Below are 144,179 nucleotides of genomic sequence, written 5' to 3' on the forward strand. Positions count from 1 at the left end.
TGATAAAAACTATAATAAGATCCAGGCACAGTGGTATACCTGTCCTACAGAGGTTATAAGAATTGGGATGGTAAAGGCTATAATCACTCCAATAACGCCATGGAAATAAAATGAATGTTGTTGTATTAGTCCTTCCTAATTTCAAAAAAATTTTATCAAAATTCACAATTTTTAGAAATTTCGATTCATTTTGTTATCATCTATCTTTCAATTCCTGATGTGCAAATGGCCGCACAAAGGAGATACGGAAAGTGTCATATGTGATGTCATAAAAATACGTCTTTTTAGGGGTTTCCTTTCCAACTTTTCCTCTCAACATTTCTGTTTAGACATATTCTTATGACGTCATACATGACACTTTCCGTATGTCCCCGCACAAATATAGAAACTGACAATCCCTGACTTTGACTGCGGACAGCAAATGGATATTTACATGGGGAGAGTAATTAGATTTTAATCAATTAGTCAAAGGAAAAAATACTAAACTACTTTTTTTTTTAGAAGCAAAGAAAATCTAAATATTAACTATTTTGCCTGTTTGTTTTTCATATTATTCCATCTGTTTTACCTTACTAATACTTTATTTTTGCTCAATTTTTTTAGTATTATATTTCTGAAATTGTAATTTAATAGTTATGCATCCATCGTATTATACACAGCTTTCCGTGGATATTGAAATGAAAAATTGTAAGATTAAAACCAGTTTTTTTTTAACCCCGAATTGGATTTATATTTTAATTTTGGTGGAAAATTGCCTTTAATGCGAAGGTTTTACTGAAAACCTGTTATAATCTAGCGTATATCAATCGGTTTCAAAGCCATACTGAAAAAAGTGTAAATATTTTTTTTCTTGGATAAGATTGTCCTAGTTGTTTTTGTTGTCATTAGGAAATAGTCTGAGCATAAATGGTAAAAAATGATATTAGTAATGGCTATTTTTCATTAACAAAACTTCTTTACAAAATAATATTATTAACATTTGTAGAGAAATTTGCCAATGTAGTAACTTTCTTGATATTTTCTGCTTTAAACAATTTATTTATAGATTAAATGTACACTTACTTTTTTTAATACCTCAGCTAAGCTGATGAAAGCTTACAGTTTTTTTTCATAAAATTTAAGATTTAAAAAACTTAAGATAATTTTTGACCAAGCTTTCTAAAACTGAATCAATTGCAAAAAAACAAAAACAATGCTGTTGACTTTGATAATTCTATAAAATAGTAAATCTTAAATTTTACTTTGCAATCTATATGCATTATATATTAGGTCCTTGTACCTAAACAGAAGAATTGATAAATGACAGCTCCCATTTTTCATAAATCTGGTATATTTTTAACAGAACTTGTAAAAAAGATGTGTTAGGTCATTTAAGAGTTGGATCATCGCCCCAATAATTTGTAAAAAAAGGTGTTATTATTCAGTCAGCATTATTATTATCTTATATTGTCGGTATTTTGTCATTCCATGACCATATTTTATTAAAGCCTTAATTGTCGACGTAATAGTTGTCAAAATTATTTAATATTAAGTATTCAAGTATTTAAAATAAAAAATACAATACTGATAACAGTCAAACGCTTTGTTGAAGTCTAACTAACACAAAAAAAGTTTTTCCTGATTAATTGTTTTAATATGATTTGACAGCATGAACAATTTTTCTCAATTTGTTTATGTACTGTATAAAGGCATAAAATTAATCATACACACACCCACCTAAACCCACACACACACACACACACACTATTCAGAGAGATAGGGGACAATGAGCTGTTTATTACACTAGTCCCAAAGTTTTATAATAACGTTACCCGCAGATATGGCTTAGTGGTTTAACGTCCGCTTATCTGTTGGGGAGGTGTCGGGTTCGAGTCCCCAGACCGCATCAATACTAAAGATGTAAAAATTAGTACCTACTGCTGCTCTTTCAGGCGTTAGAGATTTGGAGTAAGAGTAGGGGGGAAGCCTTAGCCCTAAATCAGGTATGCATGGGTGGTCCTTGGCATGGTGCACTAGTGATCGAAAACGCTGTAAGGTCATAGGTTGATTGAAAAGTCCTTGTGGACTAGCATTGTGTAGTAGCTCACTAGTGTATTGGTGGCGTTTGTAACGACTTGGAGTCATGCTTGGATCCTAGGTTGCATTGAAAAGTCCCTAGGATTTGATGTGGCTTCAGTCATTGCTGATACAGCGTCATGTTCATGCTTGGTTTGCATTAATTGTCGCAATAATACCGTGACCGAAAAATCACGAAACCTTAACTCTCCACCCATAAGGTTGAAGTGTAAATTACCCACAAGTCCTAATTAAAGTGCCAAGGAAATTGATGGGAAGGATGCAACTCGAATCCGCGTCATACCAAAGACGTTAAAAATGGTACCTACCTGCTCTGTTCGGAACAGGACATCAAAGAGTTAGAGTAGGGGGAATGCCTTGGCCCCAAACAGGTGCAACTCATTACCATGCACAGTTAGGATCTCCAGACAAAGATCGTGCAATGAAAGGGTTGGTTGTCTGTAATGTACTGTACCACGGGTATGAGGTGAAGGACCAAGAGTCTGGCCTTGAGTTGACAAGTTGACTGTTCAGTCCAGGTGCAACTCACCCACACGACATTAACATTTATAATAACGTTTTATTTTTCGTTAGCTTAACAACTTTAGGGATTTTTAATGAATTTTGTTTTATTGGTTTATTAAGTTGATTGTTTTACCGTTTCAACCACTAATGTTCATCTACAAATGGGGTAATTTTGTGTAGCATCATTCGTGGATGTACATCAATTTATTCGACATTGTCTTATCCCTTTAGTTCCCTGCATACTATTTCTCATTTCTCGGTTACATAGCCAGGGCAGATAAATTTTGTCCTGACAAGCATATTCTAATAATTGGTGCGGGCACACGCTATGCTAGAGGAGTATAAAAAGTTGAAGGTTGCACATATTCTAATAATTGGTGCGGTCACACACCCTGTGCTTACGGTTTATAAAAAGTTAAAGGTTGCACATTTTTAAAATGAATACTACAGCATCACTAAAATGGATATCGAATATATATGGCTTTTATGAGAGGGGAAATCATTTATTGTTCATTGTGTTCATCTAGTAATAAGAGGGGATGGGGTAAAGGGGGTGGATTGGGGAAAACTTCAATTTAGCCAGCTTCAAGTTTTAATTTATTAGAGAACATGATAATCTGATGTACGTTCCAAGTATTAACCCTAATCCTATCTGTATTATTTTGTATTTGCTTTAAAAAATTGCTTACTACTATTGTAAAACTTTGAAAAATAAATCATAAAACATGGTAAACTAGAATTTAAGATCTCACAAGAAGAACCAAATTGCATTTTTATAATTTTATATATTGCCCTAGAATTAGTTTTTATTATTTTAAGGCTTTACCTTACTTAATTTATTAGCCCAGTGTGTCTGGCAAAATTATAGCGCAGTATAATAGATATATAGCACATTATATGAGAGCTACAACAACCATTTTAAACTAAATTATCATTCTTATCCACATAGTTAAGGCGGGTTAACTTAACTAGGTATATTCATTTTTCTGCATTTCAATATAAAATATTTAAGATTATTTAAAAATTTGGAATGTAAAAAGTATTATTCTAATTCTAAATTGCTCTAAATTTTGTTGATTTTCAAATAGAGCCGCTTAAAAAACTGTTTTTAATCTTATAATTGTACATTTTTATATTCGTAGATAACTGAATACAATACACATATTTTTTTCGTATGGCTGAGAACCGGTTCTAATCCACTAGATATAAATCGGTTTCGAATGAATACGAAAAAAAACATTATGGAGGGGGTTAATTGTTTTCTTAGCTATATATCTAAGGCCGGGTTCCTCGCCAAATACATTAAAAAAAAAAATTTAACATGACCTACGAATACAAAAATTAAAATTTGTGTTTTAAATTAAACATTTTGTTTTTTGAAAAAATCCCCAACAAGAATCGAATAAATATATGTAAATTGTTATATGCATTGCAATATTGTATTCAATATTTCAAATTTGATCAACAATATCCAATAAGGTTTCATTGACCCAGGGAGGGAGGGGACATTGAGCTGTTTATTACACTTGTCCCCAAATTTTATAATAATTTTTTCTTTTTCGTTGGCTTTACAACTTTGGGGACTTTTATGGAATTGTGATTGATTGGTTCATTAAGTACAGTGTCCAAATGTTTCAACTAATAATTATAATCTACAGAATAGGTAATTTTGTGCATCATCATAAGGAATTTAATTGTACACCAATTTATTGTACGTTGTCATGTGTGACGTCATAAAAATGCATCTATTATCCATTTTTTTAGGGGTTTCCTTTCTTACTTCTCCTCTTATCCTTCCTTTTTATACGTCACAAATAACACTTTCCGTTTATCCCTTTAAAGGGTGGGTTGTACAATGTATGAAATCAAAATAAAACTATATTATACCCATGATCATTCTATATAATACTTTGCTCACTCTCTGGCGGGACCGTTGAACTTATAAACCAGAACTTTTCCAATAAAGACATGGAGCAGGAACTGTGTGGATGCAGAGAACTGCAGGATCCTGGTAATCAGTATTGCACATTCATATATTCAACTCAACCTGTATTACCGCTAAAAGATTAATAATTAATATATTAAATAGGGTGATAATTTTTAGTAGCGAAGCTACTCTATAATTCACTTTGTCAGTTCGTCCAACAACCAAGCATAACTAAGAAGAGCCAAATACCTTTTTCTGTCTAAAAACCGGGGTATTAGGTTAGGTAACACCCATCAGCCAACCAACCGACTGCATGCTGGACTGCACGACCTTTGTAAGTTCAAACTATGCATGGTAATAAGTTGCGCCAGTTTTAGTCCAAAACATTATCTTTACTCTAAGTATTAATGTCTTGCATCTGACATAGCAGCAGTAGGAACTATTTTGTTAAAATATTTAGTTATGACGCGATGTTACGCCGAGATTCAAACCTTTTAACGAGTGAAAGCGCTACGTGTTGGTTTTTATTATTCGCCATCTTCTGCGCTTCAATCATGAGGAGAGACAATAATTTAGATGATAATATCAGTATTTACAAGATACTTCAGGCAATTTTATCGTTCATTAACCAATCCTTTATAGCTGGGTACTGTGATGCTCTAGTTTTCATTGCATTCACAATTATATACAAACTTAAGAGTTAACACATATGGTAGAAGCCAGGGAGGGAGGTAACATTGGGCTGATTATTACACTAGTCCCTAAAGTTTTATAAAAATGATTTCTTATTTGTTGGCTTAACAACCTTGAGAATTTTGATTGGTTGGTAGATTAAGTTGAGTTGAGTGTCTACTTATTTTAATCGACAGAAGAGATAATTGTGTGTATAATTATTGGGGATGCACATTAATTTAGCGGTCATTGTCTTATCCCTTTATATCCCTGGGTAGGAGCTGAACAGAATTGCCAAAGCTATAGGGATATGCTAAAGGACTCTATATTTATCTCCTCTCTAATTCTGAAAGTAAAACTTTACCTTTGGTGACTTGTAAAAAAGTAGTAAGAAAAAAATAAATTGTTCATCAATTTCCTCTCCAAGTCTTAGAAAAAAAATTTTTACTTAAAAATAAAAAAAAATGATTTTAATAATTTGTAATAAATATATTATGACAAGAACACTTATAAGAAGCTATTTAGATAGATGCTAAAGCTGTTGTTAATTTTTAACAGCATTATAGACAGATTCCTGCGGTTATTGAAATGCAAAATTATAAGATTAAAACCAGTTTTTTTAGCCCCGTGTGATGAAGGCCCGGGCTAACAAAACAGACATTAATTCTACGATTTTTATTTCAATATTTCTTAAAAATTGTCTGTAATACGATGCTATACATGAATTTTCAGTATTGCTGACAACCAGTTCTAATCCAGCGGATATTAATCGGTTTCGAAGCCATACTGAAAAAAGTTTATTGATATAGGCATACAATTAAAATCCTTAATTTATATTGAATTTAATCACTATGAGAATATACAAATAAAAACAAAGCTTTAGCCAAATGCAAATACACATACACATACACATACAGATACACACACATACACATACAGATACACACACATACACATGCACATACACACACACACACACACACAAATACACACATAAAACGTGAGGAGTATTGCAGAGTTAAAGATTGAAAGCAAAGTTTTGTGTAAAGAATTTGTGAAGTTTTGGTGTGCGCATTCAATTTGTAGATAAATATTATGCTGCCAAAAATATACAATTGAAATAATAAGAAAATGAACGATTAAATGCTATACATAAAATGGATATAAATTGAATACATATTTTGACAGGAGGGAAATGGATTGGAAAAATGGGCTGTATGGGGATACTGTTAATTTAGCCAGCTGGGAAATCACTTTATTAGAGTACAAGAAAATCTGGTGCAACCTCCAAGTAATTATATATCGGTTTTAAACACCCCTTTGCCCCTACCCTTGGACGTCTCTTAATATCATATTGATTATTCAATACGTTACCATTTATGCTAATCTAAAATACAAAGTAGAATGATGTCTGTCCGTCCGTCCCTTAAGATCTAGGTAACCACTGAGCCGATTGGATTCTACTCTTCAGGGAATATACCTACTGGTCCTGTGGTGGTTTTAAGCCATTTATTAAAACATAAAATCTCCCCCCCCCCCTTTTTTTTGGTTAAAAATTTTTGCGCATTTGCCATTTATTAGCGAAAATTTGCTACCCATTTACAATTTTTTCCGCTGGGTAGGTAATAGAAGATGTAATTATTTCGATACTCACATCATTTTTTTAGGCACGTAACTCAAGTTTTTTTAATTACCTCTTGGGGCAAAGCCTCTAGAGGCTAGGGGCGAAGCCGCTAGTACCTAAATAAAGTGCCCAATAAGCCCCTCCCTTAAATCTATTTGTTCTAAAAATTTAAATACTTAATGGTTGGATATTTTTTCAAGGGTTGTGTTAGATTAGCTTATATCATTTCTGTGAATTGATTTAATTTACTACTTGTTTTCATTGTTGATTTTTACCTTGTTTTTTTTACTTTATTCATAATATTTTTTAAAAAGATTTATTAAATTTAGTTAGTAAACAATAGTGTAAAAGTCCCCACCAAAAATTCATGGTTAATACGCCCTTGTTGTTTTGCTAATGAGTTTCCCCACTTTTGCGTGAGGTTTATTTTCTTGTACATGAGGAGTCAGGGCATGGTAATTACACTTAATTAGAATATAATTGCCATGTTTCATATTATTTTCCTTCATCCATCAAAATATTGTCAAAATTTTCCATTAATAATATTTTCATTTACAATAAGTTGCTCGTGTTAATACTTTATTTAATTTTAACATGCCTTAGTAAACGGTGCAAATGTAAATATAAAAAAATACGATGCTTTTTCTTCATGCTCTGTTTTATACACTTTTTTATTCCAAAAAAAGTGTATCTGTATCTGATCATCGATTTATTATTTTTTGGATATTTTTGACTACTCTGAAAAAAATCATCCTTTCAGCTGGCTATTATTATGATACCCCCCCCCCTCCACAACTACCGCTTTTTCCATTCCCTTTCTCTCCTAGAGGAAGAAACTTACCAATAAATGAGGACTAAAGTAGAAACCTAAATTAAGGGAATTTACACTGTCATTATATCCACTATATTATATCTATTATCTAATCTAAATGAATTACAGGTTTTTTTTTCATTAATGCTTTTCGTTTATTTGTTTATCGCATTGTTTAGTTATAGGCAGTTTTCCGCGTGTTGTATTGTGAACGAAAATGTTTCCTTTGCCCTTTCGTATTTAGAATTCTTTTATGTGTAAATTGAACTGTTCATCTAATTTTGTTCTCTTTTCTCTTCCGGTCAATGCAAATTCAAATTGGGATTGAAGGAGTAAAAGTGAGAGCAACTATAGAGATGCTACATTTCATAACGACAATGACGTCTTAAAAATCAATTGTGGGACAAAATGTATGCGAAAGCCATGATTGCTTATCTTATTAAACTCTGAAATAGGAAAAAGTTAATTTACCCACAAGAAGTTTTTTTATTTCTTTTGCTTAACTTGAATTTATTTTACCAAATGGACGCTTAAATGATATATCTAAATATTATTATTTTAGTACAATTGTTGAATTTGAATAGCAAAGCTGTTAGTCTAAAATTTCGGATTTGCTTTTTATTTAGTTCTTGTTGTATATTGATCAATAATATTCACATACTTTTTTTTTATCACTTTTGAAAAGATTTTCAAAGCACCGGTGTCCTGGATAGAAAACAGGTTTTTTTGACATACGTCTCACAAGACCTACGTAGTCATGACCGGGAGTCAATGACGGTTCAGTACATGACTTTCGTTAAATCACAGCTGATCATTTTTGTGGCTTTTTTTGAAAATTACTTTTATAGGACAATTTTTCATAGTTTTTCCTTCAAAAATCACAATTTTCTCACATTTGCAGCTTAGTTAACTTAAATTTACACAAGAAAAGTATAATAAATACAGCTGAACTAAAAAACTGTGTTATCATTAATAACAAAATCTTTAAGAATCTTGAATAATCTAAGATTTGTATTCTAGAAATGAAATAAGAGTTATTTGAAGTAAATATTTGAATTGATGTCTAAACAACCTTTGTAATTAACTTTTTTTAAAAATATTTCATGTCCCTGTTGCATGCCTCATGACGTATTATATTTTTAAAACAAGTTTTCTTGAAATATTAACAAGTTATCCTGCTCAATATTGGTTCCTGGCTGATTTGATGTCTCAACATCAAAACAATATCTGCTTGGAGTATAACATATATATCCACAACCACAGTTGCCATGTTTAAAGTTCTATATTACCATATATATCAGGCTACAATTGAATATACAACCAGTACTTGGTTCAAAAGAGCTTAATAGAAGGTTAATATTTTTAACAAGTGGGATTATCACTTGTAAGTGTTTGACATGAACTTGGAATCCATGTAAAGACCAGTCTATAGCTGATCTTGATAGTCTCTGCCTTTTGTACACACTGCCTGTCTTTACTACTGATTAAATGTCATAGTGAGAACCATGGAAGGTTTTACATAGGTGAACCTACAGAATGATTATAGATACATATTGGATTCTAAGCTGGATGAATAATTTGGAAGATAGTGTATTCAAGATAGTGTAAGAGCAGCTAACTGACAGGAAAGCACTTGGCTCATAGCTTGAAGAAAATAATAGTAGCTTATTACTAGAGTGAATGTGAATGCTGGTTACATGATCATAAATGGATTTTATTCAAGTGTGATTTCCAATGGCGACTTTAAAATCCACTTTAAAAATAAACACAGACAAGTTCTTTGTCCTAAGTAGATCAATACTACCCTTCCTAAAAGCTACCATTAGTAAAGGGACCTAGGAAGGTGTTGAACAGGAGGACCAAAATGTAGGATTATCAAAGCAAAAATAACGGGCAGTTTGTCTATCAAGTGGTGTTAAATTTGGAATCATAGACCCACCTGACTTTCAATCAGCAGAGTAGGCAGAAACCATGGTGAATTTCTGAGTAATAGAGAATGAGAGGATATGAGCTCTTAGCTGAAGTAACTAGGGCAAGAGAGTCTTAAAGACCATGTAGCTAGATGCATGGCAGTCTTGGCTTTCATTCACGGTAGTTGGTTTATAGGAAACCAAAGGAAGTAAAAAGTAAGAATACTTGAGAGTTTATTCTGAATCTTGATGTTATCCCTTTATATGGCAAAAGTAAAGCCATAAGTTCAATAGCAAACAAGTGCCATAAAGAAAGAGTCAAAAGTGTGTGAAATTGTTGATTAACAAACAAGGTCAGAATTCTTAACCCTTACAGATCGGGGGGGGGGGGGGGGTCATATTGACCCCCCCCTCTAGTTTTTTCAATGACATTTTTTTTGTAGGTAAGATAGAGATTTGTGACTTCATGACTTTTTAAGTTTAGTAATTATACGTTGGCAAGAGTTGTTCATATAAGAATATCTGGTCTGTGTCGGTCGTGGCGTCCGGTCAAAGTCGGTTAGGTGGCACCAAATTTAGAAAAAATTCTAAATAAATCTTAATTTCTACATTATGACTTTTTTGTATAAGGTAGAAACCTAATTTTTTTTTAGATATCAATGGGACTTCTGAGAAAAGTGGTGTTATGACCGTTTGACCGCTCCCTGACCAACTTTATGACCGATTTTTGTCCGGCTTTTACTACAGACATAGATCATAAATATCGTGTATTCTATTACAGCTAGAGGCCTAAAATTTTTTTTGGTAAATCCTTGAGCAACAATAAACAGATAAAAATATTAATTGGTGCCGCCAACCGCCGTTTTACCGCCTTAACCGCCGAAAATGGCGGTTTCCGTTATTTGCCGTTTTTCGGGGATGATCAGAAAAAGTATTTTTTTGTTATGAAAAATAAAAGTTCGTCCTAAAATTTGGTCATCCTAGCTGCAAAATTGGCCGCTCTACAGCTGTTTTAATATTTAGCGGCTGGCCGCTAAAAAGCGGCTAAGGAGCGGTCTGACCGCTATGACTAGAAAAAGTAATTTTCTCTAAAAATACACATGAACCACCAGAAAAAAATTTTATGTCTCTAACTGTAACAGGAGCCGAGATAGAGATAGAGAATAGAGTAATAGTAATAGTAATACAACTTACTTCTTTATTCATAGCCAGGGCTAGCCTCTACCCGATATAATATATCCTAATCTTCCTGTAATAACATTAAAACACAAGAAAAAAAGTACCCCCTTCCTAATTTTAATTTAGTAAGGAGAAGGAATTATGCTTTTATGCTTAACTAGGCACTATAGGGAAACCACCAATTAATTCTTTATTTATATATTCAACAATTAAAATAGTGTTTTACCCTTTACATATTAAAACTAACTAGTATAAACTGATAAAATAAAATATTAAGTCTGATGTTAATTTACTATAATGACAAGGTATGAAGTATGGGGTATATTAAACAGAAAATAATGGTCTTTTCTGGCACGATAAACTTAAATAATGTTAAGAAAACTGTCTAGAATGCCAATAGTGTCTGATATAATAATACAGTAAAAAAGATTGCTCAAATTAACCCATCACCATAAGCCCATATCAAGACTTTAATCACTCAAATGTATAGAAATACTATATTCATATTGTTCTTTAATTATGTTTCTGAATAAAATTCATCAGTGTCAAGTATATAAAAAACAAATTTGAATTTTTTATCAAGAAACGCATATTTTTCTACAAGATTTGTTTTGAAGCCTGTTTGTAGTTGCCCCTCCAATATTTATAAGGGAGAAAAAGAGAAAACAATGTAGATAGACCTGTAAAATGAATAATTTGGTGTTACAAACCAAGATAAGCAAAAATCTGTTCTTTAGCCTAGCTTACTCAAAGGCATATAAACAAGAATGTATAATTTTTCTTTGCATTCAGTTGCCATACAAATAAAATACTTGAACAAATAGCTTTAAAATTTAAAGATTGGAGAATGAACCTTTTCTTGAGAGAAAAGGCATATTTCAAAATTAAGTCGGCTAAAATAAGGCAGTAATTGGTTATAAATAGTTAGATGGTTGTCGTTCATTCTATGTATGTAACTCTAATGTTAAAAAGGATGTTATAGGGTTGAAAGTGGTGGTGCATTGTCCACTTGGGCCACAACAATGTCTTTCATCTTACACACTCACAGAACCATTTCTACTAAGATTAAACAAATTGGAATATCTAAAAATTCTTTAAGTTTGCTTTTCCTGTCTTTACCTAACCCCTATCTTTCTATGTGTTTCTATATATTCATCACACATATATTTCTATATATAATACTAAAAGATACTCAACTAGAGGCTTGTAATGGGTCTTATGGTGGTGTAAGGTTTAATTCACCCCTCCCCACAAAACTTCCAAGGACCTATGAAAAGATACATTGTAAAACAGAACCATATCAGGAATAAACGAGATCCCTTGGTACAAACAGACAATAATCCTGTTACTGTTTAAATTAACTAGCGGCTTCGCCCCTAGCCTCTTTTGCCCCAAGAGGTAATTTTAAAAAATGTAGTACATGTAATGGATCTTCATCATCTGCATCATCAAAAAAAAAAAAAAAATTGAGGATCTTCATCTTCATGATATCCATCATCAAAAAAAAATTGGGGGGGGGATATTTTTTTTATTTTTTGGGGGGTTGGGGGTTTCCCACTCCCTAAGAAAATAGCCTAAAACCACCACATGACCACTAGGTATAATCCCTGAAAATTAGAATCCGATCGGTTCTGTGGTTACCGAGATCTTAAGGGACAGACAGACAGACAGACGGACAGACAGACAGACGGACGGACAGACAGACAGACGGACGGAAAGACATACAGACTACATTGTATTATTGATTTACAAGTTTAGACAGATTGAAATGATATACAATCTTGGCTGGTATAAATAAGACAAATATAAGTGGCATACTTTTTTATTATAGAAAAAATTGGAATGTTTTCTCATTGGAACATTGCAATCAGAGCTCATTTTTAAATTTATCTTGTAAACTAGGCTTTTATATTTAAACGATAAACATAAGAAACAACTATCAAAAATGAATCAATGTAAAACTCTGTAATGCAGAATGTGCATATTCAAATACTTCACAAAACTCGAATATTAAAAACAGTGTGTGTTGTTGTATTTTCAGGGAGGGAGGGGACATTGGGTTGTTTATTAAACTAGATCCCAAAGTTTTATAATACAGCTTTTTAATTCATCGGTAAACGTTTCAACCACTTATTGTATTGTAAGGGTTAATTTTGTGCAATTTACCGGTCATTGTTCTATCCCTTTATATCCCTGTGTATTTTTCAAAAAAGTTCTGCCATTCCTGTCCTGGATAAAATGTAGAATTAAAAGCATATTCATTCAGATTTTGTCCTAAGATATCAAAATGTGTGCGGTTGAATTCTAGCTGTTAAGTAAGATCTCAATTACTTTGAATTGATTTTAATTGTTTTCTTATTTTACCAGATTGAAATAAGTGGAGAAATGTTTATAAAGTATAAATTATCGTAACAGGTATCTTTATATATAAAATTATAGATTAGTTCGAAGACTACCATAAATTTTCAAGGGGTAAATGAAAGTCGGCAAAAGGTACCCACCCCCCTGTGGACATACAGTTATTTAACCCCTGCCCCCACTATTATATTACCTAAATTTTGACAGCTCAAACAAAAGTATATTCCTGTAGCCCTGTATATAACTGTATAAATAATACCTGAGAAGAAAAGTATATTCCTGTAGCCCTGTATATGACTGTATAAATAATACCTGAGAAGAAAAGTATATTCCTGTAGCCCTGTATATAACTGTATAAATAATACCTGAGAAGATGCACAAGAAACAAATAATAACAATCTGTTTCTACACAAGTTAACAGAAAAAAATAAAGAGAAAGAAGGGAAGAATAAGAGACTCCTTAGGTTATGTGCATAGGTAGACTTTGGAGGTTTGTTGCAATATACAAAGCTATTTTAAAGATCCTTTGCTATCCAACTCACCACATACGTCAAACCCAGGGCCAGGCATATTAAAACTTTAAAATTCAGCTGGATGTATAAACCTGTTCCCAAATAAACAATCTATCTTTTAGAATTTTTTTTGCACGCAAGTGAGTTTAACTTTGAGGGTTATGCTCGGCTAAGTAATTGCTGTAGAGCCCTAGTCAGACTTAACACATTTGATAACCCAAATTCTGTAAGAGCCTAACTCAAACCTAAATTTAACCAAACGCAACCTAAATCAATTTGTCTAATATTTATTTCGTGAAGTTTTCTTTAGGTTTTTAATTTCATATCTTGGGACTTACAGACAAATATCGTGATACTAAAGGGTTAGTTGATCATAGGAATTTTTTTCATAGTATAAAGATCCAAATCCTTCAATCTATACGCATTATATTCCTACACTTGATTCTTTTTATATTAGTCTACCTTAATCTATAATTTTGTATGTAGCAGAAATAATTAATCTTGGCCAGATGTATAAAAAATGTATGGTCCTCCCATACATATAATATTAACAAGGACAAACTCTTACACAACAATAATCCTTATACAAAAGTAACAGGATCTCTAGCTGAGCTTGTGTCTGTCTGTCATGGGCAGGTTTATAACTATTTTAGGAGAGAATACCGCCATAATTCAAAGAGATCACCCCTAGTAAAAATTACCCACATCCTTATTTTTTTTTAAAAACTAAAATAAAATCGGGGGGGGGGGTCAAATTTAACCCCCCCACCACCTCAAATGCCCCTTGATGATCGTAGAGGGTGTTTACCCTAGAATAATATGAAAACACGACCTAGCACTTAGGAGGGGGGGGGGGGGGGACCTCATCACCTTAAAAAGTTTAATTTGCATTTGAGAAGAAAAACAGTAAAAAAGGGAAATTTTGGAGGACTGATTTTACTTCGGAGGTTTGAGGCATTCTTCCTTTAAAATGATTTATTATTAAAAGGAGAGTTTTTTTTTAAATAAAAGAACCTTCTATCAATAATTTAGCCAAATCAATCTAAAGTTGCTTCGCAACTAAAAGTCTTATCATTATAACTAGATAATTATTCTAATTTAGGTCACATTAAGGTTACATTAGTCCATTCATAGTTTTGTTTGCCACGTTTTTAACAGTAAATAACGGAGTTTTTTTAATATATTAAATTTTGGGCATCTTTGCTTATTATTTTTTTGATTTAGTTTCTGACATAAATAATTGAAAAAAATCTTTTAAAAATTAAAATAAAAATTCTACCAATTTATTTAACAACTATTGCTACTCAACAAATTAATTTCTCCATTCTTGTTTGAACCTAGACTTCTTATATAATTTCCTATTCTAATCTATTTAATTTAAGTGACGACATATTTATAAAACAGTCCATATGCACTGATATAGATTTTTATTCTAAGTAAGAATTATTTTGTTTAAATAATATTTTGTAATAACATTATATGATGTTCACTGAGAAGTTTAGGCTTGTTTAGGGGCGGGGTACGTCACCCCAATGTTGCCACCCCAAAAATATAAAACCTTTAAAATAATTTTTAACAAAAAGGTTTATTTTGGGGGCATTACAATATACCTGAATCTGGTAAAGTCCTTACAGGATGAGGGCGAGGCAAATGTTGTAAATCTAAAAAAGAATAAAAGGAAGGTTTTAGCCTATCGGTATTTTCCCTATTTTTAAGCTAATCCAAAACCAAAGGAACAAAATGAAAATCCCCTAAAACTAAGAAGCATGCCAAAACAGCTGTTTTAGAGATTTTTCGGCTTGAAAACTTTGTCAGTGTTCTTAGTCAAAATGTAATATTCATACTCTAACTAAGAAATGAGATGAAATTTTTCTACAGGAAAAATTATAAATGAACTTTAATGAAGGTATGATGTCTCATTCCCTCTCAATTTCAGAAATATTAGGATAGGACAATGGAAAATCAATGTACGATAAATTGAAGCATGGTTCCAATTTATAAAAGCGAAGCTTTTCTATAATTATGGTTAGTCCGTCCATACGTCACAGTTTTACTTTGGGTATCAGTAATATTTATTTATCGCATCGTATGATAGACAGCTTTCCATGGATATTAAACAATATGATATTAAACCAGTTTTTTAGGCCCGAGGGACCAACAGCCCCATGCCAACAACCAAAACTGGTATTAATCTTATAATTTTTAGTTTAATATTCGTGGAAAATTGTCTGTAATTTTATGCTATACATGATTTTTAAGTATGGCTAAGAACCGGTTCTAATGCTGTAGATGTTAATCGGTTTTGAGACCGTATTGGATAGGTAATTTATTTTAGAAAATCCCAGTAATAAAGGAAGGATAAATAAAAAACACAGATATTTAAAAAAAAATAGTAAAACCTCGCTACTAAAATAAAGTACATTAGGGTATTTTTCAGCTGCTAGCAAATTTTTCTGCTCTTTTGAAGCGACTTGGCTGTGTTTATATTTCTGACGCTATTGGCTAATAATTAATTGAAAGTCGGCACAGGGTCCCCACTCCGTGGGTAGGGTTATATATGGATCGTATTCGTGACCCCTCTATTTTTTACTTTAATACTACAACAACAGGGTTAACGAAAAGACGTATAGCAGAGGTTGTATTATTATTTGATATATTTAAAATGTAAAGAAACAGAGAAATATTCAGGCCTAAATTCCCTTTTTCTACAGAGTGACCACATTTTTTTCACATTTAAAAGATCAAAAATATTGTAAAAAGTTGTATAAGTGTTCATTCAGTGGAAGGGGGAGGGAATGGGTTAAGAAATTTTAGCCAGCTGCGAAGATCACTATCAGAGTAAGTTATAATCTGGTGCAACATTCAAATAATAATATTTTGATTTTTATGGCACAAAATTAAAAAAAAGCTGTAAAAAGTCTTTAAAAGGGTTAAAAACTTAAAAGATCTGTTTATATTTCTAGTGTTGCTCCTGTACTATAATAAGACGTCATGCCACTCAAACAAATTAGAAAATGTCCAATATTTATCTTTCTAAAGTCAAGACAGAGTTTTTGTGGAGAGGAATCCTTAATGTCAGACTTGGTTTGGCGCAGAGCGTAGCATCTCTGCAGCTATGATTGGCCCTTGTAATATCTATAACTAGCGGGTACGCCCATAGAGGCCTCTAGGGGCACTTGAGGAGAGGAGAGTCAAATTTGATAACCCAATTTATCATTTCAGATTTTAAAAGAAAAGTAAAAAAAAAAATGGGGGGAGGAATTTTTTTTTTTTGGGTGCTCTTCTCTCATTTTTAATTTTGGTTAAAAAGATATAAAAAAATGGGGGGGGGGTAATTTTTTTCTAGGGGCGATTTATCTTTGAAGAATGGTGATACCCTCCCCCGAAATAGTTATAAACCTTCCTGGGACCTATGAGAAGCTACCCCGTTAAGGAGAACCTGATCGTTTTGGCAGTTAGCGAGATCATTAAGTACAAACATACCGACAAGCAGACATCATTTTACTTTATTATGTATAAGTATATAAGTATTAAGTATAAACTTTAATTATGGCGCGGCAGCGGGGCATTAAAAACAACTAAACCTAATATTTGGGTCAGGTATATAGTTCCAGCTATGATTTTTTACAATTGTAAAGGGTTGATTTCTATAAGGTTTCTTGGAGATTTACGTGCCGATGCCGAGCCCTGACTTCAACATACTTAATTAATGATTAACTACAAATTAATAGAATAAGTTCCTAATATCATAATAAATCTCAAAATGACGGAATATCAAAACAATTTTGCCATAAGATTTTTAAAAATATAATAAAAAAACATATTTTGTTTCAGCTTTCAACCATGGCTTTAAGACCTTGGTATTTTTTTTGGTTGGGTATAATTCTCTATACATTATTTGTTCTGACACCCTTGAAAAAATCTATAGATCATATCAAAAAATAAACGCAGCTTTCAGGAAATTTTTTAGAACAAACTTTAAATGGTTTAGAAGATATCGTTAGATACATATTCAGTTTTTATTTTATTTTAAAGTTTCTAACTATACATTTCACATCCTTGGCAGCTACGCTACCTATATAGTATTGTACTTGTTTAAGCCAGGACAGGATATTATTGCAAACTTTAAGAGAAAAGAATATTTTATTTCTCATCTTTAAATATTTTATCTGATAGAAGGGTCCAGAAATAAAGTGGCTTGGAAACCGACTAGTATCCGCAGGATTAGAATCGGTTCTTAGCCATACTGAAAAATCATGCATAGCATCGTATTGAAGACAATCATAATATTAATATCAGTTTTGTTAGCCTGGGCCTGAGGCTTGTTTTAATCTTACATCTTTTATTTCAATATCCGAGGAAAGCTGTCTTTAATACTATTATTTTTTTATTAGAAAAATAATTTCTTGGTTGACCATATCACTATCCCTGGGAGAGAAAATTTTTTGACATGAACATTTCAATAAGTTAAAACAAGATCTTATTTAAATTCAAATTTAAAAGAATTTTTTTTTTAACGTTTTAAGTACGAATAGCTTTTGAAATTTAAAATAATGCAAATATTGAACCACATATCAATCATTTCGCAACAACTTTAATAATGGTTAATTAAACAAGAACAAACAATTACATAGCATTTAAGATAAAATAGCCTAAAAACATTCTTTTAAAGCAATGCTTAGAAACTCATCAATATCCGTGGATTAGAACCGGTTCTAAACAGACAATTTTCCATGAAAATTTAAATAAAAATCATAAGATCGTTTCCAGTTTGGAAGCCCTCTGGGCCTTCTGCCTATTTTAGGCTAACAAAACTAGTTTTAATCTGTTTTTATTTTTTATATCCGCGGAAAGCTGTCTATAATAATAATCGATAAAAAGGCAATTAGGTTGTCTGACTGTCCCTTAAGGATAGCTTTGAGCGTTAACTTGGTTTTTAAAAGCTTTAAACAGGGCTCGGCAGCCCCGCGTCCGCCGCACCTAAGCCTCAAATTTAAACGTGTTTTGATGCCTTGAAATTCTTTTTAAAAAGGGGGATTGCAATATTTATTTTTATAGTAAAAGACGATTATTTGGACAGACACCGTTCTACCGTTATATCGTGAATTCTAGGGCGATCCTTCGTTACAGACAGACAATTAGAGATCCTTTTTTACGCTTTTATGGATGTTTTCATATTTATTTAAATTAAACCTATACACAAAAATTTTATATGCATGATACTTTCATGTAAATAATAAAAATGCATAGCTAAATTAGCTTGAATTAGTATTACACAAATAACCCCGAATAAAATGCAATTAATCGTAATTGTTACTACTTTACTGTATCATGATAAAATTATGCTTAATTATACTTACATTACATTATAAGGAAATTTATTAAATAGATTAAATTTTGTTTTGTATTTAGCGAAGATACTCTATATTTTACTTTCTCTGTTAGTCCGAAACGCTATCGAAAAAATGTAATTTTCTTTGCTGTTTCAAGATTTAATAAGGTTAAAATGAATTTTTTGGGAAGATTTGCCATTGAGTATTCAGTATGTAATTTACTTTGTCCCTCGGTCTTTCAGTCATACTACCAAATATAAATATCAAAATGATAAAAGTACGTGAGAAAGGTTTCGTGATTATTTTCTTGATTTTAACAAATCATCAAAAACTCTATAAATCTACTTGTCCATATTCGCATCAATGATTCTTTTGTCATTGTAAAGGAGAACCATATCGGCTCAATGGTTAACAAGATCTTTCGCTACACACACACAGAGATATCATGTTACTTTAATATACAGATTCACAATTTGCTTCTTTTTTATTTATATTTGTTATATTTGCTTTTTTGGTAATTTTGAAAAATAGAATGTACGTGGATCTATTGACTGTGGAAAATTTGTCATCATTTTAGCTTGCTAATATGGACCTTATGTATTGGTAAGTTTATTCATACAGTAGGAGGAGAGGGGATGGGGTAAAGGGGGTGAATATAGAGGTGAGAGTTCAACTTTATTAAAGAACAATAAAAACCATGTGTAACATCCAAGTAATAATTAAACCATTCTTGGTAAATATGAAGAATATGATTAAGTGTTGTCAAGAGTGACATATAACTACTTGCGTGAAGTACTAATTAATATTCAAGTACACTAAAATATGTTTTAAATAGATAATTATTATAGAAACATTATTTACTTATGGTTACACTGCGTATTTATAAACCGATTAATATCCGCTAGATAAGAACCTGTTCTCAGCTATATTGAAAAATCATGTATATCTTCGTATTACAACACAATTTTCCACGAATATCAAAATAAATATAATTGAACTAATATCAGTTTTGTTAGCCCAGGCCTTTATTTAATCATATGATTTTTCATTTTAATATCCGTGGAAAGCTTTCAGAATAAATATTTCAAATTTGATGTAATTTACAAATTTTATAAAAAAAAATGCTCATCAGATATATGCACTTTTAGCTGAAATATTCGTTTGAACATTTAACACAAAAGTTTATTTTATTTGCATTTTAATATGCGTCAAACAAAATGTTCATTGTGCATAGATGAGGGATGATTACTGGCAAAAAATGTTTATTGAAACTCGAAATTTATCTTCTAAGGCGTAATCAGTTAATTCCCCTCTCAATATACGCGATCATTTTACGCAGATATAAAAAAAAATTTCATCAATTTTTGAAGTTACATTTATTTTTATAATTAATGACACTTTGACTTAAAAAGAGCATTTGATATCTGTATATTTTATTATTGCACTGTACAATGCTATCTAAATAGATATATTATTACTTGGATGTTGCACCAGATGTACATATACTTTGATTAAGTTATGCTCGTAGCTGGCTGTTATCCCTAGTCTATGTTTTTTGTACTATATTGTTGTTGTGTAAACTATCTTCCTATCCCTGTATCCCTGGTCTATGTGTACTATATTGTTGTTGTGTAAACTATCTTCCTATCCCTGTATCCCTGGTCTATGTGTACTATATTGTTGTTGTGTAAACTATCTTCCTATCCCTGTATCCCTGGTCTATGTGTACTAAATTGTTGTTGTGTAAACTATTTTCGTATCCCTGTATGCCTGGTCTATGTGTACTATATTGTTGTTGTGTAAACTATCTTCCTATCCCTGTATCCCTGGTCTATGTGTACTATATTGTTGTTGTGTAAACTATCTTCCTATCCCTGTATCCCTGTTTATGTGTACTATATTGTTGTTGTGTAAACTATCTTCCTATCCCTGTATCCCTGGTCTATGTGTACTATATTGTTGTTGTGTAAACTATCTTCCTATCCCTGTATCCCTGGTCTATGTGCACTATATTGTTGTTGTGTAAACTATCTTCCTATCCCTGTATCTCTGGTCTATGTGTACTATATTGTTGTTGTGTAAACTATCTTCCTATCCCTGTATCCCTGGTCTATGTGTACTATATTGTTGTTGTGTAAACTATCTTCCTATCCCTGTATCCCTGGTCTATGTGTACAGTATTGTTGTTGTGTAAACTATCTTCCTATCCCTGTATCCCTGTTTATGTGTACTATATTGTTGTTGTGTAAACTATCTTCCTATTCCTGTATCCCTGGTCTATGTGTACTATATTGTTGTTGTGTAAACTATCTTCCTATCCCTGTATCCCTGGTCTATGTGTACAGTATTGTTGTTGTGTAAACTATCTTCCTATCCCTGTATCCCTGGTCTATGTGTACTATATTGTTGTTGTGTAAACTATCTTCCCATTCCTGTATCCCTGGTCAATGTGTACTGTATTGTTGTTGTTGTGTAAACTTGAAATTTTAATGAGGGGTATGACAAGGTCGTCTAATTTAACAATTTAAGGGATATAATGATATTGATAATGTAGTTTAAAATCTAGCACGCCCTTGCAGAACATTTTGATAGCTTGACATTGGTTTTGAGATAAGCTTTAAAACAGTATGAGGGAGCAGTTTTGTACTGTTTGAAACAAAATTACAAATATAAATCTTTGTAGCTAAAATGACAAAGAGGCTCATTTTTTGCGCGTATTTTCCATATAGTTGTGTGTTTAGTATAATGCGCGAATCATAGAAAGAAAACGAAGATGCGAGTTTCATATCATTTTCACAGTAGCTTTTAAAAGATTATTTAAGATTAGGTTAAGAAAATGTTAATGATTGCCCGAAGGGGCTAGAAAAAGGAGAAAATCTGCTGCAAAAATACGACGAAACCCGCAACTTAGTTTTCTTTCCATGATCCAAATGCGCTTATTAAGTCAAAATGTTCCTAATTTTGACCATTTCGTATACATAAATTTAGTCATAATTAAGAACAATTCGACTTAATAAGAACCTTTGACAAAACATTAAACAGAATTTAGAATTAAAAAGATTTATTAATTTAGCTAAACTATCCGCCTCATTTGAAGAATAAATTAATATATTTGTTAGTTTGAAAGGACACTTATTCAGTCAGTTTATCAATCCTTTGATCCATGCAACAATACTTAGTGCAAACAAAGCCCTTTTCATTCATCCCATTAGATGGGTTCTAGAGACCCCGTATCACAATTAAGCGAGTTCTATAGACCTTATTCCAATTTTAGGTGGTTTCTGGAGACCTTTTTTAACAATATATTGGGTTTTATAGATCTTATCTAACAATTAGGTTGGGTCTAGAGACCTTTTGTTACAATAAGTTGGGACCAAGAGACTTTTTTCACAATAAGTTGGTTCTAGATACCTCATATTACAAATAGGTTGGTTCTAGAGGCGTATTTCATAATTAGTGGGTTCTAGAGGCATTCTATCACAATTAGTGAGTTCTAGAGACTTAACATTACAATTAGGTGGGTTCTAGAGGCATTCTATCACAATTAGTGGGTTCCAGAGACCTACTATTACAAATAGTTGGGTTCTAGAGACCTTCCTTACAATTAAGTTGGTTCTATAGACCTCCAATTACAATACGGCTGGTTTTATAGATCTTATTAGCTGGGTTTTATTAAAGCAATGGTGTCTTTTTTAATAGTGTAAAAAAACTAAGAATATAAAAATTTGAAATTCATTGTTTTAAATTTGAAAAATTTATAGTAAATTGAATTTTCATAGAAAGGAAAGATATAATTTCTTAACTATTCTAAATTTTTACAAAATATATTGGTTTTTGAATCCATCATTCTAATAAATGAACTCTATACGGTATAGTGTAAAGAGTACGGTATAGATATAACACATTACCATATACCAAGGGAGCAAGAGCGAGAACGTTATTATAAGAATATAGCTGAGGCTTGGCAAAATAAAATCAAATAGGACTAATGGCGAAGGTGGGGGTAAAGGTGTGTTTATCCCCCCTTAAACTTTGAAACTCCTCTTTTATCCCCCCTCAAAATAAAAATTGACTTTTAGTTGTTATATAGCATACTCGGTAGTTTTAATCGAAACTTATTGATTGGGGGCAAGACTAATCATATGTCCATTGTCCTATCCCTAGCCAATGCCTTTACCCTTAAGGGATAAGACAATGGACGATAATTTGATGAATATCTCCAATGATGATGCACAAAATTACCCTTCTTGTAGATTATAATTAGTGGTTGTAATGTTTGGACATCCATTTTATTGAACCAACCAATCAAATATTGTTAATTTTCACGAAGGAGAAAACGTTGTTATAAAACTTTGAGGACTAGTGTAATAAACACCCAATGTCCCCTCCATACCTTGCCTGTACCTATAGTGAGGTGTTAAGGAATTTAATAAACCAAGTATTTGTTTTTCTTATTGGGTTTCTACTGCTCTAGGTGTACTTACAATTTAACTAAAGAATTTGTGACTATTTTTCTGCTTTTTTTATCACATTTTTTTGCTGCAACATGTGGATCCTATATCTACACTATGTCTGTCAGTCTGTATGTTGTCCTTGATATTTTGATAATTATTCTTATATATAAAAAAATTAATGTATGATCGTATATATTTGGATATTTTAAAAGCTAAGCCGAAAAAAAGAAACAAAGACTTCAAACCACTTCTTAACGAACATATAGATTTTTTTGATAATAGAAATTAATATAAAATTATTTGGCTGATTTTATTTTTAGTTTTATTTGAATGTGCAAAGGTGTGGTGTGAACGTACACACTTAACTTATAGCACCGTCATATTATAGACTTTTTTTCAGGAATCTTCAGGACTAAGACAATGGCCGGTAAATTGATGTATATCCCCAATTACGATACACAAGATTACCTCTTCTGAAGATAACAAATAATGGTTCAACTAACTGAACTAACCTATCAAGTGAGTAAGAACACCTTTTAATAAAACTTTGGGGACCAGTGTAATAAACAGCCCAATGTCGCCTCCTAACTTGCTTTTTTTCACATTAGGCTACTTTGTAAAATTTTAGACATTTTTCGTAGATAAAGACATCTTTTCGATAAGGTCAACGAAGTTTCAACAACGTCTTTTTAAAATTACCAAGTTCCTAGGATTTATGTTTGAATTAGAAACTTCACATTCAAGCAAACCTTTGATTACACAACCTTTATCTAGAAGTTTATTGCAAGTAGATTCTGATGAGCTTTGCTTTATTATGGGTTAATACTACTTTAATTATTGTATTCTGACAAAGCAGCAGTAGAATTTTTTTTAACAAGAGGAATATAAGATTTATTTATCGCATTATAGACAGCTTTCCTCGGATATTAGAATAAAGAATTTAAACCAGTCTTGTTAGCCCCATGAACCAAAGGCACTGCTATCAAAACTGTTTTTTTTTTATTAATTATAATTTAAAATTTGTGGAAAATGATGTGTAATTTGATGCTATACATGATTTTTCAGTATGGCTGAGAACCGGTTTTAATCCAGCGGATATCAGATCGGTTTCGAAGCTATACTGGAAATTTAAAAAATGATTTATATGAAAACAATTATAATTTTAGAGATTTTTCAATTTAAAAAAAAGATTTTTTACTAATGTATCCAATTTACTCTTGTTTTAGTATACTGTGTTATATTGACAAATTTGGATTACATTAGCTCATATAGCACAAATCAACCAATAAAAAAATCTAAAATAAAATATAACAAAAACATTTGGTTTTGATAGTTTGCCACAGAGAATTTACCATAAATCTTTTATATTAAAACAAGGATTACAATATCCATAACAAAGCATAACAAACAATTCCAGGACCAGGAGGGGCGGGGATGGGATAAAGGGGTTGGATGTGGCTATTATTATTTTAGCCCGCCGCTGCACTGTGTGATTCACTTTATTAGAAAATATAAAAATCTGTTTTAACATCCAAGTAATAATATCCATTATAAAATTTAGGGAAAAATTTGGCATTTTTCATAACAATTATGAGGTTTCAAATTTTGACTTCTATTTTTAGAACTAATTTTAATGATACTTTGCTATTAAAATTGTTCTTTGAATTCTGAATTATCCTGAAAATGATATAATGATCTAATCAAATGAATCCTAAAGAAAAGTTTGAAAATGATCCTTACAGGCATACAGTTGTAAAACCAAACACACCCAAAGTGTTGAAAAAACAAAAAAAATGTTTAGCCTTTGACTTTTTAAGCATTAAATATAGGGGAAATTTCGTTGCAAATTCAAGGTTCTGTTTTTACATACAATATATAGTATCAATACAATAATTTAAATATTCTTACATAAATGTATTTTTTGATTATCTATATTTGATGCTTGGGATAGGGCAATGGCCTTAACGGATATTTAGTGGGATTGGAATAACCCTACCCCAAAACATATTTTAAAAATCCTGTGACCTTTGAAGAATCACTAAAAAAGTAAACAATATCTGTCCAGCAGTTAAAGACAAAAGATATACAAACATACATCGTGTTTCTTTCAAAAACAATATTCCCACTTTTATTATTAATCAAGATATAATTTTCCGAGAATAAAGAATAATCAACAAGCAAAATAAATCTAAAATAACATTTAGGGGGCAGATAAAAAGTTCATCAATTTTACTAAGTGTTTGTTTAAGCTGATAATTTTTGCCACCCATATAATTTTTTTTAACTGCTTTGTATAAGCATCTTTGTGAATAAGTAATGATATAATAGGGTGACACTATTTCATGTTTTTATACCAGACAAAATTTTTTTTTCTTCCAATTGACATTTTATGATTAATATCTTTAAGCTAAGATGAAAATAACCATGTATACAAAGACGTCCAAGGGTTTTACTTCCCTCGAACTATGAAACCCATTAGTTTAAGCCACTCAAAATTTGAATTAAAAAATGCAATAGGTTACCTACTTTAAACCTTTGAAACCCCTCACCCCCCCCCTCCCCCTCTTGGAATGGAGGCATATGAAAAAACACAAAAGTGTATAGATTCAAAAGTTCTTATTTTACACAACCTATTGGGTTTAAAATTTGAAGTCTCTGAGTCAAAAATTGCGGCCACAGGAGCCTTTTAAAGATTTCTGGAGACCTGTAGGATCAGGACCTGCAGGATCATACCTGGAACCTGAAAGTGACTTGAACACCTGTATTTCATATAAGGATGTACTACTAGAGGATATTTTAGTATTTTGGTTTGATAAAATGCTTTGTTTTAGTCAAAAAAAAATATTATGAATTAATAGGTAGAAAACAATTCATCCTGCAATTTTGACCCTTTTTTTAAATTGATATATAGTTACTTGGATGTTGCACTAAATTTGCATGTACCTTAATAAAGTTATATTCACAGCTGGCTACAAAACAATAACCCCATCTACACATTTTACCCCTGTATAAGCAGGGTAAATTGACAACAAATTTTCCCTTTCTTATATATTTTCTATTCATCAATATATTTTACATCCATTGCTTTCTAAGAGCAGTTTACAAACCTAGTTCCAAATCAAGTAAACATTTAAATTGGTTCACATTTTCTCAATTTACAATGGCTTTTTAAATTTCATATAGCTGCATTGTGTAACTATGTAACTATAGTATTATATCAGTAACATTTTTATTGAATTCTCAAGAGGTTACAAAACTTTTAATGGTGCTCATGTTTTAAAGAAAATGAAAACATGTGTATGTGTGTGTGCATGTAGCGTATGTATTAGTTTATTCTATTCAACAAATTGTAATTGTAAAGTTCAGGAAGAAGTTGTGTCGTTTATCCTGGTGCAAAGTAAATTACTCGTCATGCATCAATTTGCGGTTACACATACTACTTAGTTTACAACTTCAGACAAGACTTTCACACATTCTTAAACTTAAACAATGGGTATTAACTATAATCCTACATTAGTTAGTTCAACAAGATTTAAGTGCTTTAACTTTCAAAAGGGTTAGCCAAATATGGAATAAATTAAGTTTTTAACAAAAATATAAACACAGATAAAAAAAATATGTTTAGTAAGGCAATTTGATTTAGTGTTGGATAACAAAGTAAAAGAATAGAGAGAGCACGAGCTTTATGTAATTCTACCAATGGACCCTGTGCAAACTTACACTTTCAATTTGAATATTAGCCAATGGCATGGGTAAAATAAACACATCCTAGGCAATACAATTTATGTATTGTCATTGGGGATGTAAATCAGGTCACTTGGTTGATGTTGTTCTATTGATTATTTTTCCCTCTAGGAGCAACTCATTATCATGCACTTCCAGACAATAGTCATGCAATCAAAATTATTTAAAACCTTGGTACCCCAAGGGTATTTTGTAGTTTTACAATACCATATTACCATCATAAAAATTGGCAACATTTAATTTGTCACTGTCTATAGAGCAAAAAGTTAAGAAATAAGGCAGATATAAGTTTTGATAGATATAACATTTTGTTATGTTTTTTTTAATTTGAAAATTAACTTCTAGGACTTATCAAAACCAGGAATTATATCTCCAATCAATATGTGAAATATGCAGATATTTTGTTTTTTTATTTTTGAAAAGTTATGTTTGGAAATAATAATATAATAAAAAATTTCTTGACAAATAAAGCCACCCTATTGTGCTAAGTTGCAATATTTCAAAAAAATGGAACACAATAAAGAGAAAGGTTTGGGGGAAACCTTTTTTGTTTATTAATAGAATAAAAGAAAAGGGGTGTTAGAATTAGTTACGTGAGGGGGGGGGGGATTTATAAATATAGAAGTTGGGGGGAAATGTGTTGAGGGACGTGGGGAAAATGTGATCATATTTGTTGGTTGCACGCAATCTATGCATCCAAACTTATTCAATCATCATATTGACTTGGCCAACAAGACTTGTGTTTACACTTATACACATCCACACACACACACACGCGTATACTCATACACACACACACACACACATACACACACACACACACACACACTATATCCCAACAATCTCTGCACGCAAAAATGGAAGAAGAAAATATTTAGAAAATGCAATAAATAAGCATCTGTGAGAGAATGCCCCGACTGAAAAAAAGGTTTATAAAAAAATGAAATAATTCCAAGTAAGTGTTCCAGTGGTTCCAGTGGTGGAGACCTTCTGCGTCTGCTATTTTATTATTTTTTGCTATTTTATAGCTACTTGGCTGTGTTAATATTTCCGATGCTATTGGCGGATATTCATCAGACTACCAACTCTTTGACTGCATGGCCTTTGTCTAGAAGTCCTAACTGTGCATGGTAATGAGTCTTGCCTGTTTATGGCAAAGACAAACATCCTACTCTTACCTGACATAGCATCAGTAACATTCATTCCTAACGTCTTAAATTAAGACGCGGTGTTGAGCCAAGATTCGAACCTATCACCTCCACGACGAGCTACGTGTTGAGCCACGGTTCGCGGGTTCTATCTGGATGTGTGTGGAGTGCACTAGATATTATTTATTTCATAACTTTTTCACTCTCTCTTCAAACTTGCCCCACTCTATGACTCAATGTCAACATTTTTTTCTTCTTTGGTATTTTCATAACCTACCGTCAATGGCACTTCATAACATATGAGAATCGATATATTATTACTTCGATGTTAAAGTGATACTCGCCCCCCCCCCCCCATCCACCTTTTTTCCCTCTTCCCCTCACTTTCTACTGGATGAACAAACTGACCAATAAAAGAGATCCATGTTAGCACCCTAAATTGACGACAAATTTTTCCCTGTCAATATACGAAGACGAAGAAAGTCGCTCAATGTGTCGTCATAAAAATGAGGGATTATCCATCTCTTTTTTAAGGGTTCTCTTTCCCACAACTCCTTTCCCCAGTCCTTATTTTTAAGCCGTCAGAAGTTTTTTTGAGCGACTTTCTTCGTCTTCCAATATATCCACGTACGTAATTATCAAAATGTTTTTTTTTTGTTGATACTTACGTTTGTTTCGTCATTATCTATTAATTTTAAAAGCTTTTTTAATATAATCAACAAGTAGACATATTGTAACTGGACAACTATAAAGTTATATCAAAATGATAATCAGCATTTTTTAAATAGTTGTACGGACGGACCTACACAAAATATAGAGTAGCTTCGCTACTAAAAAATAAAAGAAGCCTAAATATTTACGAATGTACAGAAATTTAGTTGTACAAAAAAAACCAATCAAAATAATTAATAGTAATTAAGTAATGATTTTTTATTTCGAATATTCAAAAACAATATTTCATTGCATTGAAAACATATAATTAAATATTTTTACATGGTACAGTTTTAGTAACGGTCAGGAAAACATTTTTAAATAACATGACTTATTTTAACATTTTATCCAGGGATCGGAAGCCTCACGTAAGCCGCGTGTAAGCCTCAGTGAAATCGTGATTTTATCACTATAAAATTCAGCTGGATGTATAAAACAGCTCTTTAGCAGACAATCCTTCTTTCTGAAATTTTTTTTTCTGCTCACAAGCAGGTTTAAAACTGAGGCTTATGCGCGGCTTACGTGAGGCTTCCGATCCCTGATTTTATCCTTCAAAAATCTTTTTACATTTCTAAAAATATTTTAATATAAATTTTGTAGAGGTTAATGTACTAGAAGAATTTTATAAAATATGATATTTCAGAAAGAGTTTTATTAAACTATTTATAAAAATTCAAATCTCAACTCTAAATTAAAATTTGTGATGAAAAGAAAAGTTCTTTTTCAAGAAGAATTTTAGCCATAAGTAGCAAAGCTAAAAAACTATAAATGGATATCAGGAAAAAAAATTACTATAGAGCAGTGTCATACAATAAACATTAAACTAGATAAAATAGGAGAATCGATCTATCACCGCAATTAATAGAAAAATCTTAATGAAATTTGAAATATGAGCATATTCAATCCCTGATAATGAATCGAGAAAATAAAAAAAAACAATAAATCTATTAATCGATCTAGCACCCCAATCAATTCACAAATCTTAAAAAAAATTTGTGAAAATATGTAGAATGTAAAATGAATCAATCCCTGAAAATTTCAGCCCTCTGTCTTGAAAAAGTAAAGAAGATCACGAAAACTTGAAAATCTAGGAATCGATCAACACCCCAAATAACAGACAGATGGCCAAAACAAAGTACAGATTATATGGGCATATGTCATAGGGATCTTCACTAAAAATTTCAGCTGTCTATCCTGAAAAGGAGCCGAGCAAATCACGTTTCCCCCAATGTGTCTCTTACAGACAGACAGACGGACATTTCAAATTATAGAGTAGCTTCGCTACTAAAAAGTTTGAACTAAGACAAAATTAGCAAAACATATAACATCTAAATTCAATTAATTAAAGAAATAGATTGATTAGACTAAATGTAATAAAAATTTTAAACAAAGTAAGAAGGGAATATTTATCTATCGCATCGTATTATTGACAGCTTTCCGCGGATATTAAAACGGAAAAAAAGATTAAAATCAGTTTCGTTAGCCCCAAAGGTCGAAGACCCGGTCTATTAAAACTGATATTAATATTATGATTTTAGTAGTCCTGAAAATTTACTGTAATACGATGCTATAAATGAATTTTCGGTACTGCTAAGAACCGGTTATAATCCTGTGGATATTAATCGGTTTCAAAGCCATAATAAAAATTATTTAATCATTTTTTAAAATAAACAAATGAATAATATTTAAATTTTGTTCAAGGCCATAACAAATTATTTACATATAAACATTTAAACAACAGTCATCATTATTGTGCCATTTTTTTATTAACTTTACATTTTAAAGTGTAAAAAGGATTTATTACATAAACTTTTTTTCATTAGAAAATTTTTGGATGAACTTTTTAATTCACCTATAATTATCTGAAATAATAAAAAAAATATTTTGCTAGACGAAAAGGTAACAAAATTTTCCGCGGATATTAAAATGAAGATTAAAACCAGTTTTGTCAGTTTTAATTTTTATTTTAATATTCGTGGGAAATTGTCTGTAATACGGTGCTAATTATGACCTTCCGTATGGCTTATAACCGGTTCTAATACAGCGGGTATTGATCAGTTGCGAACCCATACTAGAAAACCACATTCTAGATATTTTCACAAAATTTGTAATTTTTTTTAACTTTCAGAAATGTTTTTTACATACAGTTGTCTTCACTTTCTGTTCTAAGCACTTTTACTTAAAGTAATTTTTTTCTTAACATACTATCACAGCCGTGGAAGATTTTATTATAATATGTCTAGAAGTATAGTCTTTACAAGAACATGGCAGAAGCCGCTAGTGACACAAGACACAGGAATACAGCTGATCTGAAATAGAAGAATTGTTATTTATCGCATATTGTTATAGTCAGCTTTCTGCGGATAGAAAAACTATAAATTATTAGATTAATTCTGGTTTTGCTAACCCCGAGGGACCGGTTATCAAAACGGGTATTAATCTTATTGTTTTATTTTAATTTTCGTGGAAAAAATGTCTCCAAAACGATGCTATACAGTCTGTAGTATTACATAGAACCGGTTCTAATCCAACGGATATAAATTGGTTTCGAACCCATACTGGAAAACATTTGATAAAAAATGAAATTATTTAACATGTACAGTAAATTAAAAACAATTATTGGTTATTTAGAGCAGTTTGAACTTAACAAAGTATTTGATAGTTTTAGGACAAATAAGCCATTCAACATAGTAGCACAAATTTTTACTTTGTACTTTGTACCAGATTTTTATGTAATAGTGATTCTCGCAGCTGGGTAAAATAGACGAACTGACCAAAAAATGAGGTCATATTAGCCGGATATGATTTATATTAAAACTATGAAGAAATGAACCAAAGGTAAGTGAGCCTCAGGAGAAGAAAATATGTGCTTCCATTGTCCTATCACCCAAAATAAGCATTAACATTTTTTATACCTTGCTTCTGATGAACTGTTGGCATTTTTCTTTAATTCTTCCGGCTTTTCACCTAAAAAAAAGTAAAAGTTTTAAAATCCAGAAATAATTTTTATGATTTTTATTTTAATATTCGTGGGATAATGTCTGTAGTACGATGCGATACATGATTTTTCAGTATAACTGAGAAACGCTTCTAATCCAACGGATATTAATCGGTTTAGAAGCCATACTTGAAAAATCTGTCTTTTGTTTTATGTTTGTTTGTTTTGCGTAGAATAAAACCCAAGTGTAAGTTTGTAAGAGAAAATGAATGCATTCACAGGGATCTAAAGGGATAGGCCAATGGCCGATAAACAAGATTACCCCTTATGTAGGTTAAAGTTAGTGGTTGATATGTTTAAACACTCAACTTAATGAACGGACCAATCAAAATTCATTAAAGTCCCCAAGGTTGTTAAGCCAACGAACTAAAAAAAGCGTTATCATAAAACTTTGGGGACCAGTAATTAAACAGCCCAATGTCCCCTCCCTCTCTGATGCATTTATCTAATTGTTCCAATAGAATCAAGTTGTTGCTAGCACTACTATCCTGCATCCAGTCATTAATCTTTAACTTAAACAGGCAACTGCAAGTTCAACACAAGCGTAGTAAGAAAGAAAACTCATTTTATTATCAGTATTATCCAGAATAGATATAATTATATTAAAAATCAAAACAATCCAGACAATTAAACTTCATATATAGTTTCCTATAAACAGGTAATGAGAGCAAGGATCTAAAGGGATAAGACAAAGGTTGTAGATTTATTTATTTACATCCCAATTATCATATTTAAAAATAACCCCTTCTGTAGATTAAAACTAGTGATTTAAAAGTTGGGGCACTAAATGAAACAACCAATCATAAATTAACAAAATTGTTGAGCCAAGGAATAAGAAAAAGCTATATAACTTTTGGGACTATTGTAATAAACAGCCCTATGTACCCTCCCTCCCTGGAAAAACGGCACGAAAAAATATATTTAAATCTAATCAAGATAAAGATAATTACAAAATTGTACCAAATTTGTAACTACACAAAGAAAATTGAAAAATGTGCCTAATTTTTTCTTCAATTTCCTCAGCAATTTAACTGCATGTGTGTGTGTGTGTGTGAGTGTGTGTGTGTGTGTGTTGTGGATGTGTGTGTGTATGTGTGTACATATATGATTTATATACACATGCATTTGTACTCAGTCATTTACACATTTGGGAAATAAATTTAAAATTACCATTTAATATTTAAAGCGAAGCTTTTCTATAATTAGGGGAGGTTCGTCCGTCCGTTCGTCTGTAATGGAGAACTCTTTTAATCAATTATCACATGTTATAATTGTAATATCGATTTGAACTTTGCATGCTGATTCCTATAACAATTAGGTACGATTTAAGAACTCTAATATGATTATCAGAAAGTCCATACGTCAATTAAAAACATGCTGATTTTTAACAATAACTTTTTGTATGATATAATTATCATATTATTTAGATTTTTGGAAAATTATTCCCAGGACAACAAGGTAAAACATTAAAAATAAGGCATGATATACCATTTTTGAACAGATTTAGTGTTCGTTTGTCCATTCTATTGAATTTAGAGCTTCGCTTTTATACTTGTTCTTTGTTTTTGTTTATAATTTTAGTAGTTATCGCATTGTATTACAGACTACTTAACACGCCTTACATGTTTTTCTTCAGTATGGCTGGTTCTAATCCAGCGGATATTAATCAGTTGGGAATATTTGTTACCTATGACAACATGAAGGAGGACGGAATCTGTGAGTGCATTTGCTGGGGCACAGGTATAGTTTCCAGAGTCATCAGGCCTGGCAGACTAAAATATAAATATATATTAGCTAGAGTACACAGGTATAGTTTCCAGAGTCATCAGGCCGGGCAGACTAAAATATAAATATATATTAGCTAGAGTACACAGGTATAGTTTCCAGAGTCATCAGGCCTGGCAGACTAAAATATAAATATATATTAGCTAGAGTACACAGGTATAGTTTCCAGAGTCATCAGGCCTGGCAGACTAAAATATAAATATATATTAGCTAGAGTACACAGGTATAGTTTCCAGAGTCATCAGGCCGGGCAGACTAAAATATAAATATATATTAGCTAGAGTACACAGGTATAGTTTCCAGAGTCATCAGGCCTGGCAGACTAAAATATAAATATATATTAGCTAGAGTACACAGGTATAGTTTCCAGAGTCATCAGGCCTGGCAGACTAAAATATAAATATATATTAGCTAGAGTACACAGGTATAGTTTCCAGAGTCATCAGGCCGGGCAGACTAAAATATAAATATATATTAGCTAGAGTACACAGGTATAGTTTCCAGAGTCATCAGGCCTGGCAGACTAAAATATAAATATATATTAGCTAGAGTACACAGGTATAGTTTCCAGAGTCATCAGGCCTGGCAGACTAAAATATAAATATATATTAGCTAGAGTACACAGGTATAGTTTCCAGAGTCATCAGGCCGGGCAGACTAAAATATAAATATATATTAGCTAGAGTACACAGGTATAGTTTCCAGAGTCATCAGGCCGGGCAGACTAAAATATAAATATATACATTAGCTTCTAAAATTTCTATAAACACAATTAGTTTTAATGAAAACTGATGCCTTTTTTTAATGATAATAAAAATTACAATCTTATCATGTAAAGACATACAAACACTTGACCGATCTGACGAACAGACAAACGTTTTGGAGAACATTGTCCCAACGGACATATAATGTCGAAAAACACTAAAAAATTCTTTGAATTAGTGGAAGAAGTGAAAACTAGATATATTTTTGGCAAAAAAGGGTAACTAATGTTCTTTTAAATTAAATAGAATGTTTACATTGGAGGCAATCGTTCTTGTTATATATGTTTTCCTGTAAATTCCAACAGGAAACTTGAACTTGAATCTATAAACCCATATAGAGAAATCAATGTATTATCACTTGGATGTTGCACCAGATTTGCATGTACTCTAATAAAGTGATGCTTGCAGCTGGCTAAAGTAGCGATACCTCCCATCAACCTCCTATACTCTCCCCTACCATTCTACTGAATGAATGAACTGACCAATATGTCAGGTCTAAATTTTTCCATGTCAATATATCCACGTATATCCTATATCCATTTATAGAGGTGGCGCCTTCATTCAATTGCAATTTCCAGCTAATGCAAGAATCAATAAATGTAATTAATAATTATTGAATTGCACATAACTTTCCCTTTTCATTGTTGGCTAACCAGAGTAATCAGTCTAAGCTTTCATTTTGCAATACTTTTTGTTTCATAATCATAAGCTTGTAAATTCAATATACTAAAAGGCAAATAATTTTTTGGGTTAAATTATTTTTCGTATCTTATTATAGACAGCTTTCCACGGATATTATAATGAAAAACAATAAGCCTAAAACCCGTTTTGTTAGCCCCGAGGGACTGAAAGCTGGACTAACAAAACAATTATTATTTTCATCTGTTTTTAATATTGATGGAAAATTATCTATTGTACGATAATATCCACGATTTTTCGAGAACCGGTTTTCCAGTAGATATAAATCGGTTTGGAAGCCATACTCGAAAAACAAAAATACCATGAAAAGCCCATTTGACCTTTAAATACATTTTTGCGCATGAAATTACATTTAGCATAAAATTGAATTGAGTGTATTTGAGAGAGTGATTTTACTACTGTAAATAGGATAATGGAAGGTCAAGAAATTTTGGTATAGCAAATATATTTCTACTGGTGGACCTTTACAGTTTTAAGCTTAAATGTGTTACATATCTATACATACATACATACATCAAATAATCCACATAGAGGGGGCATGGGAGCGTAGTAAGCTAACATTTTAAAGTCAAGGTTAAAACCAAGAACTTGTTCCTCAAAAATTGACAGATTTTTACTTAGATGTCGAACCAGATATTTATGTACTCAGATAAAGTGATGCTCGCAGTTGGCTAAAATAACGATACTTCCCATCCACCTCCTTCACCTTATCTCCTCCACTTCTACTAGATCAACGAACTGACCAATAAATGAAGTCCATATTAGCAAGCTAAATTGACGACAAATTTTCCCCTGTCAAAATATCTACGTATATCGTATTTCCATTCCTAGAAGGGACATATAATTATTAAGTCATAGCAGCCTTTGCATTAACATAATGACCTAAGCCACAAGCACCTCTGAGGGACACCAAACTATCCAGATAACTAATTCTAAGAGCCTTACCTAATCCAACAATGAAAAACCTTATTCTTAGCATATTTATCACATTAAAGCAAAAGATTAGAGGGGGAATGAGCTTTAAATAAACCTGTCCCAATTTTGTATTTGTTTTAAAAATCATATAACAGCGTCGGAAATATAAAAAACAGCAAAGTCTCTAGAGAAAGCAATTTGCTAGCAGACAAAAAGTGGTCTTTACCCCTTGGTCCACCATTTATACTATACATTTGTTTCTACCACTAAGTTTATTCCCATTTTTGTCTTAAAAGCACAATCTTTAAAACATCCCACGAAAAAAAAGAAAAAGAAATATTTTAAGGCAACTATAAAATTATGATTCTATGTATGCCCCTGTTAGTGTAAATATTCCACCACTATATAAATATACATACATCAAATTTGAGAATTCAATTCTAGGTAAAGCAATTCATGATAGAACATCTCTTAAGATAAATTTAAGATATTGAAAAATGGACATAAATTCAAGATAAAGAGATTTTAAAAAGATCAGAGAAATTGAAAGATAGGAAAGGAAGTACTATATATCAAGTAATAGTACAAAGAAAAATAATTTTATATTATTTTAAAATTTTATAAAATTAATAAATAACATTGGGTCACCGGTAATCTATAATGCAAAGTAGAATGATGTCCGTCCGTCCGCCTGTCCCTTAAGATCTCGGTAACCACTGAATCGATTTGATTTTACTCTTCAGGGTATATACCTACTAGTTGGTGGTTTTAAGCTATTTTTATTAAAAGAGAGGGTGTTGAAGCCTCTAGTTCTTATATAAAAGTATGAGGAAGTCTTTCTGTCTGTTTGTACTGAATGATCTCGCTTAACCGATATAGTTATCACACTAAAATGTTCTTGAGAAGCTTTATAACTTGGGGGAGGGTAACACAACCCTTCCTGGAAAAATTGACCCTTTAAACATATTTTTTATAACTTTTTCTTTATAAAACTAAAGTTAAATATAGGGGAGTCTACTTCCTACTCCTACCTAAATTGACCCTAGAGGCCTCTAGGGGTGTAGCCTCTACAAAGATTAAATAAATTAATTAGATAATTAGAATTTTGATACAACGATAGAAAGATAAATGTATAAAATTGTTCCACAAGGTCAACTTGAAAGTTATAAGATTACCCTCGTTTGCAAACACAATTTCAGAAAGATTTTATTTTCAGAGATCTAAAGGGATAAGACAATGGCCGTTAAATTAAAGTACATGCTTATTTATGATACACAAGATTATCCCTTCTGCAGATTAGAATTAGTGGTTGAAACGGTTCGAAACTCAACTTATTGAACCAACCAAGCAAAAATCAGTTAGTTCGCCAACGTAAAGGAAATGTTATTATAAAACTTTGGGGACTATTGTAATAAACAGCCCATTGTCCCCTCCCTCCCTGTTTTATTTTACTCAAAGCAAGCACAGACCAATTTTAAGCAAATGTAAAACCAAATAGATTTGCACTTATAAGCCAATTTGAGTTTCTGTGTGTGTGTGTGTATTTGTGTGTGTGTGGGTGTGTGTGTAGGAGGGGGAAACATAGATAAGAAAGAGAAAGATAATGTGATAAAGAGATATAATTTGTATTTGTGTAATAGCTGTGCAATTCTTATATTTTTTATATAATCGTTGAAAAAAATTATGTAAACATGTACCAAAATTAAACTAGAGCTATTACACCCAAAACATTAGTTGATAAGGCTAGTTAATAAACTTTGTATATTACGGACGGACAGACGAACGGATATTTTTAATTATCGAGTAGCTTCGCTACTAAAAATATATATAAACTATCCAAAACCTATGCGAGCTAGTTTGAAAAGGAGAACCTTATCGAATCAGCGAATGGCAAGATCCTTCTATACAAACTCGAAAGACATTCTCACAAACATCCTGTTACTTTAATATAAGGAAAATAAAATAATTATTGAATTTTAATAATATCAATAATATTTCCTACAAAAAAAGAAGAGAACAACCATTTGTACCTATACCGAATCTTCGCTACTACAAAAAAAGGAGAATCGTATCGGTTCAGCGATTGTCAAGATCCTTCGATACAAACGAAGTAAGAAAAACAGGCTTCACAAATTATGACGTAATTTGATAGAATAACCAATAAGCGGCCAGTATAAATTTTACCATATTGGTGTATACTTGCCTCTCATTGGCTATTCTATCATATGACGTCATAATCTGTGGAGCCATTTTTTCTTCCTTCCAGACAGACTAATAGACATTTTGTTAATTTTATATGAAAATAATTCTAGATCTTTTATAATATCAAGAGATTTTCTTACAAAAGGACGTTAATTTTTATTTATACAGTATTTTCGCTACTACTAGAAAATTGGGGTATAGTCCCTTTCGTGACATCGCACCTTAAGGGGCGATTCTTCGTATTTTTCACAGTAGGTTTTCTCTAATTTCTAGCCCCTTCGGGGGGTCTAACATAACCCAATATAACCTAACCTGACCTAAAATAACCTATAGAAAGCCATTTTAAAAATACGTCAAATCGCCTCTTAAGGTGCGATGTCACGAAAGGGACTATTTCCAAAACTTGTGTATCATCTTAAGGAAAATAAATGACCCACCTCTATGGTAAGTTTTGAAACTAGGAAATTGTTTTGCTCCAAGATTGATTTATATGTTTAAAATGTACGTACGGACATTCTGGTAATGATTATAGAGTTGCTACACTTTCCAAATCGTACCTAACTACTAAAGGAATAACAATGCAAAGTTCGAAATCGATAGGACAATTCTAACATGCCTAAATTAACGTCTCTGTGACGGACGGACGGACCGACCCTAATTATAGAAAAGCTTCGCTTTTAAAAAGTGTGTATCATCTTAAGGAAAATAAATGTAACCACCTCTATGAAACTAGGGATTGATTAAAATGTTTAAAATGGACGTACGGACATTCTGGTAATGATTATAGAGTTTCTACGCTTTCTAAATCGTACCTAACTACTAAAGGAATCACCATGCAAAGTTTGAAATCAATAGGACAATTCTAACATGCCTAAATTAACGGGGAAAAACATCTCTCTGTGACGGACGGACGTACGGACGGACGGACCGACCCTAATTATAGAAAAGCTTCGCTTTTAAAAAGTGTGTATCATATGAAGGAAAATGTACCCACCTCTATGGTAAGTTTTGAAACTAGGGAATTGTTTTGCTCCAAGATTGATAGATGGATTCCAGGTCTGTTCGTATAACTGATAACTTCATCCTTCTGAATAGTAAATAAGTTTGGTAAAAGTTATTTATCGCATCGTAATGTAGACAGTTTTCCGCGGATATTCAAAGGGAAAAATTATGAAATTTAAAACAGTTTTGTTATCTTAGAGGAGCCGAATGCCCGCACTAATAAAACTGGATTAATTTTATAATTTTATTTTGATATACGTGGAAAATTTTCTGCATTACCATGCTTTGCATGGTTTTTCAGTATTGCTGATAACCGGTTCTAATCCAGCGTATATCAATTGGTTTCGAAGCCATAACGGAAAGAAAGTACATACATAAGATACAAAATATTATAGGTAAATAAAAAAATCGTTTTATATAATAAACATATAATACAAAGTAGCTTGATGTCTGTCCGTCCGTCAATTAAGATCTCGGTAACCACTAAACCGATCGGATTTTACTCTTCAGGGTATATACCTAATGGTCCTGTGGTGGTTCAAAGCTACACTCCCAACCCCCCCAAAAATGAAAGTTCCTCCCTCAAAAAAATGTTTTTTCTGGGGTAACTACTTCACATAAAATTACCAGCACCAAATTTTTTTTAAATTACCTCTTGGGGCAAAGCCCCAAGAGGCTGGAGGCGAAGCCGCTAGTACTATTACATAAAGTAGATACAATATTTCTTTGGGCAGTTTTATTCTATGATGGGTTAAGATATAGAAATCTAAAGGAATAAGACAATGACCGTTAAATTTATGTACGTCTCTCAATATTACCCCTTCTGTAGATTATAATTAGTGGTTGAAACGTTTGCACACAACTTATTGAACCAACCAATCAAAATTCAATAAAATGCATGAAAGTTGATAAACCAGCGAATAAGAAAACGCTAGTGTAATAATCAGCCCTATGTCCCAATGGTTTTATCCTTACCTTGTACCAATATATGTAAGCAGGGGGTGCATGCACATTCTCTACCCCACACTCCAGCTCAACAAGTATGTTTTATCCTTACCTTGTACCAATATATGTAAGCAGGGGGTGCAGGCACTATCTCTACCCCACACTCCAGCTCAACAAGTATGTTCTATCCTTACCTTGTACCAATATATGTAAGCAGGGGGTGCAGGCACATTCTCCACCCCACATCCAGCTTAACAAGTATGTTTTATCCTTACCTTGTACCAATAAATGTAAGCAGGGGGTGCAGGCACATTCTCTACCCCACACTCCAGCTCAACAAGGCTCCCCTCCTTCATGTACAAGTCACGGTTCCCAAGTATCCGGGCACGCGATTCTAAAATATCAAGGATGGTAAATGGCAGTTTGCAAGAAGACGAAAAAGGTCCCCAACGCTTGGGCAAAGTAGTTGTCTGGATTATATATCTATAATTATACAATTATTGTGGTGATTATGGCCCTAAAATATGCTTGTAAAGGACAAAGGTTAAGATTTACTCTTTTTTTTTAAATTTGATTGAATTTTTATCATATGTCTTAAAGAAAAGATCTTGTGTATGAAGTACAAAAATTTCACTTTGCAATGCCTAAAAAATAAAAATTATCTATTTTCTTGTGCACATTTGAGCAAAATGAATATTATCTTTTTCATACCTATTTTTCACCACAGAAAATTTTTATGCAATTTTCATGTAAAAAGTTTTAACCGCAGAATTATTTTTCCAATGTTGAAGGATTGAATTTACGGCTGGCTTGAAAATGCATTGCCTTAAAGCCTCACCACTTTCTGTACACAGGTTTAGATAATACCATACTTTTCTAAATAAAATGCATTTGAAAACATTTGTGATAAATATATTTTATATAGGTACTATACTGTGCTTTAGATAATCAGGTGTTTATGTATTGCTGTTAATTTTGTTTTGTAGCGGTTAAACTTTTGAAAAGAAAAAAGAAGAGTTAAGTAAAGTAAAAATATTTTTTTATCATATGTTATTTCATCCTCCTGTTTGTACCGAAGTATCTCGCTAACCAATGAACCGATATGGTTCTCCTTAAAAATGTACCTTTTTATAGGTCTTGGAAAGGTTTATAACTATTTTGAAGGAGGGTACCACCACCCTAACAAGAGAAATATCCCCTAGAAAAAATATTACCCTTCCCAAATATTTTTTACACTTTATTTTAAAAAGTTGAACCGTCTCCTCCTTAAGTAAATCTAGGGGTGTAGCCCCCAATACACAATAAGTTATATACTATTTTAAAGGACATATCTTAACTAGAAAAAAGCTGCACTTTTTAAAGTTTAGTATATACATAAGTTCAAGATAATAACTATACCTCAAAAAATATATATACCCTTTCCATTTAGTAAAAGTTTATGAATGTATTTTATGTACTTTAAGTTCTGGTAGAATTTTAAACATTTTTCATCGCAATCATTACTCTATTGAATAAACTTGTCTTTAATTATATTATTTAGTTGAAAGGAAGCATTGCTATTCATTATATTATTAAAAAATGACATTCTTTCTTTGATTTTTAGCAATTCTCATTAGTATTTTCTCGTCTTGTCTATTTTTATAATTTTGATCATAAGGCCTTTACATTAAACTTTCAACATTTTTAAGTATTAAAACAAAATGGGATTTCACATTTGTAAGGTCCAAAATGACTTTTTAAATCCTTTATTTTGTGTTACAATTTATCATTATTATCATTTAATATAATCTAATCTTGCAAAATTTATAAATCTTATGAAATGCTATGTTTTTTAAAGAGAGTCTAAGTAAATGATAATTTACCTGCGCATCAGACGCCTGTAAGCCACATTAAACTTTTACAACTTTTTAAAAAATAAGCTGGAAGTCTAAACCTGACCAAAATATGGCAATCCCTCTTATAAAAAAAATGAAAGCAAAAACCACACAGTTTTAAATTTCAGGCTTATTCGCAGCTGAAGCGCGGCTGCCAAACCCTGTTTAAAATGTATAACTGCTTACCTAGAACAGTAAGCTGGAAGGGAAGCTTTAATTTTTTCTCCATGTCATCATGGTAGGACACCTGGCACTCGTACATTCCAGAATCTTCAACCTGCGGGTCTACAATCTGAAAAAAAAATAATGATGATGAATTAAAACTCTAAAGAAAGAGGTGGAAGGGAGATGTCGATATTTTACTTTATCAGAGTACATGATAATCTAGTAAAAGATCCAAGTAATAGAATATCCATTATATCAATTTTTGATGCACTATGATTGTGTACACCATTTAGTGAAACTTTGCTGAAAAAAAAACAAAATAAAAAAAAACCGGATTGAATGTTGTGTTTTGTTATGAATTTGAAATGTTTAAATAATGTCTAGTCGAAAATGCAAATTTTGTGAATCGAAATATTATTACATGGATATTACACTAGATTTACATATTCTCTAGTAAAGTGAAACTCGTTCATTATTCCTCATCCCCTCTCTTCCTACTAGATGAAATAACTGTCCAATAAATGAGTTATATGACATGAACATTTTTCAATGTTCAGTTTAAGTTGTAATTAATATCGTTTTGCATGGCGTTTGATTTAAAATAATATCTATAATATTTACTACGGCCATTTTTCCCCGGTAATAATATCCACGTATATTTTATATCTTTTGGCATCGTCCTTCTAATTCAATTTAGCTTTGTCAACGATAAAAGGTGGCTTTGACATTTGTCCAAAAAATATCTTTCATTTAATATTAGGAATAACATATGGTTAAATAATTAGTGGTTTATATTTTCAAACACAACCCTTATGAAATTAAGTTTTTTTGTGGCTAATCTCTAGCTTGGATTTGACAAACAAATAAAGTAACAAAAATCAATAAATAATTTCTTTTAGTTATCAAAATTAAGATTTTTGTAATATAAAACATTTGCTAGTGGTTTTGCTTGTAAATATTATGTTTTTTAGAGAATTTGGTAGAGGAGGAGGGGGGGGGGGGGAAGGTCGTGACAAATGTAATGTATAGTAGCAATCTTTCAACATTTTATATTCCTTCCTAGTTTAGTCAGGGGAATAGGTACAGGTAATAAACTGTGAGTAAAGTAAATGTAATAAGTATAGATGTATATTGTATAACCCAGACAACTAACTGGCCCCTTTTTTGTAAATCTTTTTTTCGTTTGCTAGCAAACTAATTTTTGCTTTTTTGTAGAGACTTGGCTGTGTTACTATTTTCGACACTATCGGCTGATATTCAATATTCAGTCCTCAGGGTGGGAACATAGAGTTATTTAACCCTTTCCCCCCTAGCTGATAATCCCTAGAGGCTTCTACTTGCACTAAGGTGGAGGGGAGTTGAAAAGTTATATTGATTTAAAAAAGAATAAGTAACACATTTTCTTTTTTGGGTGGAATGCATTTTTATGCCATACCACCATAAAAGCAAAGTTCTTATTAAAAAAGAAAAATATATAAACAATTGTTACTGCTAAAGGCGTAATCATAATAATCCTATCTGCTATTCTCATAAGTACTTGTGTATCCTTAAGCCCTGCAGGGTTTAGGTGACCCAGAATTGTAAAGATAAATTTGTATAATTACGGTATTTCTTGTTTGTTCCCGGGCACAATTTGTCTCAAACTTTACACAAAATAACAACTTATTCATTCAAAGCGATGCTTTTCTACATTTTGTTTGTGTCCGTCTGCAATGTAAAATATTATTGTACACAGTGATCTAAAGGGAAAAGACATTGGCACATAAATGGATTTACATTGCTAATTATGATACACAAAAATATCCCTTTTGTAGATTACAATTATTGGTTGAAACATTTGGACACTCAACTTAATGAAATAACCAGTCAAAATTCAATAAAAGTTTTCAAAGTTGTTGAGCCAACGAATAAGAAAGCGATAATATAAAACTTTGGGAACTAGTGTAATAAACATCTTGATGTCCCCTTATTGTAGATCTTTTTCTAGGACAATTGGCTGATTAAGCCGGCTTCAGAAACCATTGGGAAACTTTATTGAAGATACATTAGACGATAAGATATGATTTTGATAGCGTAACATAATTTTTAATTTTTGAAATGATTACGTATGTTAATTACAATTCAATTAGATTAAAAGAATAGAGGAGTTAGGGGTTAAATAACAAGATGTTCATGGGTTGAAGCCTTTTAAATTGGTCTTTGAATATCAGCCAATAGCAACGGAAATATAAACCCTCCAAATCTCTAAAAAAATGAGCAGAAAACAATTTGCTAGCATACAATAAAAGGCCTCAAAACCTAAACATGGTAGTTATCTTGATTACACATTTATACTTATACATTTATTTTGTAAATGCTCCTTTCTCTGATTTTCACGACAACTTTGATCCTTGTTTGAAGTTATAACAAAGACAATAATATTTAGATTTACCACAGTACTAATTCTAATCAGGGAGGAAGGGAACATTTGCCTTTTCATTACACTAGTCCCCAAGTTTTATAATAAGGTTTTGTATTCAGTGACTTTTGCGACTCTTATAAATTTTGATTGGTTGGTTAAGTTAGGTGTCTAAACGTTTTTTACAATTGTAATCTACAGAAGGAGTAATTTTGTGTATTATCTTTGGTGATTTACATCCATTTATAGGATATTGGCTTATCCCTTTAGATTCCTGATTACTAATGCACTTTGAGTATTTAATGGTAATGAACTCTCAAACAAAAGAATAATATCAAGTGGGTCGCAAAAATGCCCCCCCCCCCCCAAATATATGTTCAAGGATGGGGAAAAAGGGTGTTTTCCCCACTTAAAACTTTTAAGCCCTTAAATTATAACCCTTCAAGATATTAAAAATACATTAAATTACCCCCCCCCCCCCTTTTTTTTTTTTTTTACAAAATTTAGAAATCATAACTAAGCTTATTTCATACATTTTACGTGGCTTTAGTTTTTTTTATTATTTGCATAGATAGATGTTATATCCATTCTATATTAAGCTAGTTCAAACTATATTACATAAGTTTGCTTTGATACCAACCTAAAAGTCATAATTACAAAGAATATCTAAAATTGTAACTTTTTTTGATATATTAGAAAGAAAAATCAACAAGACTCTTTTGAATTATGTTTCGAAAAGTTGGCATAAAACCCAAACTAAAAGTGCCTAATTTCATAAATAACAACAGTTGTTAATTGCGTAAATGATCATATTTAATCTATACTGAGCTCGTTCAAGTTATTTTACAAAAAAAAATTAGCTTGAATCCCCCAACTGAAGTTGCATAAATACACAAAATAACTATAATTGTAATGTAGCTTGTTTACATGATATATATAATCTTAAGTACATTCCCTTTTTAGACCTTTCAGTGGTTGACAAGCAAAACAACAACAAAAAATTTCATTTTTTTATAATGGTATATTGTTAAATTCAATTTTATGAACATTTGAAAGAGTTCATCTTGCCCTGCTAAAAAAGGTCTTGAAACTTTTGCGATTGATCTACATTTAGGTGGTTTGTTCAAAAGTTATAATGTGTCTATAGTATATTATACATATTGTTTTGTTCATTTTGATAGGTTCAAACAAAGCTTTAACAGAAGTTTATTTTTGGTAATTATGTTTTAAGTAAGGCTTCGAAACCGATTAATATCAGAAGCTGTTCTAAGCTATACTGTAAAATTAGGTATAGCATAGTTTTACAGACAATTTCCACGAACATTAAAATAAAAATCATAACATTGATACTAGTTTTGTAAACCTGGGCCTTCTGCCCCTCGGCACAAACAAAACTGGTTTTAATCGAATAATCTTTCATTTTAATATCCGCGGAAAGCTGTCTATAATAAGGTGCAAGAATTATATTATTATAATTGGCGCTGATCGTTCATGTTTGTTTATATTTGGTGGCATGATTAGAGTATCTAAACATATCTTGCAGTGGTTATTAATCATTGGTAATGGTGATCATTACTATACACACAGTTATACTTAGGTGTTTATTACAAATCACTATTTATTTTAACCCTTACAGATCGGGGGGGGGGGGGGGGCTCCAAGAGCCCCCCCCTCTAGTTTTTTCAATCTCATTTTTTTTGTAGGTAAGATGGAGTGCTGTGACTTCATGACTTTTTAAGTTTAGTAATTATACGTTGGCAAGAGTTAATTTTATTAGGATATCTGGTCTGTGTCGGTCGTGGTGTCCGGTCAAAGTTGGTTGGGTAGCACCAAAATTAGAAAAAAATTCTAAATACATCTTAATTTCTACATTATGACTTTTGTGTATAAGGAGAAACCTAAAATTTTTTTGGTGAATACTTAGATATCAATGACCTTCTGAGAAAAGTTGTGTTATGACCGTTTGACCGCTCCCTGACCGACTTTATGACCGATTTTTGTCCGGCTATACTACAGACATATATCATGAATATCGTGGCTTCTATTACAGCTAGAGACCTATAAATTTTTTTGGTAAATCCTTGAGCAACATCAAACTGATAAAAATATTAATTGGCGCCGCCAACCGCCGTTTTACCGCCGTAACCGCCGAAAATGGCGGTTTCCGTTATTTGCCGTTTTTCGGCGATGATCAGAAAAAGTAATTTTTTTATTATGAAAAATAAAAGTTCGTCCTAAAATTTGGTCATCCTAGCTGCAAAATTGGCCGCTCTACAGCTGTTTTAAAATTTAGCGGCTGGCCGCTAAAAAGCGGCTAAGGAGCGGCCTGGCCGCTATGACTAGTAAAAGTAATTTTCTCTAAAAATACACACGAACCACCAGAAAAAAATTTTACGTCTTAATCTGTAACAGGGGCCGAGATAGAGGGGGGGTCAATATGACCCCCCCCCCGATCTATTAAGGTGGGAATTGGGGCCCGAGCTGTAAGGGTTAAGAAGACCATTTAGCACTTTTAAAAAACAACGAAAAACGGCAAAGGCTACGGGAAAAAAGTTATGATATTCTAAAAATATAAGTTTTAAGCAAAATTCGTATAACAATTGAACTACAACATAATTTGGTTTCCAGTATGGCTTCAAAACGGATTAATATCCGCTGGATTATAACCGGTTCTCAGTCATACTTAAAAATCATGTGTAGCATCGTGTACAGAAAATTTTCCACGCATATTAAAATAAAAATCACTTTTTGGCCCCTCGTTCCTAACAAAACTGGTTTTGATTCCATATTTTAAAAAAAAATTTGATACCTGCGGACATCTGTCTATAACACGATGAGATGAATAACTTTGATATAAAAAAATACGTAATACTACTTAATACAAATGATTTTCTTGCATCATAAGTAAATTTAATAATACAATTCAGCTAATTTTTTAAAATATTTTTTTTTTAAATCCTTTGGAATGTATCTAAATTATTTCCATTTGCATCTATATATTATATTTTTAATACTTTGCTTTTCCTAAAACTGAACTGGAATGTATGGACATAGTACTTGTAGTTACACCTAGGATTTCCATTTCTTATGTTAATGAAATAATAATTATACCCTGTTACCAGTTCCAGGCTTGTTACAGGAATGGATATAGAATATACGTGGAGAAAAATTGTCATCAATTTAGGCTGCTGACATGAACATTATTTATTGGTAAGTTCGTTTATACAGTAGGAAAGGGGGGGATGGGGCAAAGGTGGTGGATGAAGGGGATCGCTATTTTAGCCAGCTACAAGTTCCACTTTATTAGAGAACATAATAATTTTGTGTAAGATCCAAGTAATAAAATATCCATTGTTAGAGGATCATAAAAACAAGAATAGTCAGGATTATTGTTTTTATAGCGCAGCTGTAGACAAGTCTTTGTTAAAAATAGATATATTTAGTATTACTTGGATGTTGCACCAGATTTTTATATTGTGAGCATTACTTTATCTATAATACAAAGTAGAATGATGTCTGTCCGTCCGTCCGTCTGAAGCTTAAGATCTCGGTAACTACTGAACCGATTGGATTCTACTCTTCAGGGTATATACCTACTGGTCCTGTGGTGGTTTTAGGCTATTTTCTTGGGGGGTGGGACACCCCCAACCCCCCAAAAAACCAAAAAATCCCCCCCCCATTATTTTTGAGAAGATTTCCATGGTCCTTTTTTTGCAGGAGATTTCCTCGGTCCTTTTACGAATTTCACCTAAACTTTTTTTTTGTAGGAGATTTCCTTAGCCCTTTTACGAATTTCACCTTAATTTTTTGATCACCTCTTGGGGCAAAGCCCCTAGAGGCTAGGGGCGAAGCCGCTAGTATGATATAAAGTAATGCTCACAACTTGCTACACTAACGATACCCTCAATCATCCACCAAAATTATACCTTTAACCCCCTTCTTACTGGATGAACAAACTGACCAATAAATGAGGTCTATATTAGCTAGCTAAACTGACGACTTATTTTCCCCTGTCAATGTATCCTATATTTTGCTAAAATATACATAGGAGTTAAAAGAGTTAACACTTTGGTTTTTTATATACCTTAAATCATAAATGCATGAGCTCCGCTTTTAAAAGTATTGATTTGCTGATGTTTAGGAACTATCTTAGAATATTATATTCTGTGTATATAGATAACTTCTATTGATATGATCTATGTGTGATTTTAAAATTTCTCCTTTTTCATCGTTAAGAAATTAAAACAATACACTTCAAGTCTGAAACAATTTGATAATAGTGTACTATGAAGTATTGAAGAAAACATTTCAAAGTAATTTCAAAGAGACATTCTCATTCTTTCATTTATTTGAATATTTTTCGAAGATTTTTGTTCAATCATGTTTGAAGATTTATTTTCAAAGTATCAAAATCTCAAAATATTGAGACTCCTATGTTCATGGGAAAATTTTCTAGTCTGTGTTAAGATGTCAATGTTTTGACTGCTATCAAATAACATTTATAAAATCAAACCCTAATTAATATGTTGCTATATTTGGGAAATGATAATCTCAATGTATTATCAAATTATAGTTTTTATCGCATTGTATCTTAGCATTAGCCAACTTTCCGCGGTTGTAAAAACGAAAGTGTTAGCACCGAGGGGTCGAAGTGTTAATATTAGGATTTTTATTTTAATATTCGTAGAAATTTGTCTGTAATACGATATTATACATGATTTTTTTAAGCATAGCTGAGTAAGGGTTCTAATCCAAAGGATATCAATCGGTTTCGATGCCATACTGGAAATGAAATTAAAGTTATTAATAGATAGACAAGCAAATATTTAAAAATGAGTTGCATGATCATGCTGGGAACAAAATATCAGGGCTCGGCAGCCGCAACTAATTCTCAAATTTAGAACCATTTAAATTTTCTTTTTTAAAATTTAATAAGTTTATATCCCTTAGGTTTACAGACGCACGGCTGCCGAGCCCTGTAAAAAATTAATTGATTAACTTGTTGCTTGACCACCCAGTAAGAGGGGAATAAAATTTGTTTTTAAATTCTTTTGATTGATCAGCTATACAGTATTTTAGTTGATTAAAAGAAAATCTACTCTTTTTGTAATACAAATCCGCATGTTTTTAAATTAAGCAGTAATGCACTTTTAGTGTTATCTAAACATCTATTTGAAATTTTCATATAATTTTTTTTATACTAGTATTAAAATCATAAAAATCTATGGCTAGTTTATTAGTGAGCAAGCCCTTTAAAATTGTTTTGCTGTTATAATAGTAACAAAGAAACATTATGATATCATAATTAAAAATATGATTTGGTTATATTCAGACATATTTCATTAGTCAACAGATGTCGACACCTCGTTATTATTTCAGTGATTGTCACTTTCATCTGCTGCTGAAATTTAGCAGGGAGGGAGGGGAAATTGAGATTTATTTTTAAAACTGGTCCCCAAAGTTTTATGATAACATTTTCTTATTCGTTGGCTTAACAAATTTGGGGACTTTCATTAAATTTTGATTGGTTGGTTTAATCTGCAGAAGAGGTAAGTTCGGGTAATTCATTGAGAATGTACATCAACTTATCTGTCATTGTCGTATACCTTTAGATCCCTGGAAATTTTGACATAGGGTTTAAATATTATCTATTAAAATCTTTATGGTCTTTGGAAACACAATTGCTTGTTTAGACATAATTAAAGGGAAAACAACCAGGGAACTAAAGGGATAAGACATTGACCGATAAATTGATGTACATCCCCAAAGGTTTTACAAAAAATTACCCCTACTGTAAATTAAATTATTGGTTGGAAAGTTTGAACACTTGACTTAATGAACTAACCAACCAAAATATTATAAAATTCCTCAAAGTTGTTAAGCCAACTAATAAGAAACTTAAATATTAAACATTGAGGACTAGTCTTATTATAAGCCCAATGTCCTCTCTCTCCCTTAAAAACAACAGAATAAATGTTGCCTTCATAATCAAAATAGTTTTTAATCATAAATTAAAATAATCCCTTTCTTAACACGAACTATTAAAGTATATTTTAGTGAAGGTTAATGCTATAACTTAGGGCGAAGTAATTATAGTACTTTTTGTCTTATTTTCTTAAATATATTAAAATTAATAAATTTATCTAATGATATTTGAATATATAAACATATTTTGATAAAATTAAAGTCTGTATTCTTTTTTCAAAAGAAGTTTCTTCTGAAGTTAATATATAAAAAAGAGAAAAAAATCCTTTTTATATAATTGTAATAAAAAGATTTTTATTTTTTGGGGGTAGAAATAAATTATCTAGGAAATTGTCTCCGAAAATGAATGATTTATTCAAGTCACATAGAAGTTATGTTTCTTTCATATTGTTAAGATGGTGTATTATGTCGGGCATCAGAGTAATACTAAATATATCACTTTAGTAAATGGATGTAGAATATACGTGGGTATTAGGTCAGAGGAAAAATTAGGTGCTATTTTCCCTGTCATATTTTGATCAGTAGGAGGGGAGGTGATAGATAAAAAGGAGGGTGAATGGGGTGGGTCGTTATTTTAGCCTGCCACAAGGTTCTCTTTATTACAGTACATGAAAAACTGGTGTAAGATTCAAGTAATATTGAAGTAAAAAAGAACGTACGGACCGACCTTCATTATAGAAACGCTTCGCTTTTAAAAATATCTTCAAATTCTGGTCTACTTGAAATCTTTATTCTTGCTAAAAAATGTAAATATTTTACCAAATTTTTTTTAATTAAGAATATAAATTGGAAATTAGAAAAAATGATTCATGATAAAATGAAATTTATAATAAAATCAAGCGTCATTACTTTCATAAGTAAACTATAAATTTACATGAAATAGGTAGTAGAACAAATATATTCATGGAAAGCATTATAAGGTCACATCAAAGTAAATGAATAGAAGATACACGAGGTATATATAACTCTACCCAGGGGATTGGGACCCTGTGCCGACACTCAATTGGGTCTTTGAATATCAGTCAATAGCGACGGAAATACAAACACAGAAAGTTCGCTATAAAAGAGCAGAAAGCAATTTACTAGCTGACGAAAAATGTCCCTACCACATGGGCTAAGTAGTTGTTTGGGCTATACATCCATACTTATACATCAATTGGGTCTATGTTTTAACTGTAGATACAAAATTCAATATTAACCTAGCTATCAGCTTGATAATTAAATCTGTAAGTATTTTTATTCTCCATTTATTTATTAAGATTAAATAACACCAAAATTGAAAACTAATAAACTGCCCACAAAGGCCAATAAATTAACATGGGCTAAGGAATAGCTGCAATCCTGTAAAAAGAATGAATACAAGATATCTAGCATTTGCAAGTAATTTTAAGGTATAATTTTTAGCATGCAAGCCTGCAATTTTAGCAAGGTTTTCATACAAGGTCAACCTTTTTTGCATATCGCAATAATTTTGGTCAAAAACAATGGCAATAGCCTTTTTTCTTCAGCTAGAGCACCTAAGTCCCCTTCCACCTAATAGATTTTAGGTTAGGTAAGGGGGGAATTTCTAGTAGGGTTCAATCCCACAATAGAAATATAAAAAATACGATTATTGGAATCCTATCCAAATATTTAAAGATTTTACTAAGATTTTATTGAAATTACAACAATTATTTTCTATGAAATTTATTTTCATTATTTTAATGAAATAATTTTGAAATTAATTTTGAAACTGTAATCAACTGATTAAAAAATATTTAACATTATCTAATGATTCTAATTTTCATTTTGAAAGATAATTCAAGAAGTAATGAAATAAAAGCTTATTTATGAAATGTAGATATTTATTTACATCGAACGCTATGCTATGTTCAAAGATACATTAATTACAACTTTTAAAACTAAACATTGAAGTTACAAAGTATCTGTGATATATGAAGCAGCTTATAGTGACTATAAAAAATGACTTTACACAATAAAAATGACCATTGATAGGCCAGTATATATTTAACATTAGTCAATCAAAATGTATACTGGTAATTTGTTATGTATGACGTAATTTTTTATAGTCACCTGAAGGTGCTTCTGATATATCTAAAAGATTCGTGGACATTTTCAATATAAGTCCCAGATATCTTAAAGACGATAAATTGATAAACATATCCAATTATAATTAACTGAATTACCCCTTTTGTAGATTAACAAGTATGAGTTAAAACGTGTTAAAACAGCTAGTGAAAACTTATTAAAAGTATCCAAAGTTTTTGTATGTCTTACCTTTAGCCCCCAGAACTCGTGTCCATCTGCATGAACAGCCGTAAACCTTCTGTCTCGTGTGTATCTTTCCAACCCTAACAAATATAAGTTTAATTATTATCCTATTATATAAAGGAGTAAGGTATTTTTGTCTTAAGCTTAAGACCTCAATAACTACATAAATGATTAGGTTTTATATTTTAAGTAAGTTTAATATATATCCTATGATGGTTCTAGGCTATTTAATTTTCAGATTTAAGTCTTGGTTTTAAGCTATTTTCTGCCCCTTTTGATGCAATTTTCCTAGATGCCATTGGGCAGCAGCTGGTTATAATTATAACTAAAAGACATATATTTAATTTTATTTAAGTAACCTTTGTAGCAATTATCTATGCTTTTTTACAATTTTTCCTTAACCCTAAATAAAGTTTGGATCTAGGGCAGTTTACGGTAAATGTTCCTAGTAACGATTATCTTTAAAAATATATGAACTTTAAGATATCTACACAATTTTGAGTAATCACTATTCCAGATTTTTAGGCTTCTTATTTGATTAAAATTTTGTGCATATATAGGTTCAGCTCCTTGGCTGCTATCAGCCTTTAGATTTCAAAGATTTTAGGAGATAATTGTTACCTAGAACATTTTACCGTGAACTGCATTATATTCTGAAGTAAAATAGTGTGGTGTATCAAATTGAAATTGTAATTTTACCTATTGTTAATATTGTGAGGTCACGGGATCGAATCCAGGAAACCTGAAAAAGAAACAAAGTTTAGACGTTTTGTATACCCTAAAACATAAAGTTGTAAGGCTTTTTGTCTGTAGCAAAGAATCTCGCTAACCACTGAACCAATATGGTTCTCCTTTACAGTGAAGTTTCTGAAAAGTCAATGAAAAATTTAAATTTTTTGAGGGAGGAAATCTTCATGCTAGACATATAAATGATTCCTTTTCCTCTTTAAAACAAAAATTGAAAGTGATATGTTCTTGTATAAAACACTTGAGGAGAATATTTATCTTTTATATAAAAAGGAGATTGTCAAGTTTTCATGAAGCTAAGCCAAGAATTCAATAGTATCCTAGAATTCTTATTTTAACCACCCTGGCTATCTAGGTTCTTGATTTATAGAATAAAGGGGGCACAAGCTGTATGTAACTTCACCCACGTGGTGGGTGGGGACCCTGTGATGACTTAAACAATACAATAGAACATATAGCAATTTTGTAGCAGACGAAAAATGTCACCACCATATGGACCAGGTAGTTGTCTGGATTATTCATCTAAACTTATACTTTTTTTGTTCATTTCTTGTGATGGTGAATAAAACCAACTTCCGAAAATGAACATAAAACGTGTTATGTTAAAAATGAAAATTCAACGGTCAACGGTATATTCTATTCGATAAAGTAGTAAGTTTATTTTTCTGAAGCTAAATATATAACAACTGAACTGATTAAGTTCTCCTTTTTAGAAAACCTTCCCATACGTTCTGGAGTGGTTTTGGGCTACTTTTTGCCCCTTTTTACCCCTTTGAATACAGAGCCCTAAATGTTAGGGGCATAGCCACTATTTTCTGAAAAGAGGGTGGAGAATGAACTCCATTACTTTTTTACGAGTTTGACTTAACCTCCAACAATATAAATAAAAGTAAACACACAATTAGAAATTTTTTTTATTACAATGATGATACTTTTTTACCTTAGTGGGTAACTTTAAAGAAAAAGTTAAATTCGATAGAAAATGCAAAAAATTCAAGTTTACAACATTATTGGTCCGTAGAGAATATGACGATACACACACACACATACACACACAAACACACACACACGCACTCACACACACACACGCACACGCACACACACACACACACGCACTCACACACACACACGCACACACACACACACACATTCTTTATCTATCTATTTTTATCTTTTACTCTTTTTCTCTTCCTCTTTTATCTAAAAATGAAGCTTTTTTTAAGTTTAAGGTGTGTCTGTCTGCACTTCCAATTGTATGTATCGATGAAGATTCCTGTAACAAATAGATATAAAGGAGAATAGAATATCTTTAATGAATGCTTAAATGTTAAACTTCTTATTTTTTGCAATGAGAATCGTAGGTAACATTCATAAAAGCGAAGCTCTAAAATAAGAAGGAAGGACAAACGAACAATAACTCTTGTAGAATGTCAGAACTTAATATGTAGAACATTAATTTGTTGCAAAAATACTGTATAGGGACATACTCTAGTTTTCGGTATTTAATTATAGAGATACTTCGCAACTAATATGAAACCTTGTTGTCATTGATTTCTTTCTGTTACTTAAAGATTATGGTTTATTTTTGTGGATGTTCCCATCCTCCTTGAATTTGACTATCGTATGTTAAAGTTGAATATTTATGAATGTTAAAAGTTTGGTATAGATACTCTTTGCAGTATAGATTAAAATTCTAAACTATCTTCAATATATTTATACTTTTTGAACGTGTTGTAAAACAAGAGTGGCCTTGTCCAAAGGCTCCGTTAATTAAAGAATTTTTTTCTTCAAAGAAGGTGTATCAACTTTTTTTTTATAGCTAGCCGGTTCTTTTAGTAAGTAGTAGATGTAAAATTTTTGATAGAATTCAGATATGCAATCGGTTTTTTTGTAGACCTCTTATTTTTTAAGTAATTTAAGTTTTTAAAAAAAAATTAAGTCGATTTTAAGGTACTAAAATGCAACAAAAAAAGAAAGAAAATGGCCATTATGAACAAAAATAGTAAGATCTTTAATTTGACACCTTACTTTTTCAATTCTGTCAGGTAATTATTGAAAAAATCGATTTTTTAAACCCACGAGAATAAAAACTTTGAACTTAATTTTATTATTTCACAGATAAAAAAATATGGGTTCATATATACCTTTAGAATCAGAAAAATATTACGAATTCATTGTAAGCAAAATTGAAAAAAAAGTTTACAATATAGTATATAAACTACAATAAAAGGAATTATATGAAAATATCATATTATATTGTAAAGGCAACGTCTTAATTCTTGAATTGAGTATAAAAATGGGAAGGGGGTAAAGAGGGGATGAAAAAGGGAAGACGATAGTGTTGCCTGAACAAAAAATAAAATTGGCCATTTGTTTAATTTTTAATTTTTTTACTTTTTTTCAATTTTGCTTACAATGGATTCGTAATATTTTTCTGATATATAAATGAATCCATGTTTTTTATGTCTGTTTGAGAAAATATTTAGGTCTAAAGTTTTTATTAAACCGAGGTTAAAAAAATAGATTTTTTCAATAATTACTCAACAGAATTTTAAAAGTAAGGTGTCAAATTAAAGATCTTACTATTTTTGTTCTTACTGGCCATTTTCTTCTTTTATTTTGTTGCGTTTTAGTACCTTAAAACCGACTTAATTATTTTTTTAAAAAACTTAAATTACTTTAAAAATAAGAGGTCTACAAAAAAAAACGATTGCATATCTGAATTCTATGAAAAATTTTACATCTACTACTTACTAAAAGAACCGGCTAGCTATAAAAAAAAAAGTTGATACACCTTCTTTAGCTTTATATACAGCTTTCTGGGGATAGTAAAACTAAAGTTTATGAATTAATTCCAGTTTTGTTAGCCCCGTTGGACCAATAGCCCAGGCTACTATTTAATATTGTGATTTTCATTTTATTTTTCGTAGAAAAATGTCTTTATTACGAAACGATACATAATTTTAGAGTCGGTTTCGACGCCATACTAAGAAAAACAATTAGTAAGTATTAAAAGCAGTTTGAAGTCAACAAAGTATTTGATAGTTTTAGGAAAAATAGGCCTTTTACCCAGGGATTTAAGGGATAAGACAATGTCCGATAAATATATGTATACATCGAACATAAGGAATAAACCAATTATTATTCATCAAAGTCCCAAAAGTTGTTAAGCAAAAATTGACTTGAACACCTGTATTTCATATGAGGATGTACTACTAGAGGATATTTTAGTATTTTGGTAAGATAAAATACTTTGTTTAAGTCAAAAATATTTTTTCTCTTTACCTGGATTACTCTGCCAGGTTTGCTGGCATCCTGTGCCTGCCAGGATGGATAATTCTCAGTTATTTATATACCCATACTTAAAAAGTCACGCAGTTTTAGCTCTTTATCTTTCACAAACAGAAAATGAGATAGAACCCCCCCCCCCTCCCCCTCCGACCGTTAAGGGTTAATACATTTATTGTACTACATATAGAAATTAAATTATCATTATATCTTTATTTTTTTTGTAAAGGTTCAATGCTATTTCCATAGAGGGGTGTTAAAATACAAGGCATATAGGAAGTTACTACATACAGAATATATTCTGAACTTAATTTCAACAATTTTAATCAATTTATTGATATAATATTATAGGAAAATTGTTTAAAACATTCTTCTTTTTACACTGTATATTAATATATCCATGAATCTACTTTTATTAATGGATAAAAAAAGCTTCCATACTAGGTTCAAACCAAAGAAGTAAAAGTATAGAATAAAAAAGAAAGAATGACTAGTATAGTAAAAGAAATTTTACCAAGGTACAAATCACAGAGACTAGTTAGACAAAACTAGAAAATTTAAATTTTTATCAAAATTTAATAATTATTGTTAAATACTTGGTTATTTTTGTCTAGAATTTTTACTAAATCATGTCTTAAATCAAGTTTTTTATAGCTTTGCACATAAAATAAAGTTTTGATCATTCGTGTATTGGAATAAGAAAGCTAGATGCTAGGTCTTATGGCTTTTAGTAAATTAAAAAAATACATTTATTTTAAATATTATATTTAATTATTTTCTTAAATCATGAAAAGCCACAGGACCTTTTGGGTCTTTCATAAGTTTCAATTTTATCACAGGCTAGCCAGGCAAAATCTTCTACCTAGTTTCTACTCTATACTTTATCTTCTTTGGTTGAAACTGTGCTGTGCTCTGGTAACAATATTAGAGTCCTAATTATTCTAGTTTTTCATGTCTGCTAGTAATTAGAAAGATAAGATAGTATAAGAATATACCATCACTCTAATCAGGATCAGGCACTTAAGGATAACCATTTTTTAATTTTTTTACTTTGTGACATATTTTTTTACTCGAGTTTACAAATAGCTTTAAAAAGTTTTGTTTACTAATAATTCAACTTTCTAAACAAACTTTTAAAAGCAGTATTTTCAACTTGTACTTTTTGAACTTGCGTAAATTCTCAGGACATTTACCTACCTTAATCACAGACAGATGTATTAATGTGTGTTTTATGCAGGGATCTAAAGGGATAAGACAATGGCCTATAAATTGAAGTACATCCCCGATGATAATACACAAAATTACCCCGACTGTAGATTACAATGAGTGGGTGGAACGTTTGGACACTCAACCAATCAAAATTCCATAAAAGTCCCCAAAGTTAGTAGGCTAACGAAAAAGATATCATTATAATAAAACTTTGGGGACTAGTGTAATTTACAACCCGATGTCCCCTCCCCCTCTCTTTTGTTATGTGTATGCCCAATCTATTTACATAAATGTGTACTCTTAGGCTTTAGATAAATGGATTTAGGATATACGTGGATATATTGACAGAGGAAAATTTGTCACCAATTTACTTTGGATCTAATCTATTAGTCAGTTAGTTTATCCAGAAGACGGGTAAGTGATTGGAGAAAATGGGGGTGAATGGGAGACATCGCTTTTTTAGCCAGCTGCAAGCATCACTTTATCAGAGTACATTCAAATCTAGTGCAACATCCAAGTAATAATATATCCATTATGTGTACTTTTAGGCTTTAGATAAGTTCAGACATTTAAAGTAAAAAAGTTATAATTACTCTGTAATGAGACAGCCTCTGTATCATTTGACCGTCTTCACTACAAACCCTATTAGTTTTGTAACACCATTGATTAACACCACAAATACTTTGATTTCACTATTTTGAATAAAGGTGCTAAATTTTAGATAATCGATTGAACCCGTTTAACTGTATTGACTCAGATATTTCCTTTATGCATCTAACGCTGTAACGTGCCTGACAAAGCAGCAGTACTTAACAATTTTAACGTTTTGAGTCTGAACATTGCCGTGTTATGTTAGAGACGTTAGATTGTTGAGAAGCGGGGGCGGGGGCTAATTTCTCATTCAATCTGCCCCTTTGAGTTCTTTGCCCCCAGACGGTTTATAAATTATATTTATATTGTATTATAGATAAAGATTGAACAAATACAAAATTATATTTAAAATAGTTTAACAGATTATTTGCTGAGAGGATATATATTATTACATAGATTAGATGGTGTTATAACACAGCAACAAATTAATGGTTATAGGATATGCGTGGATATATTGACAGGCAGTTCGTTCATCCAGTAGGAGAGGAGGTAACGCGGTGAATGGGTGGATATGAAATGATAATATATTACTGAATCTTTAATATGCTTAGCAATAGATAGTTTATAAAAAAGTCTTAAGGGGTCAGACCTTTTAAATGATTAAGTAGATTCGCCACATGATAAGAAATAGAAAAAGTATTCTAATTCATATAAATACCAATGTATAAGTCAAAGCAAGTTTGTCAATTTCCTAATCTATTTAAATTGGCAATCTAAATTGTAAAATCTAAGCATTTATTTCATCAACGTATATGAGTAAATTAATTGATATAATAGTTTTATATTACAGCATTGTAGCTAATTAGTAAATTTCTTAGAGTAGTAATTACTTAAGCAAGTGGTGCTATAATAAGCAGATTAGATTGAAAAGGAAAATATGTAAAGTTTTGAGCGTGGTTCCCTTTGTGATTGTTTATTGCATCTGAAACCAGGAAACAGAGATACATCAATGGAGTAGATTAATCTAATCTCAATTTTTAGGGGTATGATTTTTTTTTGGTAGCTGTTGAGGATGGAGGGGTTTTAGACCTAACAGTCCCCTGTTACATTTTCCCAACTTTTGACTTTAACTGTAGTTTTATTTTTGATAATTCAACAGAATACCTTTAAATTTTATAAAATAAGTTGGTCTGGCATTTGATACTCTATTTTTTAAAGGTTTTTCAATCAAAGGGTTGGGTAGGGAACAAGGCTAAAGTTATCTTGTTTAAAAATATATAAATCTAAAATCTGTTGATAATGAATAATCATTATTGATCTAAAGAGAAAAGAAAATGGCAGAAATATTGATGTACATCCCCAATAATGATACAGAAAATTATCCCTTCTATAAATTACAATTCTTGGTTGAAGCGTTTGGACAATGAACTAAATGAACCATCCAATAAAAGTTCAATAAGATTGTTAAGCCAACGAATAAGAAAACATTATCATAAGACTTTGGGGAATAGTGTAATAAACAAAATTTTTCATGTAAAATTATTTGTATTAATTTCATCTTATTTATGTTAAGCTGTTGATATATCCACTTACTCCCTATATCAATTGCAGCAAAGCTTTATGTATTGTGTAAAACAAGGATGACAACATCCATAAAAACGAAGCACTGAAACGGTATGACAATCGGACATTAACACTTGTATAGTGTCAGAACTGAATAATCATTATATAAATCTATAAGAGTCGAAGCAAAATTGTAAGTATATTTGTAGAAAAACTGCTTGATACAGGATAATGTTTATGGACATACTTACATTTTTGGGACTTGATTATAGAGTTGCTTCGCTTATAACATTATACTTTGTTGTCCCAGGAATCAATATACCAAAAATCAGATTAATCGGATAATTAGATCACATAAAAATTTGTTGTTAAAAAAGTAAAAAATCAACATGTTTAAAATGGACGTACGGACATTCTGGTAAAGATTATAGAGTTGCTACGCTTTATAAAGGAATCACCGTGCAAAATTTGAAATCGATATTACTATTTTAACATGCCTAAATCAACGAAAAAAGCTATCCGTTACGGACGTATGGACGGACCGACCCTAATTATATAAAAGCTTCGCTTTTGAAAATGCTGGACTACCAGACTAGGCCTATGTATAAGTCACAATCCATATATGTCACACATACCAATTTTTATTATTATTTTTATATTTTTCTTGACATATTTATCGTGGCTAATCCCTTGGTTTGATGGAAAACACTCACTGGGAAGGGCTTAGCTAATGTTATTTGCTTGTTTCTCACTGTGCTATGGAGGGTGGCCATACAGATTAGCAAAATATAATTTAGGAATGGGTGTAGAATATATGTGGATATTTAATGGATTTTTGTCGTCAATTTAGCTTGAACTAGTTTTTGTTCAGTTCGATCATTCATTAGTATACGTGGGATTGGGTAAACGGGGTGTAAGATGGGAATCGTTATTAACTTATTTTAGCCCGCTGCAACTTTCACTTATTAGAAAACATGAAAATCCAAGATCCAAGTAATAATATAACCCTTACTTTATGGGGAATCTCTATTTTTAAGTTTTATAGATATGGTTATATAGGTGATGAAAAAAATATATTTGTTTACCATAGGTAGGTTCTTTAAAAATATAGTACCTCAAAGGTACCCCTTAAATGGGTTACGACTTGATTAATATCCATTACAGCAGACTTATAAAACAAATTTTGCCTGTGACAAAGGGACCAGGATTCTGACAAACAATTCTAGGGGAAAATTTCTCTACAACCCACGGTCTTATTTCCCTCCCCCCCAGCCCCTTCTTACCCAAATCCCTTTAGTTGCAGCACAAAACAAGTTTTAAGCCAACATTACGCCACTAAAATATCCAAATTTTCAACAATTTCAAAAGGAATCACAGCCCCTATTTTAGCATGAATGTATAAAAACCTAATTTTGTATAGGGTGATGTACAGTAAGTGTATATGGACCTAAACACACTAACAACTCAAACTGGACAAAAAAGTCTTATTTTTAAAAGCAAAGTTTTTTTATAACATTTAGCTCATTAAATTTATTTTGGCATGTTAGAATTGACATATCGATGTCAAACTTTGCATAATAATTCCTTTAACAGGTAGGTACGATTTTGAAAGCGAATCAACTCTATAATTGTTATTAGAAAGTCCATTTAAATCATACTGACTTTTTACCAACAACTTTTTGTATTCTGATTCAGAATATCTTAAAATTTAAAAAAATCCGCCAAGATAATGTATGAAGCCAAAGTGATATTTATCCAGCACTATAAACCCGTAAAAGCATATTATCATACAAAAACATAACATTTAATATTTGATGTCAAGCCTAGCAAACAATCTCTCTCCACTCTCCAATCTCAAGGGAGAGAGAAATAAACAAGGATGACAACATCCATAAGTAGAGAAACACAAAAATCATGAAGTGGACAAACAGACAGAGTAAGTTATATAGCAGATGTTTAGTTCTCATAGCTATGTAAATAAGAAAGAGAAAATGTAAAAACTCCAAGTAAATCAAGAAACCTTTAAAAATAGCGTTTAAATCTTAAAAACTAAGACAAACGGACAATTCAATGTATAGCTTAGATGTTTAAATGTCAAAGGAATCGTCACTAAAAATTTCAGCTGTTCATCTTTAATAGCAGCCAAGAAAATAACATTTCCCCGATGGCGTTACAAACTGACTGACGGACGGTGAGACAAAGTTAATTATAGAGTAGCTACTCTACTAGAAAGAGAAAGGCTAAAAAGGCTGGAGAGAGAATATTTATGATTTTCTCCTTTTGCTGGACATTTATGTACAGATTGGTCCTGGAAAAAAAGGTAAAAATGTGTGTTATTTATATAATATCAAAAATAAACCTAATTCTTTACATTTTTCCTTAAACAAAAAGTATAGGGGAAAAAACCATAAATCAAGCTGAATCAGGTTATTTTATATTACACACTAGCAGCTGTGCACCTATCATCTAAGGGTTATGTATTCAAAAAGGTTAACAAATAATTAAAAATCCTCCAAAGACTTTAATCTGAAAATAAATTAATCTAAAAACCATCAATAAACTATGAGAAGCTTGTTGTCTAACAAAGTAAACCTAAAACGTTCCTAAGCTTTCCAGCACAATATACCCTGATCTGAACATGATTCAATTAACAAATTCACATATAAAATTTGGCAACAAACAATAGCTATTTTTTTCATTGTTACTTGATATTTTAGAGCGCCATGTACTTATTCCAATCAGGGATCTGAAGGGATAAGACAATGACTGATTACGCAAAATTACCCCTTCTGTAGATTAAAATTAGTGGTTTAAACGTTCGGACAATCAACTTAATGATCCAACCAATCAAAATGCAATCCCCAAAGTTGTTGAGCTAATGAATAAGAAAACATAAATATAAAACTTTTGGGACTAGTGTAATAAACAGCTCAATGTCCCCTCTCTCCCTGTATCTCTCAATACACTGTACTGTAATACATAGTAAATCTTACAAAATATTTAACACAAAAGTCCTTTTTTCGTCTTTGGATAATTCTTACCCTAAGTGTGTTTTAATCAGAAAGCAAGGCAGTTTAAGTTAGGAAATGTTTGGATTTGAGCCCTGCAGGGTTAGTGAGCAACAGTCTGAGCAGGGGTTAAGGGGTTAGTTGGGGTGTTTATTACACTTGTCCCCAAACTTTTATTTTAATGTTTCCTTGAACTTTGGCTTAGCATCTTTAGGAACCTAAAATTGAAGTTTGATTGATTGGTTAATGAAGTTTAGTGCCCTAATGTTTCAACCACTAATTGTAATCTACATAAGGGGTAATTTTGTGTTTCATAATATGTGATGTACATAAATTTATCTGCCATTGTATTATCCCTTAGGTTCCCTGGGTTTTTAGGCTACCAGCCGGAAGTCATGTAAAATAATTACTAAAAATGAGGGAGGTTTGACTAATTCTTTTCAAAAAAAAAGCTGGAAACTGCCAATATTTGTGCTTAAGAAAATATTGTGCGCATGAAGATAGGATTGTTGCCTCGCTGGCTATAGTTATTTTCAATTTTATAAACTGAATACTATATACAGTATACACTAGGTTTCATATATTTAAATATTTTCATATTTGGCTCCACAATCTACTAAGTAGGGAATATTTTAAAAGTGAAGTTAAACTTATAAAACTTTCTTTTTTTATCTTTGATAAGTTAAGACAGCTTCGTTTTCTAGTAAGCACTAAAAAAATATGATAATACAATTTCTCGTATTCATTCGAATCTGGTAACTCGGGGCTAAAAAAACTAGTTTTAATCTTATAATTGTACATTCTATATCCGCGGAAAGCCGTTTATAATACAATGAAAGAAATAACTATTCCAGTATGGCTTCGAAACCGGTGCATTAGAACTGGTTCTCAACCATACTGAAAAAATCATGTATAGTATCATATTATAGAAAATTTCTTACGAGTAATGAAATAAAAAATTATTATATTAATACCAGTTTTAAATGACAATGATTTCTTCCCCTAGGAGATAAAAAAAAACTTGAATTACAATCTTACAATTTTTCAACTCGATATCTGCGGAAAACTATATAAAATACGATGCGATAAATAACTATTATCTAATTCTTAAACCTTACTGATTTAAGATAAGTGGTTAAACTTTTAAAAGTCTGTCAATTGACAAATTGAAATTTCTGCTAAATTAAAGCACAACAATTCAAGTCGTTTCATCTGTAGATATCTAATCTAGGGCAATTTAGAGAGAGAGAGAGAGAATAATTATTTATCGCAGCGTATTATAAACAGCTTTCCGTTGATATAAAAATGACAATTGTAAGATTGAAACCAGTTTTGTTAGCACCGAAATGCAACACGCACTGGCTAACAAAATTGGTTTTAATATTATGATTGTACATTTTTATTTTTTATATTCGTAGAAAACTGGATATGATAAGATACGATACATGATTTTTTAGTATAGCTTAGAACCGGTTCTAATCCAGCAGATATTAATCGATTCCAAAGCCATACTGGAAATATATGTTATAACCTGCTTATTGTGCCTAACATATGTCAGATGCTTAGAAACCTTGAAACAACTTTTTTTCCCCCACATTAAGTCACATCTGCAAACTATTTTAGTTTTTTTTTATAATTTTTATAAACTTTTTTGTCCACAAGGTCTTAGAGTTTTCTTTGCATTAGTGGCCAAAATATCTGAATCTAGCGTTGCGGGGGTATGAAATCTAAATAAATAATTTCATTTAGACAAAATTTTTATTTTCTACCTTATAAAAAAACTAGGAGCTATTGTTAAGAATTTTTTATAATCTTTGTTCTTTGAAGCTAGAAAATAACGATACCCTCTATCCACCCCCTTTACTACATCCCCTTCCTCCTACTGGATAAACGAACCGACCAATAAATAAGGTAAATATTAGCAAGCTACATTGGCGGCAAATTTTCCCCTATCCACATATATCCTATATCAATTTTACATTCAATCTACACAAAAATAACATAATTGAAATCTATAAAAAAAATCTGTGAAAATTTGTCTCTGTCAATGATATAGTGCATTATATATATGATGTAAGAGTTATAACACACATTCCCTTAACATATTCAAGACAACGCCCATTAAAGTAGAAAACTTGAATTATAGACAGCTATCCGCAGACATTTGAATGGAAAATTATAAGATAAAATACAGGTTTGTTTCAAGGGGTCGAATCGAAGGCCCAGGCTAACAAAACTTAGTTTTATGATTTTTATTTTCATATTGAAAATTATCTGTAGTAAGATGCTATACATTATTGTTTTAGTTTGGATGAGAACAAGTTCTAATCCAGCGGATATTAATCGATTTCGAAGCCATACTGGAAAAGGAGACTCCATAAGGTGTCATTGATTTTTATCTCAATAAATCCAAGATGTCTTTATATTATTGAAGTGAGGCGTGCTGAGAGTTTTAGGGAAAGAGATGTAAGGGGAAGAGTGGTATCTGTTTGATCTGTATAAGTGCATAAGCAGAGTAGTAAAGCCGTCAACTACAAACACGGGCTTGACCCACAAATAAGATTCTACCCCTACCACCCCCCCCCGGCCCCCCCCCTCCCAAACTCATCCATCTTAATTTTACAAACAAAGCAAGGATCTAAAAGGATAAGACAATGAAAGTTAAATTGATGTACATCCTCAAAATTCTCTTCTATAGATTACAATTAGTGGTTGAAACGTTAGAACACTCAAATCACTAAACCAAATAATGAAAATTTGAAAAGTCCCCAAAGTTTTTAAGACGTAAGAAAAAGTTATCAAGAACTTTTGAGACAATTATAATACAGCAAACAAAGACATACATTCTTTACTTGGGTAATTTGGTTTGAAGGGAGGGAGGGGACATTGGGCTGTATATTACATTAGTCCCCAAAGTTTTACAATTAGTTTTCTTATTCGTTGGCTTTACACCTTTTGGGAATTTTTTTTGTATTTTGATTCGTTGGTTCATTTAGTTGAGTGTCCAAACGTTTCAACCACTACTATTAATCTACAATAGGGGTATTTTATATAGTCTTTTCCGCTATTTTGAAAATGATTTTCTTGAGACAGAATATCTTGGTTTAGCTGAAGGCATGATTTCACGTATATACTTATTTTTGTAAGTATCCATATTTAATATTCATGATAAATGTAATTAGTATATATCAATAACCAATTACGGTATAAAGTAAACATTAATAATAAATTTCCATGTTTCCAAGAATCAGATATCTACACGGATACTGTCAGAGGACAATGGGGGATAAATTAATATTTTCAAACATTTTATTGGGGGGGGCAGATGAGGATTTTTATTTAACTTGTTAGGGATGTTGTATATTCTACTAAAATAGTTATAAACTTAGTTAAAAACATACAAAATATATCTTCTAGGGCTGGGCCGAATATCCGGTCGTTTTCAATATCCGGCCGGATACCGGATATTTAAATTATCCAAATACCGGATATCCTGCTGATTTGTAAGGCTGGATATCCGGTTACCCGGCCGGATAACCAGTAATTTGCCGGATATGGAGCAATTTTCAATATCCTGACGGATATCCAGTATCCGGCTAAAAAAAATCCGGCTAAACCCTAATATCTTCCTAGTATTCTTAGAATTGTGATGTTAATGTAGAGATTATATGAATGTAAATAAATATTTGTTTGGTATACTTTCAAAATAGATATTTATAAAAAAAGAAATTTTGCCTTACTAGTGGCTTTGCCCCTAGACTTTATGTTTTGGGCCAGATACTTTTTTGGCCGGATACCGGATATCCGTTTGATGTATAATGCCGGATATCCGGTATTCGGTCCCACCCTAGTTTCATCCCAAGAGATAGTGAAAAGCATGCTCCTATTACGAATTGTTTTTAAAACTATTGAGCCATTATCAAAAAAATTCTCTTATCAAATTAAATTAAAGATTACCCAATTAAAAAAAAAATAATTACCTGTCTGTCAGAGAGATGGCTGACCCCACAGTGTAGATATGCTGTTTGTCCCACGCTAGTGACCACACTGGTCTCACTACTGTTGATAAATGATGGCACGTCGTTGACACCAATAACATTGTCCTTGTATATGCTGTCACTTACTAGCGAGCCTGAATATTTTTTGTTTTTAAACGGAAAGCTTTTCTGTAATAAAATTCACTTTGTCCGTCCGAAACGGTTAGCTATTTTCGTTAATTTGGACTTGTTAGAATTGTCCTGTCGATTTCAAACTTTGCATGATGATTCCTGTATTAACAACATTTAAAACATGCTGATTTTGACAACAACTTTTTATACGATATAATTATCGTATTCATTTGATTTTTCGAATTTTAATTTCTGTTACCACAGGGTACAATTTCATAAACGAAGCATCTCTATAATCAAGTCATAAAAATATAGGTATGTCATTAAGCAGTATCCTGTATTTAAGAAGTTTTCTGACAAATTTACTTACAATTTTGTTTACACTTATGCATTAATACTCTGCTTATTCAGTACTGACACTCTACAAGTTTTACTGATAGTTAATCCTACAGTTTTAGAGCTTTGCATTTATGAATATTCGTCATTGTCTACAATACGATACTATACATGATTTTTCAGTGTTTCAGTATAGCTAAGAACCGGTTCAAATTCAATGGATATTAATCGATTTTGAAGCCAAACTGGAAAAAAAAACCACCCACCTCCATTAGTGTCTTGTATTCCATAGGTAGCACAGAGAATAACCACTAGAGTGATGGTCTCCACTGAGCTCAAATATCCACCAATCATTATCGTAGACCGTTTGCCAACCAATACCTGAAATAAATAAGAAAATTTACAATTTTGTTAATGTTTCTTTGATTTTGTTCTAAAATTCCATCGTCATATTTAAGTAGAAAATAAATTTTAAATATCTTTTCCAGTATGGCTTCGAAACCGATTATTATCCGCTGGATTAGAACAGGTTCTCAGCCATGCTGAAGAATGTAGTAGTTGTAGTTCATACTGAAAAATCATGTATAGTATCTTGAAGGAGACAATTTCCCACGAATATTAATATGAAAAATCATAAAATTAGTATCAGTCTTGTTACGGCCTCCGGCACCTTTTGGTTAGCAAATCTCAGTGTAATGTTTTATTTTAATATCCGCGGAAAGCTGTTTATGACACAATGCAATAATAACTACTAAAAATTACTTTATTTGTGTAAACATAGATAAAATTATAAAGATGATAATTTGATTATTTAGAAAAAGGGGCCATTTTATTTGCATATTTATTGTTTAAGCAATTTTCTAGAATAATGTCTTCCACACGCTTAGACTCAGGGAGTAAGGGAGGGGACAATGGATCGAATATTCAATCTTTAGGAGTTTCAGACTTTGGGGACTGGCTTAAAGGGAATGTGCAAGAATTTAGCAGTTTCTGACTGAGTTTGGGGACTTGCGCAAGGAATGCCGTTACTCGCTATGTTAGTTTTGAATATATATAGTTTTGCAGACAGAGAGTAGTTCAAATATAAATACACGGCCCCCCTCCCATACTTTATTTCACTCCCTTTATCCCCACCTCCTTTTTAAAAGTAGACGAGAAAGGGAAATGGAGAAGGGAGGTGGGGGAAATAAACAGGATAAAAAGGGGCAGGAAGGCGTGCGGGTCATATACTTGCCTATCCAGCTACACGCCTGCCTGCCCCTTTTTTCCGTGTTCACATCACTTGCCCCCAAATCTCTGCTCTCTTTCCCTGTCATATGAAGAGATCCAGGGAGATATTTCTAGTAATTAATTACAGAATAGTTATGTCAGTCTGTAATACTGGTAATCTTATTTTCAAATGATTGCTTTTTTTCTTGGAACTTTTTTCTTAGTTTATGGTTTTCTAGATTTAATCAACAATCACTTTACAATTTCCACCATGTTTTCGGGATTATTCTGGTTTTCATGGCCTTTCTTCAAAAACTCTAAAATTGAATTAATTGCCCATTGTCCCCTCCCTTACTCCCTGCTTAGACTAGCACAAACCAGGGATCTAAAGGAATAAGACAATGATCAATAAATTTATGTACATCTCCAATTATATTACACAAAAGTATCCTTTTTGTTAATTAGAATTAAAGGGTATTAAAAAAGTAATCGCTTCACTTTTTCATTTGCATATTTATTGTTTAAGCAATTTTCTAGAATAATGTCTTTCACACACTGAGACTAGCACAAACCAGGGATATAAAGGGATAGGACAATGGCCGAAAAATTGATGTACATTTCCAATGATTATCCACAAAAGTAAGCCTTCTATATATTACAATAAGTGGTTGATACGTTTGGACACTCAACTTCATGAACCAAGCTTTCAAAATCCAACATTCTCTAAAGTTGTGTAGCCAACAAATAAGAAAACTGTAATAAAAAACTTTGGGGATTAGTGTAGTAAACAGTCCAATGTCCCCTCCCTCCCAGAACTCAAACACATACAAACTTACTTATCCTTCTGAAAATGTATACATTTATCTCCTAAAATTCATTATTTTCTCTGCAACTCTTTTCTGAACCCCCCAACCCTCTGAAAAAATGGCATGAAATCGAATTGATTTATGAATCAGCTATAATTAGCGTTTTTACTTATGTATCGCATTGTATTTTAGACATATTTCCACGGAGAGTTAAAGTAAAAATTAATTCCAGTTTATCCTGGGCTCTGACTCGTATCGATGGACTTTTTAGTTAGCCCCGAAGGGACGAAGGTCCAGGCTAATAAAAATAAAATGAATTTTATGATTTATATTTTTTATTCATAGAAAGTTGAAAAAATACGATGAGATACATGATTTTTCAGTATACATGAGAACCGGTTATTAAGCGGTTTCGAAGCCATACTGGAAAATAAATATCTATTTTTAGAGCAGGCTTATATAAGAAATATGAATAACTTGGAAACTGTCTATTTATCTCTGTAAAGAATAAAGTAAGAAAAATTTTAATTTAAACAATATCTACCCTTTACTTGGAGAAAGAAACAGTTTCATCAGTCTCTTTTAGGTTAATGGGACTGCAAGTTCTTTAAAAATAAGTGCTATTTTACCATGAATATAATAAAAAATGTCAAATTATAGACTTTTTATTAAAAGAAGTTACACATTTGATGCAATGCCATTTTGAATTAAGATTAGAACGATTGTTATCTTGGCTACATACACAAACATCCCCTTAGAACGACGGAAACTATAATTTTGATAAAAAAAAACTTTCTAAAAATAGACGGACATTTGTATTTATAGAGCAGCTTCGCTACTAAAAGGATTAGTGTAAACAAATATGTACTTCAGAGGTGTTTTTTAGTTGTCCTTTCGTGTTATTCTTACATCACAAGTCATTAATTTATGTAAACAACTTGAATACTTTTTATGTAAACTAGCAGCTGCGTCCCTTGTCTCTAGGGACATATTATATTTAGAAAAAAATCAAATCTTGCCCAAGGATCTCACTAACCGAAAAACTAATATGGTTCTTCTTTATAGTGTTAAAATATTAATATAATTAAGTATTTCTATATAGATTAGGTTAGGTTAAGATATGAATGTAAAAATAAGCCCCACGCAGGGGTTAGGCATTTTGAAAACCTATAGGATGGACTAAAAAAGGTTAGGTTAGGTTAAGTGTCCACTCCTGCGTTTGTCCACTCCGACGTTTGGGACTCCTGCGTTTGACCTAGGACCGTTTCTCATAGATCATGGGAAGATTATAAGCTATTATGGGTTAAGGTATCTCAAACCTCCCAAAAGAAATCACCCCTACAACCCCCCCCCCCTTAATTGTTTATACTGTCTCTTTTTAAACTCAAATTAACCCCCCCCCCTTAAATGCCTTAAAAGGCCTATGAGGGCGTAGCCGGTAGTAAATGATATGAAACCTAAAAAATAGTGTTTGTAAATTTGATTATTGTACTATCTTACAGAGTGAATGTAACATTCTTTTATCTTATATATTTTTGTTTGGATTGCATTTAAGTTTGTAAAAGTAATGTAATATATTCTACTTACAGTTAGGAGGATAAAATTATATCTCTTATATTAACAACAGATCTATAGTATAAATGTATATACAGACAACTACCTCCCTTCATTTTTTAAAGACCTCTTTCGTCTGCTTCTGAACTATTTAAGCGATACCATTGGTTGATTTTTAATAACCCAATAGGAAGGTTGCACAAGGTGGTTGTGATGGGGAGATACAGTTATTTAACCTTTTCTCCGTCTAGTGTTTTACTCTAATATATTAACCCTTCATGTTCGAGAGGGGAGGGGGGAGGCGTTGAATGACTCCCTCCCTTATCTACAGTTTGTTCTATCTCATTTTCTACGTTTTCAGGTCTATTTCTAAATGCCTATTTTTATAGAGATTAAACATAAATGTGATTTAATTTTTATTATTATCCTGTATCAAGAAGTTTTTCAACAATTTACTCACAATTTTGCTTTGACTCTTATTAATTTATATTCTGATTATTCAGTTCTGACAATATATAAGTGTTAATGTCCGTTTTTCATATCGTTTCAGAGCTTTGTTTTTATGGATTTTGTCATCCTTGTTTTTATATCTTTGGGCGGCCTATTTGTCCTAAAACTATCAAATACTTTGTTGAATTCAAACTGCTCTAAATATTCAATAATTGTAATTCCAGTATGGCTTCGAAATCGAATAATTTCCGCTGGATTAGAAACTGGTTCTTAGCTATGACTCATGAAAAATTACGAATATTAAAATAAAAATCACATTTTCCATTTTAATATCCGTGGAAAGCTGTCTATAATACGATGCGATAAATAACTATTCAGTTATGAGAGAAAAGAAATAATCAACCTTCCAACCTTTCCTGATGTCAGATGAAAATTATATGAAACAAATAATAGAAAAGGCTTCTTCTTCATATATATTTCAGTTATTTATAATCTTCCTAAAGTTTCATGCAAAATACAAATTATTTGCATTTAACAAGGATGACAACATCCATAAAAGTGATTCCCTACAATCAGAAGTGAGAACAAACGAACAATAACTCTTGTAGAGAGTTATAACTTTATAAGCAGAACATATATTTAAAGGTCTGAATAAAATTGCAAATGAATTTGTTGCAAATTGCTTAAATATAGGGTACAGTAAAGAACATACTTTGATTTTCAGGAATTGAGAATATAGATAGTTTGCTATAAATACTGTACTTTGTTGTCAGGAATCATTATTAGAAAAAAAAACAAGGATGACAACATCCATAAAAACGAAGCACTGAAACGGTAGGGCAAACGGACATTAACACTTGTATAGTGTCAGATCTAATCAGAATATAAAAGTGTAAGAGTCGTAGCAAAATTGTAAGTAAATTTATTAAAAATCTGCTTTATACAGGATAATGTTTATGGACATACTTACTTTTTGAGGACTTGATCATAGAGTTGCTTTGCTTATAATATTTTCTTTGTTGTCCCAGGAATCTATATACCAAAAATCAGAGCAAACGAATAATTAGATTACAAAAAAATTTGATGTTAAAAAAGTAGAAAAATCATCATGTTTAAAATGGACGTACGGTCATTCGGGTAATGATTAAAGAGTTGCTACGCTACGAAAAAAAAGCTATCTATCTCGGACGGGCGTACGGACGGACCGACCCTAATTATAGAATCGCTTAAAAAAAAAACCAGATTGATGGGATAATTATGTACATAACTAAAATATTTACAGTGAAAAACCTCAAGATTTATTTGAATTAATATACAAATATAGTGTAGTCAATTTATTGGAAAACTACCAATATGAGGCAATTTTAATCAATTTGAATCAAGTAGTGCCGTGAAGTCTTAGATATTATTTTTGATGAAACCAAGTTTTAATTAATCTAAAAAATGGCGGATAATACAAAAAAAATATATATAATAATAATCGTTTTATAGACAGCTATACGAAGACATGCAAATGAAAGATTAAAACCCTCGGGTCTGATATCAATTTTATGATTTTTATTTTGTCTTTATTTTGCTATACATAATTTTTCATTAGGGCATTAGAGTAAAACACTAGAGGGAGTAAGGATTAAATAACTGTATATCTCCATCGCAGCCGCCTTGTGCAACCTTTCTATTGGGTCATTGAAAATTAACCAATGGTGTCGCTTTTATTAACACAGCCAAATAGCAGAAAATAATATACATGCAGATGAAAGAGGTCGTTGAAAAAGGAAGGGAGGTAGTTGTCTTTATATACATCTATACTATCAGTATGTCATTAGGGCAGAGAACCGGTTCTAATCCGGCAGATATATCAATAGGTTTCGAAGTCATACTGAAAAAAACTTACTATAAATAGAAGAAAGGACACATGAGCAAATAGTTGCAAGAGTTGCTGCGCTTATATAATTAATGTAGCATGAAAATGCACAAACTAAACTTAATGTAATGATTTAATGTAAAGATTAAATATTCTCCAAACTAGGTAAAATTAGAGTTGCTGCTCCTCTTATGCAAACTTGGGGGTTTAAACTCATGTGATATAATTCTAACAAGGAAAAAAATACATGGAGTGAGGGGACATCGGGCTAATGTTTTAGTCCCCAAAGATTTTATAAAATCTTTTTAAAATTCATTTGATTAACAAGTTTAGGGACTTTTATTGAATTTTAATTGGTTGATTTATTAGGTTGAGTGACTAAACGTTTCAACCACTATTTGTAATCTACATCAGGGTAAATTTTGTGTATTTTCATTGGATACGTACATCAATTTATTGGCCATTGTAATTTCCCTAATAAAAATGTTTCAATTAACGCAACAACAAACACAAATGAAGCTGCATATTTTAGGTAAACAAAAATACCTTTATTAATCTATTAATCGCTAGCCCAAAAAAAAGATATGATAAAGTGGGATAATTATAATCAGTATCTTTGTAGCCAAAATTTCATTCTAATATAAAAGTAACAGGATCTGTGTGTGTCTGTAGGATATCGCTAACCTCTGAACCTATATGTTTATCCCTTACAATGTAGGTTCTTAAAGGCTCTGGGAATGTTTATGACTAATCAAATGATAATGGATGATGCGAATTCATTTCTCCACCTTCTAAGTGCAGCTAGAGGCCTCTAGTGGCGTAGTTAATAGTACTATATTATTCAATATCAATATATAAATGCAAAACAAAATTATGTATAGCAATCTCGTAAAATCTTTAATGACTAAAAATCATATACTAAAAAAGCTGATTAATACTAAGAATATGGAAAAATTTATAAAAAAAAAATAATTTATGATAAAAAACATAAAGTTTTCGCAGAATGCATTACTTAACAAGACTTATCGCCAAGATTCGAGAACATTCAAGGCCACAAAATTATTGAAGAACCCTCTTCAAGTCTTTCTCACTTTCCCTCACTCTTTCTCTCACTCTCTCTCCCCTCTCTCTCTCTCTCTCTCTCTCTCTCTCTCTCTCTCTCTCTCTCTCTCTCTCTCTCTCTCTCTCTCACTTTCCCTCACTCTTTCTCTCACTCTCTCTCCCTCTCTCTCTCTCTCTCTCTCTCTCTCTCTCTCTCTCTCTCTCTCTCTCTCTCTCTCTCTCTCTCTCTCTCTCTCTCTCTCTCTCTCTCTCTCTCTCTTCAAAAACTCTTACTTTCTAACAAATGTTATTTGTCTATCTCCTTCTATCTTTCTTTATATTACGGGATGTTTCTAATTAGATATCGTCATTTAAAAATAAATTTTTCATTAAAATTAAACCTTTTTTTAACTTATTGATCATAGTATATTTATTCCATTAAAGTTTTTGAATCCTCAAATTTGCCAATTTAATTTCAATTGTAATTGTGAGTTTTGGTAGTTTAAAAATATTTAAGTTATTTGTTAAAGTTAAACATAATAATTTGTAATATTTAAATCTCAAAAGTTTTGATAGAAAAGGTTTCATAGTTTTATTGTAATTGTTCATATTTAGTTAAACAAACAATATAAAAAAAACTTAATTTAATTTAAATTACGTTATAAAAAAAAACTTAATTTAATTTGAATTACGTTATAAAAAAAACTTCTCAAAAGTTTGCCAATGTTAATAGTTAGAATTTTAAAACTTCCAGATTCTTAACAAAAATATTGATGGTATGATTTTGTGCAGGAATCTCAAGGGATAAGAAAATGGCCAATAAATTGATGTACATCCTGAATGATGATACATAAGATTATCCCTTCTGTAGATTAAATTAGTAATTGAAACGTTTTATGAACTTTATGACCAACCAATCAAAATTTGATAAAAGTCCCCAAAGTTGTTAAGCAAAGATATTTAAATACGTTAATATAAACTTTGGGGACTAGTGTAATAAATATTCCAATGTCCCCTCCCTCCCTGGCGATTGTGAGTGTTGGTAGTTGATGTTCCAATCACCCATTCCATTATTCTGAGGGGATTCCATTAATTCTCACACAAATATTCACAATGCATTCAATAACCATCTGTCTATCTATCTATCTTTCTAGGATAAGGAGCAAGACATTTCTATAATCTTATCTATCTATCTAGCATAAGGCCGAGCAAGGCATTTCTATAGTTATATCTTAACTGTCACAAATTTAAAAACGCTTACTAAAAAAATACCAAAATAATAATAAGTGGCTTATGGAAAGAAAAGTTTTTCTTGGTTACATCAACAAATTACTAAAAATATGTCATTTTTGTAAGTGGTGTAAATTAGAAACAAAATAATTTTTTAAAATTTGTAATATCAGATTCTATGAATGTCATCATTCTTGTTAAACAACAAAAAACAATCGCTCTTAAAACAAATGTAAGTGGATAATGCTTACTTGCAAATTTTATGTTATTCTATTCAATTGTGATTGCAGAAAACAAGGAAAAAATTGAAATGAAATGAATTCAAAAGTTTTCAAAATAAAAAGAAATTTCTTTCGATAAATAATTGAACGAGAGAAATTTTGTGAGGTGCAAAGTTACTACATAGCTAAAACTTTGATCAAATGAGCTATGTTGTATTTAACTAGCGGTTGCGCCCCTCGTATTTAGGGTTTTTAAATTCAAAGGTATATGGAAGTGTTTGAAAAATAGCCTAAAACCATAAAAGTCATATATATAAAAATTATAAATAGCTTCAAACCATCTAAGTACCTATTAGAAATTTCATTGTATATCTGTTCAGCAGTTAGCGAGATTCTTCGCTGCAGACCAAAAAGCTTACTTATTTATATTTTAGGATTGTGTTTTAATCCATACTGCTAAAAATATTCACTTTATTTAATATTTTAGGGGTAAAAAATGCTCTAAACTTTAAAGACCAAAAAGCTGTAATTAAAGAATGAAAAAGTATATTTTTATCAAAAAATAGAATTTGTTTTGTATTTAAGAATATGCAGAAATTTTCCATGCTATATATCGTACATAATATAAATCCTATTTACTTGACCTCATAAAATATTCAAGTAAAGGTGTAACCATCGCAGGGATCTGAAGGGATAAGACAATGGCTAATAAATTGTATAAATTCCCAATGATAATACACAAAATTACCCCTTATGTAGAATAATCTTAGTAGTTGAAATGATTGGACACTCAACATAATGAACCAACAAATAAAAGTTGTTAAGCCTGCGAATAAGAAAACGTTCTATGAAACTTTGGGGACTAGTTTAATAAACAGCCCAATGTCCTCCTCCTCCCTGGTGTATAGGAGGGGGGGGGGGGGGGGGACTGGACAACCCTATATAAAATGATTGAGAGAAGGTCTGAGCCTGGCTAATATTTCATTTGATAATGTATTTGGTTGCCAAAAAGTGTGCACAAATGGCAACATTACCACCGACAAGAAATGGCAACGTCTAACATGTTTAAAATGTTCCTTTTAAATCATAATATAATAGATTTATAACAACTACCTGCTCACTTTTCCAAGGACTTTTTTCGTCTCATACAAATTACTTTCTGCTATTTTGTACCGACTTGGCTGTGTTAATATTACCGACGATATTCGTTGATTTTCAAAGACCCAATTAAAAGTCGACACAAGATCCTTGGGAAGGGGACATACAATCATTTAACCCATTCACCCTCTATTCTTTTACTCGAATCATAATGTGAAACAACTTTTACATATAAAGAAAATGTCCCCAAGTGCTAAACATGAAATATTCATGTTCAACTTTTCTTTGGTTTTCACTTTTTTACAACTTTTGAATTTTAGTAATGTTATGTAAAAATTTCTACTCCACACAAAGTAGCAGGGCAGGGTTTGGCTGGGCTGCAGATTAAACATCATTTTAAAAAAGCACCTCAGGTGATAATAAAAAAATTACGAAGTTATTAATACTAGTACTTGATAAATATCAACGTAAATGGATTACAACAATTTGACATTTGCTAAATGCTACAAAGAAAACTGTAACCATTGGTCAGTTGAATGTCAACTTTTACTTTCAGGTTTGACTGGGTTTTGTATCTTACTTACTTCTCTGTCTGTCTAAAACTTAAGGTTTCTATAACCGCTGAACCGATTGGTCCCTACTCTTCAAGAATTATACATACTTGGAACATTATTTTTAACTTGGTCATGATAAAAAAAATAAATGCGTAATAATGATTTGTCATGTGTAATTGTCAGTTTGAGTTTGAAGAATGATATCCTATCACCTCCCGGGCAAAAGCCCCAAGAGGCTATTGGTTAATCAGCTGGTTTTAAAAAGGAGGCTTATAAACTTGTCCAGATTAAAGAAATGTAGAAATGAGGCGCTGCCCAAAGAAGCTGGATATCTCTGATAAATTAATACTCAGTTGATTCAGCGATTTTCAGCTATCTTTTTACATTCATTCAATAATCAAGTTAAGGTGCACAAAAAAACAACCTGATATAAAAATAATATAATCTTTGTATAAACAAAAAATAATATAATCTTTGTATAAACAACCGCTAAACAAGGATGACAACATTTATAAAGAGAAGCTCTTAAATCAAACAATGACCTTTGTTTGTGAGCCTTAACTAAGGATAATGATTATTTTTGTTTGATTTTTGCTAAAGGAGTTAATACTTAAACAAATTAGCTTTCTTACTGTGGATATGCACCTGGCTTTATGCTAAATATACCTTAAATTGATTTTTGATTAGTAAAATCCCAGAACATAATTTGTTTAAAAAGTATAAAAAGAACAAATAACAAAATAAATAATAAAACTTTTTTATAAAAAAAAATTGTATGTACTTTCCTTGAGAATATCAATTACATTAAACACTTGTTTCTGTTTATTTACGTTCTAAAAAACTTTTCTTTTATTTATTTAGCAATTTGCGTTGCTGCTCAATAAGAAAATATTACTAATTTACAATAAGTTCTTCAAAACTAAACCTGTTTTTGTGTAAACGTAACCAATCTGCAACTTTAGACTAACTTTGAGAGACTTTCACAAAGATGCTTCTCTTAAACTATTGCTCAAAGATTATTGTTAATATATTTATGGATTTATATAATTGTCATATTATACATTACAAGATCTGAAATCAAGTGTTTTTATTTTATTTGCATAATTAATTTTGTCTTGTTCTCTTATTTTTTATAATTGCAATGCTAATAATCGATATATTATTACTAGATTTCCATGTACTCTGATAGAGTGATGCTCGCAGCTGGCTAGAATAAATATAAACCCTACCCAACCCATTTACCCCAACCCCTCCACTCTTAGTGATGAATGAACTAACCAATAAATGAACATATTAACAAGACAATACATCCACTTATATCATATATCATATAAATTGAACATCTAATGCAGTATTGGCTATTACGGCCATAAAGAAATTAACAATTACTTTTTTTTATTCTGTACAACTTATAAAGAAATAGTTTTCAGGGATGAAAATTGTTGGCCAATAGAAGAAAATTAAAATGGTAGGAAAGTTGTTAATTATGAGAATGCAGTTATACAAATTGAGTTATGTTATATATGTTTAGTATCCGCTGGAATAGCCAAAATGAAAAATCATGTATTGCATCATTTTACAGACAAATTTCAACGAATATTAAACTGAAAATCTTAAGAACAATACCAGCTTTGTTGGTCCGAGCCTTTAACCCCCAGGGGCTAACAAAACTGATTTATAATTGACAGAGGATGAAATCTTTTGATGAAATATCTCCACTGTTCCTGAAATTCTTAAGGTATACTTGAAGAGATAACTTCTTGAGCAAACCAATACAGAAAATAAAGAAATAACAAGGACAATTAACTCAATAAAAGCAAAAAAAGGACAAAGAAAAAGCATGTTTTGTATAAAAAAAAAATGTATAAAAATGATTTTAAAAACATTTCAAGGATATTGAAATAATAATGAAAAATTCCGAATGAAAAATGGATTATTTTATAGACCAAAACAATTTTTGAACAGTAGATAATAAAAAAGAAGTAGTTTACTGGGGAGAAATTGGTTTAATGTACCATAAAAATATAATTATACAACTCCGTCACGATATGAGTGAATTAAAGGCACACTTTTAGTGACGCATAGACAGTTGAAAACACCCAAACTATAGAGTATATTCGCTACTAAAAAAAACTGAAAGAAGTTGTAATATAATTATCTACGGGTAGGTAAATAATCGTGGCCAGACTTAATTCATTTTCTGATGAACATACATATCTTTGTCCACACATCTCTTTAAATAATTTAAGAAAGCAAACATAACATATGAAAATGTTATCCTATTATATAAAGTAGTAAGGGTTTTTTCTGTAGCTTAAAATTTCTTTCAAAATAATGGTTTTAGATTTAAGTCTTTCATGGATTTCGTGTTTTTATGTCCCTTTTTAACTTAGATCCCCTATAAACTTGGGGCGCAGCCGTTAGTTTTAGATATAGTACACGCTGATCATAAAAGTTCATCTTATTAACTATTACAGGATTGCTTCGTAGAAAAAATAATGATTTGTTAATATTTAGGCTCAATCCTTTTTAAGGATTGCGTAGCATATTATAAAAGTTATTCATAAGAAAAAAAATATAACAACAAACCTAAAACATTGCAGTTTTTTACAGCTACTTAAATAAAATTTGCCAATAAGAGCCTTTAGGAGCAGAGAATAGGGCGTGGGATAATCTACTATTTAAAAAATAAAATATTTTAAGAGTGAAAAAATGAGAGATTTTTAAATTTGAGGGGGGTAAGCACCCCTTGGACGGCTTTTTAAAATCTTGTAGTGATCAAGGAGAGATGTGAAACTAAAGAATAGCACGCAGCTTTAAATCATTTACTCCAGTTTTATTTATCTTTCCTCTTATAGTTGGAATACTAGTTTAGATATCAAACTAATCAATATATTATCAATTGGATGTTGCACCAGGTTTTCATGCACTCCGATGAAATAATGCATGCATCTTGTTAAAATAACGATATCCCATTCCCTCCCCCCCCTACAGGATGAACGAACTGCCAAATAAATAAGGTCCATATTAGCATTGAAGGCAAATATTCCCCTGTCAATATATCCACATATATCTTATATCCACTTATAGACCATAATACATATTTTAGTTAATTCAAATTAATTTAAAATGCAGTATTGTAAAGTGGAATTAATAATTTTATAGAAGAAACAAATTTAAATAATCAAACGAATCAAATTTTATTGTTTGGTTCATAAGTTAAGTGTCCAAACGTTTTAACCACTAATTGTAATTTATAAAAGGGGTCCATCAATTTATCGGCCATTGTCTTATCCCTTCAGATCTCTGCATAATATGAGTAATTATGTATTTTGTTTAAAATGATTTGAAATACATGCAAATTCAAAGGACGTATGTATGTAAGATCTCGTAAACTGTTGGATTGATCGTTCTACAGGGAAATTAATGGGTTATAAGGTGGAGCCGAGCCACAAGCCCCCCAACAAAAAATATTTCATCTTCTTAAAAAACTGAGGAAAGGGGGGTTGATATGATATAATGTTTGACGTTTACATATTTTTTTTACTTACCACAAGTTGTTCGACCTGTCCAAAGTGAAGCCCAGTACATCTTTACGTAAGAAAAATATAAAAAAAATGTTTTTACTCACCTAAAAGGAAAAAAACTGAGTATTACATATGTATACATCATATTTAATATCTTGACATTAATCAAATAAAAGAAAAAGTCCACAAGAACAATTTATGATACAAAGTAAAACGATGTCTGTCAGTCTATATGTCTCTGTCTTGAGCTAACAAGACATAAAAGCAAGGATTCTTTTTTAAAATAGTAAAATTAATAATTAAAATGAAGAAGAAAAAATTATAAGACGAGTGGCTATAGCTATTGATAATGGATGTAGAATATTATACATGGATATTATAACAGGAGAAAAATTGTCCTCAATTTAGATTGTTATTTCCCTTGTCAGTTATTGTTCAATTCATTCATCCAGATGGATAGGAGGGGATAGGAAAAAGGGGGTGGAAGGTGGGAATCGTTGTTTTAGCCCGCTGTGTGTTTCTCTTTATCAGAAAACATGAAAATCTGGTGTATAAGCCAAGTAATAATATATCCATTATCATGATAAATAATAAAGTAATATGCGAGAAAGTTATGAAGTATAACTTGATAAATATAATAAAAAGTTTTTTTTCTCTTTTTTTCCCATGTAAAGTAGTAAGTCATAAACAGAGAGGATATCATGTAGTAATATTACAGAGTTATGATAGAGCTACCAAATTTAGTATACTTTAATACATAGTCGTGCAGAGTAAGGATGAAGACACACTCCACCCCCCCCCCCCCCCCCCCCAATGCAGCCAGAGGAAGTGTCATAAACGTTTTGAATAAATCTATAATTTTGTGCGTGTATTCCCCTAACAAAAATTAATACTTAGGAATTAATATTTCATAAATAAATAAAAAAGGATAATTATATCCTTTGAACTATCTTTCAATTAAAATTTGAAGATAAATTATAAAAAGATAGATTTAGATATTTGTAACAACATTAAATATAATTGATCTAGTGGTGTACATGTTATTTAGTGAAGTGTCACAAATAATATGTTTGTGACAACTCTAAATCTAATTGGTCTAGTAGTGTAAATGTTATTTAAAAAGTGACAAAAATAATATGTCTGTGACAACTCTAGATCTAATTTATCTAGTGGTATAAATGTTATTTAGTGAAGTGACACAAATAATATGTTTGTGACAACTCTAAATCTAATTGATCTAGTGGTGTAAATGTTATTTAGTGAAGTGGGTGTTGTTGTGTACTAAACATATAAGTAGCAGTACATTTATGTACTTATGCATGTACATAAACATCAGGAAGGGAGGGGACAATGAACTGTTTATTACACTGGTCCCCAAAGTTTTGTGATAAAGTTTTCTTTTTCATTGATAAATATTGATTGGTTGATTCATTAAGTAGAGTGTCAAAAAGTTTCAACCACTAATTGAAGAATTAATTTTGTGCACCATCATTGTGGATGTACATCAATTTATCTACCATTGTCTTATCCCTTTATACCCTAGACTTATGCATGCTTTACAGTGTATCCAATAGAAAGTAGGCCAAACAAGATTGGTTAATAAGAAAAGTAGAAACCTGTCTTAATATCCACGTATATTAATACAATATTATACCCCATGTAACGGTTGGATATTAATTGAGCCATACCAGGAACTAAATACTAAACATGGGACAAAAAGACAGCTAAATTATTAAAGTAATGAAAAGCCATTAGATATGACAGTATAATAAATACTTTTAAATACATGTATCTATGAATTAATAAAAATGTATAATGTATATATTTTTTTTTCTTCACATAGTCAAGAAGTACAAAAATGTATTGGGATCATTTATCCTAAATTGTATGATATTTGTGTATTTTCGGTACTTAAATAGTATGTATCTATATAGCAATTATTTCTTGATACTTATTTACATATTTGAGAAGTATAAACAACTCAAGAGCTTGCTAGATCATATGGATGTCAATATACTCTTAAAAATTGTATTTTTTTTTGGAATTCAGATTCCTTTCACATCAAGGCACAATGTTATAAGCAAAGCATCTTTATAATGTAAATTTGTCCTTAACCCTTACAGATCGGGCCCCTATTCCCACCTCAATAGATCGGGGGGGGGGGGGGGTCATATTGACCCCCCCTCTATCTTGGCTTCTGTTACAGATAAAGACGTAAAATTTTTTTCTGGTGGTTCATGTGTATTTTTAGAGAAAATTACTTTTTCTAGTCATAGCAGTCAGGCCGCTCCGTAGCCGCTTTTTAGCGGCCAGCCGCTAAATTTTAAAACAGCTATAGAGCGGCCAATTTTGCAGCTAGGATGATCAAATTTTAGGACGAACTTTTATTTTTCATAACAAAAAAATTACTTTTTCTGATCATCGCCGAAAAACGGCAAATAACGGAAACCGCCATTTTCGGCGGTTACGGCGGTAAAACGGCGGTTGGCGGCGCCAATTAATATTTTTATCTGTTTATTGTTGCTCAAGAATTCATCAAAAAAATTTATAGGTCTCTAGCTGTAATAGAAGCCACAATATTCATGATATATGTCTGTAGTAAAAGCCGGTCAAAAATCGGTCATAAAGTCGGTCAGGGAGTGGTCAAACGGTCATAACACCACTTTTCTCATAAGGCCATTGATATCTCAGTATTCACCAAAAAAAATTTAGGTTTCTACCTTATACACAAAAGTCATAATGTAGAAATTAAGATTTATTTAGAATTTTTTTAAAATTTTGGTGCTACCCAACCGACTTTGACCGGACACCACGACCGACACAGACCAGATATCCTAATAAAATCAACTCCTGCCGACGCATAATTACTAAACTTAAAAAGTCATGAAGTCACAGCTCTCCATCTTACCTACAAAAAAAATGACATTAAAAAAACTAGAGGGGGGGGGGTCAATATGACCCCCCCCCCCCCGATCTGTAAGGGTTAAACAGTATACTGTATTTAAGCAGTTTTGCAACAAATTTACTTTACTTTTATGGATGTTATCATCCTTGTTTCAATTTATTTTTAGAGTGTTGTAAATAAGGTCAGGTAAATAAAGTCAACAACATATGAATATGTTTGCCAGATAAAATACAGGAAAACATTAGGGATCTAAAGGAATAAGACCATGACCGATAAATTGATATAGATCCCCAATAAAGATACACAAAAATCACTATTTCTATCGTTTACAATTAGTGGTTGAAACAAATATTACAAAATAATTATTAAATCTAAAACAAATATTTTTTAGTAAAGCTTCGAAACCGATAGAAATCCGATGTATAATTCTGACAACTACTTTGCTATAATCGCTGAGACCCTTTTCGTCTGCTAGAAAATTACGTTCTGTTCTTCTGTAGAGACGGCTGTGTTTATATTTCTGACGTGGGTAAAGTTACATATAGCTCGAACCCCCTCTATTATCTTAATTCAATCGTACAGTTAATTGTAATAAAGCTCAATAAAGATATGTTGTTTATCTTTCATTTTCACAGAATATGTTTAAATATTAATAATGATGGACAGGCGTACTAACTAATTGGTGAATAACTGCGGTATTGTATTAATTTTAAACAAAGGTCTGCTAAATTAATTAATTAAATATATTTTGCGTTAAGTAGAATTTTAAAATATATATTTTATGGTTGATATAATTTACAGAGTTTTCTTTATCAAATATAATTACTTTTTTAATATAATATTTCTGTAATTTATATCTACTGATATAATGTTTTTTATTATGAAAACTTTTTATCCAGTATTTTTTTTGCAACCGCTGGATTAGAACCTGTTCTCAGCCTAACTGAAATCTAATGAGTAGTATTACAGACAATTTTTTACGAATAATAAAATAAAAATCATAAAATTAATACCAGTTTTGTTAGCATCGACCACTCAGAACTAACATATCTGGTTTAGTTTTTTTTATTTTTATATCTACAAAAAGTTGTCTATAAAACAGTGCAATAAATAACTATTATCAAATCAAATTAAATGTTGTAAAAAAAAAGGAAATTTTTATGAATTCTCAGAAAGGCCAATTTGCCATAATAAAAGTGCAAATGGTAATTTTTTCTAGTTAGGACTCTATAAAATGCAATGATGGGGAGAAGTAGAATAGTTATTTATAACAATGTATTATAGACAGCTTTCCGCGGATATCAAAATAAAAAAGAATATAAGATCGAAACCCCAGGGTAAAAGATAAGGGCTTTCAAAGCTGGAACTAATTTTATGATTTTGATTATAATATTCTTGGAAAATTGTCTTTATTACGATGTTATACATTATTATTAAGTATGGCTGAGAAGTGGTTCTAATCCAGTGGATATTGATCGTTTTCTAAGCCATAATGAAACAAAAATTAAGGTAAAAAAATACAGGAAACTGAATTTCAGAAAAAAAAATAATAAAAAATACACAGCGTAGACCCTATTATTAGAATTATAAATTCGTTATCAACGAACAAACAAACATACCCTAGTTATAAGCAACTATGCTGAATAAAAAAAATAATAAAAAGTATAACAATGAAAGTAACTCTATTGAACCAAAAAGAAAAAAAAAGAAGAAAGGAAAATGGCAACGGATTTTTTCCTGTTGTCCCTTGGGATGCGGCACTTATCAGGGAGGGAGGGGACATTGGGCTATTTATTACACTAGTCCCCAAAGTTTTATTAGAACGTTTCCATAGCAACTTTAGGGATTTTTATTTCATTTTGATTGATTGGTTCATTATGTTGAGTGTTCAAAAGTTTCAACCACTAGTTGTAATCATCAGAAGGGTATTTTGTGCATCACCATTTTCGATTTACACCAATTTATCGGCCATTGTCTTATCCCTTTGGATCCCTGGCCACATACCAAGTCTAACATCAAACATTAAATAAACTTTCTTCAAATGGCTTTCAGTCAATCTTTCAGTAGCCTAGTCAATTCTATAATACAAAAAAAATCGAGAATACCTTAGTATCTAAGGGCTTTAGTTCGAAGGGTTATAGAAGGGGTTAAAAATAGCCCAAAACAATTCCAAGACTCAAATATAAAAATGGAATAGCATAAAACCATCCCTGGACCTATGTGAAAAACCCCTAATTAATTTTTCAGCTTAACGAAATATAAAAAAGGTAGGAAAGGTATTCTTATTAACAATTGTAATGCATTAACATGACAAAAACTAAATATAATTATTTTTTTTGGCTAATTTTCTTTTGGTTTTTGACCAGGCTAACGTTGAATGAGCTGAGTACATGTTAACTCTCGTGTGGCCCATCCATTGAGTGCATCTTTTTACACAAGAACAGATTATACAGAAGCGACGCAGCTTTGTTTTTAGTGACTTTTCATAGATGTCATTAATATTATCATATTTTCAGGAGTTGGGGATTACGCTTTGACTTTGTTCTACTTTTTTAATATTCATATTATAAAACATCTTAAATTCAAATACTAAGCATGTAATAATCGATATATTATTACTTGAATGTTGCACCAGATTTTCGTGTACTCTAATAAAGAGACAAATCGCAACTAGCTAGAGTAACGATACTTTTAATTTACTCCTTTACCCCTTGCACCTTCCCTACTACTTGATAAACGAACTGATCAATTATAGAGATCCATGTTAGCAACCTGAATTGGGGACAAATTTTCTCTGTAAATATATCTACGTATATCCATATCTATATTCATATTATAAAATATCCGAAATTAAAGAAATTAAGAGTAGCTGCGCTACTGAAAATCTGCATTAAATGTTATACCTTGGGTTAAAAGAGTTTAGACGAGATTAAGTAACATTATACCTGAAATACAGCAATATATAGGGGTCCCAAAGTCAAAAACAAAGTTTCAGCGCGATCCGACCACCTGTTCTTGAGATACGGTGACCTGGTGTCCTTGGTACCTACAGTAAGATTTGGGAAATGGTTCGAAACCTTAGTAAATTTGGTTAAAGTCCAAAAATAATTTGACACTTAAAATAATTTTCAAATATTTGATCAAAATTATTTGTCCACCTGGGTATTTTTTCTTCAAAATTTTGACTAAGTGCCAAAATATTTTATTAAGGATTCAAACCATTTCCCAAATCTCAACGTCAGTGCCAAGGACACCAGGTCACTGTATCTCGAGAACGGGTGGTCGGATCACGCTGAAACTTTGTTTTTGAGTTTGGGACCCCTTTATATTGAAAGAATTTAGGAGAATTAGGTAGATTTTCTTAGAATAAGGAAGAATTTCTTAGAATAAGGTAGATTTTCTTAGAATAAGGAAGAATATCTTAGAATAAGGTAGATTTTCTAAGAATAAGGTAGAATTTCTTAGAATAAGGAAGAATTTCTTAGAATAAGGTAGATTTTCTTAGAACAAGGAAGAATTTGTTAGAATAAGAAAGATTTTTTTAGAATAAGGAAGAATTTCTTAGAATAAGGTAGATTTTCTTAGAATAAGGTAGAATTTCTTAGAATAAGGAAGAATTTCTTAGAATAAGGAAGAATTTCTTAGAATAAGGAAGAATTTCTTAGAATAAGGAAGATTTTCTTAGAATAAGGTAGAATTTCTTAGAATAAGGAAAAATTTCTTAGAATAAGCAAGAATTTCTTAGAATAAGGTAGATTTTTTTAGAATAAGGAAGAATTTCTTAGAATAAGGTAGATTTTCTTAGAAAAAGGAAGAATTTGGGAGAATTAGGTAGATTTTCTTAGAAAAAGGAAGAATTTGGGAGAATTAGGTAGAATTTCTTAGAATAAGGAAGAATTTCTTAGAATAAGGAAGATTTTCTTAGAATAAGGTAGAATTTCTTAGAATAAGGAAAAATTTCTTAGAATAAGCAAGAATTTCTCAGAATAAGGTAGATTTTCTCAGAATAGGAAAGAATTTGTTAGAATAAGGAAGAATTTCTTAGAATAAGGTAGATTTTCTTAGAATAAGGAAGAATTTCTTAGAATAAGGTAGATTTTCTTAGAATAAGGTAGAATTTCTTAGAATAAGGAAGAATTTCTTAGAATAAGGTAGATTTTCTTAGAATAAGGAAGAATTTCTTAGAATAAGGTAGATTTTCTTAGAATAAGGTAGAATTTCTTAGAATAAGGAAGAATTTCTTAGAATAAGGAAGAATTTCTTAGAATAAGGTAGATTTTCTTAGAATAAGGAAGAATTTCTTAGAATAAGGTAGATTTTCTTAGAACAAGTAAGATTTTCTTAGAATAAGGTAGAATTTGGGGGAATAAGAAAGAATTAGGAAGAATAAGGTAGAATTTCTTAGAATAAGGTAGATTTTCTTAGAATAAGAAAGAATTTGTTAGAATAAGGTAGATTTTCTTAGAATAAGGAAGAATTTGGGAGAATTAGGAAGATTTTCTTAGAATAAGGAAGAATTTGGGGGAATAAGAAAGAATTAGGAAGAATAAGGTAGAATTTCTTAGAATAAGGTAGATTTTCTTAGAATAAGAAAGAATTTGTTAGAATAAGGTAGATTTTCTTAGAATAAGGAAGAATTTGGGAGAATTAGGAAGATTTTCTTAGAATAAGGAAGAATTTCTTACAATAACATAGAATTTCCAAGAATAAGGAAGAATTTGGGGGAATAAGGTAGATTTTCTTGGAATAAGGAAGAATTTCTTAAAATTAGGTAGAATTTCCTAGAATAAGGAAGAATTTGGGAAACCAAGGAAGAATTTGGGGGAGTAAGGTAGATTTTCTTAGATTTAGGAGGAATTTCTTAGAGTAAGGTAGGTTATCTGAGAATAAGTGAGAATGTGTAAGGAAAAGGTAGACTTTGTTATGAAAAGGTAGAATTTGGAGGAACTAGGTTAGTTTACTTAGGATTAGGAAGATTAAGTGAGATTTAGGAAGGTGATTTTTATTCTCTTTTTCAGATATGTGAGAAAAAGGAGAGTGATTTTTGTCCATATTTCACTTATCTGAGAAAAAGGAAGATGATTTCTGTCCTTTTTGCAATGAAATTTCTGTCCTTTTAAGGAATGACTTCATTTCCTTCATATGATCCCCTTTACTACTTTTTATTATAGTAAAAATAACTCGTAAACTGTGAAGTATTAATTTCATACTGACAAACCGACTAACCAACTTTTAAACAAATCAGAAATTTTACATCATAAAATTTAGGTTTTAAAAATAAAACCAAATATATCTAATGATTAAAATCTTAGTACAAAGATATTACGTGGTTTAAATGCAAATAGTTACATAAACAACTAGAAGAGAAAGAGAGAGAGAAAGAATATAAGGCTCGTCAAATGGATTTATCATTACTTGGATCTTACACCAGAATATCATGTACTCTAACAATTGAAACACGTATCTGTCTTATATAACGATACTCCCATTCACTACCTTCCTACTGGATGAACGAACTGACCAATTAATGATGTCCATGTTAGCAATATATTTTTCCCTGTCATAAAATTCACGTATATTATATATCCATTGCTCGTCCGAAGCAGCTACAGCTGCGTGAAACAGTCGCAAGTTTGTAGTTTATCAGCCGCAAAAATACCCTAGGTTAGGTTAAAGGGGTGTTTACCCCACTAAAAAGAAACATCTGTCTTTTTTTCAGCAACAAATTAGAGACCAGCAGTGAGAGTCACCTTTGACCTCTCACCCAAATTCTAAAATTTAGTCTATGTGTAGCCAAATTGATATATAAATATGATGCTGCAATTGATAAAATAAGGATACCGTCTTATACCCCTCTTACTGGATAAACGAACTGGCCAATAAATGATGTCATTATTAGCAATTTAAATTGACGACAAAATTCCCCTGTCAATATATCCACGAACATTTTATATCCCTTGCTACTGCCGAGCCTTGAAGAAAAGGTATAACTTTCATTTTCTAGAGTAGAAGAGAGTATCTTGAACAAAACAAAGGCAAAAAAGTTGGACGCAAACTTATGTAGGCATTTTTTGCCAGCTTACATTGGTTTAAACTTTTCTGTTTTCCAATTCTTTTGGTACAAATAGTTTTACGCAAATAGATAAAGTATTCACAAATATAATCTACTATAAATTTGATCAAAATTATTACTCAGCCAAATTTTCGTCGAAAATCAGACATGAACACTAATATATGACAGATTTGGAAGATTAAATGTAGATTTTTAAAACACATTTTCGCGTTCAAAAATGAAACATTTAAGGTTTATAAATTCAAAGGTTTAATGCTTAAATAAATAGTTTTTTCAACAATTTTATATTTGCAATGAATTTAACGAATTAAGTATGACTTACGTCATAACTGTATTTAAAACAAGAATGACAACATTTATGAAAGTATTTATTATATGTATAAACACAGTTTAATTTGTTTAACTTTTTTTATTGATGGAATACATATGTTTCTCTATAAAAATAGATCACCAGTTCCAATTAAGATGTATAAAATAAGAGTTAAAAAATATATGTCTTTGCATTTTGAATCCTTTTAAAAGAGTAAACATTTTACAAAATTACTTTACCCAAAAAATAAGTCTATTTGTTGTAGTTTGAAAAGTAGTCAATTGAAAGTCTTTATTATGAATTTTATTTTGTATCAAATAAGCAGAATGTTTATAGCATAATTAAATATAAAATAGTTATTTATCGCATCGTATTATAGACAGCTTTCCGTGGATAATAAAATGAAAAATCTAAAGTTTTGTTAGCATCGGGGGCCCGAAGGTTCTGGCTATCAAAACGGGTATAGTTCTATGATTTTATTTTACGTTCGTTGAAAATTGTCTGTAATTAAATGCAATACATGGATTTTAATATGACTGAGAACCAGTTCTAATGAAGCAGTTATTAATCGTTTTTAAAGCCACACTGGAAAATTATTATTCTTTTAAGAATAATGATTATTTTATACAAGATAATAAATAATTAATTTTCATTTATTATTTACACAAAAAATCTTAAATGTAGAAAAGCGACGTCTTTCAACAAAATACCCGTACATTACAATATTTAACAAAAGCAAATTTTAAATTTTAGTCGGGTTTCAGTTTCAGTGCAATTAAAAAATTTATATAATAATCCAATTATGTGTGAATATAAATCTGACACAAGCCTAGCATGAGCTTCCAATTCTGTGAGAATATAAATCCGGCACAAGCCTAGCATGACCTTTCAATTCTGTGTGAATATAAATCTGGCACAGGCCTAGCATGAGCTTCCAATTCTGTGTGAATATAAATCTGGCACAAGCCTAGCATGAGCTTCCAATTCTGTGAGAATATAAATCCGGCACAAGCCTAGCATGAGCTTTCAATTCTGTGTGAATATAAATTTGGCACAGGCCTAGCATGAGCTTCCAATTCTGTGTGAATATAAATCTGGCACAAGCCTAGCATGAGCTTCCAATTCTGTGTGAATATAAATCTGGCTCAAGCCTAGCATGAGCTTCCAATTCTGTGTGAATATAAATCTGGCACAAGCCTATCATGAGCTTTCAATTCTGTGTGAATATAAATCTGGCACAAGCCTAGCATGAGCTTCCAATTCTGTGTGAATATAAATCTGACACAAGCCTAGCATGAGCTTCCAATTCTGTGTGAATAAAAATCTGGCACAATCCTAGCATGAGCTTCCAATTCTGTGTGAATATAAATCTGACACAAGCCTAGCATGAGCTTCCAATTCTGTGTGAATATAAATCTGACACAAGCCTAGCATGAGCTTTCAATTTTGTGTGAATATAAATATGGCACAAGCCTAGCATGAGCTTCCAATTCTGTGTGAATATAAATCTGGCACAAGCCTAGCATTAGCTTCCAATTCTATGTGAATATAAATCTGGCACAAGCCTAGCATGAGCTTTCAATTTTGTGTGAATATAAATCTGGCACAAGCCTAGCATGAGCTTCCAATTCTGTGTGAATATAAATCTAGCACAAGCCTGGCATGAGCTTCCAATTTTGTATGAATAAAAATCTGGCACAAGCCTAGCATGAGCTTCCAATTCTGTGTGAATATAAATCTGGCACAAACCTAGTATGAGCTTCCAATTCTGTATGAATAAAAATCTGGCACAAGCCTAGCATGAGCTTCCAATTCTGTGGTAATATAATCCTGGCACAAGCCTAGCATGACCTTCCAATTCTGTGGTAATATAAATCTTGCACAAGCCTAGCATGAGCTTCCAATTCTGTGTGAATATGAATCTGGCACAAGCCTAGCATGAGCTTCCAATTCTGTGTGAATATAAATCACGGCCTGAAAGGATATGTGTCTTATACACACAACAACACAACATACACACAAACATATATACATACAAACACACACCTGCACACCTTAAATTAATATTTGTAGTTCCTGTTTGTTGAAGGAAATTTTCCAAGAAAATAATTATAAAAAGGATTTTTATCAGAAAACAAAATCGTTTTTTGAATGAAGTTCAAAATGAAATTCATATGAATTTTAATAATAAACAGCCAGTCAGAAGTTTATTTTCGTCTAAATAATTCAATTAACATAATAGAAGAAAAATTCCATGAAATAATTTGTTTTGATCTGATAATTGCCACCAAAAAAAATCTGATAAATTCTGATTTATTTTCCAGTATGGCTTCGAAATTGAATGATATTATCAGGAATACAACCGGATTCCAGTTTTGTTAGCACGGGCCTCTGGCTCCTCGGGGCTAAAAGACCAGACTTAAAATCTTTACTTTACTATCTGCGGAAAACTTTTTGTTGCACAGTGGTAAATCTCCGATAAGAAAATTAACATAACTGAAAAAACAATAAGTTACAAATATACATAACATATTTAAGTAAAAGAATAGAGGGGGCAGGGTTTATATAACTGTACGCGGGCCCCTGTGTTGACCTTCAATTGGGTCTTTTAATATCAGCCAATAGCATCAGAAATATAAAAACAGCCAAGTCACTACAAAAAAAACAGAAAGAAATTTGCTAGCAGACATAACAGGTCCCCACCACTGGAGCCAGGTAGTTGTCTGGGTTATACATCTATACTTACTTATACATTTATCCATTTAAATGGTAAATTAGGATTTTTTAAAAACTGATTGTAAATGAAAATTAAAAACAAACCATAAAATACTTTTTTTTATTGAAACGCCAAAGTAAATTAACTGGTACAAAATAATAAAAAATTATATTTAACTCGACTAGACAGACAGACTGAATAATATACATTTCTATTTCTATTTTATTACTTTATAATGAGAATGCATTGTTTGCTAAAAAAAATATTTTTTAGTTATTCCCTAAAAAAACATCACATAATTTTATTTTCATATTTAGTAATGTCATGAGCTAATTAAATAAACAGCACATTAACATGTTTAATACAAGATTAACTTGTTATGATGCTTTTTACTCTGGTATTTTTGGCGGTTTTCCTTAAAGTACCAAGCCGAGAAACCCCTATTGGAACCTGGAAACGTACTGTTTTATTTCTTAACCAGAACAAATCCAATGTGCATTAATTATTTCATTTAAATTGTTCACCATAAAAAATATATCTAATAAATGCAGGAATAGTTATTTATCGCATGATGATATACATTTTTTTTCTCATTATGGCTGGGAACCGGTTCTAGTCCAGCGGATATTAATCGGTTTTTAAAAAATTGATACTTGGGCAGGTTTTTAACATAATCCTAGAAAAAGAAATGACTTTAAATTGACATAGGGACATAAATTAAATGTAGAGAAGTAATTTTCTTCCTAATTATTATTCTAAGTCTATATGAAACATGTAAGTAGACTGTTTGCTTAAGGATAGAGAGTAAGTATGTAATGTGAATGAAAGGTTAAGCAAACTTGGAAAGATGAACACTATTTTCTTCCATTAAAATTTGACCTAAGTTTATTTACCACCTTCCCAGAACTTATGCGAAACTACCCTGTAAAGGAGAACCATATTAAAATGCAAAAATATAAATAAATATAATTTTGTGAGCCCTGAGGGGCCGATGGTCAGGCTATGGACACTGGTATAAATTTTATGAATTTCATTTTAGTATTCGTGGAAAATACGAAACTATACATAATTTTTCAGTATGACTGAGAACTGGTTCTAATCCAGTGGATATTAATCGGTTTGGAAGCCATACTGGAAATAATTTAGTCTTTTAGTGCCAAATTGCCAAGTCTTGTAAGAAAAAACATGTCAAAAAAATATTGTACACTAATTTAATGTCAAAAGGCATTCAAAAAAAGGAAAATGTTTATTAAATGATCTGCAAATAATTCCACCTCCCAACCCTGGGTAAGGAATTAGACCCATTTAATCTAGCTCTACAACAATATATTATTCCACCTCCCAACTCTGGGTAAGGAATTAGACCCAGTTAATCTAGCTCTACAACAAAGTATTATTCAACCTCCCAACTCTGGGTAAGGAATTAGACCCAGTTAATCTAGCTGCACAACAATGTATTATTCAACCTCCCAACCCTGGGTAAGGAATTAGACCCAGTTAATCTAGCTGTACAACAATATATTATTCCACCTCCCAACCCTGGGTAAGGAATTAGACCCAGTTAATCTAGCTGTACAACAAAGTATTATTCAACCTCCCAACCCTTGGTAAGGAATTAGACCCAATTAATCTAGCTGCACAACAATGTATTATTCTACCTCCCAACCCTGGGTAAGGAATTAGACCCAGTTAATCTAGCTGTACAACAATGTATTATTCCACCTCCCAACCCTGGGTAAGGAATTAGACCCAGTTAATCTAGCTGTACAACAATGTATTATTCTACCTCCCAACCCTGGGTAATGAATTAGACCCAGTTAATCTAGCTCTACAACAATGTATTATTCTACCTCCCAACCCTGGGTAAGGAATTAGACCCAGTTAATCTAGCTGTACAACAATGTATTTATTGATTAATGTTCGCCAGGCATAATTTGTGGTTTGTACTTCATTTATTTAGACCCACTTACATTAGTGACAATCAGGGAGCTAAAGGGATAAGACAATGGCCGATGAATTGATGTACATCTCCTATGATGATACACAAAGTTACCCCTTCTGTAGATTACAATTAGATGTTGAAAAGCTTGAAACACTTACTTAACCAACCAATCCAAATTTATCAAAAGTCCCCAAAGTCGTTAAGCCAACGAATAATAAAACGTTATTATAAAACTTTGGGGACACCACAATGCCCCCCCCCCCCCCCCTCCCTGAGTGAAAATCCTATAGAAAACCAAGCAAACTTGTATATATTTATTTAATAATAAAAATTTAATGCTATGTTTCATTTGTGTTTAATAATAATTATTAAACTTAATTTAATGTTATTTTTTTAGCACGGTGACAAATGCAAATTAGAAGTACATTATAATAAAACACGAAAAAGTTAAATAAAATAAAACAAATGTTTTACTGAAACAAGGATGATAACATCCTAAAGTGCGAAGCTCTGAAGCGGTAGTACAAGCGACATTAACACTTGTAGAGTGTCATACAAAAATTTGTTGTTCAAAAAGCATGTTTTAAATGTTTTGGAATCATCATGCAAAGTTTAAAATCGCTTTTAAATTCTATACATCTCTTCAGGGGCGTTCAAGCTTTTTCATTTGGGGGAGGGGTTAATCACCCCTTTACCCCTCCCCCCCTTGGACGTCCTTGCATCTCATTCTGCTTTTATATTAATCTATTTTACGTTGATTTTTAAGATTATGTTTTTTGTTAATGTGATAATATGTGATAATAATATAATGTGTGTATTAAGAACTCCCTATCCATAACACAAACACTTAAACCTGTATAAAAGCAAGAGTTTTGGCAAGTATATGGACATCTATCAACACTAGGATAGGGCAGGGAGGGAGGGGACATTGGGCTGTTTATTATACCAGTCCCCAAAGTTTTGTAATTCATAGGCTTATCAACAATTTAGATTTTTTTGTTAAAACTTTTTAATCACTAATAGTAATTGACATATAGGGTATTTTTGTGTATCAATATTGGGGATGTACATCCAATTATCGGCCATTGTCTTATCCCTGAATATACTTGAGGATAAGATATATGTATGTAGTATAACATCTCATAAAGAAATAATCTATCGCGAACTATTATTGTTGAAAAAGAAATATTTTGTGAAAATATAGTATTTCAGACAATTTTAATGATATTGAAATAAATACTATAAATTTAATTAGTCTTATAATATCTTATTTTAAGATCCAAGAAAAGCTGTCTATAATGCGATGCGATATATAACTAATTTAAGAATAATTAGAAACAAGGAAGTTTTACTAAAGAATAATTATGTATATCTGCCCCATTGATTCAGTATTTCCAAGAAATAACGTGTATGTTTAAAAATAGTTCTTTCGAATGAAGTACAATAAAACTTTTTTTGCGAACTTTTTAATTGTTTAATTTAGAGATGATTCTTAGGAAATTAGTTCAGTTAGATTAGAACGTTAAAGTATTATACAAAACCTATAATTTAGCCAAATTCAAAGGTAAACATTTTTTATAAGTTAAAATGTTAGACTTTTGTCTTTCAAAATCCTAACTTTCTAATAAAACAAATACAATGTTGAGGTGGCACTGAACACAAAATAAATAAATAAGTAAATAAATCCTGTGGAAACAAATATATAAATAAATACACTTTTTGTGCAAATGATGATTTATTTCCAGTCACCGTTGTTGGGTTTGGGTCAGTATCGGCCAACATTGACATAAATTATTTTTCTGCATTTACTGTATTTTTTACAGGAATTCATAGGGATAAGACAGTGGCCTAAAACTTAATGAACATCCAAAATGATGATAGACAAGATTAACCTTTCTGTAGATTAAAATCATTGGTTTAAACGTTTGGACACTTAACTTAATAAACTTACCAATCAAAATTCAATAAAGTCCCCAAAGTTGTTAAGAAAACGTTGATATAAAACTTTGGGGACTAGTGTAATAAACAGGACAATGTCCCATCACTTCCCTGTATTTTTATGTTACTTAATCCTTTGTAAACATTATACCACTTTTACTTTTTGGTATAGTTATTTATCGGATTGTATTATATACAGCTTTCCGCGGGTATTAAAATGAAAAATTATAAGATTAAAACCAGTTTTATTTGCCCCAAGAGCCGAAGGCAGGGTAGCAAAACTGGTATTAATTTAATTTTTTATGTAACATTCGTGGAAAATTGTGTAATGCAATGGTATACATGATTTTTCAGTATGGCTAAGGACCGGTTCTCACCCAGTGGATATCTATCATACTCGAAGCCATGCTGGAAATTCAGCTACAATAAAGCAATAGGGTCTGTTTGTAGGTCATCAAATCATTTAAAATTATAGAGTTGTTCTAACAATTTAATTATAACGCTATTAAAATAAAAAGGATTAAAAGTTTATTTGTTGGACATGTTACTTGAATTGATTTGTAAGTACTTTGTGTAAGAGTTTACACTGAAAACACAGGAAGGGGGGGGGGGACATTGGGTTGTTTATTAATCTAGTCTCAAATGTTTTATAATAACCTTTTCTTATTCGCTGTCTTAAAAACTTTAGGGACTTTTATTGAATGGTTATTAAGTTAAGTATCTAAAATTTTCAACCACTAATAATTGTAATCTACAGAAGGAGTAAATTCGTTTATCATCATTGGGGATGTACATCAACTTATCGGCCATTGTCTCATCCCTTTAGATCCCTGCTGAAATCCAGCATTTCTTAAATTGTAAAGCAAATGTTGACATAAGGCTAATTCAGTGACTGTTTATACACATCAACATAGATTTACAAAAATATGAAGTTTTAAAAATTATTTACATACATCATAAGAGGTAGCAAAACAATGAACTTTCAAGATGGTCATATATAATCTATAATACAAAGTAGAACGATGTTTGTTTGTCTGTCTGTTTGTTTGTAGCGAAGGATCTCGCTAACCACTGAAGCGATCGGATTCTGCTCTTCAGGGTATATACCTATTGATCCTGTGGTGGTTTTAAGCTATTTTCTTGGGGGGTGGGACAAACCCAACCCCCCTGAAAATGAAACCCCCCCAATTTTTTTTTCTTTCTATTATTTAAAATAGTTGTGGAGTAGGGGCTTCTCACCAGGTACTTAATTCTTTTTTTATTAATTACTTCTTGGGGCAAAGCCCTTAGAGGCCAGGGCGAATCTGCTAGTTTTTCATATTATATAGAAGCATCGATACTACTAAATGTTTATGTCCAAGAAAACATAATGCCAAACAATTCTACATTTGAACCTTTGCGTATCATTTTAAATCTACAGTTTCCTTATGTGTTTATTTTAGCTAATTTGATAGCAACTTTGATCTAACTCACTTTGGTTATTTTCTATGAAGGCAACTTCCCAAAAAGATATGAAGTATTAAAAGGAAGTGTAGTTATTCAGGAATTTGGCTAAACGTCCAGATATGCTATATTTATAGAGAAGCTGGACTTGTAACAAATTTACAAACTATTATAAATACAAATATATAAATGCTAAGTGTTATAATAAAATTATCGATTTCCATTTCTCGTACTTGACACACAATATATAGCTAATTTTATTAAAGGAAAGTTTACAAAATAATAATTAGGGAGGGTGGAGACTTGGCACTGAATTGTATATTACTAGGGTATTCAAAGTTTATAACCTCGTTATCCTATTCGTTAGATAACAAAAATGTATTTTTTTATTGCATTTTGATTAATTTGATCAAATCTAGTAGTGTTTAAACTTTTTAACCAATAATTTTAACCTTCAGGTGTTCTAAAATTCATTAAAGATAATTATTAAAAATAAGGTAGACGAAATCGGTAGACAAACGAACATGAACACTTGAAGAATGGACTTGCTGGTACCGCTTATACAGAAGTTTTCAAATTTTGAAATCAATAGTACAAGCATTATGCCTAAATTAATAAAAGAAGCTTACCGTCACGTAAGTATGTACAGTACCCTAACTATAATAGAAAAGCTTCACAAAGAAAATATTTGACATCTTTTTTAAAAATAATTTGCTTTTAACTTTATTCCTGGATGTACTTGTGAAAATTTCTCACTTGAATTCGAATCCATTTTAAATTTGTGTCTGAATAACCTTTTAGTTACTCACATACTTTCCAGGAAAGCAAGGACAGCTTCCCGCGGATAGAAAATGAAAAAAATATAAGATAAATTCCATTTTTGTTAGCCCAGAGGGGCCGAAGACCTAGGCTAACAAAACTGGTATTAATATTATGATTTTTTAATTTTATAATTCATTGAAAATTGTTTATAATACGATACAATACATGCTTTTTCAGTTTGGCTGATAATCGGTGGATATAATTTTTTATTGTCCATTGTGGTATCCCCTTACTCCCTGTATATTCACATACTGTAAGCAAAGGGATCAAGATTCTCTTGACATTCAGGTTTAAGGCAACACAATTTAATAATTTTTAAGCATTTTTCAAAAACTAGAAATTTAAGTTTTTATCAGTTAAATTAGCCAATTCCTATTATAAAAAGTAGAATGCTTTTTGTTAGTAGCGAATTATCTGCTTTACATAGGTCCTGTGGTGGTTTTATACTATTCTACATATTTTTAAATATTTCTTGATATGGTTTTACGCTATTTTTCTGCTCTTCCATATCCCTTTGAATAGTGAATATATAACCCTTAGATGCAAAAGGGTGCAACCGCTAGTAGACAAAAAATAAACAAATTGTATATTATCTTTTTGAAAAATAGTTTTATTCTAAAAAAATGAAAGTTTTTAAGTATAGGAAATTAGTAGATAAAACAAGGATGACAGCATCCATAAGTAGCGAAGCTTATAAATTATAAATGTATATTATGAATATATTTACAATATACCATTGTCATCCTATATATTTGATGAAATAGGGAAATTACGAAAACTTCAAAATCACGCAACTTTTATATGACGAAAAATTAAAAATCTAGGAATCGATCTAGCACCACAATTTATAAACAAATCTTAATGAAATTTGATGGAAATATGTAGAATATGAGCATAGTCAATCCCTGATAATTTCAGTCGCAAATCCTGAATAGGAATTGAGAAAACAATAGAAAACCTAAAAATCTAGGAATCGATCTAGCACCCCTATTAATATAAAAATCGTAATAAAATAAGGGGAATATGTAAAATCAAAATTTAAGCAATCTCTGAAAATTTCAGCCCATTATCTTAAAAAGGAGTTGAGAAAATCAGAAAAACATGAAAATGTAGGAATCGATCTAGCACCCCAAATAACAGACGGATGGACAAAACAATGTATAGATTAGATGGGCATATGTTATAAGAATCTTCACTAAAAATTTCAGCTGTCTATCTTTTATAGGAGCCGAGAAAATCACGTTTTCACCACTTTGTATCAGACGGACGGACAGACGGACGGACATTACGAATTATAGAGTAGCTTCGCTACTAAAAACGTGCTAATTTGCATTATATCATTCTTGTAACCAATATAGAAAATACACACTATTCCAGGCATAAAAAAGCTATCCGTTTGACTTTACGACAATTATACTTGTAGAAAAGCTGTGATAAATTAAATTGTCCAAGTGCAAGCTTGTCTGAACATTCTGTATTCTGTCAATATTCATTAAGTAAGAAATTAATCAAATTTAATTTTATACCAACACGTCAAAATAATTCATATGAAATGAATTATTGAACTGAGCAAAAGGTGCCATATTATTTTTAGAATAAGATTAAAACAATCGATATATTATCACTTGGATGTTGCCCAAGATTTTCATTTTCACTTTGATTAATTTATGTTCGCAGCTGGCTAATATAATAGCTTTGCCTCATCCCCTTCTATTATATTTTTCTTTGATATTAAAACATGACATTTTATAAATTATTTTTTGCATAATTATTCATTACAGTTAACCCAATGTCTTTATTTGATTTTGATATTTTTATACATTAAAATTAATCGTTTTATAGAACGTTTAATTAATGTATCTTTTTCAGTAATTTACATATTTCTATTTCAATCAAAATCCATAAAAAGACCTTTCTCATGCAACTTTCTTATTTTAAGCATTTTAAGTACTGAGAATATTATTACTCATAAGAAAAAACATGCAAGTATTTATATTAGAAATCTGAAGGAATTGTTTATCTGAGAATTAAGATATTTCAAATATAGCTTCGAAACCGATTAATATAAGTTGGATTAGAACCGGTTCTACAGAAAATCATGTATCGCATTTATAACTTTCTAAAAATATTAGAATAGAAATAATAATATTTATACCAGTTTTGTTGTTCTAATTTTTAATTTTTATCTTCTAATTTTGTATTTAAATATCCGCGGAAAGCTGTCTATAATACGATGCGATAAATAACTATTCTATTTTGCCTCGCTTTATTTTTCCCAAAGGAAACTTTATTTCTAACATTAACAGATTTCAATATACAAGAAAATATCTATAGTAGCGAAACTATTATTCTTTACTCACATATAAATTAACATAATCTAAGAAATTGTTGTATAGTTTTTCAACTAGCCTTTAACTAAAATATTGGAATTAACATGTTTAGGTTCTAATAAACTATTTAAAGATGATTGACTTTATTCCGGCTAATATACTCTTTTTCAGGGTAATAGTTTTTCAGGTATAGCTCTAGTCCCGTAAGGGTTAGGTATAATTCACGCCCCCCCCCCCTCCCCTCCCTCAATTGGTTGGGTTCATTTTACGATGGGTACTTTAGGTACCTTTTAAACTATTAGAATTATATAAACAACATCGTCAATCAAATTGTATTTATGTCATTACAGGCGACCTTTTTTATTTGTGACACTCCTGGGTTCTTTATTCAAAAGCTTTAAATGTTTTGATTTTTTGACTGTATGAACAAACGGCTGGAGGAATGCCAAATATTCAACACTTTTGTATTTTCTTTTCTTTTTATCAATGTCAATGTGGTTTCTTCTTAGTTGACTATTCCATAATCCAATGGATATAGGATATACGTGGATATATTTACAAGGGAAAATTTGTCGACAATTTAGATTGCTTATTTGTCACTCATTTAATGATCCGCTCGTTCATCCATTAAGAGTGGGTGGGGATGGTGTAATGTAGGTATCGGAATTTTAGCCAGCTGCGAGCATTTATTTATCGGAGTATATGAAAATCTGGTGCAACTTCCAAATAATAATGTATCCATTAGTATTCCATGAATACCGAAGGAAACTTGTGGCATTCCGAACAGGCATAAAGTAAAAGGTTTATATGTATTGTAACATTGATATTTATTTTTTTATTTTCATAAAATATAGCTAATATATTTAGGTCATTTTTTGATAAATTATTGAAAATCAAATTCAAAGCAAGCTTTCTTTTTACATGAAAGGTGTAGTAATTTTACACACAAAAAAGTGTAGTTTAAGGATATGTATTATGCAGGTATATATTGCTTTGATTTTGAAAATGGGATTTATAAATCGTGTAACAAGTCAATTTTATAGATTTACTTAATTAATACATCATGACTCAAATTAATTAAAATGATTTAATGACCGTCTTAAGTTTTATTTATTACATTGTTTTTAAGTGCTACAAATAATTAGCTACCGAAAAATCCTTCTTTTTATTCTTTTTCAGTTCTTATAAACCATATATTTCTTAAGTTAAAAGAATGTGCAGTATATTGTTGCATTTCTTTGAACTTTTTCTTGTAAGCCACTGATTTTCAAAACATATTTTCATTTTCAATTTAGTCATTTTAAAATGTGAAAAATATCGGAGCAACAAAATATAATATATACAATAAGTTGATTTAAAGCAGAACCCTATGCACGCCATTGCCTTTAAGATAAATATATGATAGATAATAAGAAAAGTATTGTCAATTTTTCTAACTAATACTGGCCAAATAATGTACGGACGGACGAACGTACTTATAGAAAAGCTGCTATACTTAAAATAATACATTAATACATTTAGCCCGTGCCTTCGGCACCTCGGGGCTAAAAAACTGGTTTTAATCTAAAAATTGTACATTCTATATCCGCGGAAAGCTGTTTATAATACGATGAAAGAAATAACAATTAAATATTTTGTGCTAAAATCATGTAAAATAATTCTCTTTTTTTAATAGTAAAGTAAAATATTAAATATTGTATATTTTAAAATAAAAATGGACTATCTACATCATATAAAAATGAATAAAAAATATGATTATAAAATAATATTCTTTTTTCTTGCAATTAAAACAGGATAAAATAATCCGATTGATTCGATTTTTTAAAATACTGATTCCTAAGACAACAAAGTACAATGATATAAGCGAAGCATCTCTATAATCAAGTACTAAACATTTATGTATGTCCATAAACAATATCCGGTATTTAGGCAATATTTCAACAAATTTACTTTTTCATTAACTGTTATATATTTATACTAGCGGCTTCGCCCCTAGCCTCTAGGGGCTTTGCCCCAAGAGGTATAATAATTACATCTTCTATTACTTACCCAGCAGAACGAATCGCAAATTTTCGCATATATCCAGCAGGAAAACATTTTCTCGTTTAAATAACGAATTCGCAAAATTCGTAAAAAAATAGTCTAATGTATTCTCAAGAAAATTACTACTGGTGCTGCTCATAGTCTAATGTGTTGTCAAGAAAATTATTTTTTTTTTGAGGGGGTAAATTTTCATTTTTGAGGGGAATTGGGGGTGTCCCACCCCCCAAGAAAATAGCTTAAAACCACCACAGGACCGATAGGTATATACCCTGAAGAGTAGAATCCAATCGGTTCAGTGGTTACCGAGATCTTTAGCTTCAGACGGACGGACAGACAGACGGACGGACGGACGGACGGACAGACATCAAGCTACTTTGTATTATAGATTGTGATTATTCGGCTCTAAAAGTGTTAGTGTTCGTTTGTTCTACCGTTTCAGAGCTTCGCTTTTCTGGATGTTGTCATCCTTGTTTCCCTTTAAAAATGTCCCAACTGGGTAGATTTTCACACATGAAATGGTGGAAGGAATGATATATTAGCTTTTGTCATACTTCTTAAACTCCTAATTATGCTCTTTAAAGTTCAAATGTAACAAACTTTTTATTTATATCTTAATTCATCAACTATTAAACAATCTTTATTTTGTCATTGTCAAAGTGATACATACTCAAAATAACTGCTCTTAAAAATTGCACAATGGAAATTTTCGTCCTGCTTTTAATTGCACTTTTGTGTCAAAATCACTTGAATATGCTGCTTTGGTGAGGATGTGGTAATGTTGGGGGACCCCCTCCCCCTTGAGCGAGGGGGCAACAATTGCATTTAAGTGAAATTACCAGTTGAAAATTATTTTCATTTCCTTCTACACAAAAAAAGAAAAGTTTGTGGTGCAAAAATTTAGTTGAATACTTCATCTTCATTTGTTGAAACATTACAACATTTATAAAAAAAAAGATAAAATGAATGGATGTACTAATACTTGAATCTTACACCAGATTTTAATCTTCTCTAATAAAGGGAAACTTGCAGCGGACTAAAAATACAATTCCCCCTTCCAACTCTTTACCCTGTTACCTTCTACTAGATGAACTACTAGATGCTAAGCGTTTCAGAGTCTTTATTTTAAAATCTTATTAACAAAATAAGATTGAAAAAAACCTTTTTTCAAAGCCTCAATTGTTAGTTTTTATCTTTGAATAAAAGCTACTACCAAAATGAGTTTGTAAATCTCAAAAGATGTTGCACTACTTATAACATTTCAATCTAATTAATTATAATTTAATTTAATTTTATTTGCGTATCTTTATATGGTTATATGAAGTAATCTAATATCGTTAAAAGCGAAGCTTTTAAACAATTGTGTCTGTGTGTCTGTCTGTATGCCTGTAAAGAAAGATCTTTGTAACCGATATGGTATTCCTTTACAATGTAGCTTCTCATAGGTCCTGGAAAGGTTTGTAAATATCGCCCCTAGAAAAGAAATTCCAAAAAATTCTATATCAATTATATTGCATTATTTAATTTTGTGATGACTTTTTTGAATAACAGAATGTTTATTGTTTAGTTACTCTATGATTTCAAGATAAGATTTTTGAGCCCCGCTTTTCTGTATGTTTTTATCCTAGTTGAAGTATAGAACAACAGGATAATGTATTTCTGGAATCTCAATGTTTTCCTGTTAAGATTTGCCTAGGCCTTGCTATTAGAATTTGTTGTTATACAACTATTTTCTAGTATGGCCTCGAAATCTATTAATATCCTCTGGATTAGAATCGGTTCTTAAACATACTGAAAAATCATATAAAGCATCGTATTACAGCCAATTTTCCACAAGAATTAAAATAAAAATCATAAGATTAGTACCAGTTTTATTAGCTTCGAAGGCAAAAAATGGTTTTAATATTTTTAAATATTTTTTCACTTAAATATCCGCAGAAAGCTGTCTATAATACGATGAGATAAATAACCATTAGGAATATGTCATTAAGAGATAAATTCAACCATCTTTAGTATAAATGTCAAATATTGATACATTTACAATCTAGGGACTCTTATGAGTTAGTAAGAGAAAGGAGGCGGCAGAAAAAAAACTATATGCATCCCAGACCTATATAAAGCATCCATAAAATGAAATGCTTCATCGGTTCAGGGATTTGCGACAAAAAAATACCTTTCTACTTAACATATAATAGAATATATATTTATACCCTAAAGCTAATAAATAGAATATTCAACTTTTTACCTACGAATAACTTCCTATTGGTATTTATTTACAAATATGTATGTTACATGGAATCATACGGTATAAAATTGAGTTTCAGATTAGCCTTACCATTTAAAATATATTTCTGTTATACTACAAACATATTTTGATACTCATTATTTTTAATAGAGTTATTTTCAACCATGAAATAAAAATTTTCATAAAATTTAATAAAAATATACAATAATTAGGCCAGCTCTAGTAAAAATCTCTGTGTTTGATTTGCTAAAGTCAGACTGAAAAAAGGGGAGACACAGATTATGTTTGCCTGTTTACTTCTAAAAAGTTTTTGAATAGTGATTATCTAGTTATCTATAGAAAAACATTACAATAAAACGGATTCACTCATGGCTCGGCAGCCGAGCGTCAGCCACGACTAAGCATCAAATATAATCCGTTTGGATACTTGGACAATATTTTTGATGGATTGTCATATTTGGGTCAGGTTTAGACTTCTAGCTGAAATTGTAAAATGTGTATTTCCCTTAGGCTAACAACAGGCGGCTTATGCGCGGCTACCGAGCTCTGTTTAAAAGATATAAGTAATGAATAGACTTTATTGGTCGTTAGAAAATATATCTTGTTATAGCTAGCTGTGTCTAAATTTTACAGTGTTTCATTATAATTTTATAAATATATCCTATAAAATCTATATTTTTGTATGTAAAAATACTAAGAACCATTAAACCTAGCATAAAATATATATATATTTTTTTGGTAGAATAAAAAATGCAATTAGCCTAGCTGTAATTAGTGTGTATTAAGTACATATTTACTTTCTATAAAATAATAATAATAATGTTCCAATATGGATTCGAAGCCGATAAATATCCCCTGAATTAGTTCTTACTCATTCTGAAAAATCATGTATAGTATCGTATTTCAGACAATTTTCTACAAATATTAAAATAATAAACATAAAATCAATACCAGTTTTGTTAGTCCAGCACTTCGTATCCTCGGGGCTGATTTTAATTTTATATTTTTCATTTAAATATCCGCGGAAAGCTATAGATGCGATAAATAACTATTACATTTTCTTAATAAAACATATCGAGTCCTAAGTTATAAATATGTATTTCGACCTTTTTGACATTTACATAATTTCATATTTCAAATTATACAACTTCTAATATTCTTTACCTTGTGTTTAAATTTAAAATAAATGTGAAGAATTTATTCTCTTTCAAGTCACTCCAGGTTAATCAAATCAAAAATGAGTTTTATTTTTATTTTAAAATAAACTCATTTTATGAAACATTTTTACAACACTTTTTTAACGTTTAATATGTCCTTTAATTTTTAGCCACAAAAGTCTTCACTATATAAATATTTAAATTACTTTTTTGATTATTTATTATAGGAAAACTAGCTTAAAACCTTAACGTCACAGTCACGATGCAAAGTGAATGGTAAGGCGATACTGAACGTTGTTTAGACCAGAGTCCTCTAGCTGTGTCTATCCTCGTAGAAAGTTGGTGTCTTTAATGGGGGCTTGTGGGAGCAAACCTCCGTTGCACAGGGAAAGGCTCCCATCGGAGTAAACATAAATGTTGTATATACACATACATTATATTATACATCTACCTTCTTTACCATTATATTTTTTTCAGAGCTTATAGTATGTTTAGAGGGGGGGGGGAGTAATAGTAAGGAATAAAGGATTTTTTAGGGTCTCCGTATTAAATGAAAGAATTTAACTATACTTCTTATCAAATTATAATTTATTTAATTATTAGTAAAACATTTTGTAATTTGTCTAAATATTTAAGATAATAAAAAAACTATTTTGAAAAATTGCAAAGTTAGATAACAATTAAAAATCGAATATACATAAAACAAAATTATTTTAAAATCTGCAGTCTTATCATTTGGTTACCGCTAAACGTACCAAGGGGACAAACGTACTAGTGCGACAAACCCCCTAGGGGTCAAACGTACACACTCGGAGATCTATATTTCATAAGGGTGATATGGGGTACAAAATAAAATGCTTATTGTTTTACTTTACAAATTTAAAAAGTTAATACATATTGTATATCTATAATACAAAGTAGCTTAATGTCTGTCCGTCCGTCTGAAGCTCATAATCTCGGTAACCACTGAAGCGATTGGATTCTAATCGCCAGGGAATATATCTACTGGTCCTGCGGTTGTTTTGGGCTCTTTTCTTGGACGTCGGACACCCCCAACCCCGCCAAAATCAAAAAAATACCCCAAATATTTGTTAGGCATCTATGTTTTTTTTAAATATTGGTGCTGCTTCACCCCCACCACATTTTTTTTTCAACTACCTCTTGGGGCAAAGCCCCTAAAAGCTAGGGGCGAATCCGCTAGTAAATGATAAGATACAATGAAATAAACTTCAGTAGTCCTATTAAAAAGGAACGTAGCGTCAGAGTCATTCATACGATCATTCCAAAAAAGTAAATAGATTTGCTAAATGGTTTGTTTCGACCCAAAACTAAGCATATGAATTACATATATAGTATATATTATAAACAAATATATTTGTGCATTATTAGAATTAGCTTATAAAGTTACTTATTTGCTTATATGAAGTTAATCTACTTTATAACTGTGCATGTCCTTTAAGGAATGATTTTTTTATTATTCATTTTTTTCAAGATATGCATTTTTTGAGAAATGATTTTGATTTTCCTAAAAATCCCATAAGATTAGCTTTTAAAAGCAAAGCTTCTCTATGATTAGGGTCGGTTCGTACGTCTGTAACGGATAGCTTTTTTCATTAATTTAGGCATGTTAGAATTGTCTTATCGATTTCAAACTTTGCATGGTGATTCCTGTAGTAGTTAGGTACAATTTAGAAAGTGTAACAACTCTACAATCGTTACTAGAATGTCCGTACGTTCATTTTTAAACATGTTGGTTTTTAACTTTTTTAACAACAAAATTTGTATCAGATAAAATTATCTGATTTTTTAAATACTGATTCCTAGGACAACAAAATACAATGTTAAAAGCGAAGCAACTCTATAATCAAGTCCTAAAAATGTAAGTATGTACATAAACATTATCCTGTATCTAGTAGTTTTTCAACAAATTTACTTATAATTTTGCCTCGACTCTTGTAGTATTTATATTCTGATTATTAAGTTCTGACACTATACAAGTGTTAATGTATAGTGTCCTACCGTTTTAGTGCTTCGCTTTTATAGATGTTGTCATCCTTGTTAATTCTGTGCTTCGCCATTTAATTTCTATTTCGTCCTTGTCATTAATCATTATAGGTTGTCCTCAGAAGGCAAAAAGACAAACATTATCTGAGAAGCATTGGCAAATATTGAATTAAATTCAACTTTAATTACAAACATATAATACATGGAATATATGTATCTAAGTCTATAACAGTAAATGATATATTATTACTTGGATGTTGCAACAGATTTTCATTTAATCTATTAAAGTAATTCTCGTAGCCGGCTAAAGTAACGATGATCCCTATCCACCCTCTTTACCACATCCATCCCCTTCTCTCTAGATGAACGAAGTGACCAATAAAGGAGGTCCATGTTAGCAATCTAAATTGTCTAAAAATTTTCCTCTATAAGTATTATATATCCCTTATATAGCAGAAAGTAAGCAATGCTGAATAAAACCAAAGCTCAATAAATTAGACGGTATATTAAAGAATTCTATTTTTGGACATACTTATATTTTAACAAGGATGACAACATCCTTAAAAGCGAAGCTCTGAAACAATAGGACGAACGAACATTAACACTTGTAGAGTGTAAGAACTAAAAAATCAGAATAAAAATTATTAAGCCTAAAATAATTGTAAGTAAATTTGTTGAAGAACTGCTTAAATACAGGATAATGTTTAAGGACAAACTTACATTTTTAGTACTTGATTATAGATGAGATTAGCTTATAACATTGTAACATCGGTATTCCAAAAATCAGACCAATCGGACTAGTATATCACATAAAAATTTGTTTTAAAAAAAGCTAATAATCAACATGTTTAAAATTAACGTACGGACATTCTGGTAATTATTATAGAGTTGCTACGCCTTCTAAATCGTACCTAACTACTAAAGGAATCACCATACAAAGTTTGAAATCAATAGGACAATTCTAACATGCCTGAATTAACGAAAAAAGCTATCCGTTACGGACGAACGTAGGGACGGACCGACCCTAATTATAGAATAGCTTTGCTTTTAATAAGTATAGGAGGAGATATCTTCAGTAAAATTAAAAGATCAGAAAAAAATAAGGTAAAACTAATGTTCTTTTTTGGAGCAGCTTATAAGTTGCTTTTTATTTATTACTAGAGTTGGCTCGATATAATTATCTCCCTATTGGCTAGTTTTCTATATGCATATCTATTACTCAATAAATCTATTTTCCTCACCCGGCATTACTATCTAAAAGAAAGTAAATATTTAATAATTTAAATGATTTTTAAAAGATTTTTTTAAATTATATTTTTTTCTTTACATTACCATCTCCAAAGGGTTAATGATGATGATTACAATTTTAGTTTAATATTTGAACACACAAAATGTCGCCACATTCGAATTCTTTTAAAACATAGTTTTCTTAAATTTATCGTATTATAAATTTAAATTTTCTTTTTTATGATTAGAAATTAAATACATCAATATAAGGTAAATAGCAACATGAAATGAAAAAAATGAATTTATTTTTAATAAAGTAAAATAATGGGTCTTATCGTTCTGGGCAATGAGAGTTTATTATGGAATATTGGAGCACTATGAGTTTTAATCATATATTCCTTGGAAAACTTGAGCTCGTTTATAGACATTTATTTCCTATATAGATCTGACATGGATCTTGAAGCAATTAAGCAGGCCGTTTTGTACATGTTAAAAATTGGAAGATTTCATTAAATAAAAGTAATCGCAAATATACTTAGTAAATTATAAATATTTTCTGCAATACCCAGGGATAAGGGATAGGAAACCTGGCCATAAATTAGGTCTCGGCCTGGTTTTGAAAGGGATCATGCAACTTTTACCATTTGCCTAATTTAATGACCTTACTGGCGGACGGCTCATATTGGCTACCGCTCTAAACCAATAGTGTTCTGTGATTTGGGCTTGTTTTGTATCAACCAATCACCAATTGGCGGAGCCAATTGGTGATTGGTTGATACAAAACAAGCCCAAATCACAGATGGCGGAAATTTTACAAGCAGACAATTCTAGAAAAAATAATGATTTCGTCTGCTACGAAAAAATAAATATAAATGGTGTTAGATCACATTAGTTTAATTATTAAATCTGCTTAGAGTTAAACATTAAAAAAGGGCCACATAGAAAAAACAAAAATAACGGGATTATTTTTTTGGAAAGAAGGTAGCTACGAATTTTCATTTGGTAGTTTATAAATTAGATGTTGTATTTTGAATTTTAAAAATTTAGTACGGAGTTGATACAGCACCTTCACCCTAATTTTTGTACAATACAACACAGTACAGATATATCATTACATTATATCCAGTATAGTATCCAAAGAACTTGATAGAATGTTACCCAAGTGCATATTCATTTATTTATTTTGAATTTTAATTAGCAATGAAATTTTCAAATAGAATTTTTACTCATTAATAAAAATGCAAATAATACAAACTAAAATCTGTCTGAGGGAAACCCAACGATAGCTTTCTGACAGTTCAAATTACCAAAGTAAAAGATAAAAAATTTTGGGAGAGAAAAAACTTCATTTTAACAAAAGCCATTAATATATAGGTTTATAAAAAGTTATGTTTTTTACTTTAAACTAGCTACCTGAATTTGATTCTTTACTTTATCTACACACACACACACAGCTTTTTCATTAGCATTTTATACGAACCACTGCGCTATCCCAAAACTGGTTTATTAGGCTAGAAATAGGCCTAGGCTTGAAATAGGCCTGAAATAATATTTTCCTACGTTTCCCATCCCTTATCCCTGGTAATACCTTATACAAATCTAAGAATAGTTATTTATCGCATCGTTTTATAGACAGCTTTCCGCAGATATTAAATAGAAAATTAAAAGATTGAAACTAGTTTTGTTATACCTAAAGGGCCATAGGTTTAGGCTTACAAAACTGGTGTAAATTTTATGATTTTAATTTTAATATTCGTGGAAAATTTTTAAAATAATTCATGAATACAAAATCCTAATAAACCTTGCCCGATAAAACAAAATTGGCTGTGACACCTCGTAAAAAATACTTTTACAGTTTCCCCTGTTTAAAATGAAATTTAAAATAAATATGTAAAAAATCTCTGTGTGATATATCTTGTTAATATTTAAACATGTTTGTTTTCACTGCTAGCGATGTTAACAGGATTTGTGGGATATGTAAATAAATCACAAAATATCACTCAAAAGGAATTCATTGTTCGAAGATATCAGAGGTGAATTCTTAAACAAACTTTTGCCTCACTAAAATCAGTTTGCCCTACTAAAATTTTAGTGAGGCAAAATAATCCCCTCTAAATTTTTAGTGAGCCTCACTGATTTTAGTGAGGCAATTTTTTAAAAAGAATTCACCTCTGTATTCTATATTAGCGGCTGCGACTCTAGAATATAGGGGCTCTGTACTTTAGGAAGTAGGATATAAAATTAAAGTAAAAAAAAGAGGTTACATGAGCTATATAAAACTCTACCCACAGAGTCTTTGAATATCAGCCAATAGCGTCGGAAATGTAAACAGAAAGGATAGATTTATTATTAAAGTAAAAGAATAGAGAGGGCAGGAGTTAGATTAATGTATGTTCAATTGGGTCTTTGTATATAACCAATAGCTTCAGAAATATTACTACACCCAAGTTGCTGCAAAAGAACAGAAAATAATTTGCTAGCACACGAAAAGGGTCCCCGCTATTTGGGCCAGGTAGTTGTCTCGGTTATACATCTATTATTATACATTTATTGATATAATAAACTAAATCTTATTATCCGCATAACAACCCTTTGTGTAACAATTAGTGATTTGTAACACAACAATGTATTTAGAATACATGGATATATTGACAGGGGAAAATTTGTGATAATTTAGGTTGCAACTTGCTAATATGGACCTCATTTATTTGTCAGTTCGTGCATCCAGCACTAGGGGTGAAGATAGAGTAAAAGGGATCGATCGTTATTTTAGCCAGCTGTTAGTATTACTTCAGTAAATCAAAATGTGGTGCAACATCCAAGTATTAATATATCTATTTAATTATTGATTTGTAAGACACCATCCTGTATTTAATCTTTCTACTTGACACTTGACAGTGCAAACAAACTTTAGATAATGGGGAGAGAATTATTAAATCAATAAGTAACAAAGTATCTTAAAAATCAGCCATGTGATGTCATATAAATGAAGGAGATGAGAGGAGAAGTGGGAAAGAAAACCTCTAAAAAAGAGATGGATAATCCCCAATAATCCCTGATTTTATGACGACACATGGTCAATTTTTGAGACACTTTGTAAAGTTATAATCAATAAATGTATAAGTTTAGATGTATGACCCAGACAACTACCTTGCCCATGTGGTGGAGACCCTTTTCGTCTGCTAGCAAATTAGATTCTGCCTTTTTGTAGTAACTTGACTCTGTTAATATTTCCGACGCTATTGTCTGATATTTAAACACCCAATTGAACAATAACATACAGTTAATTAAACCCTGCTCTCTCTCTCTCTCTCTATCTATCTATCTTCGTTTACTTTAATATTAAATCCATCCTCTTGTAAGAAACAATATGATATAACGGATATTTTTCGGCTCCTATTTTTAATAGACGACTGATTTTTAAAAAAGAATCCTTGTGGTTGCATTAAGTTTAAGATTTTCTCGGATCGTCGGCCTTGCGGTTGTGCTACAAATACGTTTTGATGTGCTTTACTTTACATGGATGTTATCATCCTTGTTAGCAATATCAGAGACTATCCTATTATATAAAGAAGTAAGTTTTTTTTGTCTAAAACTTAAGATTTCAATAACTACTAAACTGATTGGGTAAACTGTTTTAAGTTTTTTCACATAGGTCCCGGGAGGTTCTAGGCTATTTTATTTCTAGAACTAAGACTCTGGATGATAACATATACTTATCCCTAAACCCTTGTAGTGTCTGAGGTTAGGTAAAGGTAAGGTGCAGGGCCCCCATCACCTCTCAAAAGTGAGCAAAATATTGTTTTAAGGATTGTTTTACTTTTCAAATATGTCAAAATTGACTTTCACAAAAATTCGTTTACAATATCCACATGTGTTACGTTTGTTCAACATTTTATCTTGATTTTTAAGCATATTTTGCTGAATATTTTTTTTAACAAACCTTAAATTTATCTACTTGATTTTTATATCAATCAATGACACCTTAACTTATACAAAGCATTTGATGATTTATTGGCCCAACCGGATTATCTTTTATTTCAATAAATACATTAAAATTGAATTTTTACCTTAGATATAAATAGAAATAAACCATTTTCCAGTATTTTAAACCGATTAATACCCGCTGAATTAGCACCGATTCTCATCCATATTAAAAATTCATGTATAGCATCGTTTTACATACACTTTACCACGAATATTAAAATAAAAATCTTTCGGGGATAACAAAACTGGTTTTAAACTTATATCTTATATTTCAATATCCGCGGAAAGCTGTCTATAATACGATGCGATAATAACTTTTAGAATATAAAGTACAGAAAAACAAAAATTAAATTAGTTATAGCCTTACAAATAATCGTTGAAGATGAGGGAGGGGAGGGGGGGTAATCGAAGGGACATATTATATACATATTTTTCAGAGAAGCTAGCTGTTATTACAAATACCTGTGTGCCCAAACTATGAAAATCTATTCTGTCCATTCAAAAATAATTCTTTTCAAACCCTTTTACAATTTATTTGTTATGAAAGAACCCGCAGTATAAGTAGAATATTTAACAAGGTTGACAACATCCATAAAAGCGAAGCTCTGAAACATTAGGATAAACCAACATTACAACTTGTAGAGCGTCAGAGTATACATAATATAAATGTATAGTATAAACAAAATTGCTAAGAAATTTGTTTCAAAACTGCTAAAATAAATATGTACATGGACATACTTACATTTTTGGACTTGATTACAGAGATGCTTCGCTTATAACATTATCCTCATGTTGTATTAGGAATCAGTATTCCATAAATCAGGTTGCAACGCTTTCTAAATCATACATTTCAGAATATGTCTAGGTTTTCAAAAGCTTTGGTTAGGTATTACCTTTCTTTGTTATTGGTGTACATCGACATTTTAATGCCGCATCATTGTACTTTAATTTTCTGTAAACGGTTATATAAAGATTGAGTTTCGTTGGATAATGCGTCTTATTTGCAGTTGCAGTTTTCATGACTTGGCGACTCTTTAATGCTATAACGTTCTCGTTTCTTAAAACAAAACAAGGATGACAACATTCATAAGTAGCGGATCACTAAAAAACCTGGATTAAGAAACAATATCAATTATGTTCAGTGCTCATAAAAAAGAGAGGGAAAAAAAGAAAGACTGACATATGAATTGATAGAAAATCACGAAACCTTCATCAAAAGATATTTAAATGTCTTTAGTCTTATGACTCATAACGTTTCAAACGGACGGACTGACTGACAATGTGAATTATAGAGTAACTACTGAAAAAGAAGGAGCAACTACTAAACTAGTGCCTGATAAGAAATGACGTCATACAAAACAAATTATCAATGATAGGCCAGCATATATTTTACCATTGGTCAATATAAATGTATACTAGCCTATCATTGGTCATTTGTTTTGTATGGCGTTATTTTTATTAGGCACAATTTGCTGCTTCACTTGATATTATACTAAGCATGTAACATTTACATTTACTGTACATTTAAATTTTGAGAGTTATAATATTTAGTCAAGTCTAAAGGAAAATAATCTGATATTAAAATGTGTCAAATGAGTTAAAAGCAGTAGCTAAAAATGTACTGGGAGATTAAAATTCGTAAGAAAGGACTATTCTAAAATAAAGTCTTTAAATAATATTTTTTTATTATTAAGCCCCGCCAGTGCAATTGCAAGTCATTATTGTTATTTATAGTGTCCTGTTCTACCATAAATAAATTTCAGGAAATTTACTAGAGCCACACAAAAAAGCTGTAGACTTAAGGGATTTAGAATTGTTGATGTTAATTCTATCAATTTTCGTACACAATTTGGTATCATAGCAGGGCAGCTACTTTGTAATTATGGTATGTCAGACCCTTACTCACTGATCGGCAAGGTTTCAGTATCATAGCAGTGAATTTAGAATTTACAGAGTCTGTTTTAAAAACCATATTTAAACTTTTTCCGCGGAGAGTAAAATTATAAGATTAATTGTCTATAATTCTAATGATTTTCCAGTATGGCTGAGAACTTGTTCTAATCCAGCGGAGAATAATCGCTTTCGAAGCCATGCTAGAAATTTAAATTTTTTTAGAAATCATAGAAGAAGTAAAATCTTTTATCCGTGTAAAATCTGGTAGCCATGCTGAGATGATTTATGAAGTAAAGAAGAATTGATAGTTTCAGTAGCGTAACTACTCTATATTAGATAATAGCGGCTACGCTACTAGCATCTAGAAGCTATGTATTATAAGTGAGGAAAGTATCAACTAAAGATATTAAGATATATTTGTAGTTGCCTTATCTAACAAGTTGACGAACAGATAACTTATCTGAAAACGTAAAGGTTTTTTTTCTAATTTCATATGGAAAGCTTTGAAAATAAATATATGATGTAAGTTGTCTTGCATATGCTTATTAGATGTAATACTAAAAAAACACTTTTTATTTCTTCTGCTAACTAAAAACGCTATCTCTACTGGCTAACTAGCGCCAGTCCTTCAACAGAAAAAATCAAACATCAACAGATAACGATGGCACTGCGGTTTTTTTCAATTTCTCAGCAACATGCAGGCTTTTTAGCTATTCTTCTTTAGCTCTTATTAAACACATAAGGCCAAAAATATCAATTAGGAAATAAAAATATTCTATCATAAGCTAAGCTAAGCAAGCTGTGTCATCCTTGTTTGTCTCTGTGTTTACCCTTGTAAACACTAGAGAAAATAGACAACTGCAAACACACTGATTCACAGAGAATGTTGCTACAAAAAAAATATAGACGCAGCCTTTGGTAGCTAGAGACGTAAATGTAGTATCAGATCTTTAAACAGGAAGATACGACTAATTAGTTTAAGCCTTATTTTTATTATTAAATTAATTTGCTCAATTATTTGTTTTATTACTAAATAATTTTATTTAAAAGTAACTGATGTCGGTCTAACGACACCCCAACCCTCCCACACCCTACCCCTGTAAATCCCCTAAAGCTTAGGGCCGTAGCCACTTGAAAATAATATATGTATGGACTTATACTATATCTAAATGTATTAAAATAATATGGTATATGTATCAAAATTGTATTCAAGAAAATAATATAGGGTATTTGGTTAATAATATGTACTTCACAAATAACACAAATAAAAAATCAAATACTATTTTTAGTGTCTCTAGTGTGTTGCGATATGGTTTTATGAGGACAATAAAAGTGCCAGAAATCTGTTTCCAATATAGCTTCGAAACTTTTTGATAACCGCTAAATTAGAACTGGTTATTAGCAACACTGAAAAATCGTGTATAGCATCGTATTACAGACATTTTTCACAAATATTAGGATAAAAATCGTAAAATTAATGCCAGTTTTTTCAGCCTGAGCGTTTTGCCCCTTGTGACTATCAAAAATGTATTATTTTTTTTCATTCCACGGAAAGCTGTCTATAATACAATGTGATAAATAAATATTACAGGTCTTATAGACTAAACCCAAAAATATTAAATATTATTATATTAGTGAACCAATAATAAATGTCTAAGTCTAATTATGGGTAATTAGATCTCTATTGAAAATATCCCAACTCTTTCTGAATATATTATATTATAATATTTATATGATATTGCATATTTACTTATGTATTCAATATTAAGGAAAACTAACTCGAAAATGAGTACGTGGAAGATAAAAAAAACTCCAAACATCGATATATTATTACTTGTTATATGTTACAACAGATTTTCACTTTAACCCATCCCTCCTAATGGATAAACGAACTGTCCAATATATGTGGTTCATATTAGCATGCTAAATTGACGACAAATTTTCTTCTTTCAATATATCCACGTATGAAAAGGGAAAAATTTGCCGTCATTTTAGGTTGCAGGAGCTCATTTATTGGTCAGTTTGTTCATCCAGTAGCAGAGTAGGAGATAGAGTAAAGGGGGTATTGTTTTTGTAGCTGCTAGTTTAACTTTAACAGAGTACATGAAAATCTAGTGTAACATCCAAATAAAGATACATCCATTTCGGTATTCTTTACTAAAAATTGAACATATCAGTAAGGTCTTGAAATAATTGTTGAAGCCATTTCAAAATTAAACTATCTTCCCCTAATCAAGTAGAAATAACTACATGCATTTTTAACTATTTCCCAAAATTAAAGCTTTGAGTTTGCATGTATTATCTTTATCTTAAAAGAAATGCTTCTTGCTTATACAATTAAATAGTTGTCAAAAATTTATAACTTTATGAAAAAATGCATTTCTCATCTAACCTCAGCTTTGATTATATGTCAGGTAAACATGGGGGCAAAAAGTACAATTTTTAATATTTCTGTATTATCATTCATACACGAAAATCATCCCCATGTTATTTACATTGTAGAAGAGTTTTTTGTTTGCAGATAGGATTATTTTATATCATAGTCTATATATCTTTTAGCATGACGGGGATAAGAACTATGGTAAACAATTAGCTGTGCTTTATATTATAGTTTCCAAAAGAAAAAAAATGGGGGACCACCTTTTATTTTAAAAGAAAAATTAAACAAAAAAATGTTTTGTGGTTTATTTTTATAGGGGCGAGGAGAGGAAGGTGGAACCCTCCGCCAAAATAGTTATAAAATTTCCTAGGAAATATGAGAACATACATATACTTTAAAAGAAATCCAAATCGGTTCAGCGGTTACAGAGATCCTTCGGTACAAGCAGTCTCAGATTATGTAACTTTTTTAAAAGCATGAATATAATTTTCTCAAAATGACCAGTTTCCTATGATATTATTGTTTTTCAGAGATTTAAAGGGATAAAACAATGCAATGGCCGATTAATTGATGATCTGTAAAATACATCCCCAATGATCATACACAGGATTACGCATTCTATAGATTACAATCAAAGGATGAAACTTTTGGACACTCAACATTTAAAACTAACCAATAAAAATTCATCAAAGTTCTGAAAGTTTTTAAGCTATCAAATAAGAAAACATTATTATAAAACTTTGGGGACTAGAGTCCCTTACCTCCCTGAGTATATTTGTACTTATCTTTTAATATGCGAATAAGTATTATTTTTTCACTTTTAAGGAATATGACATCATTATTTTTGGGTAGCAAAGTTATTCAACAAATAGATGACGTTAATGTTATTATTATTCCAGTATGGCTTCGAAACCGATTAATATCCGCTGGATTTGAACAGGTTCTCGGCAATGCTGAAAAATCGTGCATATCATCGAATTACAGATAATTTTTCCACGAATAATAAATTTCAAAATATTGATGCCAGTTTTGATAGTCCGGGCTTTCAGTCCCTTATTGCTGACAATACTAGTTTTACTAATTATTACAAGTCAGGAAGGGAGGGGACATTGGACTATAAATAATACTGAATCCCAAAGTCATTCAAATATTCCAGTATAGTCCCTTTTATAACATTGCACCTTATGGGGCGATTCTTCGTATTTTTCACAGTAGCTTTTCTCCTATTTCTAGCCCCTGCGGGGCCAATTGCCTAACCCTGTGATGCAATCACCTAACAAATTTTAACCTAATCTAACCTAAAATAACCTATAAAAGCCATTTTAAAAATACGACGTATCGCCCCTTATGGGGCGATGTTACAAAAGGCTCATTATTTACGAAAAAAACATTTTTCTGCATGAGGTCTCAGATTTTGATAAAAACTTCCAGTCCCCTTCATTTGGTCATAAAACTAAGGGCTTGGTGATTTTTAACCTTTTTAATCCATTTAAAATCCGATTTTTCGCGCATTTTCTCACTGTGTTTTCACAATGAAAAAAAGGCATTTTTTGTGATTTTCAAGTTTAAAATTTTTCCATTAATTTTTAACTTACAGACATATTTTATATATCAAATTAATTCCAGTGATGGGTACAATATAGAAATTTTCTTTAAAATCACAAAAATCAAGAATTACAGGGTGTCTCAACAAAATGTCAAAACACGTTTTTGAACTTTTGACACTACCACACAAAATATTTTGCCCATTTTTTGCCTTGAGAGGGAATATCATCCATTTTAGAATTCATAAGAAGTAAATTTGGCGTAGGCACTCCATATTTGGACATTTAACAAATTTTTGAAACACCATGTAAAAGTGATTTTTGCAACTGTAGAGCTAAAAATTGGTCCAAATTGATTTTTTTTCTTCAAATTAGTCTACAAAGTATCCAAGTATGTTAGGCCATAGTGTTTTCTGACCAGATTAAATTTTTTCTATTTTTTGGACACTCTGTAAAAGTTGTTTTTGCGTCTGTAGAGCAAAAAATTGGTCCAAATTGATTATTTTTTCAAATTAGTCTACAAAGTATCTAAGTATGTTAAGCAATAGTGTTTTCTGACCAGATTAATTTTTTTATATTTTCAATAAAATGGGAATTTTTTTTTTTGTTTTTAAATTTTTTTCTTTCTATTTTTAAGTTACCTAAAACTGTCATATAGATACAGATTTTGACTAATGACAATAATATTTGCCTATTTTACAAACACACTTTTGGGACACCCTGTGTATGTTTTTAAAAAATGGTGGTTTTTGCCCCTTTTTAGGGGGGAAGGAGTCGTTTTAGGGCTATAGACTATTTCTTCATTTTTTGTATAACTTTTCAAGGCACATCATTTGTTATTCATACATTAACCACCTCTGACGATCCGTTTTGCTGTTTTTCACCGCCAAAGGCAGAATTTTTGACGTTTTTTGCCGTTCCAGAGGTTTTAATGGGCATTATTGGTAAGAAGGCGTTGATTTATCAAAATCACTCTGAAGTACTTTTATTTAGGTAATTTAATCTACTAAATTTCATGTAAAGTAAAGTTTTTTGTGCATCTAACCGATTTTTGTCAAAAGGAATTTCAAATGAACATGATTTATGTTTCTTTTATTACTAATGTTACATCAATTATTAATATTATATTCACTTCATTTTCTTGTTTTAACAATTGAAATCCATCTTGACGAAAAACGGTTAGATGCACTTACTTTTACTTCACATGAAATTTAGTAAATTAAATTACCTAAATAAAAGTACTTCAGAGTGATTTTGATAAATCAATGCCCTCTTACTAATAATGCTATTAAAACCTCTGGAATGGCAAAAAACGTAAAAAATTCTGCCTTTGGCGGTGAAAAAACGGCAAAACGGATTGCTGGAGGCGGTTAATGTATAAATAACAAATGATGTGCCTTAATTGGTACAAAATTGAAAAAAAAATTTTAATTGGATAAAGCCCAAAAATGAAAAAATAGTCTATGGCCCTAAAACGACTCCTTCCCCCAAAAAAAGGGCAAAACCACCATTTTTTTAAAACATGCACAGGGTGTCCCAAAAGTGTGTTGATTTGTAAAATAGGCAAATATTATTGTCATTAGTCAAAATCTGTATCTATATGACAGTTTTAGGGAACTTAAAAATAGAAAAAAAATTTAAAAACAAAAAAAAAATTCCCATTTTATTGAAAGTATAAAAAATTTAATCTGGTCAGAAAACACTATTGCTTGACATACTTAGATACTTTGTAGACTAATTTGAAAAAAATAATCAATTTGGACCAATTTTTAGCTCTACAGACGCAAAGAACAACTTTTACAGGGTGTTTCAAAAATTTGTAAAATGTCCAAATATGGAGTGCCAACGCCAAATTTACTTCATATGTATTCTAAATTGGATGATATTCCCTCTCAAGGCGAAAAATGGGCAAAATATTTTGTGTGGTGGTGTCAAAAGTTCAAAAAATGGGTTTTGACATTTTTGTTGGGACACCCTGTAATTCAGGTTTTTGTGATTTTTAAGACGATTTCTATGCTGTACCCATCTGGGTGATTAATTTGATATATAAAACATGTCTGTAAGTTGAAAACTAATGGAAAAATTTTAAACTTGAAAATCACGAAAAAATGCCTTTTTTTCATTGTGAAAACACCACAGTGAAAAAATGCGCGAAAATCGGACTTTAAATGGATTAAAAAGGTTAAAAATCAACCAGCCCTTAGTTTTATGACCAAATAAGGAGAATGGAAGTTTTTATCAAAATCTGAGACCTCATTCTTCCCAAATATTCTTATAAAATTCCCAAATATTCTTATAAAATAAGTAGATTACTTCTTTTATTTTTTGGTGCTATGATTATATTGAAAACTGTTAGAAATTCATGCATTGTCTGTTTTTTGGTTTCTTTTAAATGGTTTGTCGTCAATTTGGCTTGCTAATATTTAATGGTCAAGTCATTCATCAATTAAAAGTGGGGGGATGGTGGTGTCATTATTTTAGCCAGCTGCGTGTATATTATGCAACATCTAAATAATTATAATTTAAATAAAGAAAAATAATTTAACATTAGATGCCATATCCTTGTTAATCATGATACATACATTCATTGTAGTGAATATATAAAAAATATTAAAGATCTATTTCTTTCTGATCATAAAGCATATGATTAAACCTTTTCTTTCTAGACTCTATTCAATATTATAATCAAATATTCTGCAAGTTCCCATTCTTGTAGACCTGACCTACACGAGTTTTTAAAAAAATTTTTGTCATTTTATTTTAATTTAGCTAGCTGTGCAAAAAGTTTTCCAGTATGGCTTCAAAACCAATTAATATCTGCTGGATCAGAACTGGTTTTCAACCATACTTAAAAACCATGTATAGCATCATATGTCTACGAATATTTAGGTTTGGTTTAAAGGTGAAATGTGAAAATGGGTCAACAAAAGTGGATTGGATACTGTCTAGATATTGTCTATTATCATGCAAAAATCAGGGAGGGAGGGGACATTGGGCTGTTTATTACGGTAGTCCTCAAAGTTTTGTTATACCGTTTTCTTACTCGTTGGCTCAATAACTTTGGGAACTCATGCAAAAAACAGGGAGGGAGGGAATGTTGGGCTATTAATTAAACTAGTCGCCAATGTTTTATAGTATCGTTTTCTTATTCATCGGAAAACAACTTTGGGAACTTTTTTTAAATTTTATTTTAAGTTATTTATTTTAGTTAGTTTAGTAAGTTCAGTGTTCAAACGTTTCAATCACTAGGTTTAATCTACAAAAGGCAAAAAATTTTCTATCATCATTGAGATAGCACATAAATTTTTTTGTCCACATTCTTATCCTTTTAGATCTCTGTGCAAAAATACTACACATATGAAAGTTAGAGTAATTTTATGTCATAATTGACTCCAAAATTACATCTTATACTATTTTTATTTTGTAATCTTGGAATTTTTCCTTTTTACATATTTTTTTTTTAATCATGATTTTTTTATTTTTAGTGGAGATTCCTATGACATATGTGCAGCTAATCTATACATTTAATTGTATGTCTGTCAGTGGGTCATGCTTCAAAAGATTTAAACGTTATTTTTTTTAAGGTTTCTTGGCTTTCTTGGATTTTTTTTAGTTTCTCTCTTTTTTATTGTTATAAGAACTGAACATCTGGTCTTTAACTAATTGTATCTGTTTGTCCAATTTAATGATTTTTTTGTGCTTTCCTACTTATGAATATTGTCATCTTTGTTAAATTCGGCGAAACAGGAGCAAAGCTTCTAATCATGTTATTGAATATTAACATTTTTACATGACCAAATCAATTCTCCTTAGTATAATAAGGAAAAACATTAACAAGGATGGATATTACTTTCTAGTTCATTTATAAATCCCCACTAGACTTCTAAGTATATAAACACAGTACATATCTTATATATGCCCTAGGGAAAACACTTACAGTATGATCATATAAATGGAATGTTATAATTTCATTATTCTTTTTTGATTGCTATAAATGCAATATAATGACCAATGATATACCAGTAAAACATTTTAATATAGGTCAATAAAAATGTATACTGGCCTATCATTGTACATTTGTATTGTATGACCTCATTTATTAGGCACTTTTGTAGGTTGAATTTTTATAATAGTAATTTCTCTAGGAAGGGCAAACTCCCCCGCAAAAGTCAAAAACTCTAACTTTGGCCTGTTTTAATGGCAACACATCTTGTTACTTTCATTCAAGGAGAGTACAAAATAGTAAATTCAGGATCAACCTGTTTTTTGGCCGAGAAATATGTTTTTGAAATATGTAAATTTGTGGGTCATGATGTATAATTATATATTTATTCACATATTGGCATAATAAACAACTAGAAATAAAAATGATTATATATTAATCCCCCATTATTGAACATAATTTTCTTTTAGTTGCTCATAATCCATATAATAGAAAAATTATAGATTTTTTACACTGATTTAAAAATCAGCTTGTTTGGGCTCTCATATTACTACACCTATATATGCCTTGTAATAATGGATGTATTATTTCTTGGTTCTGACACCAGATTATCATATATTAATAACCGCAGCTGGATAAATAAACCTTATTTATCCCAACCCTTCCCCTACTATTGGATGAATGAACTGACCAATAAGTAATGTTAGCATTCTGAATTAACAACATATTTCCCCTAATATTGATAATATCCACGTATATTCCATATTCATTGTTGCATTCATACATTTTCTGTGGCAACATATAAAAGCAAGACTTGACAAAAAAACACGGATAACAACATCGATAAAAAATCAGCTCTAAAATCAGACCAAGGACTAAACATGTAAGTATGTTTTTTAACAGTATCCTATCGTCTGATTTTAGAGCGATGTTGTTAATAGCAGAAAAATGCTATAGATTCTCCAACTTTCTCACATTATTCAATGTAGCTCATAAACTTCAACTAGCACAAAATTGTTCTTATATTTCCAAAAACTAGAGCTTATTATTTTCCTAATAGGCATAGCATTTTTCTACTTTTAACACTTGTTAAATAGATTCTGTCTTACTTCCATAATATTTCTTATTTTATTTCATATTTTTTTTGTTAATAACCCTTGCATGTAATTTGGAATATTACCATTTGATTCCATTTGGTTCTCCATAATTAAGTCCTAAAAATTCAGGTATGTCCTAAAACAGCATCCTGTATCAAAGTCGTTTTGCAACAAATGAACTGAAAATTTCATTTAGAAATATACATTTATATTTTGCTTATTTAGTTTTAACGCTCTATATAGTTAATGTTTGCTTTTCCTATCATTTCAGAGCATTGCTTAGATGTTGTCAAACTTTTCTAGAAAAAAAATTGTTTTGTATGACATAAAGATTACAAAAATTTAATAAAGTAGATTAACACCATTCCCTATCCTATCCTATGTATGAAGTAATTAGAAATCCAGTGTATCCATTAGGTAATTACAAACAAAACAAAATTTTAATCATTAATTATTGATGCCAAATTTTTACATTACAGGATATAAAACCAGTGTAAAACCGCGTGAATCAATCTATCATATTTTTGTATTTGTGTAATTTTGGTTGAAATTAATAGGAACATGGACAACATCGATAAGTAGCTAAGCTATGAAATTATTATTAGTTATAGCATCATATTATAGACAGCTTTCTGCGGATATTAAAATGAAAAAAGATAAATTTTTAAACCAATTTGGTTAGCCTCGAGGGATTGTTAGCCTGTAACAAAACTGGTATTACTTTTATTTTGATATTCTTTGAAAATTTCTGTAATACTATGCTAAACATGATTTTTCAGTGTAGTTGTGACCTGGTTCTAGTCTAGCGGATATTGTTCGGTTTCGAAGCCATAATGGAAATTCGATTCTCACCCTAGTGTAATAAATAGTCTGACTGACAATGATAGTTTCGAATGTGCTCTATTGGTGTAAGAAATTTTATAGTTAAAGGATTTTTTTGCTACTAACAATTATTAATAATAAAGAGTTTTTATATGTTTTATTTAAAGAATTTTCTACAAATAAAATTTTAAAGCCTTATTTAGGCAAAACTCTAGATTATTAAAAAAGACATTTTTATGGCATCTTTTTGGAAGTTTTATATGCATTATAAATTACAATTAACCAGAGGCGTGCAGAAGTGTCCACCCCCTCTACACCCCCATTGATAAGAGTCCACAACCCCCTTTTACACCCCTCTTAAGGTGTAAATTAAGAAGGCACATTTAAGAGGGTGTGCTCTTAGCGTCATTTTTTTGCAATTCAGATACCCTTGATTGACATTTGTTACATCCCCCCTCAAACTAAAAAGACTCAATTCTTTTTTGTCTGTAATATACCCCCCTGAACTACCCCCCGCCCCCCCCCCCCCCACCCCTCCATTGACTCATTTTTGGATTAAAGGAGATTTGATACGTAAGGGGGATTTCAAAGTTTGAAAATGTTATGATTACCCAAAAGTTTTTAGATGTAATGCTTTATCCCACTAGTGTAAGTTTTTATATGTAAGTTTTTAGATGTAAGTTTTAGATGTAAGTTTTTAGATGTAAGTTTTTTTTTATGGAAGTTTTTGATGTAAGTTTTTAGATGTAAGTTTTTAGATTTAAGTTTTTATATGGAAGTTTTTATATGGAAGTTTTTACATGGAAGTTTTTAGATGTAGGTTTTTAGATGTAAGTTTTTAGATGTAAGTTTTTAGATGTAAGTTTTTAGATGTAAGTTTTTAGATGTAAGCTTTTAGATGTAATGCTTTATCCCACTAATTCAATGTATTATACAATTATTGTGTGTCAAAATGTTTCTCACGGGGATGATGAACATGATAATATTTCATAATCTTATTGTCCATAAAATAATCCCTTGGGAAGAAGATAAGACAACATATAAACCATGTTAAAATAATTCAGAAATTACAAATTTCTAACTTTGCGAGATGATTTTGTTAATAATAAGGTACAATTTAGAAAGCATTGATAATCTATAATTATTACTAGAGAGTCTGTAGGTCGAAGCTTTACATATATTACTCTAATAAATTACATGCAAAAATATTAGATCTTAATAATATTTCTGTTTCTAATTTCTGAACAAAATCTTGTAGATATTAAGAATTGTATAGTTTCCTTTCTTAAGTATAATGTAATGCTAAATTGCAGTCAGTTTGACTTTCACAAAGCATTTAATATATAAAAAATATGTAACTCTTTAAAAAAAAAACTGCACTGCATGTGTTAATATTACGATATAAGCTCTAGTTTTTTAAAATTACTTACATTTTGCGATATTTGTCGTTTAGGAGCTACATTGTAAAATGAAAGAAAGGTTGGAAATCAATTTATCGTACTTTGTCTTATCCCTTCAGATTCCTGAATTTTTTAAGCTTTTCGTCATTATTCTTTTAACACAAAATTTCTAAAGACTTGTTAATAGTCATTTTTGTTTTTACTTCCTTTAAAAAATATAAGGATGATGAGTGACCTCCCCCCCCCCCCATACGTTCCACTTTAATGTGTTCCTAGATGCCTCTTGGGGAACCACCAATTTTAATATAAGATTTGCTTTCTGTGATTGTTTAGTATGCAAAGTGTTAAATTGCCTCTCTTACTTCTGTATCTATTTAGTTAAAGGATAATGCAATAGATTGCGGCATCTTCAAATGAAAATAATTCCCAAATATCAAATATTGTACAAAAAATATTATTAAAATAATTTGGTCAGTTTATTATTGTAAATATTAGGTTACATTTTAAAAATGTCCTAATTTTCTAAATACTTTTTTAGGAAGAAACATTTTATAATAAATTATAAAAATATGTCAAGTATTACTATGAAACACTAGTTGTGGGGAAAAAAATGGCACTATTCAATGACCTGTGTGATATTTGAAGAACATTAAGTTCTAATTATCTACTTTATAATCTAAAATAATAAATTTAGTAAACATTTATATATTGTACAAAATTAGTAAAATATTTCTTATGAAAAAAAGTCATTAGAAAGCTAAAATTTAATTTGCTAGCAATTTAATTTTTTGTCATATAAAATTGTTTTTTGTAACTTTGAAATACCGCATTCGTTTAAGTAAAATATAATAAGAATCGATATACATATAATTAATTTGATGTTGGAACATAATTTCGCCTACCCTAATAAAATGGTCCTTCCAGCTGGATAACATAACGATACTCCCCATCCCACCCTTTTCATCCTCCTAGAGGAAAGAAATGACTAATAAATTAGGACTATTCATTTCTTGATAAAGCACGAAGATACTGCTAAATTTTATGTGAAAAAATGTATATAAATAACCATAAACGAAAATATTCGGTAAATGATGTGTTGATTTTTCCTTGTTGGGGAATAGAATATTTGGTGCGCGTCCTTTTTATGAATATAGGACTAAAGTAGCAACCTAAATTAGCAACAAATTCCCCTTTCATAATATCCACTTCTATTCTATAACAATTATTGAATATAACTAATTCTTTACAGTACATGGTTAAGAATATAGGGGGGGGGGGGGGGGTAAAAGGTCGACCTTCCACCACATACAATTTATAATTGGGGGGGGGGGGGGGGGGGATTAAAATTTTATTGGGACAGTTTATCTTTTGAGGATTCACGTACCCTTCCCCCCCAAAAAAGTCAAAAGTCAGAAGTAACACTGGAAAGGAGAATCATACTGATTTAGAACGACAGACAGACATACATCCTACCTTTTTAAAAGCGAAGATTTTCTATAATTAGGGTCGGTCCTTAACGGATAGCTTTTCACGTTAATTTAGGCATGTTAAAATTGTCCTATAGATTTCAAATTTTGCACTGTGATTTCTGTAAAAGTTAGGTAAGATTTAGAAAACGTAACAACTCTATAATCGTTACCAGAATGAACGTATGTTCATTTTAAACATGTTATTTTTTTTACTGTTTCAACAACATTTTTTATGTTTTAAAATCATCCGATTAATCTGATTTTTGGATTACTGATTCCAATTACAATAAGGTACAGTATTATGAGCGAAGCATCTCTATAATCAAGTTCTAAAAATATCAGTATGTCCTTAAACAGAATTCTGTATTTAATAAATTTTTCAACAAACTTACATTCATTTTTGTCAAAACTTATATATTCTTATTTTGTATATTCAGTTCCGACACACTACAAGAGTTAATGTTCGTCTGTCATACCGTTTCAGAGATTCGCTTTTATGGATGTTGTCAGCCTTTTTTAAACAATAAGTACCCACTAGGGAACAAAAGGTACATGAAATATGAGCTAAAATTCTATTGCTCTAACCAGAGAGGAATTACGGCTAATCAAACATGCCATCTTCTTACCGTATGAGCAACATCTACATTTGTATTATATCAGGAATAAAAATATATAGATACTAAAAATTAATACTATACCTTTATTTCTTTTTGCTCCTTTTACATGTGTAAAAATATATTTTATGAATAACTTTTTTTTTAAGAACAATTTTAGATTTGTGAATATAGTCACTGACAATAGATATATTAGTACTTGGATCTTACACCAGATTTTCATGTTCTCTAATAAAGTGATGCATGCAGCTGGCTAAAATAATGATTCCCGCAACCCCCACCTTTTTACCCCATCCCTTCTTTTCCTACTGCATGAATGAACTGAACAATAAATGAGGTTCACATTAGCAAGCATAATTGACGACAAATTTTCTCCTGTCAATATATCCACGTATGTGCTATATACATTTTACTGTATCTGTCACTATATTTGTATGTGAGTTTGTGTGGGGGTGTGTGTGTATGTGTGTGTGTGTGTGTGTGTGAGTGTTGTGTATGTTAGATACATATTAAGTACATATCAACACTTAATCTATGTCTGTCAACCAGATGTATATAACTTAGAGTTGTTGCAACACGTTTGAGAAGGTCATATATTCCTAAATACAGATATCTATTAGTCATTTCTTGAATCTTAATATAGACAGCTTTCCGATGATATTAAAAAGAAAAATTATAAGATTAAAACCAGTTTTGTTAGCCCCGAGGTGCCGATGGCTATGAAACGGTTCTAATCCAGCAGATATTAATCGTTATCCAAGCTATACTGGAAAAATTGAAATTTTTTTTGACTTTTAGCAATAAATTAGCATGCCTGCTTGATATCATCAAAACAATTGTACAATAGGTAGGATGAGTTGGAACATAGACGTCCAAGAGGAGTAGGGTTTAAAAGGGTGTTTACACCCATCATATTTGAAACATTCAATTTCACCCCCTTTAAAATAAAAGCTTGAAGTCCCGGACTTGACCTGTAAATAGTCACAAAAAAACAGGAACTTTAAAGATGTACAGATAAAGCTCATGCAAAAAATAGCCTAAATCCACCACAGGACCAGTAAGTATATTCCCTGAAGAGTAGAATCCGATCGGTTCAGCGGTTACTGAGATCTTAAGGGACGAACGGACGGACAGACATCATTCTACTTTGGATTATAGATATCCAAGAAAGCAGACGAGATTATGATCTTTTTTTATATTGGTACGTAAATGAAAGCTGAATAGAATCTACCAGTCAAAATTCTTCAAAGTTGTCTTAAAACAAATAAGAAAACCATAATATAAAATTTTGGGGACTAATAAACAGCCCAATGTCCCGTCCCTCCCTGAATATATTTTTAGGCATATGTTTAATTTGAAGGTACGCGGATAAATGATTCTTGGTATCAAAAAAATTCTAGTAAACTCTGGTATCTGTCATTTATTGGTATTCTGTGTTTTCCATCAGAAATATTGTGCAACCACTTGATATATACACAAAATAATAACAATATCCTATTCGTGTACCTTTATACTTGCGGATACGCCCACTAGAATTCTCTAGGGGCACTTTAGATGGGTGGGTGGTCATTTTTATTGGAAGGGTGAAGAAAACAATCCCTACTCAAATTTAAAAAAAAACTTCCACGGACCTTAGAAACTTAACTGTAAAGGAGAACCATATCGGAGACCTTTCGCTATAGGCAAAAAATCACTACTTTATATGCTAGGATAGCGCCTTCTTATAAACGCCTTTGACTTCTCAATACTTACATGCAGAGCATTCGTCATAGATTTATTTGATAAATTTTATACATTCCATGGATATTCCTGCAATGATAGGAATACTCTCAAAGGCATAGTAACTGTATAACCGCCATTAGATTAATAGTACATTGTTATATAGATTTTATACCTCATTTGGGTCATTCCAAAAATTTGATACTTGATTTGTGATTCAAATGGCGATTAGACACTAACTGTTATGGATGGTTAATAAATTTAATATTTCACCGATACAGGATAATACCAAATAGTTTTTAGATACATGATGAGAATATAATAATTATTCTTATATTAGTTCTAATATTGTTTTCTCATATTTTTATTTTTCCTTATTGTCTTCCTACAAATTATATAAAACTAGCGGCTTCGCCCTAGGGGCTTTGACCCAAGAGGTAATTTAAAGAAAAAACAATTAAGTACCTCTGGTGCTGCACCACGTGTGAGAGGGATTTTATGTTTTTTTTGGGAGGGTTGGGGGTGTCCCACCCTCCCAAGGAAGTAGCTTAAAACCACCACAGGACCAGTAGGTATATTCCATGAACAAAGTAGAATCCGATCAGTTCATTAGTTACCAAGATCTTAAGGGACAGACGGACGGACAGACAGACATCGTTCTACTTTGTATTATACAAATTATTCAATATTATACAATATGTAAATAATGTCAAAATGTATATTTAATCTAAAGAATTGTTGTTATTAATTCAAAGCAACCAAAGCAGCAACCCCCGGGTTAAGCATACAGTTGTAATAACGAAATCTTTATAAAATCTTATAGAAATAGAATATACGTGGATATTATGAAAAAAATTATCGTCTATTTAGGTTGCTAACATGGACATTATTTATTGGTCAGCAATGTCTCAAAATACATAAACCTTTTTTTATAAAGTATCTTGATTTTCTTTAAGTTTTAAAAATATTTTTTTGTTATAAGACCTGAACAGCTGCTCTATAACTTACTTGGCTATAGATTCACTTTTTTGGATGTTGTCATCCTTGTTATGTTGTACTTTGCTTTTGTCACCCTTGTACAGTTAGGGAGTTGAATCCATTTTTATAGAAGCAGAAATATAATCTATGATTATGGTTTGGACCCTCTAAAACTCTAATCTACCCTTCCACTTTCCCCTCTCTTGGTGAAGATATCTTCAACGCCGATACGATTTTTGAAATATAAGATTCCACTTTTGTCTCTCTTGTTGAAGATATCTTCACCAAGAGAGGCAAAAGTGGAATCTTAAATTTCAAAAATCGTATCGGCGTTGAAGATATCTTCACCAAGAGAGGGGAAAGTGGAATCTTACATATCAAAAATCGTATCGGCGTTGAAGATATCTTCACCAAGAGAAGGGAAAGTAGAATCTTACATTTCAAAAATCGTATCGGCGTTGAAGATATCTTCACCAAGAGAGGGGAAAGTGGAAAGGTAGATTACAGTTTTAGAGGGTCCAAACCATAATCATAGATTATATTTCTGCTTCTATAAAAATGAATTCAACTCCCTAACTGTTGTATTTGAAACAAATCGCCGTAACAAATGTATTTACTATATTTGGAAACATGAATTGAGGTCAGCTGAATTTGTGTTGCCGATTGTGTACACAGTTTCCTCGGTGTTTCCTCATCCTATCTCAATATTTACTACTAGCTAAAAAACTTCAAACTTCCAAAAAAATCTAAATTTGAAAACTTAAATTTTGAATGTTTAATGTAAAAATCGTTAATATGATGAGGAAACACAGAGGAAACTATGTACACAATCGGCAACTCAAATTCAGTTGACCTGAATTGAAGATAAACTATGATTATTACACATGGGCGGAAACATATATTTATCATAACAACAATGGATATAAATGGATATATTGACGCAGGAAAATTTGTCGTCAATTTAGCCTGTTAATATGGACCTTATTTATTGGTCAGTTTGTTTATCTATTAAGAGGGGAGGGGATGGGTTAATGTTATTTTATTTAGATGCAAATTTCTAACTTTTTCATTTCTTGCTTTATATTTTTCATATTATTAAACACCTTTGCTTCAATTTTAAGCAATTGTCCTTGCCCTTGTTTCTTACTGTTTAGATTCTAACTTTAACCCCCCCCCCCCCCCTTCACACACACACACACATGTAGAAAAAATGTATTAATCTATTTTCTGTGAGATTTTAAAAATATTTTCATGAAAACTTAAATTCAGCATTCTGTTTTTATTTCTTACATTTTTTGTCGAACTACATGTTTAATGTTAGGATGGGAGGGGACATTGGATTGTTTATTACCCTAGTCCCCAAAGTTTTATGATAATATTTTTTTTAAATTCTTTGTCTTAACAACTTTGGGGACTTTTGATTTAAGTTTGTTTATGAAGTTAAGTGTCCAAATGTTTCTACCACTATTTGTAATCTACGTAAGGGGTAGTTTTGTATATCATTATTGAAGATGTACATTAATTTTTCAGTCATTGTCTTATCCCTTTAGATTCCTGCATGTATGTATGTATATAAATATACACACATATAAAATAATACATACTCATGTATCAATGCAATTTATTCTTTACCACCACTCTTAAAAATCAAATGTTAAGTAGTAATATCCAAATATATTTTTACAGGTACTTTACTTATCTCCAGTTATCCACATCATATATGTGTAGTACTAGTTATTAATTATTAAGCTGATTTTATTATAGTATTACCATCAGGATTTGGCAGCCGCACATCAGCCGCGTATAAGCCTTATATTTAAACCCGCTAGTGAGACAAAAAAAAGTTTTATAGAAAAGATGGGTTGTCTGTTTAGGAACAGGTTTATAAATCCATCTGAATTTAACAGTAATACTATGCCGATTTCTTCAAGGATTACACGCGGTTGATGCACGGCTGCCGAGCTTTCATTACCATCATTTTTCCCTAGTTTTAGCAGCTTAATTTTAGATTATAAAATTCTGAATATGCATAACCAAAAAGCACAAAAACAAGAAAAAGAAATAGCTAAAATTGCTAGATATTTTTGCTTTTTAGAAAACTTAACTTTTTTAACTTAAAATTAAAGCCAATAAATGTAAATGAAAATTTAAAAAGTAAAACTTTTTAGAGTTGCCATTTTATAAACAAATTGTTGGGTTATAAATCAAGTGTTAAAACCTAAATTGTGTATTTTCTGCACTTTTAAACATTATTCATTTGTTGATAAACTTCAAACCAATATTTTATAAACATAAATTTTGTATAAAAATGTTAATTATTGACAAGAACAAATTGATATGTTACAAGAGGAAACTTTTTTTTATATCAAGCCTATACTTAAATTAAAGTAAAAGTATAGAGGGGGCACGATCTAAATGTAACTATACCCTCGGGGTGGGAACGGAAAAGGTCCCCACAATTATGACTTTAAAAAATAAAACATCCCATAGGGTCGTGGAGGCTGTATATTTTTTTTGAGGGGGGAGGGGGTGTGTAATTCAACCACCCCCACCTAAAGTGTCCCTAGAGGCGTGGCCGCTAGTGGTTAATATGATAAAATTGTAAAGCAAAACTGTAAAACATAAATCCTTAAGGAAAAAGTGGTGGATTCGTATTTAGCACATTTGTCAGTTTTAGCGAATAAAAAAGCTGACACTTTTAATAATTGTAAAATAATTATAATTGGTAAAATATTGCTACTAATCGAACATGAAGAAAGTCTCTCAAAAAATCAGCATGTGACGTCATAAAAATAAGGGATTATCCATCTCTTTTTAGGTGTTTTCTTCACCACTTCTCCTCTCCTCATCCCTCATTTTTATTACGTCAGAATTTTTTTAGAGACTTTCTTCGTCTGCTACTAGACTACTGCAATCATTATTCAAATTTTAATATTGCAATGCAAAATTTTTACGGACAACGCCACATGATAAGTTATCCCGATTTTGTCCTTCCTTCTGATTTTAGAGCTTTGCTTTTATGTTATTGATATCCTTGTTTAATAAATGCCAGTAGTAAAGAAATGAATAGAAAATTTGTAAACAAATTAACATTGTACAAAGAATCTAGGCATTTAATAGCCTATAATATTTAATTTATATTAGTTCTATAACAAGGATCAAACAAACTTTCGCAAATTACAAAAAAAACGAAAAATACAACTACAAATTTATTATCAAATATAGAGGTACGGACTTGCAAATTTTGAATTTTAAAAAAATGCATCAGATTTTTATATTTGTATGTTGTATGTCCATTCTAATAACAAGAGAAAAAAATTCTAAGATGTTATTCTAAATCATACTAAGAAGTCGATCCCCACCACTTTCAGCTGTAGGTTTAAAAGAAAAAGTTAAAAACTTTTTAGTGGTGGTAACCTCTCCCAAAATAGATAGAAATTTTCTTAGGAACAAATCGGAGCATTAGTTCTAAAAATTACTTTCAAATTACAGCGTTTTTTTCCTTCCAAGGTTTACATTTTGCAGAACATATATAATATGCCAAAAAAATATGCCAATTATAAAGTAGGCACGCTACCTAAAACCTTGTATTATGTTACTGAATATAAATACTTATTATTTGGCAAATTATTATATGTGTTAATGCTTATATGTCATTATGATAATGAAAAAAGAATAGCTTTTCGCAATTTGATAATAACAATTATGTATTTAATGCAGGGATCTAAAGGGATAAGACAATGGCCGATACATTTTTGTACATCCCCATTTAGACAATCAACTAAATGCATTAAACAATAAGAATTAGATACAAATCCCCAAAGTTGCGAGGCCAACGAATAACAAAATGTTATTATAAAATTTTGGGGACTAGTGTAATAAACAGCCCAATGTCACCTTTCTCTCTGATTATATATTCAGGAATACCAAGGGATAAGACTATGGACAATACATTAATTTTAAAATCATTGGCGGAAACAATTAAGTCACTGCTAGTTTATACTAACCAACTATAAAGACTTTATAGAAGTCCCCAAATTTTATGGTCCTAGGAATATGATAACTTAAATATAATTTAAAACCTATTATTCCTCCCTGAAAACAATAAAAAGATAGAGTACTTTTAGTAGAAGCAAAGCTAATTTAAAAGTTTTTGTGTCTGTTTGTCCTTTTGTAATGCTAGGGTGAGCCGATTTATATAAGTCATGAAAATATTTATGTTTTCTTATTGTCTTACTGTTAGTTAGTTAATTTCACCCCATTAAAGCAGGGATAAAAAAAACCGATAAATTGTTGTACAAAATTTTCACTTATTCAGATTAAAATTATTTGTTGAAAAGTTTGGACAATACTGGTTTTAAACCAACAATCACAGTTTAATAAAAGTACCCAAAGCTTTTTGAGTTTGAGACAATAAATAGGTTGTTTAAAACTTTGGGTACCTATGTATAATTATGCAAGCCTTAAAAGATAATTAAATTATTGAAATAAACCCAAAAGATGAAACTTATAAAATATATTTAAGATAATTCTCTGTATATTAATCTATTTTTAGCTTGTTTCTGATATGTTCTTCCATTTTGTCTGGAAAATAACTAAAAATACTGTTGGAATTTAATCTTCTATTGATAATTAAGACAATGAATGTATAAGTATAGCTGTATAACAAAGCCAACTACCTGGCCCAATTGATGGGGTCCTTTTTTGTCTGTAGCAAATTGCTGTCTGTTTTCATGTAGAGACTTGGTCTTGCTAATATTTCCGACGCTATTGTATATATACAAAGACCCAATTGAAAGTCAGCACAGGGTTTACGGGGAGGAGACACATAGTCATTTGTGTTTAGTTTATAAATTATCTCTTAAGTTATAAAACAAAAATAAATGCTAAAAGAATATTTTTTTGGTTATAGTACTATAACTCTCGTACCTACCCCTTCCTTGTAACACAGGAGAAATATAAACAGTGTTTATTCAATTCAGCAAAATATTATCTCATGAAATCTGGTTTTGTTTGCCCTTTTTTGGGTAAAAGCGAAAATTTAATCACTTTTCACAGCTTTCTGCAAATATTAAAATGAAAAGATTAAAACTAAAACTAGTCATAACTTTTTTTATTTTTCATTTTTGTAATTCTGTCTGTAATATGATACTATACATGATTTTCAGTATTGCTGAAAACCAGTCCTTATCCAGCGAATATTAATCAGTTTGAAGCCATACTAAAAAAAGAGTTCAGATTGTTATGGAGAAAAAAAGCATAAAAGTTATTATAATTAATCGACCAAGTAAGTGTTATATGTTTTTTTTTTCTGCAGTTTTTGTTGAATACTTTGGTACATAGCTGCTGCTAGCATATCCATCTTCATTTCTTTCAATCAGTAGGTTACCCATTACTTTACATTATTATAGGGTTGTGTAGATATTTCTTTCTAGTAGTAGGTTACCCATTACTTTATAATATTATAGGGTTGTGTAGATATTTCTTTCTAGTTGTAGGTTACCCATTACTTTACATTATTATAGGGTTGTGTAGATATTTCTTTCTAGTAGTAGGTTACCCATTACTTTACATTATTATAGGGTTGTGTAGATATTTCTTTCTAGTAGTAGGTTACCCATTACTTTATAATATTATAGGGTTGTGTAGATATTTCTTTCTAGTAGTAGGTTACCCATTACTTTACATTATTATAGGGTTGTGTAGATATTTCTTTCTAGTAGTAGGTTACCCATTACTTTACATTATTATAGGGTTGTGTAGATATTTCTTTCTAGTAGTAGGTTACCCATTACTTTATAATATTATAGGGTTGTGTAGATATTTCTTTCTAGTAGTAGGTTACCCATTACTTTACATTATTATAGGGTTGTGTAGATATTTCTTTCTAGTAGTAGGTTACCCATTACTTTACATTATTATAGGGTTGTGTAGATATTTCTTTCTAGTAGTAGGTTACCCATTACTTTACATTATTATAGGGTTGTGTAGATATTTCTTTCTAGTAGTAGGTTACCCATTACTTTACATTATTATAGGGTTGTGTAGATATTTCTTTCTAGTAGTAGGTTACCCATTACTTTACATTATTATAGGCTTGTGTAGATATTTCTTTCTAGTAGTAGGTTACCCATTACTTTACATTATTATAGGGTTGTGTAGATATTTCTTTCTAGTAGTAGGTTACCCATTACTTTACATTATTATAGGGTTGTGTAGATATTTCTTTCTAGTTGTAGGTTACCCATTATTTTTCAAAATTCTTAATTTAATTTTACAACGATAATTTTAATCTTCTGAAGGGTTATTTTTATATGATTGATTTCTTTTGTTCACTAACCCTAGCTATTTTGAGACCACCCACTTCTTATAGATTATCTTGACTATTTTCAGGGATTTAGATATTGTACTAACTATTATTTTCATCTGTCGTATAATGAATAAATGGACATTTCTTTTTTTAACCCTCATTTCTATATTAGTTTAAACTTTAATAGCAGCTGTAGCCCACAAATGAATACATTCAAGGGGAAAAAAAGTATTTGCAAAGGTTTCAGGAATTTTGGGGGTAATACATCGTCCCTTTTATCTTCCCCCCAAATATTATTTTACATTGATTTTGCTTATTTCTATTCCTTTCATTGCTAGGTTGAATTTCTCAATTCAAGTTAACCCTTGCAGACTTTTGAAAGGTTGGACATACCCATATATTATCATAATTCTTTTCTTTATTAAGCTTTTGTTGTTAAGTAATATTAGATAATCAAGATTATGAATATACATTTTCCTACTGTCTTTTTCCTCTTTATTCTTGATAACTTATGTTGGCTCCCAAAATCAATATATAACTACTTGGATGCTGCACCAGATTTTCATGTTCCCTGATAATGTGATGCTCGCAGCTGGCTAAAACAAACATACCCTCCATCGACCCAAATTATCCAATCGCCTCCCCCCTACTGAATGAACGAACTGTGCAATAAATCAGGTCCATATTAAAAAATTAGATCGACGTCAAATCTTCCCATGTCAATATATCCACTTATTTCCTATTTCCAAAGATAATATGTATAATTACACAATAATACTGTTTAGGAATGCAGTTTTTAGAAGCAAGTAAATCCTAATATATGTATAAAGCAGTCATTTTTTGTCTAAATCTTACGATTTTTATGACTACTGAATCTTTTGAGATCTCCTTTTCAGGGAAGCTAAACTAAGGCCACTGAACTGGATGGTTTTAAACCACAAAGAAAACAGGGCAGTGGCAGATTATTAAAAATTTGGTTTATATGATTTATAAAAAAATTGCTGGTGGGGTAATTTTTTTCAGCGGCGATTTCTCCTCCCTCTCCTAAAACAATGATAAATCTGGACCATTAGAATAAAACACTAGAGGGACAAAGGGTTAAATAACTGTAACTCCCCATCGCAACCACTTTGTGCAACCTTTATGTTGGGTCATTGAAAATCAACCAATGGTGTCGCTTATATTAACACAGCCAAGTTGCAGAAAATAATTTAGAAGCAGACGAAAAAAGAAGGGAGGTAGTTGTCTATACTTTATATCTGTTTCTGGACCTATGAGAAGCTTCACTGCAAATGAAAAATACAAAAATATAAACCTAAATAAATCTTAAATTCTAGATATGTAACTAAAACATGTTTATGTATGAAAAAAGAAAAAAAAATTCTAAGAAATATTTTTTGCATTTTTACGAGTATTCAGTTTCTAAAAGCTGCGATTTGAAAAGTGATAGGAAAAAGTTAAAGAGCAAGAGATAGAAAAGAAGTCACATTTCAACTTGATATCAGTTTTATTTCATACACAAATAGAAAAGAGTGTCAGAAATGCCAATCAACTAATGTCCTGTTTATCCAGGCTCGGCAGCTGCGCACATACCTCAAATTTGAACCATCTTGTGTACAAAAAATAATCCAAAAAGATGGATTGTCTGCTCAGGAACAGGTTTAGACATACAGTTAAAATTAAAAGTTATAATATGACGATCTTGTTGAGGCTTCTGCCGAGACCTGTCTATATATAATTACTATTTTTATTTTCTATTTAAATTGAAAACTATTAAATAATAAGCCTATAGTTTAGAACAGGTCAAATACATAAATACGAATATCCTATGTAAACTATTTAAAGGAGTATTTATTGATTGAAAATTCATATAACTATATGTTTAATTTGATTATTTACGAGAATCATTTTAATTTTAAAATGGGGCAATTCAATCTTATCCTAAATTTTCCTATTTAAAAAAGTATTTATTGATATAACTTTTGTTTAATTATTCATATTACTATATGTTTAATTTGATTATTTACGAGAATCATTTTAATTTTAAAATGGGGCAATTCAATCTTATCCTAAATTTTCCTTTCTTTCAAATATTTTGTTAATGTGGCAACATAACAACGACTATATGTATAGTATACTACTCTATCTTAAACAGTCTATTATTTTAATGTTTTGAGAGGCATTGAACATTGAAGCCTACATTTGGCATCATAAAAATGCAACTTTCCATCTCACTCATTTTCGTTCTTTCTTTTCTTTTTTTTCTGTCTCTCTATGAAAGTTTTATACAAAAAGAAGGAGGTAACAGTATTTTAAAAAGTAAAGCTGCAGATTAGGTTACCAAAATTTGGTACATTGAAGTAAAAGAATAGAGAAGACATGAGAAATATAAATCTCTATACCCATTTTGTATGGGGTCTTCTTTGAAATCAGCTAATAGCGACAAAAATACACATATGCACAGTCCGCGAAGAGAAAGAAATTTGCAAGCAGGCGAAAAGGGTCTGCAGTATCTAGGCCATGTAATTATCTAAATTATACATTTATACTTATACATTTATTTTTGATACATTATCATGATTTTTTGTTATTATTTGTAATGTTTGTACTAATATTACTGAGTATCGACAACTTTTTATATCTAAGTTTTATCCCCTACAGATTAAAAGTAAAAAAAGTACAACATGATACATTTTCACGTGAAAGTACGATGTACTAAATTTTCACGTGAAAATATGAAATTACAAAATCAGTATCCAGCTGCGTTACTTCCTGTAATGTATTTTGTGTTAGGGGAAAAGTTGTCGTCAATCTAGGTTGCTAACATTAACATAATTTATTGGTTTATCTCCAGTAGGAGGGGTGGAGATGGAGTTAAGGGGCTAGTTGGGGTGGATCGTTATTTTAGCCAGCTACACGCTTTGCTTTATTAGAATACATGAAAATATGGTGTAAGCTTCAAGTAATAATAAATTGATTTTTGTGGCATTTTTCTACTATATTTTAGATTCAAAACGCATGTGGTTTTGATAAAGACCCAAACAAACAGAACTAACGGATATACGTACAAGTTCCTTGTTTTAAATTTTTATCTACAAATCAGGACTTGGCATCCGCGCATCACGACGCAACTAAGCCTCAGATTTAAACCCGTTCAAATGCTTTGAACATTTTTGAAAAGTGGGATTTCCATATTTGGCTGCATTAACCATGCTACAAATGGTTACATATTATTATTAAAAGCGAAGATTTTCTATAAATAGTGTTGGTACGTCCGTCCGTCCGGAACGGATAGCTTTGTAAGTTAATTTAGGCATGATAAAATTTTCCTATCGATTTAAACTTTGCATGGAGATTCCTGTGGTAGTTAGGTACGATGTAGAAATCGTAGCAACTCTATAATCGTAACCAGAATGTCCGTACGTCCATTTTAAACATTTATTATATACAACATTAACTATATAACGAAAATGATACGGAAAATAACTGTTTTTGTTAGTTTAAATTCTTTGATAAATTTGAACAGGAAATTGTTTTGTTCTATCATATTTTAAATATATTCCAACTATATACAATAAAACATTATTATTTCAGAAATAAAGTCTTCCTTTACATTCAAGTTATTTTCAGTTTTTCAAAAATAAAAGCTCATAAACATTCGAAACCCATTAATATCTGCTGGATTAGAACCGGTTTTTAGCTATACTGAATAATCATGTATAGTATCGTATTAAAGACAATTTTCAACGAATATTAAAATACAGATCGTATGATCAATAGCATAGTCCTTTGGAACCTCGGGGCTAATAAAACTTTATAATTTTCTATTTTAATAACTGTAAAGAGCTGTCTATAATACGGTGTGATAAATAACTAATCTAAACCTTAAAACACTCTGGTAAAAATGTATGACTTTTTGTATAGAAGAGGGGAGAGATATAAGATACGTCCATAACATAGAGAAAAAAATAAAAGAGAGGAATCGAAGCAACTAGAAGACGAAAATAGGCAGTGGGCCTAGAGGCCTACTCAGCGCTGTTGCCGCGCTAAAATTTATTGCTATTCCACTACTTTTCAAATGGGAGGATTAAAAATTATTGAAAAAAAATATTTTTTTACTTTTTACTATTTCCATATTTAGGGCAAGAATATTAGATTAGATATTTTCGTTTTAATGTTTTAATTAAAAATTACATAGAATTTTATTTTTATTTAAAAAAATTTGTTCATGAAAGATGAATCCTTCTATTTCTAAAAAGGGGGAAATTTTTTTCATAATGAACATTTAGCTGATTCTGACCGCCCACGGCTGTTTGCTAAATATCGCTTTTCTTTTTATTCACATTATTATTTATGATTGACTTACAAAAGGCCCTGGGCGGTTTTTGATTTTCGTCTGCTTCTAAATTTAGGGATGGGGAAGTAGTATTTTACCATGAAAAAGGGGTGAGTATTCATCCTCTTATCCTTTTTCCTTATGGTCCATAAAAATGCAATTAACAATACCATATTCCCCCATATAAATCTTTACAGGGGCGTCCACAGGAATTTGGAGATAGTTAGAGGGGGAATTTGTCAGAATATTATGATAAAATTTGAAGTTAAAGGAAAAACCTTTTTTCTCTTATAGCTGCTCTAGATTAAAAGATTCTTTAAAGGATCGACCTCTGTTTCTATAGACGTCCTTAATCCTTGTAATAAAGTAAAATTATAATTTGCACCTCGAAGGATCTTGCGAACCGCTAAACCGACATGCTTCTTCTTTACAGGGTAGATTCTAAGAGGTATTGGAAAAGTTTATACCTATTTTGGTGGAGGGCATCACCACGCTCCCAACCCTTAGAAAAAATTACCCATCCCCCTCAAGAAAATAAATTTAGCTTTTGTTTTTAAATCTAAAATAAAACAATTGTATTAACCCATTTAACCCCCTTCCCCCATTAGATACCCTTAGAGGCCTTTAGGGGGCGTAGCCGCTACAGAAATATAAAGCTCCAGTTGGATCTCCCCTTGCATCTCTGAATAGATGGTATTGTGAAACCTGTATTGAAATTAAGCACAACATTAAGCACTAAAGCAGGCATAAACTAACATTTACACATACATCACGTGCATACAAAACAAAAAAATCCACCAAAACTTAAACTATAGAAGAAACATGTTAGTGCGAATGGGGCGTTTGTCCAAATTATGGTATGGAGACCGCTCTTCTATGAGTACTACTAAAAACCTACTTTTACTGCAATACACATAGACATTCTCATCGTCGGTTCGTCTATTTAGAATGCTTAACCCTCTATTCCCACAAGTATAATACGAATTTGGTTGAGCTGGTGGAAACTCAACAAAAGACCCACTCGAAGTATTATATTGCTTTAATCTAAGAATAAATGGTTGGTTTTGATATTCGATCGGAATTATATAAGTATATTAAGTATTAAGGAAGGAAGATGTCTTTATAAAGTGTATTTATATTACAAGTGAATAAGTTAAGTATGAA

At 31.0% G+C, this 144,179-nt stretch overlaps 1 protein-coding gene across 1 annotated transcript; it reads right to left on the bottom strand.

Moving 5' to 3' along the window:
- Positions 1-30,773: 30,773 nt before the first annotated feature.
- LOC145312882 (neuroplastin-like) lies at positions 30,774-107,568 on the bottom strand. The gene is made up of 11 exons (XM_080152107.1): positions 107,300-107,568; positions 68,084-68,198; positions 67,353-67,504; positions 53,666-53,708; positions 52,973-53,046; positions 42,334-42,439; positions 40,549-40,667; positions 39,321-39,413; positions 33,649-33,733; positions 31,879-31,930; positions 30,774-31,272 (listed from the first exon to the last, which is right to left on the bottom strand). The coding sequence occupies exons 2-11, from the start codon at positions 68,169-68,171 to the stop codon at positions 31,218-31,220; spliced, it is 867 nt and encodes a 288-aa protein (XP_080008233.1). The 5' UTR covers positions 68,172-68,198; positions 107,300-107,568; the 3' UTR covers positions 30,774-31,217.
- Positions 107,569-144,179: the final 36,611 nt, after the last annotated feature.

The sequence above is a fragment of the Acartia tonsa genome, chromosome 2, assembly GCF_053477335.1.
Source record: "Acartia tonsa isolate MP-2025a chromosome 2, ASM5347733v1, whole genome shotgun sequence".
NCBI lineage: Eukaryota > Metazoa > Arthropoda > Copepoda > Calanoida > Acartiidae > Acartia > Acartia tonsa.

Coding starts and splice junctions, on each gene's coding strand:
- LOC145312882 (XM_080152107.1), bottom strand. CDS start 68,171: ATGATTGGTGGATATTTGAGCTCAGTGGAGACCATCACTCTAGTGGTT. Junction 40,668..42,333: donor CTTCCAGCTTACTGTTCTAG/GTAAGCAGTTAT, acceptor TTGATATTTTAG/AATCGCGTGCCCGGATACTT. Junction 31,931..33,648: donor CCTCCTTCATGTTGTCATAG/GTAACAAATATT, acceptor ACTTTTTTTTAG/GTGAAAAGCCGGAAGAATTA.